The 124614-nt window shown below is 40.4% G+C and overlaps 4 protein-coding genes across 9 annotated transcripts; all 4 read left to right on the top strand.

The window, feature by feature from the left end:
* The first annotated feature begins 6961 nt into the window (after positions 1-6961).
* Positions 6962-24784, top strand: LOC146372354 (solute carrier family 22 member 6). Of its 2 annotated transcripts, XM_084954073.1 has the most exons (10): positions 6962-7547; positions 9030-9133; positions 9268-9422; positions 10093-10261; positions 10657-10780; positions 14346-14455; positions 17874-18085; positions 18201-18309; positions 20876-21088; positions 22417-24784. In XM_084954073.1, exons 1-10 carry the CDS (start codon positions 7197-7199, stop codon positions 22496-22498), a joined length of 1629 nt encoding a protein of 542 aa, XP_084810199.1. In that variant the 5' UTR covers positions 6962-7196; the 3' UTR covers positions 22499-24784. The 2 variants fall into 2 exon arrangements, with proteins under 2 accessions (XP_084810199.1, XP_084810200.1); XM_084954074.1 differs by lacking the exon at positions 22417-24784 and having other exon boundaries at positions 19378-20989.
* Positions 24785-29782: 4998 nt separating this feature from the next.
* Positions 29783-109675, top strand: fynb (FYN proto-oncogene, Src family tyrosine kinase b). 5 transcript variants are annotated; one of them, XM_084953837.1, is made up of 14 exons: positions 29783-29945; positions 46215-46283; positions 76325-76581; positions 84763-84859; positions 89385-89483; positions 91887-91990; positions 92299-92448; positions 96879-97043; positions 97378-97533; positions 98699-98878; positions 100308-100384; positions 101238-101391; positions 105899-106030; positions 108110-109675. In XM_084953837.1, exons 3-14 carry the CDS (start codon positions 76335-76337, stop codon positions 108316-108318), a joined length of 1770 nt encoding a protein of 589 aa, XP_084809963.1. In that variant the 5' UTR covers positions 29783-29945; positions 46215-46283; positions 76325-76334; the 3' UTR covers positions 108319-109675. The 5 variants fall into 5 exon arrangements, with proteins under 5 accessions (XP_084809963.1, XP_084809962.1, XP_084809960.1 ...); XM_084953836.1 differs by lacking the exon at positions 96879-97043; XM_084953834.1 differs by lacking the exon at positions 97378-97533 and having other exon boundaries at positions 29784-29945; positions 46215-46313.
* Positions 109676-113555: 3880 nt separating this feature from the next.
* Positions 113556-116947, top strand: LOC146372352 (putative G-protein coupled receptor 139). The gene is made up of 3 exons (XM_084953649.1): positions 113556-113771; positions 114262-114361; positions 115938-116947. Exons 2-3 carry the CDS (start codon positions 114283-114285, stop codon positions 116945-116947), a joined length of 1089 nt encoding a protein of 362 aa, XP_084809775.1. The 5' UTR covers positions 113556-113771; positions 114262-114282.
* A 2425-nt stretch (positions 116948-119372) lies between these two features.
* traf3ip2a (TRAF3 interacting protein 2a) lies at positions 119373-123486 on the top strand. The gene is made up of 10 exons (XM_084953648.1): positions 119373-119478; positions 119641-119696; positions 119793-120224; positions 121010-121151; positions 121264-121448; positions 121568-121656; positions 121742-121810; positions 121900-122004; positions 122346-122420; positions 122731-123486. The coding sequence occupies exons 2-10, from the start codon at positions 119681-119683 to the stop codon at positions 122875-122877; spliced, it is 1260 nt and encodes a 419-aa protein (XP_084809774.1). The 5' UTR covers positions 119373-119478; positions 119641-119680; the 3' UTR covers positions 122878-123486.
* Positions 123487-124614: the final 1128 nt, after the last annotated feature.

Here is a 124614-nt window from a genome sequence, read left to right as displayed (position 1 = left end):
GATATAAAATCATAAAAGAAATATTAACTAGAGGGAAAGGCAAGATTGAATAAGTGGGTTTTTAATCGTGATTTGAACAGTGCAATGGAATCAGATGCGCGGAGGTCGAGAGGAAGGGTATTCCACAGTACCGGGGCAGCCAGAGCAAACGCACGGTCACCCCGGGACTTCAGTCGAGATCTGGGTTGGGTCAGAAGTAGTTGAGTGGCAGATCTGAGTGTTCTAGCAGGAGTATGTGGTTTGAGAAGTTCACTAAGATAACTTGGCGCTAATTTATTAATAGTTTTGAAAGTAAGGAGTAATATTTTAAATTGAATATGGTACTTTATGGGCAGCCAATGCAAGCTAGCTAGGACAGGAGTAATAGGGCAAAATTTCCTGGTACCAGTCAAAAGGCGGGCTGCTGCATTTTGGACTGTTTGCAGTCTAAGAAGAAGAGAAGAGGGAAGACCGTAGTACAAAGAGTTATAATAATCCAACCTGGGGGTCACAAAAGCATGAATAAGCCTCTCCAGGTCCTCATGCGGAACATAATGCCTAGCCTTAGAGATAAGGCGCAGTTGGTGGAAGCTAGATCTCACTACAGCAGACACTTGCTTATCGAGTTTGAGCGAGCTATCCAGCAGTACACCCAAGTTACTGACATAGTCACAAGAAAAGCTAGCAAAGGAACCCAGGGCAGCACAGAGTTGGGCACGAGGGATTTTACTGTTGAACACCACAATCTCAGTCTTCTTATCATTTAAAACGAGGGAATTACTCAGGAACCATTCTTTGACCTCCCGCATGCATTCTTGAAAGTAGTGCAGGGACACAGCTAGGTCGTCAGTAAGTTCAAAATAGATCTGTATGTCATCGGCATAACAGTGGAAGGCGATATTGTATTTTTCAAAGATTGCGCCTAAAGGGAGCAAATACAATGAGAAGAGAATAGGGCCTAAAACTGATCCTTGAGGCACACCACAACAGACTGGAGCGGAGGAAGAGGAGAAGGTGCCTAAGTGAACTGATAAGGATCTATCAGCGAGGTATGATTTAAACCAGTCGAGGGCAGTGCCTCTAATACCCACAGTGTGCTCAAGTCTTAGTAATAAAATGTTATGGTCCACCATATCAAAGGCCGAAGAGAGGTCCAGTAAAACTAGGACCATAGAGCGTCCAGTAGCAGTGATTACAAGAATATCATTAAGAACTCTAACCAACGCTGTTTCAGTGCTATGCAATGGCTTAAAGGCAGATTGAAATTTCTCAGCAATATTGTTCGTGTCCAAGTACGCTTGGAGCTGGGAGAGAACTAGTCTCTCCAGGATCTTGGACAAGAACGAAAGCTTAGAGATTGGTCTGTAGTTTGAAAGGTCATAACAGTCAGAGTTTCTTTTTTTAAGAATCGGGTGGACTACAGCATGCTTAAAGGCCAAAGGAACACAGCCTGAGAGCAAGGAAAAGTTCATAAGAAATAGGATACTAGGTCCGATTACATCAAAACAGTCCTTAGCTAAACGAGATGGAAGAATGTCAAGCACAGTATTGGTGTTATTCATTTGAGCAACTAGCCGCTTAAGAGTCAAAAGTGACACAGGCTCAAACTGGTGGAAAGTTGAAATGCACTCAGGAATGGGGAGAGGATATAAAGCAGGGGGAAGGGAGGACTTAAGAGATGAGACCTTTTCTAAAAAGTGAATTTGAAATCGCTCACAAAGAGCCTGAGAATAAATTAAAGGCATGTCCGGGGAAAGGTTAACCACAGAGTTAAAAAATTTTAAATAAGGTACGGGGGTTATGGTCATTGGCCAGGATGATTTTGGACAAGAAGGACGCTTTGGCCATTTTAGTAGCACTTTGGAATTTTAAGCGGCTAGTCCGTAGCATGTCATGGGAAACCTGAAGTTTATCTTTTTTCCACCTTCTCTCAGCGCGCCGACACACGCGACGTAAGGCGCTCGTAGTGTCATTAAGCCAACACTGAGAGTAGGTTCTAGGGCGCTTCATCTTAATGGGGGCAACAGTATCAAGGATTGAAGAAAATATCGATAGCAAGGAATTAGCACAGTCATCAACTGAGTGAAAAGAACAACAGTCGAGAGTGACAGATGCAGAATCCAAGAAAGACATAGAGAAGTTTGACATCGCTTCAGCATTAATTACACGTAGCGGGCGAAGGGGAGCCGCAGGATGTAGTTCATTAGTGCATAAGCCAGTATCAAATATAACTGGGAAATGATCCGAGATCCCGGCGTCACTTATATCCTTGATACAAATGTCCAGACCATATGAGAAAACCAAGTCCAAAGTATGTCCTTTAACATGCGTTGGGTCATTAACCCACTGAGCCAGGTTAAAAGAGTCCGTTAAAGCAAGGAAATCTTTAGCAAATGAGTCATCCTTACAGCAAGTGTGTATGTTAAAATCACCGACAATGAGAACACAACCATACTTAAAAAGAACGGAGCCTAGCAGATCAGCAAAGTCCATGATAAAATATTTGCTATATTTAGTAATCAACGTGTTGCTATAAAATCTTGTAGAGATATTAATGGTCTCTTTTACTGATACCGCGGGGGAAATCATTCCTGAATCCTCTGTTGTATTTTTAGTCTGAAAACAATTTATAACTTTTATGTCATTTTTTCTGGATTATTGGTAGATATTCTGTCTCTCTTAATTTAAATGAAACTGCCATAACAATTGGAGACTGCTCATTTCTTTGTAGGTAAATAAACTTCAGTTTGGAGGAGGTCTGGACCCAGCAGTGAGATTTTAATTCCCCCCCAATAGCACCTTTATACTCAGTTGTGCACTGTGTACTCAAAGTAAAGTTCCGGTCAAAAGTTTTTGAACAGCCCAATTTTCCAGTTTTTTATTGAAAATGATGTAGTTTAATGTCTAATTGCAGTCTGAAATTAAATTAAATAAGCAATTGGAGTAAAGAAAAAGAATCATGAAATTATAGACCAAAATGTATTCTAAACTTGTGACTCATCAAAGTAGCCACCTTTGGTGGGTATGACAGCTGATCACACATGGCATTCTTTCTAGCATTTTTTCAACATGCTAGTTGATGCCACACACTGTGGAACCATCCTTTCACCTACTTGAAAGCGTACAAAGATCCTGCCTGCAAAGATCATTAAAAATCGAAGATTTCCAATTTTGATTCACCAGTCCATAATACCTTCTTCCAGTATTCAGTAGTCCAATGATGGTGTTTCATGCAGTACAATACTGTTCAACCGATTCTCACGAGATTATGGTACCACAATGTGTTCCAACAATGCTTTTATGCAGACAGAGGGGGTTGTAACCAATCCAGGAAAGTTGAAACACCTGTAGGAATTAGTGGAACCAGCTTTCAAGGCTTCATCAACCTCCATTGCTGCAGAACAACTTTAAATTGGATTTTGTAGTAGTCTGAAGTGAATGAATCTTAATAGTGATGGTGATTCACTAGTGTTTATGTGTAGCACCATAGTGGGACTGGCATTACTAGGGTTACTGACCAAAACCATGGCTAGAGCCTTTATTCAACTGCATACTTCCATATGCTAATGTTTAGTACATAAGCCTCTTTACAATATCATGCACTCTGTGAGTATCTGGCTATTGTACTTGCAACCATGGGAGGATTATCACGACTACACACTTTGGATACAAACGTTCTACACACCTACGCATTCAAAGTTTTGTAGCACATTACTTTGAGATTATACTTCTTCTGCTATTCTTTTACATTCTGTGCATGCTTTAAAATCACCTACCTAAAGCAGAGTTCATTCTGGTATTCTTTAAAGCAAAGTCATTAACAGGAGGCCTTAAATTGTCTTAATATTCCTCAACCCTGGACCACAAGTGACATCAGAGGGTTCAGCAAGTGTCTCTCTCTGCCGGCTAAGCCACCATCCTGCCTTGAACTTGGACCCACTAATACAATTCAATTTGCCAACCGGCCAAATGTAATCTATGCTGTCTGTGCTTTCACCGTGTTGTTAGCCAGATACATGTGATTATATAACCCGGGTCAGTATTAAGTGTAATTTAACTTTGAAAATAAATAAATAAATGAAAATATGAAGGGTAACAGCCCCTACTGGTTCCAAGGGATGTGCCCCCATGGCCTAGTAATTCACCCATGTTCATAACACTCAAAAGGAGAGGAATATGTACAAAACAAGGAAGGCACACACTGGAGAACAAAGTGCTAGGAAGCAGTGAAAAAGGATTTGGTATAGGACTTGGTCTGGGTATAGAGAGTATAGAGTGCCACTCATGCCACTGTGTGAGTGGCATGAGTGGCAATGGCTTCCAGGGTTGGCAAAGGTCAGCCAATGAGTTTTTGAGCTAATTACCCTCTGAGCACCCTTCCTGTTCACAGTTGTGAACACCCAGGCAGTGGTAAAAGGCCAGCAGCAGCTTCTGGTTGAGGTTTATTCTTCCTCAGGACTTCAGGTTTCTGGGTGCCCAGAAACCTGAAGGTGGAGACAGATTCCACCAGACTGATTGAGGTTGGTTGGTTGGTAAGGAAATCTTTGATCCAGGAGCAGGTGGCAGGGGGGATCTGAAGGTGGTCCAGTATGGTGGCCAGGATATCTGGTATTATGATGTTGAAAACTGAGTGTAATCCTCTGATATCTTAAAATAAAATTTTAGAGGATCTTAAATTTAGTTGGTGTATTTGGGTCTGGTGGATTTATTTTTGTTGTTGTTGTGGTGTTAATGTGTTGGATCAGCATTGCCGTTCATTCACATTTCTTTAGTTTAGACATGTTCAAGTTGTCATTATCTACCACAGTAATGTAGTTACATTCTTATCAACACCAAAGGAACACCTTCTCACAGTGGAAAAGTGTGAAAAGCTTTTTGATCCGGCAATGTTTTTTATACACCATAAGAGCACTAAAACATGTTAGTTTCCATCATGATTCAATGATGAATAGTTAACCCTACAGTAATTAGAACATACATACTGTACATATGCATAGATTAAAAAAAATATTTAGTCATAACATTTGCTGTTTTTGTTTTTCTTTTAGGGCTTTTTTGGTTGTGTTTTTCCCTCCTGGTCACAAATGATCTGTCTTTGATTAGTGTTGAGTTTTATTTAAGCCACATGGTAAACAGGCTGATTTTCAAAACCTAAGCATTTCAATTCTGTCACAGTTTGGCATTACAGTTTTTCCTTTCAGGAGCTTTCCAACTTGGCTTCAAATAAACAGATATTCTATGAAAAAGCTGTAAATTAATTTTAAGTGGGTTGCTACTTGCGTGTTGACCTTTAAAATGTGAAATTATATTTTCATTGGCAATCAACATACTTCAACAACACATCATCCACACACACAAAAACCTGCTTTATACAAAATATCCAAATATCCCTTGGCTTCTTTGTGGGGTGCATGGTAGGAGTTACAGATGGGTTTAAGCTGGGGGTGGGATTACACTGGGGATCAGCTCTGAACTGCTTCTTGTTAAAGATGTTGTTATAGATGTTAAATAATTAGCATCAATGCTTTCTCATTTTTCATACATTTTACATAGAAAACAATGAGAAAATGAGAGAAAGGGGAATGCGGATGGAGGAAAGATAGAGAATCAAGACGTCCAGAGGATTAGTAAGAAGGACATGGGGGCAGCTATGAAAAGCGTGATGAATGAAAAGGCAGTTAGTCCAGATATACCTGTTGAGATATGGAGACTGGCTAACACAACATTGGAAAGTGAGAGGATATCTCAGGAATGGAGAAGACATGTACTGATACATGGAGGTATGCTCTGGCGAGAAGAGGAATGAAACTGTTGAGGGTATGATAGATGTTTAAGAATGAGAGCGAGACAGATGAAAAGGTGAATACTGAAATTGGTAGAGTTTAAATATTTGGGGTCGACCATTCAAAGCAGACACAATTAATTAGACACACTGTCCACACTGACTACAGAAGTATTGAAAATATATTGATTCTTTGCAGCTTTGTACAGTTCCATTTGTTTCCATGTAACCACAAGATGGTGCTGCAATGTGGAATGAGTGGCAGTGCAGGTGGCACAGAAATGAACACTGTTAGAAGCTCTTGAAAAATTAAAGTTGTTTACGCTACTTTTTCCTTCTGTGAAAGTGACGAGTAGCATTTATGTAATAGTGCCGGAGTTGTATTACCTGCTTAGAATTCAGTAGCAGGTCTTGTACTGAGTTGCCTCTGGTCTTTTTTGATCATTTTATGAAACTACTCCTCTATTCTTCTATCCTCTATTCTTCCTGAAGTAATTTCTTGTACTTCCCACTGACAGTGTCGGGAGCCCCACGCCTAATCAAAGAATGCCAGTCTTCTCAGATTACCCCTGGGAGCTCTGTTCCAGTTTGCATATAAGTTACTATGCATGAGGATTTCCCGGAGAAATAATCGAGGTTCTTTAAACTATACTATCAGCAGCACAAGCCAAGAGATGACTGGATATGTTTGGGAAGTGGTGAGCTAGTGATGGAATAGCATAAAAAAGCAGCTCTAATTCCTCCTCAATAGTGCTCTGAAATGGGTAATGCTTCTTTGCCCCCCCCCCCCTGTTTCAGTCACAGTAACAACAAGTTGAACTAGTCTGACAACTGAAATACAGGAAACTGAGGAGCCATGTGACGCCTTTGGGTTTTCTCATAAACAAACAGAACTTTTTTTGATCCGCATTTATTGCTGCAAGAAATGCTGGGCAAATGATTCAGCTGAATCAAGTTGTTTGTCAACTGGGAGAGACAGCCACAAATTCTTGGTAAAAAGTCAAAACGGGTTGCCTAATTTATTCTTATGAAACTTTTTGAGGAGGGGCGGAGAGTCAAAAGGCAAGCAGCCCACTACACAGCAGCTCCTCCCACAGTGAGGAACCTCCTCCCTCCTGTTTTGGTTCACTCCCATCACTCGGAGGTTAGATCACCCTCAGAGAGCTGCACACTTTCCTACAGATAGCCACAGGTTGCTGTTTAGAGTGCGGCGCAGCACAGGTGTGACTGCATATGAATGAGAGTGACTCTGCCAATCATTAGCCTGGCACAGGCATAAATTACAGCCTTTTTTTCTTAGACATTTGACTGAAGCTTTGTCTGCTTGTGCATGTATTCCAGCTTCATTTTAGGAGCTCTTTTGGACTTTCTGAATTAGATCCGATTAGTTATAATAAGGCAGATTTTAACTGTGCATTCACCAACAGTCAGCACAATGAATTTTGATGAAATCCTCTCTGTTATCGGAGGCTTTGGGAAGTTCCAGAAGATCTTATATGTGTGGATCTGTCTACCTCAGATCTTTCTGGCATTCCACATGCTGGTTTCAGTCTTCACCGGGGCAGTCCCTCCTCATTTATGCCGCTTTCCCGGGCTCTCAGCGTGGACTCCAGCCTCTTCAAACTTCAGCCTTCTAACCACCCGTGATGGACAACTTGGCCTGTCCTGCACCGTCCCTTTAAACCACAGCAGTGCTGAATCTCTTGGCAATGGACATCCTACCGTGAGCTGCCCGGAGGGCTGGGAGTACAGCACGGAGACATTTCAAAACACTATAGTAACTGAGGTGAGTGGAAATCCAGCAGCCTCTTGGATAAACCCAGATGTGTTCAGCATGCAGATACGGAATGTGGAGAGACTTAACACTTTTATTACAATGGCCTCTGGTGACATTTGAGACAGGGGTGAATGGGGTTACAGTTGAGAGCTGGACTCATGCAGGGCAGGGCCCTCTAGGCATCCCTACATACTTGGATAATGATTTTGAAACATACACGTGAGGGGCGGGGAGCAGCAGCAGTTACATGACCAAAATGATGTAACTGGACAGGGCACTGTCACATGTAAGACACAATTCATCTCCAGTAAATACAGTAACTAAGCAGAAAATTAAGAGTTAAGTGCAGTTGATTTAGGACAATCGACTCATCATTTGATTAGAAGATGTATGTCGGCCTGGAGCATTTTAGCTTTTTATGCTATAAAGGACCTCACTGGTCTGTAATGTTAGTTCTAAAACCAAAGAGCACTTTGGTAGAGCGTCCTACAAACGCTCTAGAACCTTTTGTTGAGACAAAGTTAATGAAGTTTATGAAAGGCTGCAGAGTTCTCTCTACCACAAATATCCAGTCGGAGACACTGAACAAGAGAGACACAGAACTTAAAGAATCCACCCATCCATTTTTTTTTTACCCAACTCAGAATCACGGTCGGCCTGGAGCCCATCCTACCTGCCATAGAGGGAGCGGAGGGGTACACCCTTGACATGTTAACTGCTCGTCGCAGGGCTCACACAGAGAAACAAACAACCACTCACACTTACGTTCACACCTACAGCCAATTTACAATCACGAATTAAGCTAACCCCACTAGCTGCATGTCTTTGGACTCTGTGTGGACAAAACATGCAAACGCGAGGACAACATGCATACTTCACACTGAAACACTTCAACCAGATGTCAGATTTGAACCTAGGGCTTCTTGCTGTGACCTTTCTGCATCACTGTGCTGCCCAACTTAAAGATTCCTGAATTCAAATTTACGGGAGAGTGCCACAACACCAAAGATAGTGATTCTCTACATGAACCTTTTCTCTCTGGGTGACCACTGAAATTATAGTCAGGTGACACAAGGCTTTAACAAAGTGCAGTTTTCCTTACATATCCCTATGTGATCAAGCTCTCTCAAGGTCCAAGAGTAAAACATAATGTTTTAAATGATTCCCGAGTTCTTAAAAAAATGTGAAAAATTCATGTTAGTGCCAACACTATTATTAGACCTTATTCTGTGAGGGACATGAACGTCTCCTGCTATCTCGTCAAATTTCATGATGATCACATCCAATCTTTCTGAGATATCATGTCCTTGAGTAAAGGGTTTGTCTAGGGTGACTGTGGGGATCAATTTGTATTCTAGCTGTTTAAAATCACAGAATTGTCTCCAATCCCTTTCAAAGTAAAGCATTTGTACCAATGTGCCACTCACTTCGCCTTCCTGTTTTCCACTGTTTAAGAGTTTTCATGAAACATCTTGCTTTTCTTCCTCCTAGTGGGACCTGGTGTGCGATAATGCCAGCCTGAACAATGTGGGCTCATCTATCTACATGTTTGGCCTTCTTGTTGGAGCGGTTGTGTTTGGACACTTGGCTGATAAGTAAGTTAAACATAGCCATTTCAGAGCACTATTGATCTGAATACAAGGTACTTTACTCTTTTAGATTTTGTAGTGGTAGAATTTTTTGAGTGTCATTTACTGGAATGACTAACTTCTGAAATCTTTTGTTGCAGATACGGTCGCAGGATAATTATCCTTGTCAACCTAGCTAGCCAGGCTATCTTTGGAGTCGCTGCTGCTTTCGCACCTAATTTCTACATCTACACTGCCCTTCGCTTTATGGTTGGAACATCCATCTCTGGTGTTATCATGAATGCCTTTGTCCTTGGTCAGTGTCCTGCAGTGGTTACATGAAAACAGAAGTTAAACAAGATGCTAAATGTCTTCACTGTTGAAGTGTCAATAGTGCAGATAAAAATTCTGATCAGCACGATATGTGTATTATCCTTTGACCAAGATTATTAACTTATGTGAATTGTTGTTGTTCAAAGGAATTAAAAGGAAGTAATTCAAAGAAAAGTTTTCTCACATTACAAAAACATGTTACGTTACCAATACTGGCTAGACTGGTGTGGTTTTACGTACAGTTTTTGCTTCTCCTTCTTTACTTTGAAGATAAATGAATGTGGTGCACAGTGCTTACAAGATTACAAAGCATGGCGTTATAAACCTAAACTAAAATCTGCATTTATAATTACCATTAGATGTTATGAAGGGAGAAAATAGTTTCTTCTCTCATAATTTAACAAGAATGAACAATTGGGCTCAACCACAGTTTTAATGGTGGCACTCCACCATTTTGGCACATGCAGGTTAAATTTGTAAAAAAGTACTAGAGTATGTGTACAGTGACATTTCTACAATAGAAAGTAGTTTTAATCAAAGACTTGACTGATGTTTTGAGGGCAGTGCTTATTTATTTATTTTTGGTATATCTTTCATACAGTATTTTGTACTGTGTGTCAAGCTTTGTGTATTAATATGTTCTTACTGCACAGGCACAGAATGGACCGGATCAAAACAGAGGATGTTGGCGGGTATAATCACAGACTACTTCTTTGGCTTTGGCTACATTTTTCTGGCCGGTGTGGCATATCTCATAAGAGACTGGCGTAAACTGCAGTTGGCTATATCCGCACCTGGCTTCCTCTTTATTTTCTACATCTGGTGAGTGTGGAGCAGCCCAGCCAAGAATTTTGACTAGTTTCCAAAAATGATTTGGTAAAAGTATCAGAAAGCAAAGAAAGAAGGGAAATAATCAACAACAGACTGAGTTTTTGAACACTGTGGTTCAGAAAATAAAACCTACAGCCAATGCTCACTGTTGTGATTTATATGAAATTCCTCGCAAGCCAGTGTGGTCTTACAGAAAAACACGCTGACCTACTTTTGAATTCTTCCTGTTTGTCCCTTACTTTAATACTTTAATACTACAGTCAATAATAGCTGAATTCTACTAAGATGTTTGAGAGTTAGGTGATGTGACAAGTCATAGCTTCCAATTAAGGCACCGAGAGTCAAGTATGTGTGTAAAGAACAACTATCTGTAATATATTTTTTAGGGTTTTGCCAAAGTCTGCTCGCTGGTTAATGGCCAATGACAGGACAGAAGAAGCATGGAAACTGATCCAGAAGGCAGCGCAGATAAACGGGAAGCCCCTCATTAAAGACCTGGAGATGTGTCAGGTACAGGTTAATTCTGTCTCTTACACATGAGCTTTTTTTTCTACAGCTGTCATTGTAGAAAAACAAACAGCAAACACTCGAAACTGACATTGAGTGTTGTGCTGACAGATGTCTGATGGTGGGCCACTAAGCCTACTAATACTAGTCTACTACTACTACTCATGGTCTTACTGCACACTAAGGTCTCTATGTCAACTCATTGAAAAATTTAAGAGACCATAAAAATTTAGTTTGTTCATCAAAGATCTAAAAAAAAATTTTTTTTTCCTATCACCAAATTTTAGGATTAGCCTATATGACATAGATCTCAGAAGATTTCAAGATTTAAAAAAAAAAAATAGTTTGTCACATTCTAAATATTTAGATACGTCTAAAGCTGAGATTATTCTGTTACTGGACTCTTCGTTCTTCATATTGGTTAGACACTGCATTTGTCTTTTTGGTCTCCCTAACATGCACAGTACTGCAAATAAACTGATGATGTCTGGAATCTTATCAAATGTAACAATACCATCAGGGAGGCATCACTAAAACCTTGAAAGTTTGAAAATGTTGAAAAAACGAATACATAGCAAATTTAGAAACCACCGAAAGGAAGTGAGAAAGCATGTTTTTGTCATTTTGGTGATAGACTCTTAAAAAAATAAGTTTCTCTTCCTGTCGTGAGCTGAAATTATGGAACTTGCCATTTCATGTTGCTGACTAAGCAGTTCTTAGTATCCTTAGTAACACATGTAGCACTGGCCTTATTAACAGTCCCATCAAATTAAGTAGCTTCATTAAGTAGCTGTCCTACATGAGTGCTTAGATGATCGTTATAGATTTCCAGATATTCATTTCAGCTTTAAGTAAACACCTAAAACAAAAATTGCCAAATTCAGTGAGAAACAGCTGCATAACTGTTTTGCCAAAGCGAACAGTCTTGGGCCTTACAGATGAAAGACAGGGGAAAAATTTCCAAATGCAATTAAATCTGTCTCTCTCTCACTATTCTGGAGTGAGCTTTGAAAAACTACAGCAAATGTTATTTTTTTTTATATGAGCCTTATGACAACAAAGAAAAATGGTATTATTACCTGTCACAGTGTGCGGATGCAGACTGTGTGGAGTGAAGAGGAGGGCCCAAATGCAGACACGCAAAAACAAAACTTGATTCTAACAGAAAACCTGCCGTTTATTATGGCATTATTGAGCAGTACAAAAAATAAAAGCGCAAAAATAATTTGAAGCATCCTAAACATGAAAAAACCTGGCGAGGACAAAATAAACATGCAAAAAACCTTAAACGTGACAACTTGGCATGAATCCACAAAGACCTGGAAATATGGCATAACGTGGCAGGACAGCAGACAATCGGACAACGAATGAATGAAGACTCAAAGATCAAATAAATGAATGAAATGACCCGGGATCATGGCATTAACTTAGCTTTAAAAAACACTTCTCAAATTTGATCCAACAGAAATGAAGTACAACAATGCTACATTGTAGTCATGGTAATACCTGGTGGAAGAGATAAAGTCTTTGTGGTTGGTTGCTAGCCGATGTTCAGTTGCTGTTTGCCCCTGTAATGTATTTACTACTCTGTCATTTGTAAGTCACCAGTATCCTGCAAGGAGCCACTGCTGAAAAAGGTTATCTTGCCTACCTGCCCAATTCGCGTCAATAAGTGGTTATTTTCCCATCTTCACTGGAAGTTGCTGAAAGTCATTGACTCTGTGTGATCTCGTTACTCCCTGTGTGAACAAGACTTAAATGGTGCTCCTCTGATGCTGATAAAAAAGGACGAAGGTGCCAAGTTGTCCCCACTTTGCAAGGTTGCCAACAACTTGTCACTGAACGTGGATGTAGCCACTTTAACATCACCCACTGCTTTTTGCACTTTGTTTTTTGAAGCCTGAATAGTACTGTTTTGGAGGATTAAATTGACAAGGGGGTAAAGTGCTCAGCTATCAGTTTGGTTAAACTCTACAGCATTATTTAGTGCTAAGAAGCTTAATAATACTTCCAAGTCTAGAAAAAACATGAGTTTTTTTGGTTCTGCATAGTACACTGCACAGACATGATGCCCTTAAGGTTCTTTATTAAAGTTGCAGTAGGCTCTTGAAAGTGTACATTTTCCTGGAGTCAGATTAGAAAAAAAATAAAACTACAGATTTTGAAGGTGTTTTGTTTTCATCTTTTTTCCTTAATGGTAGTCTAAAAATGCAGTTTGGCTAGTAAATGTGCTCTTTGGCCCTGGGATTAATGGGGTGTCTATAATGCAGGGCATTTCAAGAGCTTTTAAATTCCCCATTTTGCATGTGTATGATCAAACGAATATGGAAGCCCGTTTCCGCCACCAAAAATACACCGAAAAACAGGTATCCATAACTCGAAATTTTGAGTTATGTTTCTCAAAATTTTGAGTTAATAAGTCAAAATTTCGAGAAACATAACTCGAAATTTTGAGTTATGGATCCTTTGTTTGTTTTTTTTGTGGCACAAACGGGCTTCCATAAACGTATATACACTAATATGAACTTTACAAATATCTGGCTTGCAGAGAGAAGTCTGCCTCTGAAGTAACCCAGTTTAACATCTAAGCATCTTGTGGAGCTTTTCTTCATCTTTTGTTAGAACTGAATTTGTCCTGTAGAATATGCAAAATATAGTCATTACTTACACCTCACAGGTTTTAAAAGAAAACTTGAAAACAGAATCTCTTTTTTGTTTGATCACTGTCATCTGCAGTTTCAGCAAAAAACATATGGAAAACTACAAAAACCACAGGCGTCTGCTCCATGAAATATCTCTGACTTTATTGAATGTGCAGTAAATCCTTGTGTCCCGAAGGTTTATGTGAACCAGCTGCTGGGATGGTCATATAACCGCACATTTCCCATTTTTTTTCATGTTACAATGCAAGAAATCACTGACTAAAATTTGAAGCCCTGCTCATGGTCTCAGACACTCACAGGTTTTGTCAAAAGTCTGTGTGAATCAATTTCAGACAAGCACACATACAGCGTCATCTGTCAGCAGGAGCCAGCCGTCTTTCACCATTACTGGAAAAGTGCACAGGCTCAGTAAAAATAAAACACAAATCAACTACTGGATTTGCACAGAAGCTCATCTCAATGTATTTTTACACTTTGTGCATTTCTTTTTTTATTCAGTGCTACTAAATATAACTGTTTCCACACACACAGCTCTGCTAACGTGCTGCTCATGCTACGCTCTTTATACAGACGTGGCTTTCCACTCAGCTGTAGTGTTGTAGGTAGAAAGGTAATTAAACACAGCTTAGAGCAGATATCATTAAAGCACTAGAAGCAAAGATAAATAATGTTTCATTACAAATGAATGTCAAGCATAGTTTTTATTAGCAGTGAGAATATTCCCTCTATGACACTGCTATTCTATTTTTATCTTCCTCTGTTATTCAGGAGCCACTACTTATTTTCATGTGTTTTTTGATAAGTGGGTATCATTTAAACATGCAAACTATTCAAACAGAACTACTGAACATATTTTGCACCTTCAACCACAGACACTGATACCTATTGTCTTGTTTGTTTCACAGCAGGTCTGTAAAACCAAAGAGAAAACTGTGGCGAAGAACAAACACTCGTTCCTTGACCTTGTTCGAACACCAAGAATGAGGAAGCACTCTCTGATTGTCTTTTATCTGTGGTGAGTATAAGCACATGTTTTTTTCAGTCAGAGTCAGACTGAGCACAAGACTGCTCCTGAGGGTTCACGCTTATCATCCACATCCCCACCTCTGCATGTCGGCCTTCAGTCCTGTCTAAGGGGACCTTTTAAACTCTCAACAGGGGCTGAAGAGTCTGTCTGAAACATGGATTTGGGAAAGCAATAAGGACAAATTAGTGCTATAAGCTCAATCAAATTTCAAACAACAACAGAAAAAATGACCATGGGAAAAACAAATGAGTAAGCTTGTCTTGCTTCTAAATACTCGAGCCTTATTTATCCAGGAAAAATGTAACATCTGAACAAAATCTCCATGTAAGACCTATTTGAATTTGAACTCAAAACAAACAAATAAATCAAACTTATTTGATATACTTCATAACATGGCTGAATATTAGCACTTAGCTCATGCTAATGCCAGCTAGCTAATTTTGGTAAATCTGTATTTCTGGGACATAAAATGAAATTTTATGGGCTTAAAATAGACTTACAGTAGAAAGAGAACAGCTGAAATAGCAGTCAGGCACCTAAATATTTAAGGTCGAACTGTGAGCTTATCAGCTAACAGTAGTGTTGGCTTGCTAACCTATATGTAATGCACTTTGATAGCATCTCTGGCACATCTTTGCTAACTGATGTCACACAGGTTGCGAAAAACAGCAAGCCACGACTAGCTGGGATGTGCAGGCCATGAACCAAGTCACAGAGGGCTTGTGGGCTCAGTGAAACACTCATTAGCTCACTGGGTTAAAACAACATTAAAGCTGGAAAACCCCCTCGAGTAATAAAGCCACACCACACTGTGTGCACAGTTTTACTTTTGGCCCTAAAAAGATAGAGGAAGCAGTTTGGAGTTTTGTGGCTCTTCAACATTCCCTGCAGTCTAGAATTTTGCTTTTTGACAGTTTGTTTTTCTGCCTCTAATCTGATTATGAAAAGCTACAGTGGAAATATCATTATTAACAAAACAACAAACTATAATATCAACCAGCCTGAAGGATTAGTACTCAGAACTTAAACTTGATATATCAAAGTAAATACTCCACATATAAAAAGGAATTTGCAGTTACCCTTCTCACTCAAGAAAAAAAGGAAAAACTGGACCAGGGTCCGAGCCTGCGGAACTAGTTTGATTCTACTTACAGTTGAGGTGAAGCATTAAGACTTATATTGTTCCTAAGGGCTAAATGTCCTGTTAAAAATATAAAGGATGTCCTGTCATATCACATTTTTCATGGCTAAGGATGAGTGCCTTTGGTTTTCGCACCACGGAATTCTCAAATGTGAATCCATCAGTGCAATAAGGGGTTTATTCACTGCAGCCCTGCTAAAATATCCATGTTTACAGATAGTTCTTACTGACAGTCAGATGAGGAACAGTTAACCGTGTGCTTTTTTTATACATATTGCCCTATCGCACAAGCATCGCAGTCATCAAATAGCTTTTATTGATGCATTTCCTATTAATTGAAATGCGGATGTTGCTTTAGTCCCTGTTCCTGTCGAAACACGAGATAGTCATCTGTGCCCGAGCAATAAAGTCTTTGTTTTTGTCACTTCAAGCTTTTCCATTTGCTGTTTTGATGCTATAATCAGAATCAGCTGACCTTACTCTGCATTTCTTTCATACTGACCACATATCTGGCGTGGATGGTGATTGCTTAATTGTACCAAACAGTGAATTGTACCAAAGTGGATTTGCAGTGTTACTCCAACTATCCTTAAATCTACTGTGAATCAGTGTGTTGTAAAAATAGTCCAGCAGGCTGATTTTTACAGCCAGTAAATGTAAAAATGATGCAGAAACTACAATGTGCAGAAGATGGACTACAAAATGCACAACTTAATTCACCACAACCTGTTCTACCCCCATTGTTTTATGTGGGGCATTTAAATGAGAACCACGCATGAAAGATAAGGTAGCACAAACCCTCCTTTTGACTTTAAAAAGCAGTTGGATTTACAAAAGAAACACAGTCTCCGTTTGTGACTAAATGAGTCACGTAAATGTGGCACACCATTCCCTGCAAATTCCAAAAAATCTAATAAAAAAAAAACTTATGTCTTATGCTTGTTGTGTTTGTTACAGCTGCAACTAGGAGAGTTGAGTTTTTTAGGAGGGGGAGGTTATCAGAACAAGTATGTAATCTGCACTTTGGCTCGAAGTTATGTCAAAACTCTCTGTCTAAAAACTCTTCACTCAGTCCTCCTGCTCAGTGTTTAGAGGCGAACCCCACTTAGTGCTCCTCAGTAACACAGCAAAAATGAACTGAACCGTCACTTATCCCTTGTGATTATCCTAAAGGCTGCAATACAGCAAAGTGCATTACAAATTTAAACCAAATTATACGGAACCTTAAACAGACTTTGATCAGTTAACAGAGTTCGTCATCTTTAAAGAGCAATTCTACATTCTTCATGCAGCAACAACCTAACGAGAAGTGGTTTTCCTTCCAGCGTTGTGATGTTCCGAGATCAGCCTTGTTGTTAAAACTCTAAATATATCAGCAGGTTATGAAAAGGAAAATGCTGTTACAGTTTACATTTCCATGAGTTGCTCCACTTTGTTTATGCTTTAGATTCTTTTTCTCGAGTTTTCGAATGGTCAGTAAAGATAAAGCGGTTTAGTTGGCTGTGCTGGGAATTTTGCTGAAGAACTTACTCACATGCTTGCAAGAGAAAAAAACAGGGGTTGAATCAGAATAATACAAAGCGACCAGTGACCTGTCGCCGTTGTCACAAATGACATTTCAGTTTGCTGCCTCTTTCTATTGTCAGATTGTGAAAAAAGAGAATTCTGGGACTGCATGGCACTTCTTTCCTTAGTATTTAGTGAGTTGGATCAGTCACTTCTTGGTCACTTATCTCACTTAGGAATCTTCCTAAGCAAAACAGACTACTGGAACACACCCAAAGACTGTATGCACTCCAGGGAGATGAATCATATGGCATACGTGAACTTGATCAGAGAACAAGAGTGAGAAACAAAGGCGCAAATTGAAAAGTCAAAAATCTCCATAAAGATGTAACTGCAAAATAAAAACTAAAATAAGAAGTAACTGAAGGGGCAAACAACAGCTTAGACAAAAAGGAAAAACAGGAACACACACTAAGGGGAAAAACACTAATGAACAGAACAAGCTCAACTCTCTGTGAGGCTTTGCTGCTCATTACTTAGAAAACCAAGTGAACCAGCTTTGATTTGGGTTTGTTTTACACTATGTAACTTATTTTGGCATCATCCTGTAGTAACTTCAAAGACTAACAGCAGTGGGAATTATCTCATTTTTCCATGAACAACAAGTAATACATTCAAAGGTATAAAGGAATGACATTTGCCATGACATTTCCCTTCAAGCAGAAGCATTTCTTTCTTTCTTTGCTCCTACATTCTCAGGTTTGTCAATGTCCTTGTGTACTATGGCCTGTCCCTCAACATTTCTGACTTTGGAATGAATATATACCTGACTCAGATGATTTTTGGTCTGGTTGAGATGCCTGCGCGCACAATCACCCTGTTCACCCTGAACCGCTCCCGTAAGATCTCCCAGCTAGCTTTCTTAGCAGTTGGAGGCACTGCCTGTCTGCTCACCATCTTCATCCCCGATGGTATGAACACACGCTCAGGACAGCTTAGCTGGACTGTGCATGATTAACTCTTTGCCCTACTTGTTCTAAAAATGTAGTTTACAGCTTTTCTCGCCATCCTTTTATCTTCTTTTAGATTTGTCTGTCGTCAGAACGGTCTTGGCCATGATTGGAAAGTTTGGAATCACAGCCTCTCTGTCTATTATTTATGTGTATTCTGCTGAGGTGTTCCCCACTGTTATAAGGTGAGTGTTACCCTCCAAACACCCTGGAGTCTTACAACACAAAGAGTTCCTTCACTGTCTAAAGCTAAACATGTTCTGGCTAGCAATTTCACTTAAACGGGCTGTGTTATTATCAGAACTGTGGAGTCTTCTAAAGGCAGCTGCTAATGGTGCCACAAAAGCAGTTTGACTAGAGGCAGTCAGTGATTGTTACCTAATGGTATTTTTTTGGAAACACAAAACATTTTCGCAAGTTGTTTCTGGAATAATTTTCCAAGATTTTGATTGTATTACCTGTATTACCATGGTACGGTAAGAAAAAAACATCAACATGTGTATATGAAGATATATATAATATAATCCATATTATAATAAATAAATTAAATCAAATATATATTATAAAATATAACACACACACATACATACATACATATACACACACACATATATATATATATATATATATATATATATATATATATATATATATATATATATATATATATATATAGATAGATAGATAGATAGATAGATAGATAGATAGATATATATAGATATATACATACACACACACATATATATATATATATACATATATATATATATATATATATACACACACATATATATTCAAAAAAGTCGGAACATGACTTTTGGTGTTTCTTTGTTAGCTCATCCAAAAATCCACTTATTCGGCCGATGAAGAGTTCTTTCATTAACTACATCACTATATCAAAGCCTGGGTAAAAGGCTTATCAGGCTTATAGAAAAGCTTCATTAGCCCAAATACTTACCAACAGGAAACCAGGTTTTAGATGTATGGCACACCGGATTACTGGTCAAACTGTCTGCAGAGCAGTTTTGAGACTTGTCCCATTATGATTAATGTTGAAATTGTTTACATTTATTTTTTTCGGAAGTGCTAGATTAAATTGAATACAGCAAGGTTTAGGAAAACTTAAAAAAATATCCCATGATACTTAAAGTATCTCACTCATCTGACTAACTAGTGTTAGTGTTAGAGTTGGTTTTGCTAACGAAGTTTAGAATGTGGTTAAAACGCTGCAACTTTCCTTTCCTTTACATCAGGCGTATCAAACATAAGCCCCGGACAGACTTCTATTTGGCTGACAGGATGCTGGAAGAGGAGGATGACAGGAAAAATGTGAAGGAGGACATAGATTTTGGACTGCATTTGGGTTATGTTTGATAGCTTTTTTATTTGTGCTAACATGTTTCTTTCAGCTATTATATCAGCATTTCTTTATAATGTAGAAAAACTGAGACATACTATTATTAAATAGGATTTAATGTATAGTTGAACATATTTACACTGGCAGGAAGAGACTTTAAAGCCTATAAAGAGTTTAACATCCCTACTTTAGATATATGAAAATCCCACAGGACTGAACCTTATTATAACCCAAAACCGACCTCCCTAACCCTATATAGGTGTCTGGTGATCTGGTGAATTTAAGCACTTATACATTTACCTTGTTGCCATAAATACCAACTGGAATTATTGAGATATCATTAAAATAATGTCTTTATGATTATTGCTGGCTGTATCTTAATCCTGAGAATGCTGTTGTCGTGTATTACAAACATGTGTTCATTCTAATGCATAAGGAAATCACTATATCTATTAAATTGCAAGAATCCAGCTTTGTTCCATTTACTAAGATGGATTCATGCATGACTTACATTACATGCTTGTTATTAAGAGTGTTCACAGATAAGAAAGGTGGAATAGTGTAAGTGAAAATATAAGGTATACATTACTATCTATAAATACAGAGCGAGAAAGCAATAGCTGTAATGGAAATTAAGTGCAGAAACGACCCCCCCACAGAAAAGACAAATGCCATAAAGACATTGTCTGATAAGAAATCATTAACCAACAATGGCACTCAGAGAGTGCAAACCTCTGTCAAGGCAGCTCTCTCTTGGTACAGTACTTACTTTTAAGGGAAATGATTTCTGGATGCAAACTATAATGTGATATTTAGAATCCTCACACACTAGTATTTGTTTCCTAAATTTTACCAATACAAAAAAGGCCGGAGAATTTACATTTTTAAAGATAAAATATATTTTATCAAAGTTTGACCTAATTTGACCTTGAAGAAGAGGTCAGAGGTCCAAAGTAATGCAATATTTAGTATATATCATCCCTTTATGCTTAACTGTTGTCAGTGCAAACAATGGTGGTAAGAAGCATAGTTTTAAATAGCACTATTATCACTTTGAATTTCAGGTCACTCTATTGACCTTGAAGGACTGGTAAGAGGTCAAATGTGACATGATATTTTAAATCTTTATACAGTACTTTCTATATGCTGACAATACATACATACATACATAGTTTCTAAGGTATGAGTCCTTTGTTGTTGACCTTGAAGACATCAGTGGATGTAAACCACATCTTGATGGATTATTCACATGACCCAACTCCACACACCCAATAGATTTCATCAGAATTTATTCAAAACTTTATGGCAGGGGTTGCAAAGTGTAGACAGAGATCACATTGATATCCATAATAAGCACCTGTAACCGGGCCCTTTGTATTCATTGTATTTTTCAGACAAAATGGGATTGGTATAGGCTCTATGTGTGCTCGCACTGGTGGCGTCCTGGCTCCCATGATGTACCTTCTGAGGGGGATCAGTCCTCACGCTCCCATGGTTCTGTGTGGCCTCTGCCCCCTGCTGGGTTCAGCCCTCACAATGCTACTTCCTGAGACGGCCAACAGGCTGCTGCCTGATAGCATTGAAGACGTTGAGGGATCCAATCACAGGTTTGACTTAACTGTTGACTTAACCTGAGCAAGATCATCATAGGTGCTGATCCTAACCCTATATTTTGAAGAAAGGCAAAATGTTCATTTTTAAATAATGAAAATTATTGCTGATCTGTGTCACTTTGATTGCCAAAACTTAGGAGAACAGTTTGATGAGAAAATGTATATTCACATAGCCTAGGGGTAAGGTTAGGATCATCTCTGAAGCCAGTAACACAAGCAAAATGAAAGAGAACTGAGAATTGGTTGGTCTCAGACAATTTCATCTTGCTTTTGGTTAGAGATGCAAAATAAGAGTGCAATGTAAGTAAATGTAATCAAATACTTGCTGCACCAAGGAGGCTACAGTGTTGCCTGGAGCCACATCAAGAAGCAGCACTTGCATCTTTTTTGTGAGCAATTCCATGTTTTATCAGAATTATTATCTGCAGTGTCAAGGAACAGGTATGAAATCATGGGGAAGAAAAAGAGAACTAAATATGACGGTATAGATCTTTCTTTGATCAATAAATGTGCGTAAATGTACGTACCAGTACGTACATTTGCTCGGCCACCAGAACTTTTACTTCCAGGAAGTTAGAAAAGAAAAGTGGCTTATATATATATATATATATATATATATATATATATATATATATATATATATATATATATATATATATATATATATATATATATTCCCTCTCGCCCCCGTGGACGGTCTCTTTATCCTATCCAAGCTCAGGTCTTCTACCAGAGCCCTGGGAGCTTGTGCCTGTAGATGTTGAAGGAAACTGTACTCAATGACACATTGACTTTCTTTGCGATTTCTCTGTAGGAAAGACCTACATTTTTAGGTATTATGATGGTCTGTTTCCCTTCCATTGTTAATTGCATTTTTCCCACCATTTTTGTAGCAACACACTACTTCTATAGTACAATACTGTTCATCTGATGCTCACGAAGTTATGGTACCACAGTGTGTTCCAACACTGCTTTTATACAGACAGAGGGGGGTGTAAGTAATCCAGGAAAGTTGGAACGCCTGTAGGAATTAGTAGAATCAACCTCCATTGCTTCAGAACACTTTTAAATTATTAACCCATGTTGTTTTACCTGAAAACGCCCTTTTTGTTTAATTCTGAAATGTCAGGTAATTCTATTAAAATTGTTTTGTTTTTTTTTAAAGCATCAATACTACCAGCACTATCAAGGAGTCCATTACTTTCTTCCTCTTGCAGGGTCTATATGTGCCTGTAGATCTGAGGGCATCTTCTCCACAATTCCATGAAAACCAGCGATTTTTTTATGACCTTCTAAAAAGTGCCCTCTTTTTCCTTTATTAGTGAGGAGGACAGCTGTCTTAAGCCAGCCATCTTCAATACTTCTATGAAGAACATCAACATCTGCAACACCAGTATGGACTGAAACACAACCACAGACCACAGACATTCTGTGTGTTTTCTATGACTGGTCTAGTCTATGCTTCCAGTGGAAGTCATGATGAGACTTAGGTCCTGTAAGTCACCCTAACTCTGAAGTTTTATATCACAATTTTTATTTCATTTGTTTTCAAATACATTTCTAGGTCAGTGTGTTATATTAGATTTTTTTTGTTGTTTTGATTTGGTCTCACCAAGTGTTATACATTGTAAAGGTTTATTCTGAAATCTATTTGGAGTCCTTAACAAGACACTGGTGCCATGGCAGATGCACTCAATGAAAGATTTGAACAGTCACAGCACCTCTTTGCTACATTAAAGCATACCTGAATATTTCTGCTAAAGCTTTTTGAACATACTTTCATATTACATGAGTGTGACTGTGAGCACATACTGCTTGGAACATGCTATTGAGAGATATATGGCTTTGGACTTACAGTCTAGAAACTATTTACACTGCTTCACTTGTTCCACATTTTGTCATGTCACATCCTTCCACATTTATTCCAAAATGGATTAAATTAATTTTTCACCTCAGAATTCTTCACACAAAAGCAAAGGGACAAATTGAAGTTTGCTTCAAATTCTTGCAAATTTATTAAAAGTAAAAAATAAATAAATAAAACATGTCAATAGGTATCCAGCTCGGTACTTTATTGAAGCACCTTTGGCAGCAGTTACATCCTCAAGTCTTTTTGAGTATGATGCTACAAGCCTGGCACAGCTTTTTTGAGCAGTTTCTCCAATTCTTCTATGCAGAACCTCCATCTAGTCAACTGGGGAGTTTCTCTGCACAATGGTTTCCTCCGGACATAATGTTTGGCTTTTAGTTCAATCCTTGTTTCAGCAGACCAGAGAATTTTGTTTCTGGTGGTCTGATTTAGCAAACTCAAAGTAGGCTGTCATTTGGAGTGGCACAGGTCTTTCAGGTCTCCATAGGTTTAACTTTGTCATTACAGGGTATTGTGTGTAGAATTCTGAGGTGAAAAACGAGTTTGATCCATTTTGGAATTAAACTTTAAAATTACAAATGTGGAACAAGAGGAGCACAGGAGAACAGGATGCACAGGCTGCACAGTAAAACTGCATTAATGTATTGTGTTTTTTTGTTTGGTTACGTTGTGGCAGCTCAGCAAGGTGTGAATGCAACGCTAACATGGCATTACCTCCAAAACTGTTAGTAAACAGTTGCTAGTTTATGCTGATATAATGTAATATTGGCATTGTTAGCACATTAACATAAGCAATTAATTACATCTGCTTGATGAATGCCCAATATCCAAAAAGAGACTTAAAGACACTGTAGAGCATGGATGGGCTATGAAATACAATGAATTCATGGGTTTATCTCTATAAGTGGTCTGTTTCTGGTCTGGTGTTTGGTCTGCAGTTTTAATTATTGCTGCATACATACACAGGCACGTACGTAAGCTTACTTTAACATTGTTTTGTCTTGGTGAAGTGAATGCTACAGTATGCAGTGAATTTTTTGAACAGCGTTCTAACAGTCTTTTATAAGCAGTTTGCACAAAGCCAGTTTCATTTAAAAACAAAAATCCAAGTTTGCTAAGGAAGAAGTAGTGCTAGTCTATGGTCAGTGTCTTCATAGAATAATGGTGTGGGAAATGTGGGAATGGGTGATGTTAAACTGCACTCATGTTTACAGTAAGAAGCAACAGCAGCAGCAGCTGTGTTTGAGGAAACGCTGACACTTACTGGTGAACAGTGAGTGTCACATCGGTTCTGACAGCTTAGTGACAAATACTTGAAACACAATATTCAAACATTGAAATCTTTTGTAAGGCTCTTACATGCATTTATATACAGCTGCATTGTTTTTGTGTATTTTTGTATTGTTTCGACTTTGCAGAAGAGAAGTCTGAATGAAGCTGTTATGTTTTTTACTGTCTTTCTTTGTACAATAAACGTTTGTTTGGGGAATTTATTCTGTGAAAACTCATCAGTCATTAGTAAGAAGTGGAACAAATCATGTAGGAGAACTAGCAGAAAAGGTTGGAAATGAACCCTTGGCTAATGATTTGACACATAAGACTTTCAGAGTGTTGCTGGAAGCTGCCATCAAAGAATGATTAAGATCGAAAACAACAGCAACAACAATTTTTGCCAAAAAATCTGCTCACGTAGAAACCTGTCAAACAGGTTCAGTGACTACTCTTGAATGAGAAACAATAAACCAGTAATCAATATTTACATAATATACATTTTCATTCATTGCCAAAGTCTACTTATCCTTCTTAGGGTTAAGTTTTGAGTGAGCATGGTGGTTTATAAAGGCAGGAACATAAGAAGAGCCACAGACACTTAATATCCTAGTTAATTACTAGCACTAATGTACTAATGACTCTAGTTAATTGCATTACACTGCATTTATATTGAAGGTAAGGGATAATAAGGGAGACTAAGACTTTAAAATCTATCAATATTTTCTTCTGCTTCTTTCATGCTATTACTTGGAGGAACATGGGGTTCATTCATGCAACATGTGTATTTTATACAATTTCAAATATCTGCTGTGAAAACCATCTACGAAGTAGACATAAATAGAGATCTATAAAGAACATCCAGAAAATAAGAGTGTTTTTAGGCCTTTTTTTTTTATCACTGGGAGAAAGATTTGACTTCTTGTTTAAAGAAGCCTGCTTTTCCATTGGAAATTAGAAAAAATGGAAAAATGACTAAAATAAAAATAAAAACTAGATCAAACTAAAATAAAGGTGTGGCTGGTAGGGTAGGCTAGAGTCATTAAGAGGCCAGATAACATAAGTAACAAGAGCTAAGGACTAAACACACCTTTAATAACTTAACTATGAGCACACGAAAAAGTCTTTTTAACACAACCAGTATTGAGACTGTGAAACATGTTCCTTCTGAAATTGTTGTATTTGTATTGTAGCACACACTCTACCACTGGCAACTAATTAAAAAATATATTATTGCATTAATATTATATTAATTTTTAAAAAGAAATAAGTGAAAATCTAGAAATAAGAAAAATAATCAACTAAATCCAAATCAAAACCTAATAGCTGGGGTTTAGACCATGGCCATAACGAGCTGTGAAGTCAAATAAGTAATTAAGAAGTAAAATAAAACTAGTTGACAGTAGAAGCCTTGTAGCTTACCTACCACCAGAGGGCGCAGTGATGCAGTCAATTAAGCTGGTGTTTCTTTTACATTACATACATCAATATTAAAGGACAATATTGATTGAAACCAATAAATATTTTTTTTAAATAATTAATTAAGGCTTTTTGTGTGTGTGAGAAGCCCAGACCTCCCTCTCCCCAGCCACCTCCTCCAGCTTGTCTGGGGGAACTCCAAGGCATTCCCATTCTAGCCAAGAGATATAATCTCTCCAGCGTGTCCTGGACCAATCCTCTGATTAGCAGCTTACCTGCTCTACCTTCTAAGATACAGCTACAGGTTCAATTAACCTGTTAACATGAAAGAAAACACATATTGTTATGTGTTGCAGTGTACAGCATCATTGTATGAGGTGTGAAGGATTAACTGTATCTATCCTTGTAGGAGCAGAATTAAATGAGTCTGTTACATAAAGTGTTCCACTAACGGCCCAGTAAGTGATGTTATAGTTACATTATCCCTGGCCTAAACACATGTGTACAATAATTAGAATACCATAGTCACTACTGCAGATTCGTACATAGTATACAGAAAAATAAATCTATTTTTGTTTTTAGTACAGAAAACACTTTCATAATTAAAAAATATTCTGACCACTCTGATAAAGCAGCCTCATGTGTAACAAATTATTTAAGAGTAAAGCTCAAACTGTGTTATACATCAGCTGTCTTTAGTCTGTGCAGAACTAACTGATAGTTATGAACAAGTTTAGCGTGTGCACAACCCTTAGTATGTTAGCTGTTTATTGTCCGCTCACCTTTTTTTTTACTATGTGTTCATACATCACTCTGCATTTAAACATTAGTTATTATTAATCTCCCTCTCTCACTCGTCCACAACATGTCTTTGTCCTGTCTTTCGCCCCTCACCCTCAGCCAGTTAGGCAGATGGCTGCCTCTCACTGAGCCCAGTTCAGCAGGTTTCTTTCTGTTAAAAGGGTGATTTTCCTTCAAATCGAAAAAAAACTTGCTCATCTGATTGCTAGAGTTTTCTCTGTATTATTGTGGGGTCTTTACCTTTCAATATAAAGCATCTTTAGGCAACTGTTGTATTGATTTGGCAGTATATGAATAAAATTGAATTGAAATTGAATTGATCTGAAATTATTAAATGTTCTTTCCATGGGAGAGTTCCAGTCACTACATGTTTGGTGAGCTTCATTTCCACAATGAGTGATGTTGCAGAAGTTGTGAAAAAAGTTGTTTCCTACTGTATTTAAAGGCTAGAAGACATCTATTCAGTAAGAGAGAAAGCACAAAAGCATCCTCCATGCTATAGCTCGTGAAGCACTCCATTGTCTATACCAGGATCCCGTGCCAGTGCTGAGCTAGTGAGGCCTGCAGCTGTGCCCGTGTAGCAGAACTCCTCTTTTCCCCAGTAGTATTCCATAACTACTGAGTTTCTATTAGACACATAAATGCTCTATTCCATAAGTAAAGCATTTATGTTTCTGGGCCTTTGTGAAAGATAAGGACAGAGCAGATGAGGGTTCCAGCAGTGTTTGGGTCAGGACAACACCCAATTAATAATATCAACAAACAAGCAGGCCAAGCCTAACCAGCTAGCTGTAACTTATTTATGATGCCTGAATCTAGCCATGGTTAATCTGCAATGATGCTGGGAAGGGGTGAACTAAGGGTGATTAGTATGTACTAATGTCTACAATACTACACTTGTGTATATTAGCATGAACTGATGCAGCTGGAGCATTATAATGCTAGGGTATTGACAGATAAAGTTGTAATATGACCCGACCATACTGGATTTTGGTGACTGTACATCATGTATAGTCAATGTAGTGTCGCAAACATGTTAGGTGTGGTTTATTATCTGAACTAGTGACATTGTAATGCAGTCATAAACAATTGTGACATGACATACTTTTATGATGTTATCAAGACCCCAAAAATGAGACACTGAACTCAACATGCCATTTACTCTAGTCCCCTTGCTAAGATAGGTGACGAGCAGACAGACAAAGGTTCCTTGGTGTACGGGATGTCAGGGCTGCTTACATAGAAGCATGTAAGTAATGCTCAGTGTGTTACTCCATCCTGCCAAACATGAACAGCTGTAGGATATAAGTTGAAAGGAGCTGGCAGAGGGTAGAGTGGCTGTCATCACTGACACATCAGCCTTAAGACATCAGACATCAACCGGAAAGCAGAAACCTAAATTAGCAAAGGGTATAGAGCAAGACTAGATCACTGTCCTGATTCCACAGTTAGCCTGTGTCACTGCATTCCCATTTTTATCCACCCTGTTTGTAGAAAGGTCTACAGAATGTATTTTTTTAGTGCAGTTTTCATCCTCTTGAGGACATCTAAAGGTGTGTGATTAGTCTAGATATGCTATGTATCCCTTGGTGCTCTGAGATTGTGCATTATCAAGGTTGTTGTTATAGGCAATTTGGTCCCTATATATTCATATCAAGAGCATAATCTAAATTTCTGGCAATAAACCACACACGTTCCTAACCGGCACTAGACTATGCCAGATCTTGCTCTTTGTCACAGTTCTATTAATAACAGATTACCTATGCAAAGCAAGTGGAAGGTTTCTGGTTTGGTTGCCTATTGGTCTCATCTTTGCTTTTTGCAGATGATGGGTCCCTGCTGGTTTTGTTTAGCGCTGACCTCCATCTGAAACTGCGACTGGGGCTGTTTGTACCTAGGTGCAAAGCAGCAGGGACAAGCATTAGCACCTCCATGTGTGAGGCCACGGTGCTCAGCAGGGAAAAAAATGAAATGGCCTCTTTGAGGAGACTCCTTTCTCTGCTGATAAGCACTAGAGGAGGTTTGGCATAGAATAAGTAGTAAAAATTGGAAGGATTCTACCACCTGACAAAAAAATTAGGCGTTTTTAAGAACTGGCTATGTATAACATCACTGACTCATGGCAATCTATGAGTATCTGAGCTACTCTTTCAACATTTTCAAAGAAGCATGGATGGCAGTGGGTCCGTTTCATTTGTTGTTCCAGTAGGTCAGCCCAGTGAGCTACAATATCAGCAGATATTATAGCATAGGTTAAATAAAGATAAGGATATTACACAGAATAAAGAACTAATCTCATTAGCTTTTCATACTAATTTAGTCAAAATATAAGTAAATACAACTGAATAACTGTTTTTAATGTCGCTATACCCATGGAAGATATTTCTACTGTTACATTTTAGCAAATATTTATATTATTTTGTTTTTAAAAGAAGAAGCAACTAAAGGAAAAATTATTTTAAAAAACTGTGTTAAATTAGCCATGTGGCTGCTGCTGTTGCATCAAAGTGCTGCTCCATGTGCAGACAAAAGATGGCGCCTCAACAATATAACAAAACAAACAAACCTCCACAGCATCCCAAACAGCTGTGTGTCTCTTCTTTTGTAAAGTCAAACACTTCATGGCAGGTCATTCACCTTGCACTTTATGATATAAAAATCGATTTTTATTTTAAATTTTAACAACAAAAGCCCCACATTATTTCACTCTAACTATTCCCAAATGTATTTTATTTTTGCCTTATTGAGCTTTAACAGGCTAATAAAAGACTGTAATTCAATAACTTTGGTGTAAACAAAATTTTGTCAAAAGTGTGTCACGATGAAATGTTCGTCGAAGAAATCGGACAGTTCCCTGTTCCGCCTCCAAAACCTTTCCACTCGTCGGATTGGAAGGACGTCCTGTCAGTCAAACCGCCGGGTTCGGAATGTGCCCTTCGAAGCTTCTGAAAAAATACGGATTTTTAACTATCGATTATTCAAACGCCACAATAAGAACGCCAAGGTATTAAACAAGTACGAAACAAACGTGACAAGGTTCACAAATTAGACCAGCGTTTAGTCGATGTTTTTTTCTTTGAAAAATAACCAACGGTCATCTACCACTCCAGAAACAACATTAAATGAATTTGCAAACACATTCATCACCGTAACTTTTTATGTCTTACGTCCTGTGAGTGTAGCACTAAACAGAAGATATTTAGAATGTCACGGAGTTTCTTTCTTTCTTTTCCCCCCGTTCTACCATACAAATGATCCATGTAGTCTTCTTTCCCCTAGTTGGTCTGTGCCGACAATATCCGACGGCTCATGAAGGCATCAGCCGTTTCATTGTGGCCCTGCAGAGCCAGCGCCATCACACTGAGCAGCTACGGCGAGCAGGACGGCGACAGCAGGGCCACCATAGAAGTGTAGTCTTTTATTACTGTCACATTATTTTATTATAACGACCATGGAATATAGCGCTGCGGACTATTAGACGTCTCTGAACTGGTTAGTGACACCGTTTTTTCGTTTCGCTCATCATTCTCGCTCTTGTTTCCAAACCGATTGAATTACTTTGATTTTTTTTTTCTGCTTTTCCCCAGGTGATATTATTATTGACGTTTTTGAACGTAAACGTGCTTAGCCTGTTCGCTAGCTCCACCGCTCAGTTTGTATGGAAAGGCTGAGGCTGTTTGAATGTGATAACCGGTTTATATATGGTAGAATAAATATACACACATCCAGTATGTACAAGTGGGATGAAGAAACAGCACCCGAAGCTAATTAAACAAGTAGGTTATCCACAGTCACCGATGGAAACCGAGCCTCTGACATGCAGAGGGCTTCAAAGCATCTTGACGCATTCGTTTTTGATCCACTCCAGCTCGCTTGTTTACCATTCCCCCCTCCCCTTTTTCTCCCATCCTCAGCAGCAGCAGCCTCTCCTCTCCATTGATGCTCGGTGAAGTCAGATGAAGGACATAACCTGACATGATTCAGTGGCTCTGTTTTCTGCCATGCTTTTTCTGTGTGTGCTTCAGGGAGAAGCCTGGCTGCTCTGTTTACTTTGAGGAGCGGGCTGCATTCGTGCACGCAGTGCCATGCAGCTGTTCGAGTGTATTCGCTTCTTGTTAATGCCGATCCAAGCAATCTCTGTCTCTTTCAGCGGTTGGTTGGAAAGTCTTTTTTTCCTACTTTCCATCGGTGACTACTTTCACTGTACCTGTGGATTTTTATGCTCTGTGCCGATGATGTTGTTTGCATTTCAGGCTGATTTCTCCCTCCTTTACTTCAGTAATTGGGGTTAAACACTCATCACCTCTATTTCCGTTTAAAACAATGATGGGCATCCCTCCATCTATTGACTTCAGACCATAAAACTGCATACCTCTGAACGGCAGCCATACGTTCCCTGTGTTTTGATAGCAAAATGGGTGCAGTATATATATGTGTCATTAGCAATCCTTAATGAATGACCCTCTATTTGCAGAGTTGTAATCAATGTGTTTTTGGTGGCACTTAAAGGGAAAGTGCAGAAACTAGAGGGCCTTGTAATGTGTGATTTTATTTCGTTTTTTTAGAAGTACTATTATGGCCTGTTTGCAGAAAGGCAGCTTCCTCTGGTTTTGAGCATGCCAGCAGCTGGTGTGCAGCTCCTCCGCCTGCACTGAGTGCAAGATTTCTGCAGTAGGAGGAAGAAGCTGGGATGTGGTCTGCTGAGTTTAGGTTCTGCAGGTGCACTGTGTAAAGGCACAGTATATGCATCTGAGGACGGATGTATCTCTAGGATGATATCAGATATCTGCTCACAGCTAATAGTCTTGGAAACAGAGCGTTGGAACCAGAATGCTTTCAGGTTTTTTTCTGCTGATCTAAAGCATTACTGTAAATCAGCATAAATATTAGTTTTACCAATTTTAAATTAAAAATTTGTTTAACATGCCAGTCTTTGTAATAAAGTTCTAGATTGCACATGTCGCCGTCCGACTCGTTGCTGAGTTCAGGGCTGCTTTTTTTAATACTCTGTCTTAACCGAATCAGATGAGACATGCACGGCGTCCCTGATGGAAGTCACTCATGTTTAGTGAGGCAGCTTTAAACAGCTTGTTTTGCCAGGAGATCTGATCAGGCAGGTTATCACACAGAGGTGATCAGGTCAGGAAAACAGGAGAAGATGAGTGTTTGCAGTGAATTTTGCCAATAATAAACTGTGGGTAACTGCAGTCATAGACTAGTGCTTTCTCCTCAAGCTTCCAAAGATTGAAGATTAAATCCAAACTAGTGCAGAATTTCACACAGAAGTTGATTCTGTCTGCGGCGGACAGGGATGTGCGCAAAAGGAGACACACCCACATTTTGTTAAATGAAAAAAAGGGTAAAGCCCTGTTGTTGTCTTTGCACTGTATTTGGCTGCTTCTTTGGCAATTCAAGCAATTCATATTGTTTGTCCCATCAGCCTACATTAAATAATCTATAATATCAGTATGTTTTAATATCAGCTGTGTGCAGTGGTACAGTACACAGTGAAACAAGACAGCATTTCTCCAAGACCATGATGCTACATGTAACATACAGTCAGCACGGGACTACATAAAGCGCAAAGCGTGCAAAAATTGCCAAAAAACATGCAACAATGACAGTGGGTTGTGCAAAAAGACTGAGCAACTCTCCAAACTATGTCTGAAAAATGCAGTTTATTAAACAGTTGCTTATGCATGCACCAAATTCCTGTCCAGCAAACTTCTCAGAGGCTGTTTGGGTAAAAACCTGGCTCAGTGAAGGCACACACACTTAGGGGTGCAACATGGCCCAATAGTGTTGATGTTTCTGTATTTATGCTGTGGTGATAATGCTGCATGATTGTGATCAGATGACAGTGTCTTGAAAAGCTGGTGGAGTTTTTATCAGAAGTTTAATGTTTGATGAACGTGCTGCAAGTGACTATTTGTCTCTTTAATGGTTGTCACTAACCTACAGTAATGCACAGAATGGTCACAGTCTGACATCTTCCAGTCAACAATTCATAGAAAATTTCATGATAATCTAGAAGTTTTTCAATTTTAGGAAATATTTTGGACACTGATTTTGTGTGCTTACAGAAACTGAGTGAAAATACAGGCTTTGATTTTTGCAGCTCTTCATTGTAAAGTTTGCACTGAACAGCCTGAGAGACGCAAGAAGCATTCACTGCTGTAGCAGTCTCTAGCCTAACCCTAATGTGCACATTATACTCTCTCCATCTGCAAGTGTGCTGGGATCCGCGTGACGTAAATTTCATCAACAGACAGTAAATGTGACCGCTCGGAAGTGGAATTCCGTGGGGAACTTCGATTACAATGCAGCCCAGGGTGGGGCTGAGTAAAGAAGTATAACAAGAATGACTACCCGGCCATGGGGTCTCCAGCTGTCCGTATCCACAGCAGAGTATAATGTAGGCTTGGCCTTTTTGGCATAAATATGATTGAAATTCATAATTAACTACATTATAGCATTTAATAATATCTGTTCTGAAGGAAACAACGTACTGTAGGACCCGCGTACTGTAGGTACTCCTATATACACAGCTGATCCCAGTTGGTAATTTTAAGCTCTTGATTTAACTTAATTGCTGGAGGGTTAATTAACTGTGAGACAGCTCGAGAGCTTAATTGGACTGCTCCTGTGGTGATCTGAATCAAACACACCTATGAATTTAAGATCTCATTTCACACTTGAAGCATATCCACAGACACACCAGGAGACAAAACACAAATATTTATTGATCAGTTTTGTTCATTTTCTTCAGGGTCTAAAAAGTGAAGCCAAAGTAAAAGTTCTTAAACCCATATTTTTTACAACATGTGGGGGGAGACTCCTTTCTGTTCCATTTGTGTGGAGTTCAATAGACTTAAGTAAACACTTTCTCAAAGATTTAATGGGCTCAGTCACTGTTTTCATATCATACTGTATAAAAGATGACGTTTATTTTATGCGTTATGATAGTTATCAGAGTTATAAGGGGGATTATCCTAGCATTGGTCTTGGAATAAGGACTAGATTGGTATGAGGCTGGTCAGTCAGAACTGGCCTCTGCTCATTATATCTAAGGACAGCAGAATCACTGAATCATGATACGACAGTAAATCTGGTGAATGTATCATGAGAGTATTGTATGGTAAGTTGCTCTATCATTGCAGATGAAGCTGATAGTATGAAATTAGCCTGGGATTTGACCCACATAGGACCAGATGCGCTCTCATTGTGCTTAGTGTTCCTGTTTGAGGAGGGTGTTCGGGTGTTATCATTCCCTCTTATCCTTTTGGTTCCTGTCTGTGCACAGTGTATTTGGCTAGATCCATTTTGAGTAGATTTGGGGAGCTGACAGCATCAAGGCTAATGCTAATCCTCATCTTTGTGCAATCTTATGTAATCTTTAATCTCTTACCGCACAATTATACACTTTTCTGACAGAAAATAGACATTCTGGAAGACTTTTACCCTTAGTAGCTAAATTCTGCAGGATGGATCTGCAAATAATATTTATTTAGTAAAAAAGAAAAAAGTTGCTTCTTCAATGAGTGTCTTTCATCCCACAGATGGGCTTAAAGTTCAGCTGGCAGTGCTAATACTTGTTCTGGTGAGTTCAGTCAAGTGACACATGAACCAGTTTTCCACCTGCTGGAGATTCTGGTTATAGTGATCCTCCAGGCCCATTTCCACTGCTGCTGTTCAAGACGGTACAGTTTTGAATTTGGGATGCAACAATCCAATTTATTTATGGATGAAACAAGATTAGGATAAATATTTTTTTTAACATGTTGACAGAGGAGAAACTCTCGTGGTAGGACAGCTAAATGCTTCCATACTTAAGGGAATATTTTGCCCTCCATTAACAGATGTAGCAGCACAACTGAGTGGCGTCTGTGTGTAGAAAAACCAATGCAGGACTTCGTGTCATCACATGGAGGTCAGATTGTTCAGGCTCACACAATCTTAGACAGCCGTTCATCTGTGCTCAACCTCACACCAATGAAATGTGCCTCTTTTCTCTTAGTTTCTTATTTATTTCTTTGCTCTGGTGGTTGGGTTGTGACGTGCTTGCAGGCTGAAATTATTGTCACGCATGAGTAAATGTTGATCCGTGTATGAATGCAGGCTCTGACTGAGCCAGTGGGGACATACGGTGACACGTGGGAGCCAAGCTGTAGATCACACGATGGCCTCTGAATGCCTTCGCTCCCTCTAGGATGTCCCCCATGATCCATCACAACAGCTACATTTCTTTCTCAGCTAATTAAAAACAGAGGCTATTCTGCTTTTGTTGTCTCCCCAATCCATCAGCTTCATTAATGAATTAGGCATGTTTATGAGCCAAACATATTGCCACTGGGTCATCGTCGTAGCCATGTCAAGGGAGGAAACGATGTGTGAAAGTGATACACTGGCATGAAAAATCTTGTCAAAACAGGGCCCGTGGAGATGTCCATCTTTGGGGTGTTTCTTCAAAGGAATTCAATTAGTGGGAGTTATTTGTCTTGCTTCAAGGACCCGGGGAATACAGGGATCCTATCATGCCGATCGCATCATGACAGTCCACTTCAACCTGCCACACTCTTTGTGTTTGCTCACAGCGTACTTAAAATGCACAAAGTCGGTCGGTGGTGCTTGAATGTGGCTTCATTTCCTCTGAAAAAAAACCTCATACTCGCTCGTTTACATCTGGAGTGCAGGCAAAGCAAGAGAATTTGAGCAAGCATGGCTGCCTCTCATATCCTGCTCAACATTTTCCATTTTTAATCCCCCCCCTTTTTTTTTTCTTTTAATCTCTCCAATTCCATTTAGCTCTCAAGTCCATTTAGCCTTTATTCATGAGTTCAGCAGTGCACTGGAGCTCCTCGGTCTATATTTAAAAACCTCACCGCTGAATAAATCGAGCAGAAATCTTTTAATTCTGCCAGCCATCTCCCCACTCCAGAGTTTTTACAGTGGAGCTGGAGCAGAGGAAAGACAGAGATAGGTTCCTTTACCAGGCTTCAGCCATACACTAGCCTCTCGGCAGTTACACAGAGATACAATTGACTGAATGAGTTATCCTCAGACTTTGTAACTGTGTAACTATTTTAAAATATTTTGTTGGAAAAAGCCAGTCGATGCTGACTATGTATAAAATTATTATAGATGTCAGCAGTCAAGATTTATCTGTTTGTCATGCCAATTTTATGGTGGCTAATCTCATATCTGACATATAAGTTATGTTTATAAAGAGTTCTTGGTTTCAAGAAATAAAAAAAAAAACAAGGAAGGATATTAGCATCAGCATCAGCGTGTGCAGATCAGTCGTTACATAAAAGTCAGTTTTAGGCCAGTAAAAAGAAGTGCCGAAGCAGGTTTGTGCACAAAAAGAACTTAGAGAGAACTCAAGTAACCAAGTGAAGCAATAATATTGGGTTTAACGTATTATTAGATATGTTTATATTTTGGGATCTTAACATTTTTATTGGAATTTGTTTGCTTGCTTGCTCATTTTCTCGGAAATTATTTGTCAGAGAGCCAAAGTTGTATTCAAGACATGTCATCATTTCCTCTGACATCAGTGGAGAAACTTAATTATAAGCAGTGCGGGCTGTTTCTGTCATTAAACAGAATTTGTCTAATATTAGCTAATTAGCCAGCACCAACCCACATATCAACCTGCTTTCCAAGCCACAAAAATACAAAAACATACAATCTATTAATTGTACGTTTTATAAAATATCACACCTATTAGTTTTTCTGTGTGTGTAGTTTTGCAGTAACCAAGGGACAGTTACATACACGGGAAAACTGCATATATTCAGCATATTTCTTATGTAATAAAATTCCAGATTTGCTCAAACTCTTAACAGGTTGTGCAGTGTTCATCATTTTACTACCACTAGTCTGCAGAGTTTTACAGGCCCCACACATATTTTAACAGGCGTGTCGAGAAACAAGCAAAGAATCAGACAAAATAAAGCTCATTACTGCAGACCATATACTACAGAGAAACTCAATCTGTAATAATGTATCATCAGTAGTTATTAGATTTAGTGGAGTAAATGCTTTGCTACCCGTCAGCTGGGATGGTTGCTGTCATCCTGCACAAAAGTTTGAACATTTTTTTATTGAATTTATTTGTGCAGCACCAAATTACAACAAAAGCCATCTCGAGGTGCTTGATATTGTAAGGTAAAGACCCTACAATAATACAGAGAAAACCCCAACAATCCAACGACCCCCTATGAGAAAGCACTTGGTGAAAGTGGGAAGGAAAAACTCCCTTTTCAACAGCAAGAAACCTCCAGCAGCAGCAGGCTCAGGGAGGGACAGCTATCTGCTGCACCACTTGGTGGTGATGGAAGAGAGCCAGATTAATAACAACTCATGATTAAATGCTGAGTTTTTTGTAAACACACATCACACAAAGCTAGGAGTTGTCTGCATGCAGACAACTTGTTCTTAAGTCAGCTGTGCTGATTGTGAGAGGATCGCTTTACTTCATGCTTAAGCTTGTTGAATACGATGTTTCATATGACTCTTGTTGGCTTTTCACCTACTAAGGATTGGATTTGATTACAGCAACTAGTGCTGCTGCTGTCAGCTCTACAATAAGACAGACAGAGAAGAAAGGGCTGCAGAGCTAGCATAAACTACACACTGTTGTTGGGTGTGTGAGGTTACTTGATTTGAATCTTCTGTTTTTATTTGTATATGTGCTTCTCAATATGTTTTATAGTCTGCACGTATCTATTTTTAGTCATAAACATACATGTTACACAACCGAGCGCTGCAACACCGCTGTCACTTTTGTACAGTATTTTCCACGTCACAGAATCTTTTTTTCTCTTGTTCCTCTTATACTGTTTTCTACTGCTATAATACTGACTGAAAGAAAAAAAAGCTAGATGTTAGATCTCTGTTCAGCCAGTGCGCCTGACAGGTGAGCTGTGATTGGTGGAAAAACCGTCAGCTGCCCATCAACTTTCCCAGCATATGTTTTTACTGGTTCAGGGGAACAGGGGCATCTTTCTTGCATGAAATGTGTTAGACATTAAGCAAAGCAAAGAGTCTTGATGTAGTCAGCATAATGTATGCAGATATTTCGTCACAGGGGCTGCCTAAATGATCCAATGTGTCAGGCCGATTATGTGTAGTGAATGCATTCATTGGATTGGGTCAAGGAATGGCTTGCTGTAAATTCACAAGGACGGTGCTTCTCCAGAGAGCGTTAGCATGAGCATCTCCGAGCTCTTTCTCCACCAGTCACAAGTAGCAATCATGTGGGCGTTGATCTTCCCCGCCGAAGCGACGATTGAGGCGCGTGATACATCTCACTGTGCTTTATTATTTATTAATGATATGTTTATGGTGGTGGCGTGAGACTGATAACGAGTGTTTGTGTTTTGACTAAAACAAAAGTGCTTTCTGTACACACACTAACGGCACTGAGAGTTTTCATGCATTATTAAGTTGCTGTGAATTTTGCCTGCTACGTCTAATGTCACTTGTGGGACAAAGGCTGGATTCTGTCTGAACAAAGCCTTACTGTGCCACATGTTGAAATCTGCATAGCAGAGAAGCAATTATGTTTTATGGTCTCTATGACTTTTAAATGCAGACTTTATGGTTTTGCTTTGTGCCCACAGACTTTCTGTCAGATTGCGGTGGACAAATGAGTGTTTCTGTATGGAAGCTTTTGTTTCTGAGCCTTTACCTTTGTCTTAGCAACTGTGACAAACTCCTCCATGGATGGAGGTTTTTATTATAGCCAGTTTCCACCACTATATAGAGCCCCCTGATCCGTGTGCTGTCCGTATTACGCTGTGGTCTACGTTTCACTGTGCAGCGTCATTTCCCTGCATTGCTGATGCAGCTGCAAGATGCTGACAAAGGAGATGATTGCTCACCCTGGCAGCAGCAGTGCACTGGCACACCAGGCCAAGGCCTACACCAGGCCCCCATTAAAGGGCTGTGATGTTGCCAAGGGATAGAGCTACTGGCAGAGCAACAGAGCTTTATCTTCAGGACACCCTGGCACATGTTAAATGAGTTCCGCAGCTTTGAATCAGCATATGCCATACAGTTGTCCAGAATCTGATAGGATTTTTATCATTTCTCAGATTCCCGTAGGAATAATGCACTATATTGCAATGCAATCGAAAGGATCTGAATCGTTTGCAATGAGATTTGCATGGTAATGAGTCACATAGCTTAAGAAATGAGTGATTTGTCTATAGAGGCTGCGGCCAGGGTTGAAAAGTTCAATCTAAAGCTGAATCTTCCCTAAGCTGCCATACACTGATGCTCCTCTAAGACCCCGACTGAAAGAGATGTGAAACTGAGCAGCACTCGAGCTGAAACATGAAATGTTCAATTCACATTCAGTTTTGTCACCCAAACATAGGGTCCCATTTGTGTCCTCCAATCACACATCAGACATCCATGGATGTTTTGTATATCCACTCTCTCTCCTCTGCACATGTCCAAACCATCGCAGCTTTACCTTTCTAATCAACCTGACTTGTTCCTCTCAGTCCATTCTGCTCACTCGCACTGAAAAACGTAACAACTTTGACTCTGTCACCTCCAGCTTATCCTCCTGTTTTTTTATCTGTGCCTCTTTCTCCAAACCATACATCATAGCAGGTCTCACTACCTTCTTGTAAACCTTCTCTTTCACTGCTGCTGTGTGTATGCGCAGCTTCATTCACATATTTAATAAAACCATTAAAAATCTCTTCTCTAACTATTTAAAATAAATAAATAATAATATGTTGATGCCTTTTTGCACTGCAGTTAGCAAGCAGCAGTCTGTTGGTCCTTGTTGAGCTCAGCATGGCAAGAGAATAAGTTCCGGTTAGAGCGATCCTCCAGGTCACAGGAGATCATTTTGGCTTGTTTTAGATACCATATCAACTTTATCTATACTGTACTAGAGTAGCTTTTCAGTTGAATATAATCTTACACTGGCTCTTGTTTTGCCTTTTCAGGCCATTCTCTTACTTAGTGGAATTAGAACTGCAGCCTTCCAAACCTCCCCTGGCATTAACATCAACATGAAGCGTCATGGCACACAGCTGGCCGAGCAGCGCTTCTAGGTATACTGTTTAGGCACCTTAGGACTTTTAGCCATATAGCGTATGTCCTGATAACACAAAATACAACATCCTCCATATCACCCACTCTCTGTCTACCAGTCATTCTGGAGTTTCCCTCACTCTGTTGTCAGTGCGGTCTGTGGGAGTAAGATCAGTTGTTAATTCTCTCTTCTTATGAACACCCTCAGTTTTTTTCTCACCTGGCAAATCCTTCTCTGATGTAAGGATGCGGAAACCCAGAGGAGGAGGCCTAATGTGCTGTTAGGATAATGGTTCATTTTAATCCACTCTTCAACAGCGTATGCCAGTCAGACTCTCACTGGTGGTGCTGGTCAGTCAATCAAATTAAATCTCTGAGGGAAACATTTGGGATGTTGTAACGTGGTACGTCTTTACCATGAGTTGTATCAGAATGTTGGAGGACAAAACACACACAGCTGAATATGAAATCACTGTTGAACTACCACACTGTCTGCAAGATTGCTCCACATCCATGTAAAGGCTACAGCCTGCAGCTGTGAGCTTTGCCAATGCAGCTATTATTGAAATGGCAAAGTGCCCTACTTACCCTTTGGAGACTAGCCCTAGAATGAACCACAAGTGGGTGGCTGACAGCGAGCTTTATGTTCAACTATACAAGTCAGAAAGACAAAGTCGCCCACCACCACAGAAACTTCTTGGGTTCACTTACCAGCAGGGGTCCCTCCAGCTTGGCGAGGGTCCCCAAAGAATTGTGGCTTCCTCTATGTTTCCTCTCCTTCTGCACTTGCACTTGTCTCCTGCTATAATTTGCTGGAGGAATCAAGGAAATATGGAAGGAAATGAGTCTCCAAAAGGTTACAAACATGTATGGTATGATCCTCAAGCCTATCACTTGTGTACAAATACAGATGTAAAGAGCATCTGCTCTATTTTACAAATGCATATGTCTAAATCTGAAAACCTCACTTCAGCACAAATGTCTTTTCACTCACTGATTGCATGAGTCGTGTGCATAGATCATATCACATGTAAATGAGGTTGTGAGACAAATCCACAAATGTGTGCTATATTCAAGTGCTAGATAGAAAACTTGGACATCTGGGCTGTAACTCTTCACTTCTCGACTGTAACGTATACATTTACCAATTCCAGACTCTGTATAGTAGCATATAAAGGTTACTATATAATTGAAAGAAATTCCTGCTATATGGTGGATGTTCTTCTGCTGAGAAGACATTCGGACAGTGTGAAACAATACAGAACAATAACCCTGTGGCTCATATCTTAGTTATAAATTCAGAGGAAATGTTGTTAGTTAAGGAATAGTTGGCATGCTCTTAATAAGACTGAAACATTTATTGCTTGGTAATATTTGACAAATAGTAGAACCAACTATATTAGTTATGAAGCTATTATTAATGTTATTGTGCTGTTATCAGAGAATAAGAAGATGAAGATCAAAGGGTCAAGTTTAGCTACACCTCTTTACAATTCTTACTATCTGTTTAAAAATCTGTCTAAAATAGAAGTATACTAAATTAAGTATAGTACAGTTACTACACTGTTTATTCCCTAGGTGCACTGCACAGTGCATAAACATGAGTTCATGGTTGTAATTAGGTTATTATCTTATTTGTATCATTGCTAAACCTAGATGCTAAGGGCTAACAACAGAAAGCAACGACCATGGCGCGTGTTGGGTTGGGTTAGGAGTTTGGTAAGGAAGTGAAACCAGCGTGTGTCAGAGGTGAAGGGGTGCACTGAGGTCCAGCTGAACTGTGAATCACGTAACGCCACTCCAGAATATACCATGGAGCAGGAAATGAGCAGAATAAGAACACTTTCAGTATTCGGATGCTTTCTAAACAGGCAGCTGTTGTGTTTGGGTGTGTAGCTGTGTGTGGTTGCTGAGTTCGGGTGACGAGGACTGGAAGAATGTGAAAAGTTTTTAAAGGACAATAGAAGACTTGTGACCATTAATAGATGTGCATATGGAGCCGCTGTTGACTGTGCTCACTTGGATGAAGTACAAAAACAAAAGCAGCACAAACCCTGATTTTTGTTCTCATGCTCAGTACATGCAGCGCATGTATTTCAGCCCTCTGTCCCTGAGTGGCAGCTCAGCACACTGAATCCGGATCCTGCTGCGTGTCCGGCCACTTTAGCGGCCCACTCATTTGTCCCGCTAGCCAAGTGGCAGCGAAGGAGCAGAATGACTGCTGTTGTGCCCCGGCCAGTCATGTGACAGCTTTCGTGTAGCTGAATGACTAACACCCCCCACCCCCTCCCTCAGCCGGGTGGGCTGCAGCTGAAGGGAGAGAATCAGTTCGCTTTCTCTGGGGCCTGACACGCTCATGGTGAAGCATGTCGCTCGTGGGAACACTGCAATTTTGTGCTGGTAAAGAAGACTTAAATCACAGGTTTCAATTACACGCTAAGGTCATCGTGAGTATTTTGAGACTCCCTCACAGTTTTATGTACAGATCACCCAAATTGGAAACACATTAGTGCAGACAGTTGTGTTTCTAAGACAAGTTGAATTTACTGTTAGGTTTGTGACCTGCTGGTTTGTAGTCCGTAGGTGTACCGTGCTGCTGTTGACTGTGAAAACCTGAAACTTCACAGGAAAGAAAGTGTCAAACCATCATCCTGTTGTCCTCATATCTTTGTTTTCTCTCATTTCCTGTCTCTTCAGCTACTTCTTTTTCTGTTTTTTTATCGGCTAAGAAACAGAGTAGCCAAAGCACCCACCTCCACCCACACCTACACCATTTAGATGTTACACCAGGCTGTCCTCGATAAATATCTACCCTTATACATTTTTGCACTTTATCTAGACAAAGTCAAAAGCTGCGCATTAAGGAATGCATCTTTTTCAGGTCATTTCCCATCATACCTTGCTTCGTGCTTATTGATCTTGAGCAGCTGACTATCACCAGAGAAACCACTCAGACATTCCGTGAAGGCCTAATTCAACCGACGACAGGAAGTGTTCATGTAAGAGACCCCCCAAAAAACCAACAACAGCAGCAGCACCGTTCAGCGTGGGCGTCTGCTGTTGCAGAACAAACAGTTGCATCACATCAGCAAAGCCCGCCTGCACTTGTAGTGTCACCGTTGATCCGCTCCAGCAATCAGCAAAGCCACAGAGGCAGATTAAATTAGATTAGCAGGACTGAGCTTTAAAGTCAGATCAGCAGCTAATGGCTTCTAACATATTTTGGCAGCAGCGACAGTGCGTCTTTTGTAAATAAAGGGCAGTTAGGAGGAGCGCCATGCAGTTAACCCCGGCCCTGCTGCCACACAATCACTCCACTGTGTAATTCCGCTGTCAGTCAGAGATCTGGCAACCACTGCGAAGTTTATTCACGCCCGCGTGGAGATTAACTTGTGGGGAAAAAAAGAAAAGTAGCGTGTCAGAAATGGTCTGTGTGTGCTTTATTTCTCGCACTTTTGCTCCCTGCACTTTTGAGTTAACAAATGAATGCAAGAAGAGCTTGGTGCTAGCATTGTAGATACAAAAGAGAGCCTCTGTTTTCTTTTATAACCAATGTGTGTGAGCAAAATACATGGGTTTTTCTTTAACTACAGGTGGTAGGAAAGTACGCTGTGTGGAACTAAAATAAACTTCAGCAACCTCAAAAGTATCTAATGTATTAAGACAAGTCAAAGGTAGATCTGAGTATTGGATGCGGACCAGTCTGTGTGAGTGGGCATACATGGTCACGCTCCTCTCCTTATCCTACCTGGGGACAATATGTAGCTAAGACCAAAGAAAAAAGAAAATGAGCTGCAAACAGACAGAAGAACAGAATAAAGTGAATTTGAATGATTGGAGGTGACAAGAAAGTCTAAAGCTGTTGTATTACATTTTTCACGTGTCAAACCTTTCCACTTATGGCTTCCATGGATGGTGTTTCATTTAAATTTGACTTAAAAGATAAAAACTCGTTTTAAATATTTTTAGGCTGAGTTTTCACAAAACTTACCAAAACCCAAATTATAATACTTATTACCGAGTGGCACTGCCGAGAAGGTCTGGGTTTTGAATCCACCATCTGGCCAGGCCCTTTCTGTGTGGAGTTTGTGTGTTCTCCCTGTCTGCATGTGCTCTCTCTGGCTGCTCTGGCTTCTTCCCACAGTCCAAAGACATGTCTGAGCTTAGGTTAACTGAAGATGCAAAGTTGGCTGTAGCTATGAATGTGAACGGTTTTCTGTCTCTGTGTTTTGGCCTGTCCAAGGTGTACCCTGGCTCTTGCTTTGTGCTGGCTGGGATTGACTTAGCCCCTCTGTGACGCTGGATTGGATAAATGGAAGAAAAGGGTTGGATGGATAATCATCACTGAGTAAACTGTAGTCACTCACTTAGGGATAGTTCAGTGTCTTTGGAGTGCAGTTGAATGAGGTTCAGATCCACATGCAGCACAGAAACTAAAAACACGAACTGCTGTAGAATGGATTTTGGACTGAACCTCCTGGTCCTCTTTGAACAATGACATTGTACTAGAGTTGAAATGCGGTGCCCAACCCCAATGAATGAATCCGTTGTATTATTCTGTGTTAATTCTGTGGTAGATAAAACCTTTATACCCATCCATCTTCTTCCACTTATCTGGGGCTGGGTCGCGGGGGCAGCAGCCTAAGCAGAGAAGCCCAGACCTCCCTCTCCCCAGCCACCTCCTCCAGCTTGTCCAGAGGAGCACCAAGGCATACCTAGGCCAGCCGAAAGATTTAATCTTTCCAGCGTGTCCCAGGTCTGCCCCGGGGCCTCCTGCCGATGGGACATGCCTGGAACACCTCACCCAGGAGGCGCCCAGGAGGCATCCTTGTCAAATGCCCGAACCACCTCAACTGGCTCCTTTTGTTGTGGAGGAGCAGCGGCTCTACTCTGAACCCCTCGCGCATGGCTGAAATCCTCACCCTATCTCTAAGGGAGAGGCTAGCCACCTATTTCCACCGCTTGTATCCGCGATCTCATTCTTTTTGTCACTACCCACAGCTCGTGACCATAGCTAAGGGTAGGGACGTAGATCGACCGGTAAATCAAGAGCCAAGAGCTTCCATTTTACACTTAGCTCTCTCTTCAGTACAATACACACACACACACACACATATATATATCCTCCAGAGGCACAGTATATGTCCATACAGTGGTCAAACCATACTTTTGCGAGCATGTCTGCGGTCACAGCAGCCACTGCTGTTGTTATTCTACCTACCAGCAACCACCCTTATATTTTGCTTCCATGCGCCAGATTTTCCTATAATTTTTAGAAGTGGTCATGAATAATAGTTATCCAGGCTTCAGAACCTAACTCAATAAATGAACCAGCGTCTGGTCAACACATAACAGAAAATCTAGCAAGTTGAATCTATGAAAAATGCAAACAGTAATGCAATTTGACACTGAAATTGTATTTTTTGCACCAACAGAGTGATTCCCTGATAGCTATTAAGAGGGGAAAATTGTACATATGTTCAGTCTAAAGCCATCTGTAAATGACAAGGAGCAGAATTTCCTACTAGGGAAGCCAGGAGAAGTATTCCGTTATAATACAGACTTTAAATATATCAAATACGGACTTTCAAGCTCTTTAGATCTGTACAACTTTTTTTTTCTTTTCTGTACAACCTTTATTTTGCCCTATATTATACATGCTAAATTTAATAAACATGCAAAAACATGGAATGCACCCATACAAAATAACTGCATAAAATTTACCGAATTGAGAGGTGGCTGCACAGTACTGTATGTGTGTTTTACTTTAGGCACTTTAAGTTGGTTTTGTTGCAAAAGCTTCTGTTCAATAGAAAATAATTTCAGTAGCTTAAGCAGTGGCACTCTTTACATAACAACAGGGCACAGGAGCCTGAAAAATCGTAGCCAATCCCAGGACGGCGATGCCCAAAAAGTCAGATCCTCCTCCTGTCTTGCTGGATTCACATGAAGAGTGAAGGTTTATTAGTCTGTGGACATAAATAGGCATGTAGAAAACTATAAATGTTATGTTTTCTACATAGCATTTATTTCCTCATTTCCTGTGCTCCCCACCCTGTGCTACCCCATTAAAAAAATCCGTCCTCCTCTGAGGCAGTTTGAAGCACAGAACAAAAGTGGAAATCAAGTTGTAACTTGAAAAATGCAGTGAGAGCTACAAACACTAGGAAAGTTGCATTAGACTATATTATTATAAGCAACATTTTCTTATTCCAGCATCATTCATGCTTAGAATGCAGTCAAGCCTCGTTCAGTGGCAGATGGCAGTGAGGGATGATGTCCTACATTTAGCAGCATCGTCTCATTTGCACCTGGACGAGTGAATGAATAGATTTCCAGAATGCACCTGCTGGAGAGCCAGTCAGAAATGGGGCCACCACACAGGCCTGTGATTAAAGCCAGCAGTTCCTGCTCCCTTCGCACTAACCTGTTGTTGACTAGTTGAATGTCACAAATACAGTGCCGCCATGCTGCTGTGTAAGGGGGATTGCGGTTTCTGTTCTGCTAATTGGATCGAGGTCATTCATTCCAGCTGGACACATCTGCTGCTTTGTTTTGTTTTGTGTCTTTTGTGTGTGTATGTGTATAAGACCCATTTTTCGCAGACTATCGTGAATGACGAGGTCTGGCACATACGCAGTTGATATTCATGTTTTATTGAATCGCAACAATGTATAATTGAGCCTCTGTGTGTCTCCGCAGGGCCTCTGTTTTGGCGAAGCACAACGCAATGTGGAGGAAATAAAGATCCTGATACGCTGAAAACCAGAGGTATGAGTCTTCACACTCCACTGGACATTTGTAAGCTGACACAAACACACTTGTGGATGAACTCGGCCGTGTTTACTCTCTTGCTCACACACACACACACACACACGTACACACACATACATACACACTGCCATGTGAAAATAACCTCATAGCAGATGGCCCACAAAACCTGCTCATTCTGGAGGATTTTCCTTCAATGGATGTGGGTCATAAGGATACTAGAGCAAGCGCACACACATGCATTAAAGCACATGCGTACACATGAAGCGGAGATAGCTGCCGCAAGCTAACCTGCTGTTCCAAGTAGGCGCTCATACCTGTGGTGCGTTAGCTTGGGGCGTGCAGCATAATAGTGGTGCGCCACTGATGTTGTTACAAGTCTGACCTGCAGGTCAACAGATCCCACCAGCTAAAAGCTAAAGTGTTGGATTCCTTCTTGACCTCCATTTCTGCTGCTGCCATCTTTAATCTGCAGTACAGCACTAAGGTCAACCTGAAAAATTCCTGCGAGAGTAAAGGTAAGGTCAGCCGGTGCCCACTGCAACCTCTCCTCAGCTCTGACACATCAGTCCTGTGTGTGTGTGTGTGTCTGTTCTCTTAGTCCCATGCTGCATATATCCGGGGGTAAAACTGCAGCGGAAAAAAACATGTTCCCATTATTTCCTAATCCGAGTGTGGCTGCTAGGTTAGACTGGAACATGACGGCACTTATATTAGATTGGTTTTCGACAGCCAGCAGCAGCACTGTGTTCTTTGTCTCCTTCTTGGAGTCCACAGTGCACAAGCACGTGATACGTTTTGTTTTTTTGTTTTTTAAGTGAGCACAATGTTGCATAAAAAATGCACTTTGTTCCTTTGTGTGGGTTTCGTGAAGGAGGGATCTGATAAATAACAATGTGGGAATGGTAGAAAGTGCTGATAAGAGAGCCCCCCATCATGTATGACAGAGAGTTAGAAAAGAGCATAACTGACATTAAACTCTGCCTTTGATCATTGTTTGATGTTGTACTGTGGTTGCCTGAGGCTAGCAACTACTGTAACTAAGCTAAGATGCATGGCACAATAAAAGTTGTACTCTAGTATCGTTACCGTTGTCGTTATTTGTTCATACACTTGGACCGAACTGGCCGCACTGGACTGATACAGAATTCAACTTGTTTAATTTATTTAATGCTTTTCATTTAACATAAACAGTAAAACTTTGTAAACAGTAAACCTCATATTGGTTCTTGAAATCCAGAAGAAACATTGCAAAGACCATTGTACTGCGTAGAAACATACGTCTATGTCTACCTTGATGTTCAGGAGTCCAGGATCTGCAGAGACAAAGGACAGGAGTTGACTTTTAAAGCATGTACTTCATCCGGTTCCTACTGTGATCACAAAAGTTTAAGTCAAGGGTTGAATGTCACATGTTTATGTCTTGAAGTTGAATAGCTCTCTGTAGTTCTGGAGGTCCAGAGGTTAAAAAACCCTTTTTATTAGTATTTATAAGAACTTTGTAGTGGATAGCACCACCAGAGAGGAGCATGAAAATAGGATAAAAACATAAAGACGGAAGGACTGGCGTATAACAAAGGATTTCTGTAGCATTCAGATGGATGTGCCTTACATGATTATTCAGGTTGCTGCATTTCCCATTAATGGTTCTTATGAATGCTTTATCCTTTAACTTTTCACTGTCCACTTAAGATAGACTTGGAAATTTTTCATATATGAATATATGAAGCGCCTTGAGGCGACTTTTGTTGTGAATTGGCGCTATATAAATAAAATTGAATTGAATTGAAATATATGTTTATATATTTAGCTGTTTCAATTTAATTGAGGATCTCCATACCGGAATTTTTTCACTGTTGACCTTAACATGTCCTATTCATATACTCATGCAAATTTGTTTGTGACTGGCTTTGTAGAAATTTAGTATGTAAAAACAGTGGATGACCCTGTAGATCATTTTGAAGACAAAGGAAAGTCATTTTATTTTAATGGAAACTTACCTGCAGCCTCGCAAAGCTAAATGAACCACAATGCAAGTCGAAAATGAAGGCTAAATTAATGCAAACTTTAACTTTACATGACGAAATCACAGACTGAAATACTAGAATTACTCTTGAACTTCAGCATTTCCCCAGTTAGCCAGTTGCACTGCTTGATCTTCACTTTGCCAGTCACCGTGTCTTAGTTTAATTTAAATGACATCGTTGGTGGATGTTTGACCATGCAGAAGTTTTATTCATATATGCACAGAGAACTTTTTTTACGTATTCTTCTTTTTCTTGTAGCTTTACTTGCTAATAAAAAATGTCTCAATATTTCACTGTGTCACCTACTTACAAGCCAAGTGTTTCACACCCAGTTTTTCATGGGTGGAAAAAGAAGTCGAGGAGGGGAGATGTCATTGTCTTTTTGCAAACTCACAGTTACATTAAGCTCTGGTGTCAAATCAGAACTACAGAAATACTTTATTATATAACTTTATTATATTAAAAGCTGTTTTAAATGTGTAAAGATGAGTAATGAGAACAGTAGGCTGATATGGTGAATGAATTTAGTTGATGTTTCTAGCTTTTGTGTAAAAGCTTGTACCAAATAGGTGATGCTAGTTATGGGATGAGTGGAAAATCAGATTGCACTGGTATTTTTTCATCCTCTGTGGAGGTTGAGATAATGTGTCAAAGGCCTATCTGTGCTAAATGCTAAAAATTATATTCCAGGGCAGTTTCTGTGAAGTCACAGGATGTTCTTGACCTACTATTAGTACCGAAGATGTCAATGCCTGGACTCGTCCAGAACATTTGACTTTGTGATTTCTTCCTCGTTGGAGTTTCCAATCCAGAGCCAGCCTTTCACAAAGGAGACACATTGTAATAAAAAGGCAAAAACAAAACAGAAGAGCAGCAGAAGAGTAGCTATAAATGGAGAGCAGGGTTTTAGGGGTAAATTTCATCAATGGTTGAGTGGAAAAACGCTTAACAAGGGCATTCTTCCAGGAAACTGGAGTCAGCTGAGCAAGTGTATTCATTATGCAAGGTTCAGTCATATTTACTCTGATAGCTCCTTTATTATGTGTGCCCCAGTTTCCTGTGACGCTTCGGCATGTTTCGATGGAGCGTACAGCCTGGGCTTGTCGGAGAGCGGAGTCACAGTTTGGCATGTTTCTCAGTCTCTTTTTTTTTCATTTTCTGCTTAGAACCTCTACTGTAGATGTGAGGCGGTGGTTGAAATGTGAGAAAGAGCGATGCAGCGAGCGTCAGAAGAAGCTGTGTAGAGCTGCAACTGTAGCACATCAAGAGCATCCTCGTGGTGGGAGCATGGAGCTCGCGACTGTCTGTGCTTCAGCGTTCTTGCTGAGTGGGTGTGATTGTAGGCTGGTGAGAAACAGCAAATGAGTCACCAATTCCAATCGTGTTTTCAAGCTTCTGCTCTGTCTCTCAGAGAGTTTCTGCACTGTACAGAGAAGCGAGCTACAACAGCATGTTATCGTGACGTCGTCCCCGTCCCAGACATTGATATGCATTTCAGCAATCACTTGCAGCCATGGAACAAATGTACACTTGTGCCTTGAGCCTTTAAATCTCAAGAGCTAACTGTTAAACCGCTCCTCCTCCCAGCTTGTTACCTCCACGATAATGGCCATGCCAGTGTGGGCTGGGCAGCTATTCACTGAAATGTCAGTGTTGCCCTCAGTCTGCGGTTCCATTGTGGTTTCCAGTTTTTCTGATGGTAAGGAGATGCAGTTGGGGTGGAAGTGGTGCCGCTAATGAACAGCATTAAGCTCCACTCTATTATATTGACACATCTGGTGGCATTTTTCATCCGCTTGCTTTCCGTCCTCAGCCTAATTAAGTGATCTGGGCTGCAAACTAAAGCATACCCACTGTAGAACACACAGGAAGCACTCTACAGTAGCTCTCTGAGCTTGTTAACCAGCCTTGAAGTGACTTTGTGAAACCTCAGTATAATACGTCAGTAGCAGATTCAGCCTCAGACTTCTTTTGCCCACTCGATGGCTGTTAATTATCCAACTTTACAGAAAGAACTTTCCTCAGGTGCTGTGTCTGAGGAGATGTCAGTGAATTAGCTGCAGCAGCAGTAGTGTTCGACCACACTGAGGCGTCAGCTCAGTGCGCCGGACACTTGGATCATCAGTCAGTACCAGTCAGGTAGTGAGATCTGTCTTAGCTTCTGCTTTGTAGAAACCGTGCTAGCAGAATTCTGCTCATGTGTTTATCAGTTAATGTAATTATCATCAGTGGAATGTGGCTGCCTTTTTAAACTTGTTATGGACTCTCCAGATATGTAGAACACTTTTTTGGTTTTAGAATAGGACTGTTTGCTGGTTTTCGAGTTTTGATCAAACTAAATGAGCAATCTGAGCAAGACCTTAGGGCTTTAATGGAAATGTACCTCTTATTTCTCACATTACATCAGCAGCTTGTATCAGTATCATTCTTGACTGACCAGATTTAGCCACATACTTAGATTCTGTTGGTGGAATATGTATGTAGGACCGTGTGGCACAAGTTTAAACAGCTGCAAGCCAATTGAGCAAAGTTCACCAAAAAACCACAATTTACTGCTTGTTACAGGCAAAATACGGCATAGTCAAATCATGGATTCCGTCACTAGACCACGTTTGAAAACCTGGCTTCTATGTTATCCAAATTTCTAGCATTGGGGAAATGTACTTTTATGATTAAGGTTAAATACTCTTTCTTTAAAAAGATGTGGGGAATTTTTTTGTTGTTTTTAAAATGTAAACATACGACTGATGAAGAACAAATATAATTGTACTCATTTGATTTAGATGGGAGATGTAATTTTGTTACTTTTTAAAGAAAGCCTAAGGAACCTACATATACAAGACTGTTCAATAAAAGGGTAAGAAGTGAAGATGTGGATGTCAAACTCAGCTAAAAACAGCTCATTACTGCAGCCACATTATCTGATGCCTTTGGACTAAACTCCAGCCTGCAGCCCTGATGTCACAAACTTTAAACCTGTTGTCTCACTGCGTTGTACTTGTTTTTAATACGTGTGTGTGTGTGTGTATATATACACACATATATATATATATATATACACATCTTTGGAAAAGAGAGTTTATTACAGAGAAATGGCTCTTTCCAAAATAAAAGCTATACTATACGCTTCTTCTGGGGTATATTCTCAGCAGCATATTAAACATATCAGGTGCCCATAAGGAGAATCATGTGCTAACGGCTGTCTAAATGACTCGGGTAAAGTTTGTAGCATGCGTGCTTGTTGTTTTTGTCTGCTTCCACTTGTCTTTGCACTAGGGTGATGTCGGCGTAAATGTGCAGTCATATTCATTTTGTTCCCACTAGTGTTGTCAGCGTTAATCTGAAATGACGTTAACGTCACAACACGGCAAATCTCCGTTAACAAGCTACCGCGGATCGCCCCGTGCGTGGGGCTGGACGGCGTCAACACGTTAACGAGCAAACTGCGCTAACGCAGTAGTTCCCACCCATGTAATTGAGCATTGCGTGGCACATCCGACATACTGTTTTACTTTTGTCCATGACGCGCTTACCTTCAGGGTCATACTTCACATGAAGACCAAAATAGTTCCAAAGGCCAGATCTGAATGAGGGTGGGGGAGGTTCAATTTGCCATGTTGCAACGAGCTTAGCTTCTGTCTTGCTAGCTTGGGCCTCTATGGATAGTTTCCAGATGTATTTTTTTCTTATTTTACAACTCATCCACCTGGAGTTAGGTGTGTGTTCCCTGTGGATTGGCAGTCATCTCGAAACTGTCAACCTTAGGCTTTCAGGTGTCGGCTAATTTCAGGCACTGAATTGAACTTCTCCAGCCCAGTAAATCAATTCCAGATGTATTAAAAAGATAATGTGACTCTCCCTATATGTGTTGTTGTTTATTAATATACCTGGTTGGACTGGCCAAGTAAAGTCTGTGTGTTTCTTACTTACTGCATTTCTTACTTATGAAAATAATTTGTTCTGTTGTTCAAGACTCTTTCCTACGTTTCCCAGAGATCACAGGGTGCTTTTACTACGTGTCGGGGAAGGATGATGTGTTTTATTCTGGTCTGTGGAAAAACTGGTGCATTTTATTGCTACTGCAGCATTGCCCCGTACGGTTACAGAACTATGTAACAGGAATATCAAGAGTTATAAATATATATATATATAGAGAGAGAGATGTACACCCAAACAGTGAAACAGACCAAAAATACAGGTTTGCTTTCCAGTAACTGCCTGCACAGAATTTTATGCATTCTGGTCCATTCTTCATCTGCCTACCCTGAAATGTTTCTTCTTTTTTGTTCTTTTTTCAAACAAAGCAGGAGGAGGTGGAAAATCAAACAACCATAGAAGAGGTGGAATGATTGACCACCTGCTCTGAGTGGTTTTTATCTCGACCTCCTCAGAAAGTTCTTTTGATGCTTCACCCCCTCATTCACTTGAGTGGAACTCAGTGTCGGTTGGAAACACATTTCAGTGATATCACTTAACCCCTCATCTATCCATAGCCAAGCTTGTGATCGAGGTTAGGCATGTGGGCGGGGGCCACAAGCAGAAGGCTGAAATTCGTCTCGGATTAAGATGTTTATGAAGTGCGTCTCCTTAAACTGATCAGTCGTGTTTGTTTGACTGGGGAAGTTTAAAGCTTGTGTATGTATGTTGGCAGCAGTGTGTTGCTGCGCCTACTGTGCAGATGGTATAGCAACATAACCTCATCCTGCTTTACTGACTGGCCAATTTGCTAAAGAGCCCACCAAAAGCACATCTGCTGCAGCATGCTAATGACTTGCCCTGGATCTGTTAAATAATTTATGTCTCGCACCTATTTCCCGCATCTCCTTGTGAAATTAGACGGGTATTTTTCGTGATGACGTAGTCAGCACACCCTCTTTTCTTTCTTGTTAATCTCAACTGCATGTAGTGGCGGATAAGCACAGAAATAAGAGAACTGGGAGAGCTCCTTGTCTGTAGGCATGCAGATTAAGTGACTAGGCCACCATATGGCCAGAAGATGAACACTGATTTTTTTTTTTTTTTTATGGGCTAGTTTAAAAATAAGCAGGGTGGGGCAATCACACATCCTAAATAACAGCAGCTGTAGCTCTTTGCTGACAAGCTTTAGACGTATTGCCCAGCCCACTGAGAGCTGTGACTAGGGCTGCCACGATTAGTCGACTAGTCACGATTACGTCGACTATTAAAATCGTCGAAGACTAATTTAATAGTCGACGTGTCGTTTGAAGCTTTGTAAGATCCCAAAAGACGCAGGAATAAGTAGTAGGATTTAAGAGTGTAATAACGGACTGAAACAGAAGATGGCAGCACTGCATGTACAAGGATGCCAGCTGCCGTTAAACCCCGAAGAAGAAGAAGTAGCTCTGTCCCAGAATTCATAGCGCAGCCAAGCTCAGTTGTCAACAATGGCGGCAGCTAGTTAGTTTTAATATTACTCTTATTATTCTTTCTGGGTCACAAAATACACGTTTAACATATTTTCAGGCGAGAATGTAGCTGTGTAAACCTCAAATATCTGCTCAGTTTATCAAGACACCACATATTTTCAAAAGCGCTCCGACGTTTTCGGAGACGTCTGTTACCCACTAGCTCGATAGCTAGCCGGGGAAATCGTTTTCAAACCCACCGCCATCTTTCGCTACTCAGGTTAAACATATATAAGTCACTTAGATAACTTAAAAATGTTATTGTTTGGCCTTTTTTTAGTATTTTATTTGTTCCTGAGTAAATCGGTTTGGCTGAGAAGTAAAGTTATGGTTTTTACACAGCTGAATAAACGTCAAGCAGACAGCTGATTATCAGAAGTGTGAGATGCTCGAGAACTCCGGTGTCCTGTTATATTTTAGATAGCAAGGAGCAGACGGCTGAGTTTATTAAAAACAATCTGCAGATTTCATTAAACTTTAATAAACTATCATCTTGTCTTTATTTTTAGTTAGCACATACCTGAAACACTTAAAGCTGTAAGCTAATTATAGTTATATAAGAGCAGATGCTGCTGGTGCAATAAGCTGTAGCTTTACGTCCAATGGATGATGATCTGATTAGTCGACTAATCGCAAAAATAATCGGTGACTAGTCGACTATCAAAATAATCGTTTGTGGCAGCCCTAGCTGTGACAGGTATATTGTCGCTGAAACTGTGGGACGCTCTGGATTTAACAGGGCTTCCTTCCCTCACATTTCGAAGGGCTTATTATGGACCCGTCTTCACGGAGGCCAACAATAGAGTCTTTCAGTCGGCCATGGCAGGGCTGGAAACCTTATACTGGCGGGGCTGGAAACATTTCTGGTTTGCAAATTAGCCTAATCTTAACCCACCCAGGCAAGACGAGCATTGATCCAACAAAGGAAACTTCTGTGGCAGAAACCTCTCAGTCTCCAGGGGTGTGGAGATCACTTTGCAGAGGTTCAGTTATCGACATGTAGCACATGAAATGGGACATCATTTCTTACAGCTTCCCGAGGTCCTCCTTAGCTTTCTCATTATGGGTTATTTAACAGTTTACTGACTTTGGGTCGTCGAGTGGTTAGTGGTTGTCAAACACTAAGAAAAGACCAATTTGATATGATGCTATCCAGTGTGGCCTGTCAGTAATCAGCCACAGTTTCCATCAGTGCGGTGATGTAGATTTAATTATAATGGGGGCGGGGATAAAGATGGCTGTTGGTCTCCAGCCATATGCTGGCCTCGGGCCCCCTGGGACTCAGCCCACAGCTTAATAATAAGCAGCCCTGCAGGAATTAGTGCTACTTTAACCACAGTGTTTTGACTGATGGGAGAGGTCAGCTGCTCAATGATTAAGTGCAGAAAGGTGTAATAACATAAAGATAGTGAGAAGTGAAAAAAAATGCTCAGTGCATTGTGGAAAACCCTGAATATGCTATGTCTTTTGCACTAAGGGGGAGAGAAAACAACTGAAGTTTTCTACTGCATGTGTTTCCAGAATGAATGCATACTGTATATTTAGTGCACTAAGCTGACTCGCCACTCCAAAAGACTCCCATCTATCAGTTGCTGCTACATCAGCATCTCTTTAGACATTATCAGTGGATTGATCTTAATAGAACTCACCCACTGTGCTGTGTGGTAGCCTCAGTGCAAACATGGAACAAGCAACAGGGGGCAAATTAGTTGTGGCCTGCCTCTGGCCTCTTTACTTACTGTGGTGACCTAAAGTCTGCCTCAAAAAATGGAAGCTGTGGTTTGGCAGAACTAATGCTTCTACCACACAGGGTACATTGATTCTGAGGTGAAATGCAGATGGCAGAGAGATGAAACCCATTTTTAAACTGGCACAGTGATCCATAATGTTATAAAGTATCTGTGCTTCATTTACATACCCATTTATAGATGTATTGATTGAGGCTGGCTATGCCCAATGTTGTTCCAACTGAGCTAAGGTTAGGCATCTCCAGAGAGCCAGGTCCACTACACTTGCTGTGTTTGTTTCCATACGGCTTATCAAAGATTGAACAATGATTGAAGATTGAGTGATGTCAGTCGGTCACTCAGCATCACTGCCCTATTGCTTGATGTAGCCTCAAACCGCAAAGAACAGGTCGTCGTTGCGACACTCCAGTGCACTCTAATTCTGCTAGGTGTTAAATATTAGTATGTACATTGTCGGTGCTTTGATCTCCGGCTTCTCTAGGCTACATGTCCAAGAATCCTTGAGTAAGACATTGAACCCTGTATTCATCAACGTATGCATTTGTGTGAGTGTTGGGTTTTCAGTGCTCTTACAGCATTGCCCTCAAACAATTCAAACATGATACGGCATTGTTGCCTAAAGAAATAAATGCTGACATGCAGTTTTGTGATTAATGCATATGCCATCAGTTTCCACTTGTGCAACCAAGAAATGCTGACAACCTGATCAAGAAGCATTTCAAGGAGCCTGGTTTCCATCCCCAACTAGTCAGATGTATTGTAAGGGCATTAAGTGGCACAATATTAGGCTGGTGGTTTTAATCAGCCTTCTTAGCTCAGGAGGTAATGCAGGTGTTTGCTGGTTTTCTTCCAGCTTCCAAGCTGATAGATTGGTGGTGCGATCCCTAGCTGCTCTGGTCTGTATACCAAATATCCCTGGGTGCACACTAACCTCAAGGTGCTGCCCCCTGTGCCTGGTTTTGCCAGAGGTTTCTTCCTGTTCTTCCCACTGTTCCCAAAGTGCTTGATCACAGGGAAGTCATCTGATTGTTGGGGTTTTCTCTCTGTTACTATAGAGTCTTTACCTTTTACTAAGAAGCACCTTGTGCTGACTGCTGTTGTGTTTTGACACTATATAAACTGAACTGACTGGCCTGTTATCATAGGCAAAATGTCTTCTGTTTGCAAAGAGGAATAAATTCAATTGAGCATTTAACATATAGGAGAATAAAGTTTTAATAAAAATGTACTTTTAAAGTTACCCTTTAAGAAATTGTAATTGTAATATTGTAAGATAAAGACCCTACAATAATACGATGAAAACAGAGAAAACCCCACCAATCATATGAACCCCTATGAGCAAGCACTTTGACAACAGTGAGAAGGAAAAACCCTTTTTAACAGGAAGAAACCTCTAGCAAAACCAGGCTCAGGGAGGGCCACGACCAGTTGGGGGTGAGTGGATGGAGACAGGACAAAGACATTCTGTGGAAGAGAGCCAGAAATGAATAATAACAAATAATTAAATGCAGAGAGGTGTATAAAGACCTAGTGACCCTAATGACCCCAATTTGTCATTAGGGTCTATACACATAGGTGTGTTGTTTTTGTTGAGTGAGCAAAGTGGCTTAAAGGCAAATTGTTTAATCAGAAACTGTCAGCATGTGCTGTAGGCACCCTTGCAGTTTGGTGTGTAACCCTGTTTGTGTGTGCATGTTTGAGCGTGTAGCCACGTACATCAAGCGAGCAAAGACAAAGAATGATGAGCCTCAAAGATTATCCCCAGCCGGAACACAATCCTCTTTGGAGGCGCTGTGCATTGGGGGACGTATCTGAGTCTGGGTGCTGTCTAGACGCTGCTGCTGCTCAGCTGTGTGTGGAGGAACGTGCTGTACTAAGCCAGACAGCTGCACACACTGGCGCAAAAAGTCACAGCTGGATCACAGCATCTCATGTCAGAAGTCGCCCAGCCACAGTGACAAACAAACTCACTCTGATAGAAACGCTTGTGTGCAGTTTTCTATGCACTCTCTCCCAAAAAATATCCCCTTGTGGGTCGGCTTCATTCACAGGCTCCTAAAGCATCGCGGTTGCTGTGTCATTTGCAGTCCCAGACTCTTCCGACCCAACTCTGGCGGCAGAGCAAGGACACACAGTACTGAGTGTGCTCTGGAATGTGGTAACCTAGCAACGGGGCCGGAGAGACAGATCAGGTTGGCGATGGGCGACCGTGGCTCGTCTGCTTAAAGGAAAACCCTGCCTCTAAATAGGAAGTCACCCTCAGCTGTCATTCATACATCTGGAATTTTTTATTGGTTTCTCTTTGCTGTCAAGTCTGTTACCACAGATTGAAAAACAATCCATGCATGTCTGTTCTGTATTTAGTTCATAAAGGCTTATGATGCCACCCAAATGGACATAATCGTTTGGGTCTAATGTTTTCGGCTTCTGGCACTTGAGGCTCTCACAAGTGTCGTCTGCGCCAAATGTAGTCCAGGCATCAAGTTCTTTGTGGGCTAGACGTGGCACAAATACCACCACATATCTGCTCGTCCGTGTAAGGTGGACTTGTGGCTGCACTGAGACAGCCACACTCACCCTGAAAGCAGCATCAGTCTAGGCAAAATGCCACAACGAAGACTGCAAATATACAACCAAATATATCTTGCTGTAGCTGAAAAAAAATCAAAGAGAGAGCAAAATCAGGCCTGAACGCCAGCTTGTTTGCTGTTTATGATGTAAGCCTCAGCCATTAAGTGAGCTAAAGTATCTGATACGTATAAATAATACGAAGAAGTTATATACAGCAATTAAATTAGGCTAAATCATTTGCATTTCAATGAGAATGCGTTTTACTCAGTGCACTCTTACGGTTGTATGTACGTATTTTTTATATGATCTGTTACTTTTTCTTTGTGCTGTAAGTGGAAAAATACCCAGGTGTCTCTCCCAATGCGCCGAAACACTGTGGTGTTATAGTGGATGGTTAATGCTACATGAACAGAAAGCAACATAACCCTCAATAATAATAACTGGGGGACAAAACAACTTAGATAAATGTAGTTTTCTGTGGTGAAGAATTTGCAGTTTAAAGATGAGAATCGGAGCTTCATTTTAACCGATTGATGTCAGAGAGAAGTATTGCGTCAAACTCATGTGTCCTCTGTGTACAATATGATGCATGCATGTTGCTGTTTTGTACTAAAACATGGACATGATATGGAGAAGGAATACCATACAAGCTTTGGACGGAAACGTCAGTCAGCTGCCTGAAACACCTTACGAGCCACAAGAGCCACAGTCAAACCCCTGTTCAACTAAGGTAAAATGCAGAGATTCAGAGCAGGGCACGTAGGCCTCTGTGGCCTATTTTTAGAATGACGGGTAAGACATTTCCTCAGCAAAACTGCCTTCCTCCAAATGGAAGAACTGAATAGTTATTTTCAGTATATTTTTTCATGCCTAAGCCATTATTACGTAGCTCCCCTACAACCTTATTGTCAGTGACATGAATGGAAACTTGCTTACATGCTTTAAGGTATATTTGGGGCTTTAACCACATCCTGCTAGCAGTCATAATGTGATGATGCTCAGCTAGCTGTCAGTGTGTTATAGCGCTCTGCCAGGAGGATTCAGCAGACTGTTGCACCTTCTTCACATTTTTACATTTACAGGAAGGTGCATCACCCACTAGTTACAGTAAACATGGTTGTTTTTGTGAGTTTTGACCTTTTGTTACATTTTCTTCTATCAAAATATTTCCTCTTGGTATTAACGTGAATAACAGCTGTTAAAATACAATGGTTTCTGTTTCTCAAAGTATTACGTAGACACAAAACTATTGACATCTCGCATAGATTTTAAAAAACATGTATTAGCTGGTGACAACAGAGCATGCTATGGTGTGATATAGTGAACCGCTATAAATGGGCCTTAGTGATTATAACAAGAATCAAACCATTATGGCCTGTTATCAGTTTCACCATCAGCCAAATTTGAATAGTTGTTGTGTTGTTATGGTCAAAGTATTCATGAGCTAATTTGAGCAGACTGTTTCTTTTAAGGAACTTGTTTTGGATTCTCCAGAGGACTAGAACTGCTTCTGCTGTCTGATTTGTGATATTGTGGTAGCGTAGCAGGATATGGGTTTTGAATGTAAAGGAAGGTTTGAATCTGGCTTATCTCCTAAATGTACACCTCTGATGGTATGCATTACTTGAATAGTCATCTTCTAGGCCAGCGGTCCCCAACCTTTTTTGCGCCACGGACCAGTTTATGCCCGACAATATTTTCACGGACCGGCCTTTAAGGTGTCGCGGATAAATACAACAAAATAAAACTAGTACCGGTACCGAAAAAAAGAAGATTTATTCGTAACACACGTGAAAAGACCAAGGAAAACAGAGTTAACGATAAAAACGATAACAAAATAACGCTGAAAACTGATAAAAAACCTGAAAACCATACATTTTACACCTGAGCCTCAACTCTCGCGGCCCGGTACCAAACGACTCACGTACCGGTCCGAGGCCCGGGGGTTGGGGACCGCTGTTCTAGGCAGCAGAAAGTCTGAGTGCAAGCCTCCCAACGGAGAAATGCATTGTTGATCTCCAGCAGAGGGCGCTGTATGGAGCAGCTCTTTAGTTTTAGAGCAGGTTTTAGAACAGACTTTTTACCTATTGCCCCAAATGTGTTACAACACAGCATCTAGCTTATTAGACGAGATCAAATAAAGAGCAAGGAAACTGTTAAACTTACCTTCAGACGTCTGTGTTTTTATACCGCCCAATGGTCAGATGTTGAAGAATTTGTTTTTAATTGTAGCTCAAGAAAAGTTCTTTGTTTCAGTTTATCTAATTTGTGTTTTTACTGGTGACATCTTTGTGCCATAAACCAGGAAACCTTCAGAAGTCTGTAGATCCTTTTGACCTGAATCATTCTTTACTCACGCTGTAATATGCCCAGGATGCTTGAGGATTTCCATGATGCACTGAGCATATCTGTTTATACACCACTCTGCATTTAATCATTAGTGATTATTAATATCTGGATCGCTCTCACATCTTTTGTCATGTCTTCCTCTCCTCACTGCCCTCACCAGACGGCTCTGCTCTCTGAGCCTGGTTCTGTCGGAGGTTTCTTTTTGTCAAAAGGGAGTTCTTCCTTCCCACTGTCACCAAGTGCTTGCTCAAAGGAGGTTGTCTCATTGTGGGGGTTTTCTTTGTATTATTGTAGGGTCTTTACCTTACAATATGAAGCACCTCGAGGCAACTGTTGTTGTGATTTGCACTAAATAAATACATTTGAATTGAACTAAACTGCATTGAATTAAATTGAATACAGCATTCCTCAGTGTGCTCAGATGTGTTGGTTGCCCATGAAGGACGAGCAGCCAGGTTTTATCACAGTGAATGTGTTCCATATCAGGCAAAAGCCCTTATATTGCTTCCCTGTAGTCTAAGTAAAAGCCCCCACCTCATCATCGTCTGTACAGCTGGTTTTCTATTAATAGCATTTGAATAGAGAGCATGACCCTGACACTGCTGGCATTTGTCATGCTGTCTTGGATGCTGAGGACTTGGGGAAGTTGCAGCATTACGCTCTAACAATGTTTTATTTCCTCCTGTTTCCTGTTGAGAATGCAGTCAGCGCAGCAGCAGCAGCTTCAGGCTGTGCTCGCTAATGCGAGGATGTCTTGACAGCAGGGCTTTCCTGTGCAGGGCACTAGAAGTGTTGATCTGCAGAATTTCTTTCTCTGGTGCAGAGCATAGAGAACACTTTGATCACACAGAACACATTCATCTGTACATGACAGACAGTCACGGCCTGTAGAAAGTCTTTTTCAAATTCTCTCTTTGGGATGTCATTGTAATAGGGTCAGGTTAGGTGGAGTGTTTCTTTCTACTTCCTATGTGTCCAATTTATCATCATTACTGCAAAAATAACCTCTTAACCTCCAGCAGGTCACCAGAAAGCCACTTACAAGGGAGATTTAGGGATGTTAGAAGTTTAGCAGTCATGTAGATATGGTGACAGAACATTTATTTAAAATATGAACATTGTATTTTATTTACAGGACACAGACTCAAATGTTAGGATGGTTGCAGAATATCCTACTAATGTTTTAATTACATTATGTTAGCATAATTATGTTATGTTAGCCATTGCAAACATTGCAGCCTGGTGTACAAAACGTGACCTGACAATGGCAGTGCTAGATGTATCAAACAAAAAGGTAGCATGCAGTTTAGGATGATTGAAGAAGGATGATATTTTGGATGTTTTTACTGTCAACTGAAGTCTTTGGACAGATCTGGAGATTAGGTGATTTGCTAAATTGGAAGCATTTCCTTCCTTATTCCAAAAAAACCCATAATGCCTTGTGAGAATCAGTTGTCATCCCTGAGTCCCCCTTAAACACAAAGTACTTCCATACGCTGCCATTCCTATCAATGAGTCAGAGCAGCACTATCATAGCAGCTGCATGAGTAGCCATCTTCCACGTGTAGTTGTTACTATGCCATCTGTAGTTTTTTGTGCTTGTGGGCTTCCCTCTTCTTCTTCTCCTTCTTCTTCTTCTTCAGTATGTAAAGCAAGAGTAGAACACTTGTACATGCTGTACACTAGCAATGGTATCTACAGTACCAAAGAAAAAGTGCCTTTGCTTTTTACATTTTTTAAAGTATCAGTTTTCGTGATGTAGGAGTAAAGTTAGGCTGCATTGTGACTTTGATTAGTAGTAAGCTATCAACTTTTTTCTTTTCTTAATTTGTATTTTACAGGACGGGTTACGATTGGACTCACATACTTTGAATCTATTTTCTCCTTTCCTTCTCTATATTTTTATTGTTAGACTCTACTTTGCATAATTCACAGTTAAAATGTGTAGTTATTTCATACTGGGGATTGATGTAGCCTCTCTCTTCATCACTGGCCTCAAACTACTTAGACCACTTATGATACACAACCACTGCCAAAAATAAAAAGTTTGCACTCATGGGAAGATTTGCTCATGGGTCTATTTTAATAATGAACCTCAAGTGTGTGTTCTAAGGACATCGCTGACATGCTGACCAACTACCCCGACCTGCAATTACTGTTACTGAAAAACGATCCTTTAAACGACATTTTAATGCCCATGAGAGAGTTGGTGTTAGTACTCAGTGTTGTGTTCCACGTTCCACCTCATGTAAACATGTGATGCGAATGACAATAAAGCTCCTTGAATCCTTGAATATACATGTATATATTAGGGGTGCAACGATACTCGTATCGATATTGAACCGTTCGATACAGTGCTTTCGGTTCGGTATGCATATGTATCGAACAATACAAAATTTTTAATTTATTTTATCAACTTTTCTTCTGACGATGCTGTCTGTGTTGAGAGCTCAGTGGATCTGCGTTCGACTACTCCGCCTAGGCTGCACTGTCTAGCGCAGATCCACTGAGCGCAGCACAAGCTAGCAAGACAGAAGCTAAGCTAGTTGCAACATGGCAAATTGAACCTCCCCCACCCTCATTCAGATCTGGCCTTTGGAACTATTTTGGTCTTCATGTGAAGTATGACCCTGAAGGTAAGCGCGTCATGGACAAAAGTAAAACAGTATGTCGGATGTGCCACGCAATGCTCAATTACATGGGTGGAAACTACTGCGTTAGCGCAGTTAGCTCGTTAACGTGTTGACGCCGTCCAGCCCCACGCACTGGGCGATCCACGGTAGCTCGTTAATGGAGATTTGCCGTGTTGTGGCGTTAATGTCATTTCAGATTAACGCTGACAACACTAGTGGGAACACAATGAATATGACTGCACATTTACGCCGACATCACCCTAGTGCAAAGACAAGTGGAAGCAGACAAAAACAACAAGCACGCATGCTACAAACTTTACCCGAGTCATTTAGACAGCCGTTAGCACATGATTCTCCTTATGGGCACCTGATATGTTTAATATGCTGCTGAGAATATACCCCAGAAGAAGCGTATAGTATAGCTTTTATTTTGGAAAGAGCCATTTCTCTGTAATAAACTCTCTTTTCCAAAGATGAGTGATTTCTCCATCAGATAGATGTATTTTTTTATTACTTTGTTTTTCAGCAACATTAAATTTAAAAACTGTACTTTTGAGTTAAAATATTTATTTGTAATTTTAATAAATGACAAAGCATGAACATTTTTTTTGTATCGAAAAAATATCGAACCGTGACACCAAAGTATCGAACCGAACCGAACCGTGAATTTTGTGTATCGTTGCACCCCTAATAAATATATATATATATATATATATACATATATATATATATATATTCACATGGCTCAGTCCTATCACATGATCACAAAAATATGTCTGAGGTGACAAAATCACAGTGACATTTGTGAAGTGAATGAGGAACTATGGCTTATTAAGGAGTCAGGATTTTTGGATGTTTTTCATTTTCACAATTGTTTTCTTTACCAGATGAACTCCTATGGGAGGGAAGTAAAGCTGAAACACATATTTACATGTTAGGTTTTCTGCCTTGCTCAGTTGAAGCAAAGCACTTGAATAAAACCGAAAGCTAATTGACAGTTTTCTCCAAGCAGCCGAGGAATATTTCAATGAGGAGAGCAGACGTAGCATCTCGTGTTGGTGTTGATTCATTCAGGGCTCAGGGGAAGAGTGGGGGGGCTGCCAGGTCAAGTCCTGGATACAGCTGCATTATTAACAGAAGGTCAGCTGTCAGCACGTCTGCAGGGTTCACATCAAGCAGCTCCCTGTGTTTCTGAGCCTGCGGCTGGGATGTTTGTAACCTTGTAGGCCATTTAATGAAGGTTCATGAACTTTATCTCATAGCCTCCACATTTTTTTTCTTGTTCAATAAAGCAGAGACAGACCACAAGGAGCACATAACACAGAGCATCTGGAACAGGTTTTATTACTGAACCATAAAAACACATATAAGATGCAGTGTCGTGAGTGAGCACCTAGGACTATTGAGATGAATAAATTATAGGGTTGTAATAAAATAAGGGATTTTACACATTCATATTCTCTAAAATACATAAATTACACACCTATATACCTGGTTAATAGGAACAAAAACCCAAGATTTTTCTTGCGATCCACAGATCAGTGGATGAATCACTTGCTGTTAAAGTTGCTGTTCAGGGTTTGTAGGTTCAGCTCCTACCTGAAGACACAGCATGTCTGGAGCAAAATAATCGTTTTCTAAGAAAGTCTAAGAGTTCTGTCTCCACCCTGAAGGATCACAAGGTGTCGACTGTCATCTTCTCCCAGCTCTTCATCACTGTCGGTGCTTCTGACGCTGAGCCGCCCTGACACAATGGTGTCACGGCGTGCCCCACCCAGCCTGGGTTATGCTGACAGGAGTAGGGAGGACAGAGACATGTACCTTTTTCCACAATGTGGAGAGTGCTGGGAGAGATGCAGTTGAGACCTGTGTTGTTGTGATCTACGCTCACCCACCAGGAAGGGATGCAGACAAACATGCTGCGTCTCAGCTCTCTCTCAGCAGAGGCAGGAGGAAGGCTTATTCTTGCTTTGACAGCTCACAGCTCATAATCCCAACCAGAGCGGAGATACTGCACCCTGAAATGAATCACGAAGCAGTGCATTTTATCCTCTATGGCGGTATCCTGTTCAGGCTGAGGAGCTCACAAGATAGAGTCAGATTTTTAATGAAGGGGGGTTGGGGCATCCTCTGGAAGACCTCCTGCAGAGACAAAGTGCCGCTGAGCACACGATTATGAAGCCCTTTGCTTTCCAGACTCTGCTCCACCCAACCTCTTTAAAATAAACTGAAGCCAAACCGCTGCATGACTACTTACTTAAGGGCAAAATGGAGAGTTTACCTCTTTAAATGGGGAAGCTAGTAGCAGCTGCACATGCCAAGTGAAAATATATTTTCACATTTCCTGCCTTGCTTTGTTCCTGGGTCGTTAATCAGGGCCTGTAGTCATAACTGAGTCATTGCCAGCTAAAAGTAGCTTTCTCCACGTGTTCCTTTTGAAACCCAACCAGCTGAAGTGTCTTTGGTCACTTGTGTGTATTTTTCCTTTGCTACCCTGGTTCCTTAGAAAACGGAGCCTGCTCTGTGTGAAATGGTTTGGTCAGCCTGGCAGAGGCCACCCTCTAAGCAGCAGGATTAGCTGGGGGAGGAAAGGACCGCAGATGCTGCAGCAGTGCTGTTGTGTCAGCATTGATTCCTCTGTGATGTGGCAGGTGACCTCAGTGAACCCAGAGCTGAATAAGGACTACCAAGCTCCAAGCCACACAGACATGGTGATTTTTAAGTCCATCATCTTGATTGTCAAATTAGAGTGGGATTAATTCCATTTTTTTTACTCCTATTAAACAAATGTTCTTTAGCAAGGTTAGATTATTATTTTACTGACGATCCAGATCAAATAAAAGCAAATATAAAGACTAGAATGCAAAGTTGACATAATTAAAAAAAAAAAAACCCATAAGTAAATTATTGAATAAATACACTTTTTTTTTTTTTTTTAAATCTCAATTATTCACAATTTAATGTATATACATACAGGATAATTAATATATAGGTAAGTTAATACAGAAGCAAATTAAATTGAAATAATTAGCGTGAGGTTTTCAGGAATGAAATCATTACCAGATGAAAGAATATCAACTAAAAAATGATTTTTGGTGCAATACATTTAAAAAAACAAATACTGATTGAGTTTTCATTCACTGATTTATTTTGATTCTGGCAATTTTGGGGTCGCTGCATTTACAGGTCAAAATTCTTGCTATGCAATGGCTAATTTATTTTTCTTAACCGGACCTTTTCAGTAACCCCACACAGTATTGCGGCTGTTAAATAACTGATAAACTCTCTAAGGTTGCCGAGCATTCAGCCAGGCTATTCTAAGATCCTCGTCAGTGAACAGTGTTTCACAGCTTCACACAATGTTGTGCAGAGTGAAAGCAGAGTGACTGGACACTGAGGCTGCGTAAATATTATCGTTGAACTGTTGATTCAAGTGTAGTGACCTGGCTTCTTAAATCGGGAGGCTGCTCACATGTTTATGCCCGATAGGTTGCATTTGGTAATCTGCAGCTGTAGTGAGAAGCAGGTTGTGGGGTGTACTCTTATAGTTGGTGTACATATCAATAAATCAGACAGGAAGCGATGGAGTGAGGCCTGGGAGTACATCCTTCCATCTGTCTGTGTGTGAGCGACTGACCTTGACCAGCACAGACATCCTCCCTCCACAGGGCGCTGCATGACAGCGGTGGGACGGCACGCTGCGAGGGCAGAGACAAGGCTTTCCCCCAGCAGAGACGGGCGCAGCATGTGACACCCCGAGCCCATCATTAGCCTGCTCCTTTGTCAAGCCCCTGCACCCACGTATATTTTCCTCTCTTTCTGTCTATCCATTTCAGCACTCACCACCTTCTTTTCCACCCCCCTGTCGACTCACTCCTTCACTTCAGCTCCGTCTCACACTTGCCTCCCCCATCTTCCTCCAGTGGTTGAGCCACCGTTCTTCCTCCTTTGCTTCATGCCCTCCCTCCGGGCCCCGTAATCATTTTCTTCTGCATTATTACTCCATGCCCACCTCTGATTCTCTGTCTCTCTGATTCAGGGCACAGATGATGTGAAGTGGACAGTTATTTTGTGATGTGTCGTCTGTCCTACAACAGTGAGAAACGAAACATTTGGTTGAATGATCAGTGACCAACCTGTGCAAGCTGCAGAAAAAGGTGGTGCGAGCAGCTTCGTGTTGGGACTTCATATTACTTGTGGGCAGTGTCAGATAGCTGTCACGGACACCTCCTACATTTTGGACTTTCTGGGTCTCTCTGTTCCCTCAAAGGTCAGCATTGTCAAGGGAGCTTAAAAATGAATTTGCATGAAATTGCACGCTGTATTAATGCGCATGAACTGATGTTTTTAACAGGGGGCAGAAAAATAGCTCATGCAAACACACTTTAATTTGACTTTTATTGTTGCTCGCTGTGCAATTTCTATATAAACTGTAGGTCAGATTAGAGAGTTTACACTAACTCTCCTGAGCATCTTTTTGCCTTTATTTAACCACAGCAGGCAGGAAATATTAGGGTGCGATTGCAGTCAGAGTCAGCTTTAAGTATGAGCTTTATATTAGCTTAATATTATGTTAAATATGTACACCGTATATGAATGACAATTATTTTATAGCCTGGTGTTTCTAATTAGGCCGTTGCCATCTTCATGTTTTGATGCTAGAAGTAACGAGTGAGAGACCAATGGGAAAGTGCTGTGCACTCCTCTACAGTTTGACAATAGCAAAGTTGCCACACACTAAATCATACCCTGCTTTATCATGATTATCCATCTGACTCTAAATCATATGATAAAATCCATAATGACCTTCAGTAGTATTAAAGAAGAGTATAAAAGTAGCAATTGAGATCCTAATTCATTAGTAAAATGGGAATAGTGAGGTTATAAATTAAATGAGACTGACTTTTATACAAGAATGACTTCTTTTTTGTAACTAGTTGCCCCTTGTTGGCTAATAGAAAGAACACAAGGTTTGGCTCTACTTATTGAATGCTTACATCCCCGTCCTATATAAATTATGTTTGGAATATGAAATAAGAGAAATAAAAGTAATAGTTCAGTCATTCTTGGAGGTAACTCCAGTTCCTTGAGTGTTGTGTCGTGGGCACTTTTACCTTTATCAACTCCTTCATAAGTCATCATTAAAAGAGAGTGACTTCTCCTTGTTGTTCTCCCTTAAACTGAGTAAGTACAGGAGCTCGCGTTCTTGCTCTGGAGAAGTCACCACTTTCCTTTCTTCTCAATCATTAGTCTAGACAGTCTCACCAGGATCTGACCTAAGCCCTTCAGTATTCAAGGGGAAGGAAAAAGCCTTCCCTCAGGGGTTAATGTAACATTGTGTCCTCCAGCTCCATCTACTTCAACCACTCAGAGCCTTCTCCCTCCTCTCCTGATTTTAATGAACCTCAATCCATCACCTCCCCATCAAATATGAATGCAGTCAGGGAGCGCTGCCTTCAATGGATGCCTCCAAATACAGTGACATACCTTCAGGCCTGCACAGCCATCCAATGAATTATTTACCCAAGCGCACGGTTGGTCGTGCCTCTGGTCAAAGCCCCCAGTGCCCTCCTTTATCCCCCCATCTTTTCTTTAACAGGAATCATATTTCACACCGAGTTAATCTATATTCATTCCTTTAACTCCTTTAATGATGCTCTTCACATCTTTAGGTGCTTTAGGTCTTTGGCTCCAATTAAAGAGCCTAATGAATTTTGACCATCCAATGAATAGCCTTTTGCGTTAACTAATTATAGATCCAACTCCACTACTGGTCATGTTCTGCTCTGTAATTGGATTTTCACCAAGAGTTTATTGATTTCATGTTGAATAAGGATGAAATATAGAAGGGGTGCTTAGTCTGATGTGTAGCATGCGAGGACGTGGAGAACTGTATTGCTTTCTTGTAAAGATTAATTTTAAAGGCAAATAATTCGCGTTGAATAAACAAATTTTAGAGACATTTTGCAGAAATGCCTAGTGTTGGTGGTGGGCAGTGATTAGGCACCTCTATGGCAGCTCCTGCTTCACTCTGGGTGAGGAGAAGAGAGACTGCAGGGAATAAACAGCAAAACAGCCCCTACGGCAAGCAGGTGGCTTTTTTTTTCTGTGGAGGAGGAATAATTAATCAGTGGAGAGGGCAGTGTGAAAAGGAGGGAAGGAAGTGGAAAAGAAAGAGATGAAAGGGACTTCAGTTCAAAGACAGCAGTCAGTGATGAGCCTGGCCCACTGCAGCAGGCTATGGAGGCCCCAGACAAACAGGGCTGTCTTTGGAGGAACGCAGAGTACATTCAGCATGGAACCAGCAATCCGATTGCATCAGTGATTGGTCTAATTGATTTGAGTTTTAAGAAAAGCAGAATAATTGCATTGTGGCCTAAAAATATTTTTAACATAAACAAAGTTTCATGGCTGCTCGATAACAATAAAATACCTAATGAGGGAATATTGTTCAAAGAAGTGAAGGTACCCTCGGAATAGGATAAAAAAAAAGTAATCTATAACAAGGAGAACTGAAGATCTTGTTGAAGCTCATTTTTCATGACACGTTACAAAGACTTTTTTTTTTTCTTTCATTTGTCACCACGAGCCTTGTTATGTCTGTCCGGAGCATCAAAAACTGTCAGCTACCAAACGTCTGGCATCAAACGTCTGGCCAGAGGCAGCGTGCCTGCATGAAAATAATTGGCAGTTTTTTTGAACAGCTGGTAAATGAGACATTGATCGTTAAACCTGAATGAAATGGCTGATCCCAATTAACAGCTGTTCAACCACCAACCTTTCACCCATCCACTTTCTATGGCTTATCTCAGGTTTGGTCACAGGTGCAGCAGTCCAAACCACCCTGTCGCTGGCCAGAGCTTATAGCTCTTGTGGGAGGGATACCTAGGCATTCCCAAGTCATCACAGGGACAGTGTGTCCTCTGTCTGCCTGGGGGTTCCTAAATGGTTGATAATCCCAAACACCTCAGTGAGGAGGTTTCTAGGAGGCCTTCTATCCAAATACCCAACCAACCTAGACTTTCCTTTCAACACAGAGGAACAGCAACTCGTCTCTGAGCATTCAGATAAAACTGAGGTTACTGTACTCGGCCCCGAAAATCTTAGAAATATGGTATCTAACCAGATTCTTACTCTGTATGGCATTACCTTGGCCTCCAGTAACATTGTGAGGAACCTTGGAGTGATTTTTGACCAGGATATGTCCTTCAATGCACATGTTACACAAATATGTAGGACTGCTTTCTTCCATTTGCGCAACATCTCTAAAATTAGAAATAAAAATCTCTCTCAGAGTGATGCTGAAAAGCTAGTTCATGCATGTAATTCATTATATTCAGGAAGTCCTAAAAAACCCCTGAAAAGCCTTCAGTTAATCCAAAATGCTGCAGCAAGAGTACAGGGACTAGAAAGAGAGAGCATAGTTCTCCTATATTGGCTTCCCTTCATTGGCTCCCTGTTAAATCCAGAATTGAATTCAAAATCCTGCTCCTCACATACAAGGTCTTAAATAATCAGGCTCCATCTTATCTCAATGACCTTGTAGTACCATATCATAATACATTTCTCTGTATGTATTATTGTAGGGTCTACCTTACAATATAAAGCGCCTTGAGGCGACTGTTGTTGTGATTTGGCGTTATATAAATAAAATTTAAATTGAATCTCTTGAGTGACCGAGCTCCTCACCCTGTTTCCGAGTTCCTTCGAGGCATTTGCACCTGATATACTATCGGATATATTACCAGCTGACTGCAAACATCCAATAGATTAAAAAGTTACTGCATAAAAAAGTACCCAGTGGAAATAGACAACCATTTTCTTCTGCTCAGTAGGAATCCCATAGTTTGCTATTTCAGCTACACGGGGAAAGCAACATATAGCTAAAAAGGCCCAATATGAGTGCCTTTTTCTTCATGTTGGCGTTGGGCAATATACCATTTTTCCACGAGATGTCTGCAGACAGACATGCATAGTACTTGGCTTTGTTCTTAACAATAAGTCTCAAGCCAGCTATTCAGTTTTGTAAATTTTTTCATTGCTGTTGCTAGCTGGCTAACACATAAGCTAAGGTTATCCATTATTTATAAAAGTTATTTTTCCCATTTTTTAATGACTACAACAATAAACATGTTTTTATCTTAAAACAGAGATATGATTTCTATGATTAAAATTGCTTTAATTTAATAAATTAACGTCATTTCACCCACTCGGCCTGCAAAGTTCAAATGTAAAGGATCTTTTAACATATTTAACATAAAGGTAACCTAAACAATTAAGAGGTGCCAGGGCTGCTTCTATCCCAACAGAGTAAAGTAGAATAGAATAACAATCCTCTGACTTTACACTGTCTGTATCTTCTGCTACCACTCTGGGTGACAGCAGGGCCTTCATAGTGCTTTCATATTGCATATTAGTGTTGAGAGATGCTCTGTGTGTGCATCATTGGGTGCATTTACAAGTCTATTTTTCTCCGTGTCATCGCTCTTTATCTGCCTTTAATCAGAAGCAAAAATGTGTCAAAAGCATCGAGCTCTGTGTGACCAGCTGTAATGCTAAGCCATCCATCCTGGAATATAGACCTGATCTGTCATCATCCTTCCTCCATAGATTAGCGTTTAACAGCAGGAACAGCTTTCCATCCAGCTCAGAGGGATCAATACATCAGTTTCCCTTCTATAAAATCTGATTCTGCCTCTGCCAAGTGTGGGTTATGTAGAGGGTCGGAATACACAGCAGTTGATGTTGGCTTCTGCTGGGAGCGTACGATTAGAGATGCTCTACAGGCTCGCACTGAGCGTAGTGTTGCTGCTGTTGTCGCCTAGCCTTCCCTGCCTTCCCTGCGTCCTGTCACTGATCATTACAGCGTCCCCTGACAGAGTGTGCTGGTGCGCTGCTTCATCATGCATAGGCCTTCTATTCACTCTGTCTGCTGCTTTCATAGCTTTAGCATAGGTCAGCTCAAGTTCAGCCAGAGGATGAAAAGGGTATTGTCCACTCCTGATTTTCATCCTTACATAACGAAGATGTCCACGCTTCATGTTTTGTATAATATCTGGCATTATACAGTATAAAATTTCCTTTGGAATTAATAATGTATTTCTGATTCTGATTAATATGAATAATACACAATACAATACAGAAAGAACAAAGAGAAAACAGAACACTTTGTTTGAAAGGCATATCTTTGCCGAAGATGTTAAACGCAAACCAATATTACAGTAAGACTGGTCTCTGTTCTACACCTCCACTTGCTGTGACAACCTCTGATTGTCTTGACAGGCATTTTGGCCTCTGTCTGCACTTTGGTGCCATCTGAGGGACTGGTCTATAATTATGTTGAAAGAGAATAGTCACAGTGTGTCAGTCAGCATGAGGCACCTGTTCTAAATGGTTAGTCACTGTTCTGGCATCAACAAAGAGTCAAGCCCAGGAGAGGGTAGCACTTGGAAGCTCTCTCCTTATAACGGTGGACCGATGTAGCATCCACATGACTGCGAAAGCATAGATTGAATATTCCATTTTATTTATAAAACAACTGTTTACAACAGTCTTCTTAAGGCACTTTCTATTGTAAGGTAAAGGCCCAACAATATTAGGGAGAAATTAATGATATGATCCCCTGTGAGGAAGCCCGTGCAACAGTAGAGAGGAAGAAATCCCCTTTAACAGTCAAAAAAAAAAGCTTAGGAAGGTGCAACCATCTTTATCACAGGAATTTCTTCCCAAATTGATTTGATGTCATTAGCGAGGTACAGTTTTTGGATTTTAAAACAGTCAAGACTTAATTTAGATGCAGACTTTCAGCTGTAGTTAAAAAGATATAATAAAAGTCTTTAACTGTTTGGGGGATTACAGGTATTTTATACATAAGGTCTAAAGAGATGTTGATACAAATGAAGGAGGTCATACTCTGAAAAACCAACAACCAATCAACCCACATAGCAAAATTGGTATGGCCCGGATCTGGCCCACACAATGTGCTTACACATGGCCCACATACCACAAAGAATGACGGCCCTGTGCTCGCACAGAACAATTTCAGCTCTGGCCCCAGATGTCAGCCTAATGTGTGTCAAGCAATGTAATAACAACATGTGCCGGAACATAATAGTACAAAAGTAACATGACAAAACTCTGTTTAGACACTGAATTAACTGATTCTTAGATAGGGCTTTCCTACTCTCCCGGATTACTCAAAGTGCTCTATACAACATGCCAAATTCACACACTTTCTCTAAACTGGGTGCTTCCTAACTACATTCATACTCTTGACATGCAGACTGGAGGAGCCAGGGATCGAACCACTAATCTTCCAATCAGTAGATGACCTGCTCTACCTCCTGAGTTACAGCCACCCGGTGGTACACATGAGTAAACCCTCACTACGTTTTGGATAAAGTGTACACTCACAAACCTGTCAAACCTGCGTTTGAAACGTTGGCCCATAGCAGTATAGTATTGCAACGTGGTATTTGGGTCTTTTAACTAAAATAGGAACATAAATAGTGCCATCATTGCCAGACCTGGCCCACATCTGGTTGACATACATCCTGCCATGACACCAGTCAGTCAGAAGTGCCAGCTTGATGCCGGATCTGGGCCAGACCTGTTTTCTATGAGCCTGGGCCACATAAACCAAACTACAATCGGGCCAGATGTGGCATGCCATCACATAAACAGTGCCATCTATGCCAGGCCTGGCCCCTATTTGGATGACATAACACACGTACCATGCCAGAAGTCAGCCAGCAGTGCTGGCTTGACACTAGATCCGGGCCAGACCTGTCTGCTATGTGGGAACACAACACCAACACCAACCGTCAGACCAATAGCAGAAATTTTTGGACTGGGAATATCAACCATCTAATACATTCTCAAAAGTACTGGCAAGAGCGCCAAAAGGCCTGAAAGACCACAGTAGAAAGTTTTCTTCTTTGGTTTTGAAGGAGATGTTAAGGAGGAGATGTTAAAGGAGGTGTGTCATTGTGACAAAGAAATGGGATATACTTCAATGACCAACTCATAGACCTGATCTCATCCCAAAAGAGCATGATTTTTGCTTACTGAAGGCAGAACTGAAGGAAGAGAGACCAGCAAACAAGCTGCAACTGAACACAGACACAGTACATGCCTGGTAGAGCATCTTAAGCAGAGGTTGTCCAACTGCAGGCCTCAAGGGCCCGTCTCCTGCAAGTTTTAGATGTGTCCTTGATCCAACACAGCTGATTTAAATAACATGTCTCGAAGTTCTCCAGAGGCCTGGTAATGAACTAATCATTTGATTCAGGTGTGTTGACCCAGGGTGGTATCTAAAACCTGCAGGACACCAGTCCTTAAGGCCTCGAGTTGGGCATCCCTGATCTTAAGGAAAGAAAGTGAATTTTGTAATGTCCATGGTTCTAGAGCTCAGACAGTCACTTCACTGTCACTTTCAAGTCTCACGGATCAGTTTGGTCAGTTTTAACTTTTCATATCCATGAACAGTGATAGGTATAAACCTAACGGTAATCTGTCTAAGCTGTCAGAATCCAACCCTCAGTGAGATACAAGACAGGCAGTATCAAAGCACCCTGCTATCTGAACAGCAGAAACAACAAAAGCATGAAAATAAGACTGACAGTGTAAACTTGTCCTGGGGTAGAATACCAGTGGAAAGGTCATTATCAGTTCAAAGTGAAAATGGTTCATCCTCTAGGCAACATGAATGTGCTCAACACGTTTTTTGACACTCTGTCTAAGCAGATGAGAAAATTCACATCAAATCGGGTGTGATGGTGATGCTGGCAGACACGTTGTTGAAACTGCAAGAGATTATTCTCCTAGAAAAGTTAAATATCCTCAGCAGTTTTTCTTAGTCGTTGGGTATAATGGTTCATGATGTGGTTCTGTCTATCTGTGTCACAGTATCCTGTTTATCAGGGACATTATCGATTGATAGAAGACTCAGATTCCTTCCTATGATCTGTGATCCACTTGCTGCTGTAGATCAGGGGTGGGGAACTCTAGAGCTCAAGGGTCCGGTGTCCTGCAGGTTTTAGATATCACCCTGGGTCAAATGATTAGTTCATTACCAGGCCTCTGAAGAACTTCAAGCCATGTTGAGGAGGCAATTTAGTCATTTGAATCAGCTGTGTTGGATCAAGGACCCATCGAAAACCTGCAGGACACCGGCTCTCGAGGCCTGGAGTTTCCCACCCCTGCTGTAGATCGTGGATCATGGGAAGAAGAAGGGGAACCCTACACTCCTTATTTAATATTCTCTTTTCACAAGTGAATAAATTAAATTCTTTTCTGCAGTCACTGGAGGCAAAAGACAGAAAAAAACTAGGGTTGAAAAAGAAACAGGAAGTGAATATATATTTTCATGTAACAGGCCAGAGCTTAAGGCCTGATCAGGATTTTGTTTTCCAAGGAGAGACAAGATTTATTGCTCATTCTTTCTTATGTTCCATTCCAATAGTATTATATTTATAGATTTTTTTCCTTTAAGGAAACAATTAGATGTTTTTCATTTATTTAGGAATATACTAAATTGGGTAAGAAGAGTGAGCTGCTTTCAATACTGACCAATCTTACTTGATCTGTCTCTTGTAAGCTAGAGGCAGGGATGCATGAACTGAGATTTATAGGTACAGAAATCTTCGAGCACATGAAAGACAGGTGAAGATTGTTACTGACTTTGATTAGTAGGCTCTGTGATAAAACTAGCATCCAATCGCCGACTCTCCGTCCTCCTACAGCTATCCATTAAGATTGACGAGGTGACGTTGACAGCATGGCTCTGTGCCTCCGCACCGTCAATGTGATAGGAGCTGTTTTTCTTCCTGGCCATAAAAGAGAAACACTGTTTGTGTGACTCATCCAGAGACCAAGCTGTATGTCAAGCTATGAAAAAAAGGTCCCTGTGTCTCAGACCAGAGTGCTAATCAGTGGAAGGATCTCAGCTGTAGAGAAAATGGTGTGAACTAAAACCTTTGAACAGAGCGATGGCTTCAGTTCTGTTTGTTGTGGAGTGTCGCTAAGCTCTGTTCTCCAGCTCATCCTATCGATCCATCCATCAGGTTGAAAGTATATAATTTTTATTTATTGCCTGAATTAAGGCTCTTGTAGCGTGTTTATTCCCCTTGCTCATTATTACATTTCATTCCTTATTACTTATATAATCAATTGGATGGGGGTTTTTTTTGCTTAGCTGCAGTCATTTTGTTTTTAATGACCTGTCACTCCAGTCAACAGTTATTATCCAAACTCAAAAAATACCTCTTGTTTCTGTGTCATGAACAGATTATAGATAATGGGCTGTGTGCAATGCAAGGATAAGGAGGCAACCAAACTCACAGATGACCGAGACAACAGCATCTCCCAGGGAGCGGGCTACCGCTATGGGGCCGACCCCACACCACAGCACTACCCCAACTTCGGGGTCACCGCCATCCCCAACTACAACAACTTCCATGCTCCTGTAGGACAGGGGATGACCGTCTTCGGGGGAGTCAGCACTTCCTCACACACGGGAACGCTGAGGACCCGTGGTGGAACAGGTAAAGGAATCACAATTTTTATTTCTGAACGTGAAAGTAATGAAAAGTGATTCAATATATTAATTGCACAGTAATATACAGTATACTTAGCATTTGCTGTAAGACCTGTCCTGATTAGGGTTTTTTTCCCTGAGCTATAAACCCTAAGCACGTGCATGTTAGCTTCAGAAAAGTAGATCCATTTGTTGAAGATCCCAGTGTAGGGAGACTAAGCAGTGCTGTCAAAATTCCCTTCTTTATACCTAATTTATATTGCCATCCTCATCTTGATGGGTTTTCCACTTTGTCACAGTACTAATGAATGTACCTGCACAGGCAGGCCAGCAGGGTACCTCGCATGTCTAAACAACTTTGACATGAAAGAGCATTGGTACTTAAGGTTGATTTATCAATAACCAGAGCTTTACCAATTCAATTTAATTCAGTTCAATGTGATTATATTTACAAAGGGCTAAATCATAGCAACAGTCATTTCAAGGAGCTTTATATTGTAAGGTAAAGACTTTACAGTAATACAGAGAAAATCCCAACAATTAGACGGCCCTCTTTGTCCAAGCACTGGCAACGGTGGGAAGAAAAAACTCCCTTTTAACAGGAAGAAACCTCCTGTAGAACCAGGCTCAGGAAGGGACATCAATCAGCTGTAACCTGTTGGTGGTTGGGGTAGGGAGGCTGGGAAAAAAATAACAATAAGTGATGATTAAATGCAAAGTGGTGTACAAGCGAGTGGCAAGTGCTGTGTCACTTGTTGTTCTTTTGCACCTAACAAAAGCAGCTGTGTTTGAATGGACAATGTTGAGTTGGGGGTAATGTTTTTACGAACTGTGATTTTTAATGTAATGACTTCAACACAGAAAACAGAGAACATACGAGAACCAACATATACAACATATGATAGCATGATTATTGCTTCCAAGCAACATAGTTGTTAGGCTACAGCTTATGATGGCTGACTACACTGTACCTATGCCTACCTACCGACTGTACCTACTTATATCTATGCATTCCTTACAGCATAACTACACTGTACTTATGCCTTACATGTGTATATACCTAACGCCTTACTTATAAGGCGTATTTAGATTGTGTTGAATCTATGTAGAGCCTTCAAGTGGTTGATGCCGTTGCCAGCATTCATGTTTGTGCATGACCTTGTGGTCATGTCTACATGTTTTATGTGGTGCCAACCACGACAGAAATAAATACATTCTGAGGCAAACATATTTTTTGCCTTCCTACATTCCTTCATGTCTATCCTGATATATAAACTCAACAAAGGAGTGTAGCTGGAATTGTACAAGAGGAATCAGCAGCACTGGACTGGCCACTCATAGCTACAGTGTAACTTTGTCACAGATGTATACATCTCCTGTTGCACCTTGACTGTTTTCATCTGTGCTGTACCTACACCTTACCTTACCTACATTGTACCAGTGCCGTCCTTACACTACACCTGTGCTTTACCTATGCACAAAAGGTTTAGGTTCAGTGTTATATTATAAATGAAGCGTTAGTTATTTCCTTTCATCTCCGTACAATCATAAACCCTCCATTAATTACCAAATCTTTTATTAAAACATTTTTTCATGTGCTCTAAAACTTTGCCCTAAATTTGTGATTAAACACAGTGCTGGTATGCCAATTTACCCTGCAAAGGAAACTGACTGAAGTTTCTAGTATGTCTGTCGACAGGTATTAGTGTTGTTGTTGGATGCTGTAGTGTTCCAGCTAAGATCGTGGCAGAACATGACGGTGTTGTCGTAGGCTTCTGAGGACTCAAACACAAAGACAATAACCTTTTCGTCTATCACAAGTTTATCACGGGTTACATCATGGACAGCTGTGATCTTATTAGTTGCAAATTGGAAGGTCAACGCCAAACAAAGTCAGAGTTGAAGCTAATTGAACTTTTACAACAATGAGGTATAAAATCCAACGGTGCTTCAGACTTTAGGATCCCAACAAATATGACTGCAACGATTCTCTTCAGTGTTAAAAAGCATTTAGTTATATTTTATAAGTTATATTTTCTAAATTCTAAAAGCACAGTAACAGGGAAGACAAAAAGTCGTCCCTGTTACTGTGGGTTGAAAACGCCTCCCTTGGCCACCAAAATCTCCATGAATTGTGTCTTTTGAACTTCTTTGTATCATTAACATTAACAAGTGGGACAAAGAATACCACTTTCCCACTGCAATTCTGCCATGAGGATGCCAGACAATTCAAGTTCATTTGAAGTGTATCAAGACTTTGATGACTGCTCACAACAGCCAGTTTTGATCCCTGGACTTGGATGATAACAGAATGGGAAAACAAAGAGCAGAGCTTGCCTGTCACCACTGCTGTGACATAGGGCAAAAAAACCTTTATATTCAGCTTCTTTTGCAGATCTGCTCAGTGGCAAACAGATTAGACTGTGTTTGTAGTTGTTAGTTACCATTTGGGAATAGTGTGACATATAAAAAGAGCAACTCTCTTAGGAAAATTACCCCTTAGAAAATCACTGCAGAAGAGAAGCAGAAAACTGATCATATCCTTGTTCCATCTTTGCTTTCGCATCTGAGCAGTCCTGTCATGTGAAGTGTGAGGACAATGCTGCTGAGAGACAAATGGTATTTTGCAAACAAGCAACATAGAGGGAGTAAATAACAAATTTCTTGGAGAAAATACTTTTTATTGCTTGACAGAAGACGGAAAGGATTTCCATCACAGCCTGAAGTGTGAGTGTTAGTTCTTTTTGTTTCAGTCCCACACAATTAAGGTGCTGACTGGGCCTAGTGATAGTGTTGTGATCACAGCCACCCACAGGCATACGCCTCCATATGCAAAAGCAAACTACGAGTGGTTTCTCTTGCTGTTAAAGACTTCCCATAACATCCCAAAAACCTCGACAGTCCGACCCCAGCCCGGCCATGTCAGGAATGTCCGACTGGCATTAGCACCGGCCTTTGTGTGCCGGTTTCATTGTTTAGGTAGGGAATATTCCTACTCAGGATATCCTTTGTGTTTGACTCAGTCCAGGCTGCTATGCAGAGGAACTCTGCATTTCCACTCAATTTAGCAGAACACTCCCTGAAAGTGTGGATTATTTTTCTGCTCTGTATAATCCAAATCCACACGGTGGTAGAGAAGCAGAAAGGGGTTTAGCTCTTTAATTTTCTCCTGGTGGGAGAAATTTGGGTGTAAGCCGGCCTTCCCTTTAAAGCCTTGTTATAACGCAGCTGCCTAGCTCATTCTCCTCAGCCCCAGTCACCCCCTTCAGTGGAGCTGGTATCTGAAATGTTATTGATCAGTTGATCTTTTGCTGATGTCATTCTCCCCAAATGGAAACTTTCGGGTAGTACCATGGTCTTATGTAACTAATTGAGTGGCATCGCAACAGACAACTCTGATCGATAAACTAGTTTATAGTCACCTCTGCTGACCTAATCGAACATTCAAACACCGTAAACAGCTGTTCTGGCTTGAAGGTTTTGTTGATGTTGTTCGGTTGGAGAACTCGAGTGTTTCAATCAAACGCTCTTTTTAACGGTCTCCTCTCACATCTGTGTTGGTTATCACATAAGTAACAGCAGGTCCTCTTTATCTGCAGTTCCATCACCCAGAGCGCCACAACAAGCCTCTTCATATCACTGCTGCCTCCTGACAAAGAATCCGTTTGATGAGACTCTGATGAGAAATTACTTGAATTATCAAGCCGGTGTAAGTGGACTCTAAAGAATTGCCCGTTCAGCTTTCATATGTCAAACACTCCACAGCATCAAACAGCTGCTGTCGTCTCAGACCTGAGAACCTGTTACGAGGCGAGACAAATGGAGCGAAACTAAAATTGGATTTCCGAGCTGTTAAAAGATAATATTTGATTTTGGGTCTTATTTTCATAACTGGAGCCATCATTTGTTATTGATAATATCATTACAGTTACAGTTGATGAAATGGTGGAAGAAAGATGAGCATCCAGATAATCAGAGAAGTTTTTGTCTGTTGTTAAGATAAATTCCAGTTCAAACTTTCTTGTTCAACTTTCAGGAGCTTTGTGTGCATGTGTATGGTAACATATGGCTGTTTACATGTTCTTCTCTGCACTTTAACCTCCCATAAGAGGTAGTTCCGTCATCTCAGTAGTTTTTTAATTGGCGAAAGACAATCATTCAAATAGAAAAAATGGTCTGTTTGATATTATCTGTTTGTCAGTCTATCAGTATCAGTAATAGCCATTAAATAAAAAAGGAAGAAATAAGAAACACCCTTCAACTATGTTATGTGTGTTGACGTTGTATAGCTTGTCCACCAGAGGGCTTCCTTGTTGGTGGCATATGTGTTTGGAACAATAAAGAACTACACGTACCTTTATGTTTAATGTGTTTCAAGAAAAAAGAACATCCGCCAATATGTTGAAATTAATCAAATATCACGCTCTGTAAATGACATTATATATATATCCACTAAAAAGTCAGCAGAAAACAATTTTCTTTCTATAACTTACCAGAATTGGATTTTTGCTTTTTCTCTGCATATCTACGTGAAGTATGTTCACCTAATATTGAAAGAGAAAAACTTTCCATCAATGTATTTCACAAAGTAGTTACCAACTTGCCATATTATGCCACTCGCATGTGTGTTCAACTGTGCTCCAGATGGTGCAATCGAGCTACAGCTACTTTTCTGTACAAATTATGGGGTTGTTTGTAAATTACCTCAAGTATCATTTTCTGCTTTATGTAATGTTAACCAAAAAATGGGTAAACTCAGCAAATATCAAAGCATTATATACCCACATTAATAGATGTAGAATGGGCTAATAGCAGCTAATGATATCAGCAGGTTAGGTAACTGTTTAATCTGTTTTATTTGTGGTAAAATGTTATAGAAAATACAAACATAGCTAGATTACAGATTCTGTCATGTAAAGCCTGTTATAAAAATGATGTTTCAACCTTTCAGATGTTACCTTTAGATTTCGAAGTTGTATCTGTTATAAGTAACATTACAAATACAGTGTAAAGACAACTGAATCAGTGTAGAAGAGTAAGGGTTTCACACTGTATTAATAAGTACTCATATTGTACAACCAGGTTGTTTTGCTCTCACTTATCCAAGTCGTTGCATTCGTTTGACTCAGTCCCAGTCAGTAGAATCGTTATTTGGACATTGAAAGTATTACATAACTGCTTTAGTTTCACACATTGCGAGGTTTTCCAGTTGAACTTTCCACAACACCTGCCTTGTTGTCAGGATTATTGCAGTTTGGTGTGACAAACAGAGAAGCAGAAAGGCATCAACTTCTGCTCTATTTCAGCCAGCTTGATGTTTTCAGTCTTGTCTGTGTGGAGTCGTTGAGATAATGCTGGCATGGCTGAAAAGGTTTTGCAGGCCACTGGTCTTTATCTCGAGTTTTAGCCAGTCTGATGGGAGTCAGGCTGGATTGATTGACAGGGACTAGAAAGAGAGAGCATATTTCTCCTGTTTTGGCTTCCCTTCATTGGCTTCCTGTTAAGTCCAGAATTGAATTCAAAATCCTGCTCCTCACATACAAGGTCTTAAATAATCAGGCCCCATCTTATCTTAATGACCTTGTAGTACCATATCACCCTATTAGAGCACTTCGCTGTCGCTCTGCAGGCCTACTTGTTGTTCCTAGAGTATTTAAAAGTAGAATGGGAGGCAGAGCCTTCAGTTTTCAGGCCCCTCTTCTGTGGAACCAGCTTCCAGTTTGGATTCGGGAGACAGAAACTATCTCTACTTTTAAGATTAGGCTTAAAACTTTACTTTTTGCTAAAGCATATAGTTAGGGCTGGACCAGGTGACCCTGAATCCTCCCTTAGTTATGCTGCAATAGACGTAGGCTGCCGGGGGATTCCCATGATGCATTGAGTTTTTCCTTTCCAGTCACCTTTCTCACTCACTATGTATTAATAGACCTCTCTGCATTGAATCATATCTGTTATTAACCTCTGTCTCTCTTCCACAGCATGTCTTTTATCCTGTCTTCCTTCTCTCACCCCAACCGGTCGCAGCAGATGGCCGCCCCTCCCTGAGCCTGGTTCTGCCGGAGGTTTCTTCCTGTTAAAAGGGAGTTTTTCCTTCCCACTGTCGCCAAAGTGCTTGCTCATAGGGGGTCATATGATTGTTGGGTTTTTCTCTGTATCTATGAAGCGCCTTGAGGCGACTTTTGTTGTGATTTGGCGCTATATAAATAAAATTGAATTGAATTGAAGTAAGTCCATATTCCAGCTTCTGTCACTGGACAATTCAATGTCGAACCTTTGGCTGCCCTGCTGCTACATTCACATTACTGTCAGCTTTATCTAATTGAAGTGGTGGATTTGCTTTAGGCAAGCAGAAGCTCTGGCTTGTAAGGTCAATTTTGAACTTTTGCCAACACTTTGAAACTATCTTGTAGCAGTTTTAGCAGTTCTGTGTGGGGTTTAGCTTCAATTAAAGGTAAGAAAAGATCACTCCATGTCACAATGTTGCCAGAATTTGACTGAGCCAGTGTTTAGACTAAAATGCCTTTTTGATTGTTTCTTCTATTGCTTTTTTATTACTGTACCAGTTTGAATTTCTTTCTTCCTTACACTCTCTTTTTTATTGTTGACCTCCTGTTATCCAATAACATATTCTATAAAAGGTGTGTAAGGGTCAGTGCTGAGAGAGATATTTAAAGGATACTGTTCTTTCTTACATCTGTGATAAGAGGTAAATTAACAAAACTGGTGGAGGAGAATATTGATTCTGCAAAGGTTAGTCTACAAATATAAAGCATATAGTGTCACAGAGTAAACGTGATCTGTATGATTAAGACTAGCTGGTTCTTTTAGGGAAAAAGGACTAAAAGCCTTCCCGAATCCTTAAAAAGATGAAGACAATAATCTAAAAATAAGGACTTAACTGGTAAATCAGGTCTTCAAATATTCAGAATGCTAAGACCTGAGAAGCAGGAATCAACATATAGCTTTTTTTCTAACATTACAATTTAAAATTAATCTCAAAATATTGCTCAAGAGTTTCGATCCTGGCACAGAAGGAATCAAATCAGGGAAAAGCAGCAATTCCAGGTCAAGCAGCTCTAACATATTAGCCTAAATTGATAGCCTACATACAAGATTTCCGCGGTGACAAGGACATGAGCGAGCCTGCAATGAACTACATGAACCAAATATTATTGCTTTGTCAAATTGCTTAACCATAGTGGCATTAACAAAGGTATTAGAAGGTCATAAATATAACTTGTGGTAAACTGCAGGAAGCTGGTGGATTTAGTTTGTGTCTGACGTGTCGGTTTGATGGTTTGAAACCATTATAAAACAGATCAGATGATCCGGTATTCACATCCACCACACACCATGATTGTACAGAAACTGAACTTGTATCTTTTTAGCTCGTTTTGTCTGTTTCTGATTTAGTCATTGGACTTCAACCCAGTGCAATCGATCAATGTCTCTCTGGAAAGATGGACTGTGCTGTTGTCCATCGCTCTTTCCAATTTAGCCATGGTTGGCAGCATCGTATCTCCTCCTCGATCTTCTTTCAAGAATCTTCAGCATTTTGTGGTTATCGGTGAAATTAATGCTGCAAAGGGAGTTAAGGGCTAAACATTCTAACAGTCTATCCTCAAAGAGCACTTGATTATATACACAGAAAGTGACGGCAGTACTTGTGTGTAGAAGGAGTCTCATCAACACTGAACATGTTAAAGAGGGTTTGGATCATGACTATGTTAGAAAAAGCTTTGAACGGACATTGCGGAGCTACAACAGAACCTATCCTAGTGTATGTACAGTCAATCTCTACTCCCTAAGGCTAAACAGTTCGAGTTCCAACTGCCAACCAAAAAATATTTTTAATATATTTTAAGAACCTCCTTAGTGCCATACAATAGTATACAATCAATCAAATAGTTCAATTTTTTCTGCTTTTGTCTTCAACCATTCGGCTGAAGTTCTTGTACAAGATCTTTCATTTTTACCTTCTAGGAGTTGCATCTAAAAAGTCATGTTGTTCTGATTTTAAAAGTTTAAAAAGATCTGCTACCATACAATGTACTTCACACATTTGTTCCTTTATCCTCATTGTGAAGGAGCTGCTGTTGCAGCTCATTTCAGTTCAGAGTGTAATTTTAAACTTGATTTTCTTGCTAATCCTCCTAGCGCTGACACTATTGTTTGGTCCCTCCTGCAGGAGTCACCCTCTTTGTGGCACTTTATGACTACGAGGCACGGACAGAAGATGACCTCAGCTTCAAGAAGGGAGAGAGGTTCCAGATTATCAACAGCACGTAAGTTGCAGCTGCTTATCAGTCTGTCCACACTCAGGAGAAATGCAAGTCTACGAGAAGATGGCGCTAGCTACTTGGAGAGGCGCAGACAAGTTTTCAGATGAGTCAAAAGTGGCAGCTTGTACACGAAAAAGAAATGTTTTGGTTTCATAATGTAGAGCAGGAAAGAGCCCAAAATAAGCCTGCTTTACTGCTTCAGTTTGTGAATCTATAAAAAACCTGGCAACCTCAGTGTTGAAAACTCAATTATTCAAACCATGAAATAAGACCTAAGACCACAGTAGCTGGTTGAGAAAGCCAGAATTGGCAGCAGCTTTTCATAGGGTATGGCATTAAAGGGTGCAGAGCCTTTCACATGAGGTAAAAGTGGTGGCTTGAACAAGCAATATGACAATCATGATTTTACAGAGGGTGGAGCAGGATCTCCAACCAGCAGTGATGAGTGTAGTGTAACTTCAAGACTTCCTTCTGAACAGGAAGTGCCTAGGTTACACCCACAGTCATGTTGGCTTGCCTTTCTGCTAGTCAGCAGAACTGCAGCAAAGTGTGTGTGTGTGTGTGTGTGTGTGTGTGTGTGTGTGTGTGTGTGTGTGTGTGTGTGTGTGACTGAACGAGAAGAGAGCCACAATCATCTGCCAGCTCTTTAACTATCCTTGATGGTTTTCATTGTCTTTGTGTCTGCATCCGGCTGCATCTCAGCCTGCCTCTGTTTGTTTGGGTTCCTGCAGCAGTGCGCTGACATTTGAGGAGAGCATGAACACTGCTGGGACTGCGCTCTGACCCTGTTCTCCTTCACATTTCATTGTAATAAGGTTGCTCAGTACATGTGCAGAATAGCACTGCAGAGGGGACCCATATAGTTTCAGAATTAAACAGTAGGCTGTAAGTGTCGCTGTTAGTTTTGTGATTTCTAAGCACATGAACACAGTGGAGTGACAGTATTATGTCGCTGGTATATTACTACTGGATTTCAAAATTGAATATTTATTTTTCAGAGAAAAGTTGGGTTTATTACTTGTAAGAAGAATGCAACCATGAAAACATAGTTTCTATCAATCTATATAACACTGTATAGTATAGTGTATAACACTGATATTGACTTCAGTTTTCCTTATAAGGCTAATAAGATCAAGCTTATATGCAAAGATGAGAAATCACAGAAGCTTGTTTACTTGCTAACAGTAGGTGCAGATGGTAACTGATCTCAGAGCAGTGAAAGCAGAGCCAGCAGCAGCTTGTCTACCTCGTTAGTCTCTTGTTTCTTATCAGTTTCTTGTCAAATACGAGAGGTTTATACACAATGCTCACACATAGACACCAGAAAAAGCTGCTGAATTTGCATTGTGACAAGCTTAAATCAGGACAGATACACCAGCAGAAATGAGACACACTTCAGATTTCACTGGACTCATAGTCATTCAGAGTTAAGGCTGCTTCCAGCGACAACAATATGGCAGTAATTTTTAAGAGACGGCGAGAGATGAGAGAGGCTATGATGAAGAGCGCTGTTTGAGATGCAAAGGGAAAGAAATCTTTTGCTTTGAAATTGATGTTTATTTTTTGATTTCACTGGGCAAGTAGTGCTACCTTGCTTTCCCTGACTGAAATCAATGTATATAAATGGTAATTGTCACCCACTGGTTTTGGAGTGACCATATTGAGATAAGAGGGTGGACCGCTAAGTTTTCAGCTTTTAGCTTTTACAATCTTGATTTCCATTGTCCTTGATAAATATAAATAAATCAACATGCTAATATGGGTTGTCAAATTAATCGGGCAGCAGCTTGAAGTAGTTTGTTAGAAATAATGTGGAAATTGCACAAATTTATCTTTTTGGTTTCAGAGAAAATTCTAAGTAAATTCTAACGGTGGAGCAATCTATATAAACCTTAGAGACTAAATTTAGGTCAAAAATGGGAAAAAAGTTCACAAATTCCCCATGATTCCTTGTAGAAGTGAATCAGTACTGCTAATTTTAGTAACATGGATGTTTGTATTGGTGGTCTTACTGATACTATATTATAAACAAGCACAAGCCTCTATTGTTAACAGGTAATGCAGTTCCCATGTGAGTTTTCTTCTAATTCATTTTCATTTTCAGCCTCTTGTCCATACATGAGTGCCTTATGGCACAACAAGGTTAGCCTTCTCGCCACACCCACTTAGCCGCTGTCTTGCACATTCCACAACACACCTCGGCCTTTCCAGGGCTCCAGCCAGAGCAGGAAAATAGTGTCATTAAAGCCCCAACCTCCCTCCTCTTCCTCCTTTCTGTATGTCTTCCTCCCCAGCATGAAACATAGAGAGCTATATCTTTACTCCCTTACTTCTCTCCTTTCCACCTCTCTCCATCCACCCACGCCTCAAGTATGGTCAGGGCTCCTTTCAGCTGCCCACACTGACCCCTGGTGGAGAAAGGCAGTAACATTGCCTAAAGCCTTCGTCTGCTCCAGCCTGTCAGAGCTGGCAGTGACTAACAGATGCCCCCGCCTGCCTGGGCAACAAACTAGTTCTGGGAGAGTCTCAGCTGACAGAAGGCAATGTGTCTCCTTTGTGTTACATGATGGCATCCTAAAGGAAACATCCCTGAATGTTTAGAAGCCACTCCCTTCAGCTCAGGTTTTTTATAAGCCACCATTGAGCGTGTTATTGTGTAGCTTCATCAGACATAATAAAGAAAAAGAATCCTACACTACACGACTACACTATTAGTAAATTCAACTCGAATTGTTCTGATCCGACCACAGGCTATGAATAAACGGGTTGTGGTGTGAATGGCCGTCTGTACCACTCGTCTCAGTCGACACAGTGCTGTATTTAATTATACTCTCATCAGCAGTCACCACAGGGAAAGAGGATTTGAATCCATTTGGAGACAGGAGGGAGGTTCCTTGTTTACTCTCGTTGTTGTTTTCAGTCTTTTTGTGGTGGTGCAGAGTTGGTTTAAAGGGTTTGTTTCAGGAGACAAAAGAGGCAGCGGGACAGACTGGGGCCCACCCCACCCCGTCTGTTTATGCCTCCCCGGTTCCATGCAAACACACATATCGACATTACACAGAAAAACACATCCTCTTACTGCTGCATACTTTTTACCCTCAGAAGGTTTATTGTTGAGACTTCATGTGTGCCTCTCTCCCTCCCTTCCCAAGGGATCCCCTCTGAACAAAGGGAAGCGTGTCTGTTTCTGCCTGGGATGTCGTCCCCAGGCAATCCTCATCATGGCTTTATTCAGAATAAATGAAGGCTCTGCAATGCCTCTGCGCTCCTCCCCTTTCCTCCACTCCCCTCTCTCTGTCTCTTTCTCTGTCTTATAACCATCTCTCTCATGCACAGATAAACTCACACACATCTAAAGCCATTCCTTCCCAGTGTGTAAGGGACATGATAGTAATAAGTGCAGAGTGGTACAGCATGTCAGTGAGGCACTGTTTTAGCACAGAGATGGAGAGACGAAGGTTACATTGTTAGATACTTCAGTACATTTTTACTTTTGTTGGCAAATCCAATCTGAAACTCTAAACTACTGGTGTGATTCCACCTCTCAGTGTTTTGTGATCTCCATACTTTGTCTTTATATTTTTAATATGGGTCAAAAATATTGATTTAGCTACTTATGAAACTATAGTGCAGGACGTTATTAATGTCAAATTCCCTTTTGACATTATAGTCTTCATATCAAGACGTCTGTTTTAGAACTTTAATTATTATTTGATTACAATTGATTGCTTATTATTAATTAAGAAATTGGAGGCCAGCAGTAGTTTTTCAACAAACATTTCAGAGGACTGGGGGAAATAGTGCTTGTCCTTGGAGATTATTTCTAGTAGAACATTATAGAACACTCTAGTGAGCATTTTTCAGACCTTCACGCTGACTTGGTAATTTCAATGGATTCATTTTTCGAGCCAAGCTCAAGTTTTTAGATTTTTTAGGTCTAAATAAACAGAACTGACCAATCAGATGACTGCATTTGGCAACGAGTGTACTTGTAGCTCAAAATGCAGCCTGGTTGAATTATTATAATATATTATAATTACTAGTATAGTACTATTTGACCTCAGCCTCTGTGAATTTTATTCTTCTGCCAAATGTGGTGCTTTAACTCGAACTCCTGGTTTAAACCATGAAAGTCTCCTTGCTGCTGCCTTCTCATGAGGATTGGATGAACCCAGAATCTCAGTTTCTTCCTCGTCTCGTTAGGAAACATCAGGACCAGCTTCAGCTTTTTATAACGTCTTTTCTGATGATGAGGAAATAATAATATACACTTTCAAAAAAATACATCTTTATTATATCATCATTATGTTCTTACTTCAGCGGCTAAAATATGCTCTCCTGAACTCATTGAACTGTTCTTTGATAACGTGCATTTCTTTTAGCTGTTTCTTAATTTTAAACTTATATAGGGATTATAGAGTTCTATATATGTTGCACAAGTGAGTGGACCAGAGCATGTCAGCTCATATAAAATGAAGTTGTATGAATGTTCTCCTTTCCTCACCCTATTCCTCTTTTTGTCTTTCAGTGAAGGGGACTGGTGGGATGCTCGCTCCCTCACTACCGGTGGCAGCGGCTACATTCCCAGTAATTATGTGGCTCCAGTGGACTCTATCCAGGCTGAAGAGTAAGTAGCATATGTGTGTGAGCGTGCACTTGTTCATACCCGCTGAGTTTCATCGAGAATGTGCTCTGAAGTACTTTGAGATTAGTGAATGTGAAGCTTCAGACTGACAGCCACACGTTAACCTTCTGAGAAAGGAAGTTCAGGAGAGAGGAACAGTTTATACTTTATACTCAAGGCAAGCTTTTCTACTGGCCTTATAAAATGGCATTTATGTGACACTATAAAGAGTATTATGTTTGATTCAGACATCAAATGAATGGATTATTGTAATCAATAATCAATTTCTGAATCAAGATTCAGTCAATTCACTGTGAAGAATTATATTATTCTTGTGCATTTAGCTTTGTAGAGAAGCATTTTCCTACAGTGGTAAGCTAACAAGAGCTCACATAGGACAAGAGAATGAAGCACCAGTGGCAGACCTGCCAGTTCTGGTGTTCTCTGGCGAATGCCATTCAAACTATATGGTGTTGGTCTGTCAGCACAGGGCCTGATAAAGGACACTAATGTCAACCTTATAGCATCTGATTCTGACATGTTGTTGGGAAACATGCACAAGTAGATCACTGGAGGTTATTTTGGAGGGCTCTGGTAGTGATGCCCCTGCTCAAACAAAGAAGTACATACTGGTCCAGCTTCAGGGTTAATGCATGTATATATCCCTGCCCAGCTCTTCTCATGTCTCTTGCTACTCCTGAACACTTGTGAGACTGTATTAGGAGATGCAGCAAACCCTATGTGCCTTTCTAAAAGAGCCAGACTACTTCCTCAACTTGAATGGACTACAGGTACTGTCTCATGCTACCAGTAGTGACAAGGATCCTATTGAAAACAAAAAAATTGAAAATTGAGTCAGGGGGACAAGGAGAGAACGACGATCTCTTGTTGGAGGTTGTCTTTGTCACGTCTGCCGGGGCAGTTGGCATGGAAGGAATGAGGCTGAGGACCCAAGTGGAGGCAAACTGAGACGAAGGTGGATGATAACAAAAGCCTTTATTGATGGTTGAACAAAAGTACAAACAGGTGGAACAGAGAAAACTAACCAAAACTAAGCATAAGATAACACGAACCTGAAACTAGAAAACTTGGAAACACAAGGACAGAGGTAATCCAAAGGAACCACAGAGGATGATAACATGCAGGAGGAAACGCAGACGATCAAACTGAACAAAGGGAAGCACACACTATATACACACCAGGTAACGAGGCAGGAATGCATAACAGGAGGGACACACGGCTGGGATTAATCTGACATAACGAGACACAGGAAGTAAAGCAGACTACACTGACAAAGGACCAGGACCATCAAAGTAAAACAGGAAACACACAGGCTGAACTCAAGACATGTAAGCTTAACACAATGAACCTGAAACGTGGGACAGGAAGGCACAGACTAGACACAACACGGAACACAGGGAAGGCACATAACAAAACCTGAAATCAGCAAATACTAAAAAACTAGGGAGCTAGAAATACTGAGACAGAAACTAGGAGACTAGCAGGGACAAATCATGAACTCAGAAACTATATAATAATTCAAAAATACAAAACCACTGAGTCACCGACCCAGGACCGTGACAGTCTTGTTGTTGATTTTATACTGTACCTGTTGTTATTTTCATTTACACCAAAGCATTTAGAATCCACTCACAATAGTTTATGCATCCTTGCTGGACAGATTGATATCCCTAAAGTTTAACTGACTAACTTATACTGTGATGATCAGGTGTTCCCTTAAGATTTTTGAGCAGTGTATTTTTTTCTATAAAAAATGTCTTTAAATGTAGCTAACAAAGCAGTAATTGACGCTGTTGTTGATGGAGCTTAGGGTTGTAGTACATCCATCAGTTGAAAGGGCACTTATAATTAACTCAGAAATCTGTGAGGGGAGCAGAGACAGCTGCTGGGTAGTGTTGAGCATGAATCGTTTTCCAAATTATTGCTCTCACGTTACCATGTTGTGATACTCAAAACAAATATGTAATGTAGGAATGTAGATTGTCAGTGTTACTCTCCATCCATAATATCAGTGTTGACCGTCTCATCATCACTTGATTTCATCATGTGTTACATAATGTTAAAAGGTCAGCTGGCAGCAGGGCTCTCAGTGATGACATCACAAACCCCGTGTTCCAGTGCTATCATACACATTTTGGCCTCATTCATTTGTCCAACAGTGTTGGACAAATGAATGGCCTCTTGAGAATTACGCTTATCTTAACAGTCTTTTAGCATCATCAGACTAAAAAGCTCCACGATACTGTCCGGGATTTTCTGATTCCTTGTCAGAACCATTTTTGGCAATACCCCTGGAAATAGTAGTACTATGATGTGACCTTATGCATGACTTGAACACAGTGACTGCAGTGTGTCTGTGTTTGACTTCTTTTCCTATATTTGCAGCTGGTACTTTGGTAAACTGGGCCGTAAGGATGCAGAGAGGCAGCTACTGTCTACTGGCAACCCTCGAGGCACCTATCTCATCCGAGAAAGTGAAACCACAAAGGGTAAAAAAAAACAAAAAACAGACACACTGACACACATCGACCTGTAAGTGTGTGTGTTTATGCCATGACAGATTTACTACTTAGGAGTAAGAAGTGTTCACAGCTGTCTGATGGTGTAATCACAAGTAGAACGCATGGAGTATTTTCTAAGCTCTCATATTTCCCATAAGACTTTTGTAGTAAAAGTGTAGTGTGATAGCCTCTGCTTTTTGAATAGCAGCAGAACTGGATGGGTAGAAGTGAGTACTGAAGTGTTGAATGGGAACTTGGTGTTCAGTGATTTGAAACTCCTGGTCTGCCTTCCTCAGGTGCCTTTTCCTTATCCATACGGGACTGGGATGATCTCAAGGGCGACCACGTCAAGCATTATAAGATCCGCAAGCTAGACAGCGGCGGCTACTACATCACTACCAGGGCTCAGTTTGAAACACTGCAGCAGCTGGTTCAGCACTATTCAGGTAAAATACAAAGATTCTATAATTTGTCATGTTCTGTAAACTTGTAACTATTTTTGTTTGTTGTGTATTTAAGGTCCACTTAAAAAAAGGTAGCTTTGCAGTTTGTTCTTGTAAATGTGTGACTGTTCAGTTTGAATGATTTTAGATTGTAATTGCTTCTTCCACATGAGCCACGACAGTGTTCAGTGCCGTTTTGGTTGAATGTCATTAAAGCTGATGGAGAGGTGGAGAATGGCTAAAGGAAGAGTCTGTGCAGGTGTAGAGCTCTTTGTTTCAGAAAACGTTGAATATGAGCCATTGTCATTATTTATTCAAGTAAATTTGAAGAATTTCAAAATATTCTCATTCTGGTCTGTTTGGATTTTCTCCTCTTTGTTAGGACAAAATATACCATGAGATAATAAAATATGGTTTTATATGTTTGTAGAGGGATAGGGCTAAGTTTGTGTGTTAATCCTTATACATTTATATATTTAAAGTATATATACTTATATATTTAGTATTTAAAAGTAGAATGGGAGGCAGAGCGTTTAGTTTTCCGGCCCCTCTTCTGTGGAACCAGCTTAATTCAGGAGATAGACACTATCTGTCTCCCGCTTCAAAGTTTCCTTTTTGCTAAAGCATATAGTTAGGGCTGGATCAGGTGACCCTGAATCCTCCCTTAATTATGCTGCAGTAGGTGTAGGCTGCTGGATGATTCCCATGATCTTCAGTCACCTTTCTGACTCACTATGTGTTAAATAATGTTCATAATATTCTAATATTATCTAATATATCTAATATTCTAAACTCTACGCTTACAATACAATGCTTCCACTAAAGCTATTAGTTTTCCCTTTTTTCATATAGATATATATATGTTGTTAAAAGCTTATGTTTAAGATGGACAACCAGTCAGTCAGTCAGTCTAAATGGAGAGGGAACAGAGCTAAAACAGCCTCACTAATGCCGAGTGTAAGATAATAAGAATCAATTTGAACCTAGAAAAAAACAAATAAAATAGGTTGATCTTAACAAAAATTGTCCAGTTTTAAATATGTTTATCCTTTTTACATGCTCCACTTCTCCACCAGGTTTTAGGAAATTCAGCTTGGTACTTTCTGCTTCAGTCCAGGTAGACAGGAATGATCACATAAATTTAAGTTCAGATAATAATCTGGTAATATTTAATGCTGTACTGGGAAATGCTGAATGTATGATGCAGATGTCAAGAAAGTGCATCGCTGGCCTGAAAACAAGCAGATCAAACGGGAGAAATGCCTTTTCTTTTTTTAAAAGCTTTCCAGACAGACGTTGCCGTAGAGAGATTTGTCGGTGGATGACACTGTGACCCCATTTTCACAAGCCCAAATAGGAAAGTGTTTTGTGTGGTGTCCGTTTCCGTGAATTGATCGAACATGCATTAAGCAAACACTGTTACGCTGTTATTGCATTTTCACATACAGGAATAGAAGATGACTCGTACTGTGAGACACAAAGACATGGCCTGTGTTGGAATACCTGCTAGTTTGTGTCTCACGTGCAACTGGATTCACATTAATTTTTAATGCAGCAAACAAGAGGCCACAGAGAGAGCACTCTGACACCCTGAAGAGCCACTGTGAGCTCATCCTGGTGTTCATATTGAGCTTATTGGAGACGGACACCCCACTGGTGCACTGACACATATATGTTTTACTTATTACTTGTTAACACGGATTCTGTTTTTCAGCATTTTCTCACTGTCTCACTTCTACTTGTACTTCTTTGAAAGCGTGCTCATTTGTTGTGTTTGATCTCTCTCATTCTGCGTCCCTTTGACTAAGAACGGTGCTTTTCCAGTCACGCTCCAGTTGTCATTGACATATTGATCTCTTGAAGTCCTAAAATCAGTGCCATGGATTTTCTGTATGCGTTAGCGTCATGGCACATTAACTGTCCGTCCTGCACTTTATCGCCACTCTAAATGGCATATGGAGCACACCTTTGCAAATAACCTTGACTCTTTGCAGGGCTTATGCTTTTATTGCTTTCTGCTTTGCGCTATTTTACGTGTTACTGAAGAGCCGAGGAGCATATCGGGCATCGTAGAGCGTTGTTCTGTTCTTCGCATCACCTGCAGGGGTCAGAAAGCAATAACTCTTGGCTGCTAATCTGGCCAAATTCACTAACAGGCTGAGAATCAAACCTAGCTTTACTCTGTTCAAACGACATTTCTGCTAGTCACGAGAGAGAAAATTAAAAGCTGCACGTGATGAAATAAAATAGTCAGTTTCAAGGAGTACTGAGTTTTGTTTGTTGTTTTGTTTTTAATTTTTATCGTTTTGCATTTTTAGTTGTAGAAATCCGATTCCTTAAGTGTGTTTTTACAAATAAATGGCTGCAGTTCATGATGATGCTTTTGCTTTTTGCATCCCACTGATGTCAAGATCACTCTCTGGTCTTTACCTTATAAGGTCAAATGCCTTCTTGTGAATTGGTACCATTTAAATAACATTTTATTAAAATGCATTGATAGAATCAGTGGCTTCAGTGGAACAAATTACAGTAGGAGTGTTGTTACCTGCTCTCACTCATTCACATTCTGGTTGCGTAATAATGTCTTTAAAGGCAACTGACCCAAGAGAAGTCCAGGAAACAATCCTCTGAAATGATTTATTGCGATTATAAAACGGTTAACAAGCTAGCCCTGTCTACTTTTATATTCTGTTTATTTATTTTTTTCGTGATAAATTGATGGGATAAGGCACTGAATGGATTTGTGTATGATCCTACCATCATTCTACCAAAACCAGGTGTTGGGAATTGCTCAGGTTTGTAATTGATTAGAGAGCAGAACATAAACTTTAATAACTGTCAGCAATAACACATTTATGAGCAGGCAAAATCGAGTTCAGCAGCATCACAAAGACTAACTTGGTCTTCAAAATAAAATGAGCTTTCCACACTTTAAGCCGCCACCTCTTTCGGTGAAACACCCTCTGCTTCTGTGTTTTCTCCGTGGAGGCGGTGCACATATTGACAGCTTTTATGACAGCCAGTGGAGAATACACAGAGCCGTATTGATGTTTGAGCGGAGCAGCTGTGGCAGCAGGCAGGTGGCCCAGATGGGCTTTGATGGCCGTGTTCCAGGTTTAACACTCCCGTGGGTGAGACGCGGGCCTTTATCTCATCTTTACTGCCCTGTGCAAACACCCTGGGGTCTTACCAGTGACCGTGAGGATAAAACCAAGGGTCACTTTATCATTGCTGTCAAGGCAATATCTAAATATCAGCGTGAGGATGCCTGCGGAAACTCTGACCTAATCCACTGGCTTAATCAGTTGGGGGCAAACATGAGACTTCCTTCAGAGTATAAGAAAGAATGATTTGAACGAGCACATAGATGTCGTGGTGTTATCAGCTAAAGTGACAGCAAACAGGCCTAATCTAAATGGAAAGGGCACTCATCGTCCTAAACAAGTATGATCGATAATGCTTTTCATAGTACACAAAGTACCTATGATTTAACGTTACATAACTATAAATATATACATTTTACCGTGCAGCTATCTCTTTACGTAAATGGCCATTGTTATCGTAAACCGTGTGCACGTCGCCATGCCCTTAGCCACAGGAAGCCTTTAGAGTCTTTAGTTCTGCTTGTTGCTATTGAGTGTTGAAGACTTTTACTGTTATACTGTGTTATACTGTGATACTGTACCAACCCAGGCCAGAAATAACCATTAAAGTCATTTGAATTTCAGCTGTAACTGCAGAGCTAGGTACTGTTTTATTTTAGCTTTCCAGCAACAGATGATGCTTGTGAATTTATAGCACACTCAGAGGTAGACTGCCAACAATTTGAAATGACAACCGACCCCCAGTTTGGCTTTTTGGCTACATGTCAGAGCTGGCGTTTGTATCTCTGTCTGCTGTTTTAACCCCTTCACCACCCCACCCAACAGTCTATAAATCATTACTCGCTTGTTTTACAGATTGTTGGGAGTTCAGAGGGTAGACTTCCAACTCTAACTATGCTCTGAAATCATATTATAGAAAATGAGAACATTTTAATAGATTTCTATTCGGTTTTGCTATTAGGAAGAATATACTTAACAAGTTATTACATAAAAAGCCAGTTGTGAAAAGTTCGTCCACCAGTGCTACATCACAACGCTCTAATTTTATAAGTATGAGACGCGTGTGACTTGTAAGCAAACTGATTGATCTGATGATCAAGATGGATGAAAGAGGCCACATCCTGAATCTTTTCACCTGTAATCAGCTCATGTGCCCTCCAGAAAGTGAAAACAGAGGCTGGTTCTCAGCTTTGATGTTTACTATGCTTCCAGTTGTTGTGCTACTCTGAAGCTTGTCTTTGTCTCCTGCAGGGTGCTGCGCTAACCCTCTGTACATCTCCCTCTCTCTGTCTCTGCTCTTTTTTGCGCGTTGCCGTGTGCTGTGTGCAGATCGAGCCGCGGGGCTCTGCTGTCGCTTGGTGGTTCCCTGCCACAAAGGCATGCCCCGCCTTGCTGACCTGTCCGTCAAAACCAAAGACGTGTGGGAGATCCCACGGGAGTCGCTGCAGCTGATCAAGCGTCTCGGGAATGGGCAGTTTGGGGAGGTTTGGATGGGTACGGATCGAGTCGCCTCCGAGTAAGGGGGCCACTCGGAAGGAGCCACACAGAGCTGACGGAGACACCAGACACAGTCCAAAACACAGGCCAATAATCTGATGGGTTCGATCAAATGAGAACATGGGGCAAAAATGTTGGTAATTCTTAGATTGAGGGTGTTGCCAGTCAAATTGTCCTTGTTTTCCAAACTTTTCTGCCAAAATAATCTGGAAAAATCATCCAGTGTGTCAGGAAACTCTCACAGCCTAAAGGTGGCCTCCTTCCATGTGTACCTCACTGCATGTTCCTTTCCCCTAACCCTGTTTGCCTTACCTCCCCCCCTCCCCTGTAGAGAGTGCAGATGGTTTGTGCTTTAATTTAACGGGCGTGTGTGTGAACTACATCCCTGACACTGTGGGCTTGAGTCATGATGCCTGGGAGATCAGCAGAGACGCACTTGAGTTGGAAGTAAAGCTGGGAACAGGATGTTTTGCCGATGTGTTTTATGGTAAGAAAATTCAAGACAAAACTTTGAAATTTTCACTCTGGCCCACCCCACAAGTACACGTGGAGAGTCTCCTTTATGCTCATCTATGTATTCATAATTGTGCCAAGAAGCTATTTTGCCATTTCAGATGCAAGCTGGAGCTTTCTTATCCCTCTCCAGCACTCCCAAAGGATTTTTGTTTTAGTTTCTTAAGACATAAACTATAAAGTCTCTTTGAAAATCAGCTGATACCTATAAGAATAGTTTTCCACCCCACAGTGTATGTTTGCATTCTTATAATATTCCAGTTGAACACTGAGGTGGCCCTGAAAGGTGAAATGCATTGCAGCTTAAGAAAACACCAGCAAACAGAAAATACTCAGCAAAAGTACACACAAACACACACAACAATACTTTTTGTGTGCTTTTGCAGTATTTCTCTATTTGCTGATGGTTTCTCAGTTGCTGTATGTTTGACCTCTCTGGGCCACTGTAGCAGCAGGTTACCAGTCCTGACTTCCAAAATTGAAAGCACAGCCACGATGCTACAGAAGCCCACTCTGATATATGAGCTTAATCTTAAATTAAGCCCCTTAAAATAAAAAAGTAGGTCAAATTTGTCTTTCCTAAGATTCTTGTATGTTTACTGTAAAAATAATATAAAAAGGGTACTGCTTCAATAAAATAATTGTAGTCATCCATACCTTTACCTACATTCACACAGTATTTTGATAGAGTGCATATTGGAGGCATAGCCGTGCTGTGTTACAGTCACTGACATGTAACCAGTGAGGAGCTTACAGGCTTGCCTTTGTTGATCATCCTACAAAGGATTATCCGCTCCCATGTTGGCGTATTGTGACTCTTAAAGCCCTGCTGAATCTCTCTCCAAGCCTTTAAAAGCCATTTCAAATCAATGTCCGCTCCAAATCCCGTACACATTTAATTATCCTTCAGCCCAACCACTGTGCATGAAAGATTATTCCCTCAGTCTCTCGATCGCTTCCTGTCTTGCATGTTTATCTCGTTGTCATTTCAAAGCAAGACTTTCCCCATGTTTTTAAACTACAGTTGCCTCACACCTGCCAATCATGTCTTCGGGTTAGAGCACACGGTTGTCAAGCTTGACTTTGAAATGACACGAATGCATTTTCCCACTGTACTGATGCCAGCTTCTGTGTACCAGGAACGTGGAATGGCACCACTAAGGTGGCAGTGAAGACTCTGAAGCCTGGCACGATGTCCCCAGAGTCCTTCCTGGAGGAGGCTCAGATCATGAAGAAACTCCGTCATGATAAGCTGGTGCAGCTTTACGCTGTCGTGTCTGAGGAGCCCATTTACATCGTCACAGAGTACATGGGCAAAGGTAGATGGAACACACCCACAATCCACAGCTGCTTACTTGCATTTTTCATTGCACCCCAAAAATGCTAGTTATTCACTTGTTAAAAAATAATTATTTTTATAAAATAAGAGTTGATGCAACAGTTTCCTGTTTCAAAATATGCAGTTTCTCTCGCTTTTACAAGCATCTTATACTATGTAGAGTGATTTTATTGGCAAGAGGTGGCGGTGATGCGTATAGAAGAATTTTGTCATCACCATTCAATTACAAAAAAGATGAATTTTTACAGCATTTCTGTTGAAAGATAAAACTAATAATGGAGACACACGCTTAAAGCTCTGTGTGACAAAAATGGGTTGTAAAGCAGTTGATCTTGCGTTGCTTGTGGTTGCATGTCAGCGAGTTTGCCTCGCTCACCCTTGTGCAGAAACAAAGGGTGAGAGAGGAAAGGACTAACACCAAACAAGAGAAATAGCTCTTGGTATGGTTTTGTGCGTAAGCTGCAGACTCAGAAAACATAACACAGCCAAGTTTTGCAAAGCAAAGCAAAGTTAATTTCCATTAGTAGAAGAGTTTAAAGTTCTATGTTATGTTGTCTGTTGGTTGTGTCACCAGCTCAGTCCAAGCCCCTGTATGTGTCTTCACTGACCACTATCTCAGTAAAAAGAAAATTATCTGCAGGAGATTCTGAACAGTCCATTCTTATGTGATATCATCTCCTTGCTTTTTGTTGTTGGTATGTACACCAAACAGTAGAACTGTAGAGGAAAGATTAAAGAATAAATTTAGCAAAGTAATCACAATCTGCTGGTTATATATATATATATAATATAAAGCCATAAAAAGCATATATTGTGGCCTAAAAGTGAAACTTGTGGCCAGTTAAAAAAATGTCTGTCAAAGCACTTTGTTCCATTCCATTCTGAAGAGTGAGCGCTCTGGAATGGCAAACCCTGCCTTTCAAAGAGAGTGGAGATGATTAAGGCCTGCAAAACAGTCCTTCAAAACACTGGAGTTCAGAGATGCCACAAGAAAGCGTTGTGGACGCGCATTAATCACCAGAGAATGCAAGAATGGAAACTTGTACATTGCTGTGTCTGTTGCATGCAGAGCCTGCCATATCTAGGTCAGCCAATTAAGCTGGAGAGGAGTGCCTTTAAAAGAGCCAATCCACTGTGGAATTGTATGAATGTAGAAGTTTATGTGGGGATCTTTTTAGGTCCACCAATCCGATATTTATTTTTGTAGCTAGCGAGCTTTTTGTGGCTTATTTCTAAGAGATATTCACCTGATTTTTCTTCAAGGTTATTTTACTTCAGATTTACAAACACTTCCTGTGTTCCTGTATTGCACAGGGCACGGAAACCAAAACTGATTTAATAAAGTTGTGTTTTATTTATTTTATTGTGCACATGTGTGCTAACATAACATGTTTTTATGCCTACTCCAGGAAGCTTACTGGACTTTTTAAAGGATGGAGAAGGACAAGGGTTAAAACTGCCTAACCTGGTGGACATGGCTGCACAGGTATGCCACAGACTTCAGGTTATGGTCCTGAAAATGGTCCTGCTATGGCAGCAAAATCTGTTTCTGCAGCCATAAATTCCAAAACAGTTAGGACACTGAATAAAATGTAAATATTCAATTCAATTCAGTTTGATTTATATAAAGGTACACCCTACAATATGTGCTACTATGAAGTCTTTTAAGCTAAGATAGGGGCTGATTATTCAATATAATCACATATATTCTAATATGTGATTAGAATATGGTCTGACATTGGTTAGATTAGAATATATGTGATATATTCGAATAAATTTAAAATAGATTCTGGATTTAAAAGGGATCCAATGAAGAGAAACCAGTACAGGAGAAATACACTCTCTCTAGTATTCTCTGTTAGGATTCTTGCTCCAGCATTTTAGAACAACTAAAGGCTAAAGTCCGCCTCTAGTGGTCACTCCAGAAACTGCACTTCTGCATTGGCTCACTTTTTCAACCCCAGAACTTGTGCCAGTAATTCTACCCTTATTGTTGTCCTCTTTTCAAAACAGCAACTTTATGATTGCTCTAATCATGTGATTAGAGGACTTCATTAAGAGATAACATGAGGGCTTCTATTGTCAATTTCTTTTTATTTGACCCAAATCTTTAGCAAATAGAGAGTCATCGAGAGAGAAGTTGAATCAAACCAATCCAAACTGCAACGACATATCTTACTGAGGGCTGCCCTATCAAAACACAAGCTTTACCTACCATCAGATATAGATATAGATAAATAGATATAGATGCTATTAGATGTATTCTCATGAAGTGAGAGCAACTCACAGTTGAGACAGAAATTTCTTTAGCTATTGTTGCCTTCTGTGCTGTTCTCAAGGTGGCAGCAGGTATGGCCTACATTGAGAGGATGAACTACATCCACAGAGACCTGCGCTCTGCTAACATCCTGGTCGGCGACAACCTGGTGTGCAAGATCGCCGACTTTGGCCTGGCAAGGCTCATCGAAGACAACGAATACACGGCTCGACAAGGTAGGGCTTCTAACTGCTTCCCAACTCACTCAGAAACAATGTTAAATGCACATACTTAATGCTCCCACTCACACAAACTCACATGCTGCCTGACTGCATTAGATCATGGAGGAAATTCGCTCTGGGAGTTGCAAGCTTTGCATTACACCCACAAGAAAATGACTAGCCAGCACAGCCAGTCAGCTCCAAATATTTTTCTCAATAACACAGACATTGAGGGAAGACACTCCCTGCCCCAGAGACACAGAGAGATTTTAAACTGGACATCATGTTACTTCACTATTGACCCTTGAAGCCTTTGAGATATTCAGATATCAGGCTGTGCTAGCTGTTCCCTAATTTGGAGAAAACATATTTGTACATTCTGCATTCTGGAAGTATAAATAAATATCCACAGACCTTTTGCTGATCTAATTGCCATTTCATCCATCGATCCATTTTCATCCGCTTACCCAATTCAGGGTCATGGACAAAGTGGAGCCTATTCCAGCTACCGTAGGCGAGAGATGGGGTACAGCCTGGACACATCGCCAGTCTGTCTCAGAGTCAGCGCCCCACCACCAATAATAGATTTTTCTGAAACCAAAATAGAGTTAAAACTATATAAAGGGTTAAGAATATACAGTTTTATTCTGTCTCAGAAAAAGAACAGTTCAAATTGTGCTCAATAGTGAACACAAGGAAAACACCACAGCCGAGTATTCACAAGAAAACTGACAGCCAACAAGAAGCAAACAGTGGTGATTACAGGGAAGAAACTAAATTTAAAGCAGGCTATGAACGCCTTCGTACAAAGAAACGAGGCTTTAAATACACTCAGACACACTAAGTGCTAATGGGGAATGAGACACAGCTGGGGGAAGTAAAACTAAACACAATACACAAGAGACAGATGCTACCAAAATAAAACAAGGAGCAAGGCGCACACAGACACAGAGCTAAACTAAACATAGGCAATCTGACACAGACGGAAAAGCCAGGAAACACTGAGGGAATACACAATGGTGAAAATCTGAACAGTAAGCAAACTAAGACTGAAGATCATTCATAAGAAACTAAATCTGAGACACCAAAAACTGAAACACTGCATTAGTTATTTCAGTCTGTGATTTGCCTAGTAAATAATAATATAATAAGATAATCGCTTAAGAAAGAAGCAACATAAGATTTTCAAATTGATACCATAAGTATAACATAAGGCCATACATGCCATAACACTGCCTCAGCTGTGTTTGTCTATAACACGATCACATGTTCAGAAGCTCTCTCCCTCCCTCTCTCTCTCTTTCTCTCTCCCTCCATATTTTCTGTTCTTGAGTGCATTAGTGGTTTGCACAGTGTTGTAAACCACCCGTATTTACATTCATGGAGACATTTCTTGATTGCAGACTTTAGCAGTGACACACCTGCCTTCTCAAAAGTGTCCACGAGAGGAAAGAGGGTGTTTCTTCTGTTTAAAACCAATCAGATTGTTGATTTGGCAGCTTCTAAAGTTCAACACTTTGAATCAACTTCAGATATAATCTAAGTTTCATTTGTCATGAAATAAAAAGGAAACAACCCTCGTCTGGTTATGGAAGTATTTGTCAGTTAAACCACTTGAATTAAAGCTGAAAATCTGCACTCAACAATGAACTGATTAGAATATATTTGTCAGACGTTGCCGTGACCTCATAAAATAATTCTTGGGTTTAATCCTTTTAATTCAACAAAGGAACATTTTCTTCCACATTTGAACTTTAAATGTGCAGAAAGACAGTTTCATGCAGAATTATGGGTCATGTTAGATTAACGTTTATAACAAATGTACGTGTCAGCACTCAGCATACTGTAAATATCGTCATTTCCCAGCTGGTTAGTTGAAGCTCATAGCAGCTGTTCATGCCATTTCTATGTGCTCAGCAGATACTGTCATTATGTTGTAATTTCTTTCCTCCCTTTGACAAATGAAGTCATTTTGTTGCACACATGTTCTTTGCTCTCTGCTAGATGCTTCACTTCACTTTTAAAAGTCAGACCTCTGATGTTTAATCTCTGGTCTCTAATTTCCTTCCTGACTTTTCCCAGGAAGTACTTTTAAAGTTTAATCAGTTACAATCAATGACAGCGTGTGAAGGGGAACCTAAGAGAAAACGTGAATGTTCCTTTTTATCCAGTAAATTTTTTTACAGGCTGTATTGCTGGTATCAAATTTGTACACATTAGCATTGTTCACTTAAAAGAGAAAGACCACCACATATACAATAATATGCATTTACACACATACACTCACACACACACACACACACACACACATATATATATATATATATATATATACATATATGTATGTGTATATATATATATGTATGTATGTATGTATGTATGTATATATATATGTATGTATGTATGTATGTATATATATATGTATGTATGTATGTATGTATATATATATATATGTATGTATGTATGTATGTATATATATATATGTATGTATGTATGTATGTATATATATATATGTATGTATGTATGTATATATATATATATATGTATGTATGTATGTATATATATATATATATATATGTGTGTGTATGTATATATATATATATATATATATATATATATATATATATATATATATATATATATATATACAGGGAGTGCAGAATTATTAGGCAAATGAGTATTTTGTCCACTTCATCCTCTTCATGCATGTTGTCTTACTCCAAGCTGTATAGGCTCGAAAGCCTACTACCAATTAAGCATATTAGGTGATGTGCATCTCTGTAATGAGAAGGGGTGTGGTCTAATGACATCAACACCCTATATCAGGTGTGCATAATTATAAGGCAACGTCCTTTCCTTTGGCAAAATGGGTCAAAAGAAGGACTTGACAGGCTCAGAAAAGTCAAAAATAGTGAGATATCTTGCAGAGGGATGCAGCAGTCTCAAAATTGCAAAGCTTCTGAAGCGTGATCATCGAACAATCAAGCGTTTCATTCAAAATAGTCAACAGGGTCGCAAGAAGCGTGTAGAAAAACCAAGGCGCAAAATAACTGCCCATGAACTGACAAAAGTCAAGCGTGCAGCTGCCAAGATGCCACTTGCCACCAGTTTGGCCATATTTCAGAGCTGCAACATCACTGGAGTGCCCAAAAGCACAAGGTGTGCAATACTCAGAGACATGGCCAAGGTAAGAAAGGCTGAAAGACGACCACCACTGAACAAGACACACAAGCTGAAACGTCAAGACTGGGCCAAGAAATATCTCAAGACTGATTTTTCTAAGGTTTTATGGACTGATGAAATGAGAGTGAGTCTTGATGGGCCAGATGGATGGGCCCGTGGCTGGATTGGTAAAGGGCAGAGAGCTCCAGTCCGACTCAGACGCCAGCAAGGTGGAGGTGGAGTACTGGTTTGGGCTGGTATCATCAAAGATGAGCTTGTGGGGCCTTTTCGGGTTGAGGATGGAGTCAAGCTCAACTCCCAGTCCTACTGCCAGTTTCTGGAAGACACCTTCTTCAAGCAGTGGTACAGGAAGAAGTCTGCATCCTTCAAGAAAAACACGATTTTCATGCAGGACAATGCTCCATCACACGCGTCCAAGTACTCCACAGCGTGGCTGGCAAGAAAGGGTATAAAAGAAGAAAAACTAATGACATGGCCTCCTTGTTCACCTGATCTGAACCCCATTGAGAACCTGTGGTCCATCATCAAATGTGAGATTTACAAGGAGGGAAAACAGTACACCTCTCTGAACAGTGTCTGGGAGGATGTGGTTACTGCTGCACGCAATGTTGATGGTGAACAGATCAAAACACTGACAGAATCCATGGATGGCAGGCTTTTGAGTGTCCTTGCAAAGAAAGGTGGCTATATTGGTCGCTGATTTGTTTTTGTTTTGTTTTTGAATGTCAGAAATGTATATTTGTGAATGTGGAGATGTTATATTGGTTTCACTGGTAAAAATAAATAATTGAAATGGGTATATATTTGTTTTTTGTTAAGTTGCCTAATAATTATGCACAGTAATAGTCACCTGCACACACAGATATCCCCCTAAAATAGCTAAAACTAAAAACAAACTAAAAACTACTTCCAAAAACATTCAGCTTTGATATTAATGAGTTTTTTGGGTTCATTGAGAACATGGTTGTTGTTCAATAATAAAATTATTCTTCAAAAATACAACTTGCCTAATAATTCTGCACTCCCTGTATGTATATATATATATATATATATATATATATATATATATATATATATATATATATATATATATATATATATATATATATATATATATATATATACATATATATATATATGTATATATATATGTGTGTGTGTGTATATATGTATATATATATATGTACTTTAAAGATAAATTCATCAAGCTAGTTTAAAATGACAAGGGACTGTGAAGGCCCAGTATAACAGAAAAAAGGATCATGTTAAACTGAATAAACCTGAAGTGTAGACATGCTCTCCTCGTTAATGCTAATGTGGTCTCACTGCTCTCCTTCAGGTGCAAAGTTTCCCATCAAGTGGACCGCCCCAGAGGCCGCGTTGTACGGGAAGTTTACCATCAAGTCAGACGTGTGGTCGTTCGGCATCCTGCTGACGGAGCTGGTCACCAAGGGTCGGGTGCCTTACCCAGGTAAGGAAGGGGAAGGGTCAAACGGTGCAGTAGAAGCTAAGCTCTGCTCGCTCAGCTGCTTTCACCTTGAGCCGGTCAGTCTACACTGATTAAGGGGCTCAATAAAGGGGAACTGCGAAACACTGAGCAGTTACCAAAGTACACACAGCTATCACAACAGGCAGCTCCTGCTGCTGTTTATGGGATTAAAATGTTCCTTTATGCTTGGGTAACCTTCGTTTCCCTGCCAGAATATGAGCTAACCCTTAATTACTTCTGCTGCCCTGTGGGACAAGATACATTTTACACAGAAACAAAAAGAAAGAGAGTGGGAGAGGCTGGGGCGTACTCCGTATACAGCTCCATGCAGGGAGGGGGAACACATGTTTGACCAGATGGTGCTGGTGGGCTGGTTCTGCTGTAGAGAGAAGGTGAGGATGGTTAGCTTGCAAGTGAGCTGAGGGAAAAGCAGCACCTTAACAGCTTTATAAGGTAGTGGACAAAATAGCAGAAAAATGGACTCAAGAAAGAGAACTATCCTACCCAGGAGACACTTGAGATGAAGATTATTGCCAGATTCAGTTAAAAACTGGAAGGTTTCTCAGATCATCTGGAAAGAGACCCCTTAGAATTCAGCTGTTTTTAAAAAGGGAAAAGACATCATTTGAATTTATATTGAATTTTATCTGATCTCAGGGTCAAAATTATACAACATCAGTAAAATTTGGTTAAATGTCTCGTGGCAAGTTTCACTTCAACGCTTTTGGGAGCCATCAACAAGCTTCTAGCATAATTCAGACTGGATATTTGACTGTCCATTGAAGTAGGTTGGCATGAAGCATAGTCCACAAATTTTAAAAGGCATGAGGTTGGTGTGTTGGGAAGGCCTCTGTGTTAGAACACAGTTTCAACTTTCTGGCTGTTACTTTGCCGTGAAGTTGGAGAATTTGGAGGTAGTCCATTATTCCGTTCACTTTGTGCAATGTACCACGAGCCTCTAGCAGCACAACATCCCAAGAGCATGACGCTACCACCACCATGCTTGACACTGTTACAGAGTTCAGCTTTGCCTCATCTTCACTACTACAATAATATCTCTCGTCATTGTGGCCAACTAGTTCAATTCTTTGTCCCATTTGACCATAAAGCTTTTCTCCAGAAAGCATTTGGCTTCAAATTTTAGTCAAGCACTGAGGACAATGACTCTGTGTTTGAGCAGATTCCAGTTTTTGGCAGGTTTCGAGCCACAGTGGATCATGAGTTGTTCCTAAACAACCTAACCAATGTTAGACCATCAGAATAACTTTTACTTGAGTACAGTTGTTTCAACTGATGATCTGAATCAGCACTTGTCTAGAAATGGCTCCAGAAGACCTTCCCAACTTGTATAAATCTACAATTCTTTGTTGATGTTCACTGAGTTCCTTGTCCTTTCCCATTGTTCTGTATTGGTCAATATAAGGCTGCAACAATGCATTGAGTAACTCAAATAACTTGATTACAAAATGAGGGATTAGAAAGAGTGAAGAGATGGGATTAAAGAGATTAAAAAGATGGTGAGCTCAGGTGGAGTCAAAAAAGGGGTTTTCTAGCATCCAGAACAACCAGCTGTAATCAACATTCAAATCTTTACTGAGAAAAAGCCGACAGGAATCCTTCATCAAAGCACCTGATTAACAACCTCCAACGTGAAGAAAAGCAAACTTTGTAGCTGCTTCCATCCACTGCTGTGTGTCTGTTTGATCACCTACTGAAAAGAAAATAAGCAAAAAGAGAAGAACACAGTAGGGAGACCACAGCAGCAACCAACATAAGCATAAGTGCCAGTAAATAATGAATATTGAATGTTTCTGAGGAGCACTGAAGACCGATAACGCACGACATGTTCAGACTAGGCCATGTTTATTTCAAAACTTTAGTAACATTATTTTGTAGATTTTGCTTTCTTCAGTTAGAGGTTTTAATTAAACAGATCTTCATTAAACAGCCCTTTGCAGATTCAGCACGTTAAGAACAGATTTTTTGAATTTGATCACTGCGTGATCCCAGGCAGAGCTCCCGAGCGCTCTTTCTCACCTGCTTCCTGCATTTAATTTTCAGGTATGAACAACCGAGAGGTGCTGGAGCAGGTGGAGCGGGGCTACAGGATGCCGTGCCCACAGGACTGCCCCATTTCGCTGCACGAGCTGATGCTACAGTGCTGGAAGAAGGACGCAGAGGAGCGGCCCACCTTTGAGTACTTGCAAGCCTTCTTGGAAGACTACTTCACAGCCACCGAGCCTCAGTACCAGCCCGGGGACAACCTCTAACCCACCGCTACCACCCCCCACACCCTGTTCTTGCTTTCTCTCTCTGTCTCTCTCTCTCTCCCCCTCTCTCTCTTGGGGTCAGCTCGAGGCCTGGACACGATTAGCTACAGCAGTGCTATATAAAAAACAAAAACAAAAAAACTATGGATCCTTTTCAGCCTGGCCTTTTTATGTTAGGGATGTGTACAGCTTCCTCAGCTCAACTTGGGTTCCAATACAAACCCCCTGACGACACCGCCCTCAGTCTCCGACACGCCCCCCTAGTGTCTGAACTCTGTAAATGCCATAGTTAACAAAGCTGATGGAACTGGGGTTAACTGGGGGTTGTGCTAATGCAGTTCCTTGTATTCAATGTAAATAAGAAAAGCTTGTTTTAGTTTGTCTGCTTCCGTTTCAGATTTTATTTTCTTCTGCACAAAAGTAATAATAATGATAAAAGGAAGTCAAGTACCTGAGGAGGCACAGTTAATCTGTATGTGTATTATACTGTAGCTTCTCTATTATTTTCTAGAGATTGAATTGGAAGGCTCTATATTTTTTTCTCATTTCCTATAAAAGAGAATTCATCGCTTTATTCTCTACTTTTCAGTTACACGTGTTATTGCATAAAGTTTCTCCTGGTGAGCATGACACAGTCCACCTTTTTTTTTGCCTTCCCGTCACAAAAGCTTCTAGTTAGGCTGCTGCTGCTGCAGGTTCTTTTACAAACGATCTGCCACATTTTTGTAAATCACAGCAACGTACAAGGATTTTGACATATCCCTCATTGCTATTTGGGTGGAAATGTTTCTGTCTTTATACCACTGGTGTGTTATTTTGTAGCTGGGAGACAAGAAGGATTTTCATTTAAGAGTATAAATGTCTTTGATTGAGAATCTTCATTTTGAAACAGATCGTGGGGTTTTTCCTCCTGCACGTCCTCCACCCGAGCCTGCAGGATCAACAGGCTGCACCTGAACCAGGACCATCTTACCTCCTGAGCTGCTTCTTCTTTTATGTTTAAGTGACACGATTATATTGAGTCTTTGATTTTATTTAACCCTTTTAGGTGATCCTTCGAGAGACATTTGGACTATATGATCAGGGGAGCTCTGGACCAGTTCATGTGACAGGAGTCTGAATGTGAAACGCATTGAAAATAAATTGAAACCAGCTCTGGTCTGGTCTTAATGCAGATGGTATCACAGCCTTTGGTAAATCCTCATTTTTCAGTTGTACAGCTAAATGGGTTTTAAGTGTCGCTAACTTCTCTCCTTTGTATCTTTCATTTCCATTTTTTATTAACATGACTCGTTTTGTTAATTCAGTGATTTGGCATTTGGAACTCAGAAAAGACCAATAAACATTTTACACTCTTTCCAAGACACTTATTATGACCAATGCCAATGTTTTACATGTGTGTGTGCACCTGCCTGAGAAACCAAGAGAAACTGCATGCTCACAGAGCAAGAGAGCCAGTGGCAGCCAGGCCCTCACCTACTTTCCCTGTGCCCTCACACAACTTGAAGTGGTCAAAAGGTGGAGCTGAAAAGAGAGAAAAAGAAACTAAAAATAGATGCAGCAAAATGTGACAAATTAACTGACATGTTAGTACCAGCACAACTGGTAACAAGCCCTCACAGTCACAGGAGGCTGCTGTTGCTAGCAGCAGAGCAGGAGGAGGAATCTTATTCTGGATCTTGTTGTGACATATACTATAAAAACTAAAGATTTTACAGTATTCCCTGAAAACCTTCATTTGTCTGATAATTTATTAAAAACATGGATTACATAGCAGTAGCAAATACATTACATTACTGTAGATGTCTTTCTGAAATTGCTGTAGCTAAGTCAAGGATATAATCCGCCTGCTGTTATCCTCGTGAATGAAATGTGCCAACACCGTGGGAGTTTAGTTTAGGTAGCTGCTCTGCTCTATGCCTGATTATCATGTTAATAGTGTGACATTCTCACTGCGTACGATTCTGCCTGGTATGCAGTGAATAACTTCAGTAATCAAACCAGTCTGTCTGTCAGATTCCATTCCTACAAGACTGCTCAACGAAGTCCTACCATTAAATAATGTGTCAATCTTAAATATGATAAGTCTGTGGGCTATGTACCATTAATATGTACCCCTACAGGCCTTTAAGCTGGCAGTAATTAAACCATTACTCAAAAAGATTTGATCCAGCTGTCTTAGCCAATTGTAGGCCAGTCTCCAACCTTCCTTTTATCTCAATAGTTCTTTAAAGAATTGTTGTAAAGCAGCAACAGAGGAATGGTTTATTTAAAGAGTTTCAGTCAGGTTTAGGAACTCATCATTCAGAAGGGTAAAAATTATCTTCTTATGACCTGTGACCTGTCTCTTTCCTTGTCCTGCTAGACTTCGGTGTAGCGTTCGATACTGTTGACCGTATTTTATTACAGAGATTAGAGCAGGCCGCAGGTATTAAAGGTCCTGTGCCGCACTGATTTGAATCATATCTCTCTCCAATAGACTCCAGTTTGTTCATGTAAATGGGGAGTCTTATTCACACACTAAGGTTAATATTGGAGTTCCACAGGGTTCCATGTAGGACCAGTTCTGTTTGCATTATACATGCTTCCCCTAGGTCAGCGGTCCCCAACCCCCGGTACCGGTACGTGAGTCGTTTGGTACCGGGCCGCGAGAGTTGAGGCTCAGGTGTGAAATGTATAGTTTTCAGGGTTTTTATCGGTTTTCAGCGTTATTTTGTTATCGTTTTTATCGTTTACTCGGTTTTCCTTGGTCTTTTCACGTGTGTTATGAATAAATTTTATTTTTTTCGGTACCGGTACTAGTTTTATTTTGTTGTATTTATCCGCGACACCTTAAAGGCCGGTCCGTGAAAATATTGTCGGGCATAAACCGGTCCGTGGCGCAAAAAAGGTTGGAGACCGCTGCCCTAGGTCACAGGTGTCAAACTCCAGTCGTTGAGGGATGGGGTCCTTAAACTTTTGAATATGTCCCTGCTGCAACACACCTGAATAAACACCTGAGGTGGTAATTCAGCCATTTAATTTACGTTACAGCAGCTCATGAGTGAATAAACATGGTGCAATAAAAGTACTTTTAGAAGTAGATTTTTTTTCAAAAACTTACATATATAAGTAGGATTAAAGCAGGGGTCGGCAACCCTAGGCACGCATGCCCGAAGGGTTAACTGATGGCACGACCATAGTTGGACTGGCCATCGGGCATACCAGGCATTTGCTCGGTGGGCCGATGATTTTTTTTTTTTTTTTTTGGAACGGTATAAACAATGAAAGGTGGTGGATTGGCCAGATGCTGGCCGGTGTGTAAAAATAACTCAGTTGTTTGGTGGTGACTATGGCGGAGCTTCCACAGTTTCAGTAACATTAACAAGCGGTGGAGGCCAGCAGGTGGCTGGGGGAGAGGGGAGGCAGGAGGAGGAGAGACCCGAGGCAGCCGACGGTCCGAGTGTCAGGTGAACTGAACTTCAGGTAAGAAGTTATGACCTGCAGTCTATCTGGGTCAGATATAAACCAGGTGTATATCTGAGTGAATCATAATGCAATCATATGGCACACTGACTTCTGAGGAAATTTTAAATGGCACTCATCATCAGAAAGGTTGCCTACCCCTGGATTAAAGTCAGTGTTCCAGCACTGAAAGTGCAGGTTTCTGGTTCACCAACTGGTAACACTACCATTAATGGCCATTAATGATTATTGCGCCTATCTTTGACTAATCAATATGTCTTCTATGTGAAAGGTATCACTTCTTTTCCATGACAACAAATTTTCCAAACTCAGCTAAAGCATTCTGTTTGCACACTGCTGTTTGATTTATTGATCAGTAGGATTTGAAGGCAGAAAAGAGGACAGCTAGTATGAGTACAGTAAAGAGATTTGCTAACTTTTTGAAAAAAATCAATAAATAAATCAGCCATACAGCTTGTGAAACATCTGTTTAAATCTTGTTGAATTTAATTGGCTAAATTCACAAAAAAGCAGTTTTAGAGTAGCACCACATCTCACCTGATCACAGCCTTATAAAACAAGTTATGTTACTTATTTCTAATTACTTTAATCACACTGTACAGCTTGTCATGGCTAACAGATGGATTCAAGCGCAGACAGCGTTCTGGCAAGCAATAAAGGTGACAATTTATTGACACAAGAGTGAAACCACAGTGATTTGTATATACAGTGAGTGGGGCAGGGGTCCAGGGCTCCAGGGGATAGAGGGGAGGAAATCCATGCTCGCTCTACACTCAGTCCAAACGCCGCCACTCCTCTTCTCACGCACACTCACTTCTCCTCAGCCACTCTCGCTCCAATTTCCACTTATGCCGACACACTCAGGGATCACACGTAATGGTGGGTTGAATATATGATTGTTTGTGAGTGGAATTAAAGTTGAGCAGCACCACCATCCAAAATAATTTGCTAATTTTACTTTGGGAGAGTTTAGAGCTTAAAAAGTCAATGCTGCCAGTGAGGAATGGGAGCAGCTTTGATGTTCCATCAATGTGCAACCTACCATTTTAGACGGACACCAGCTGCAGAATCAGTACTACATTCAAAAGGAGGGAGGCACATCTTTTTAAAAAGAAAAATCTGCCTTGAAATTTTGCAATTTAGTTGAGCTCAACACTGCAATGGTAATATGCAAAGCACACAATAATGTCCTAAAGTGTATTCTCGAGTTTTTCAAAATTAGAGAGACAACATACTCAGAGGAACTCAAAGGAAAAGTTGTGTTCCAAAAAGCAAGGATTAGGACAAAAAAGGAGATGTAAATGTGCCGGTGTCATCGAGGTCATCGTAGTCTAAGGAGCTTGGAAAGAAAAGCGTGTGGACTTTTTTTAAAGTTGCTTGAAAATGTTTCACCTCTCATCTGAGAATCTTCTTCAGTTCTAAGATTATAATGGTGGAGAGTCCCAGATTTAAGATGTAAATGTGTTAGAGGATAAACTTGTAGAGTAATTGTGATGAGCAATTCACTATGTAAATTTACAAAAAATTATCAGAAATCTCAGAGTTTCATTTCAAATTCATATGACTTTCTATTTCAGTGGAGCTGTCCAATGAAAATGTTTCACAAACCTGCATAGTGAGGAAGAAATAAATTCTGTCTATTTTTCTTGCTTGAAGTTTTTTCATTCAAAACACACGAGTGGGAGGGGGGGTCATTTCAGTAACCTAATTTGGTCTGTAAAGGCGTGTTTTATAAGTGCTGCCAGAAATGAGCTTCCACTGTGTAGGAAAATTCCCTTCAACCGTATGTCAGGTGGTGTGACTCCCCCCTCCCAAAGCCTTATTGGAGCAGCAGGTGGAGCTCCCTGACCATCTCTCCTTCATATTATCAATACCATTGTCTTTGTGGACTCATAACCAGCTGGGATGCATCTCTGTGGAAAAACTCCCCTTTATGTGGCAACTTTATAGCTAAAAGGAGCACAGCAATCACATCCTGCAGAAACTAGGTAAGTCTAATTTAGTTCACTTTAATAGTAAAGACTGCTATATTCATACAGAGTTTTGAAGCTTCTAAAAGGTAAAAAGGATGAAAGAATAAAGCTATATGTATGGTTCTGTATGTCATCAAGATTACAGTGGATCCCTAACTTCTCTCAAGTAACACAGGGCCGCAGACAAGCAATTTCCAAGTGACAGAGATTTGAAGAAAACATAACTTTCTTCAGAAACCATTAATGCTTTGTTTTAGTTACACCCAGATGAAACCCACCTAACACAGTAGGCCAGCTTTCATGTAGAGTTATTTTGAGTTTACAACAAAGTAGCCTACAAAATGTAAATCTATTTTTAGCACCTTAAACTCAACAGTTGTCATCATGTACAATATGTTATCTTAACAGTTACACCTAAAACTTTCCAAGTAGGTCTTAAAAAGCTGCACAATGCGACGCCCTGAACATTATTTGTCTTACTGTACATCCAGTGGTTTTATTGCAGGTATTAGCATGTGAGCAAACAATGGAGGGAGCCACTTTATCCATCTTTGTTACTATCCAGAAGATCTACTACCCTTTACTTTGTGTCATCGGCATTCCAGGTTTGTATTGCGTTTGGCTTTCCATGATCTATCAGGAATAATGGACATCAAAATATAACAATGCACAAGATTAGACGTTAAGGACGTTTTAATATGTCAATAAATCCCTTTAGATTTTAGATTTAGATTTTTCATATATACCAAGTAGAAATAGAAATGTGACATTGCGTATTTAGCTACGGAAGAGGATTAGGGCCACTGGAAAAAAGAAAAAGTGGGCACGTCTTTTTTTTCTTCTTCTCCAGAATTCTGAGAAAAGTTAGAATTCTGACTTTAATCTCAGAATTCTGAGAAAAAAGTCAGAATTCTGAGGAAAAAAAAGTCATTATTCTGAGATTAAAGTCAGAATTCTGAGAAAAAAGTCAGAATTCTGACTTTTCATCTGAATTATTTTTTCTCAGTCTTCAAGCCTTTGTCGCGTCGTTGTGATGTAATCGGCCTACAAATGCGGCCTCAGGAGGATGTAGCCTCTGAATTTGGACACAGCTACTCTGTTACCAACAACATTACCTAGCTGATGTATGCTAGTGTGGAGATCAGGGAAATTATTTTACTGCTATTGTTAATAATCATCATTACCATTGCATTAATAATGTAATCTACAGTATTGATATTGCATTCAGATGTTTAAAGAGTGTGTGTCTTTCAGAAAGACTAAGTGGCAGGCTGACAGGAAATTGCAGGTTTGCAGAGTGTGCCTTTTGCAGAACTGAAACCGAAAGCAGAGTCTAAGTGCAGGTTATTCTGAGGATTACATGTAAGGATGAGCCTCTGTTCTGGTGAAAGGTCAGAAGTGCAACGGGTGAGATGAGAGAGAGCATTTAAGGACGACACATACACACACACACATACACAGTAGATAGACGCATTTATAGGTGAGAGGTTAGTTATGTTTGCTCGCAACTGCGAAAGAGGAACAGTTTCTTGTTGTCTCTGCAAAAAGAGGAACAGTTTCTTGCAGGATGAGTGTCTTGTGTTCCAGACGAGAAGTGAAAGTCAGAAGGGACAGGAAGTACCTGCCGTGAAGACGGAGACAATGTTCTTTTCAAACTGTGTTAAAAGTCATTGTGGTTTTGATCTGACCTATGTATGAAATGGATCTGACGTTGAGGGGGCGTCATTAAATTCAAACCCTGATGGTATAAAATATCTGTTTATGCTTTGATTAAGTCGGAGATCAGCGCTGTCTGCGAACAGGCACTGGTCTTCCCACGTGTGTATTTCATTGAAATCAATTGTTTGACCAAGTTCTGGACCAATGGTTGTTTGTACTCTCCTTCCTCAATATTTGAACCTTAACATTTGGGGGCTCGTCCGGGATTTGAACCCGGGACCTCTCGCAAGGCAGGCGAGAATTCTACCACTGAACCACCAAATCCTTGCTGAAATCCATGAGATGAAATTTCCTAAATAGTTCCTGAATAGTTAAAAATGTGTGAAAACTGGATATCAGATTAATTTTGCTACTTATCTTGTGGATGTGTACAATATCATATGCATCCTTAGTTTTAGCTTTTATCTTTGACCAAATGATCAATAAACGAGTGTGGGCCTGTGTTCCTACCCTTTGTTCTAGGAAACCTCTTCACATTCTACATGATCTGTTTCCGTAATTGTGGGATGTCCAGCACAGCCATCATCTACCTCAGTTGTCTAGCTATTGCTGACATTTTCTACTTGGTGTGGGTAATTCTTATTGACCTAACTCTCGCCTTCTGGACCCTGCAGCCCTTCTGGCACTCTTACCCCTGGTGTAGCATTCTGGGATTTTTGCAGTATGGGTCACTCTACAGCTCCTCTTGGATTGTGGTGGTGTTCACCATCGAGCGTTACTTGGTCCTCCGCAGCACGGCTGTCAAACAGCATTTGTCCCAAACTAGGGTCACTAAGCTTACCTGCATAGCTATTGTGCTGGTATCCCACCTGGTCTCTGTGCCTCTGGCTTGGATCAATATTGTCACACCTGTGAACCTCACAGTGGATGGAGAGAACATCACATTGCCCAGATGTCTATACCGCAATGAGACCTACACTACTGTTATAGTGTGGATAACTACATTCCTCTCAGGAGGAATTCCGATCGTGTTGGTTATCATTTTCAATTACCTCATTGGGTACCATTTGTGCAACGCCAGTAAGCTCTTCACTAAAGAGGAGTATCGTGTCATGCAGGGTAAAAGCACGAGGGGCATGTTGAGGAGGACCATTCTCCTGCTGGGAACCGTCTCTGTGGCTTTTGTTGTGCTTAGCCTTCCTCGTTTTGTCACGTATTGCATCTTGAGGACCAACTACAATAATGAGAATTTTAATAGAAATGACTACAGCATTCCAATCAACGTTGCCGGAGACATTGCCAACATGCTGCAGAACCTGAACTCCACCACAAACTTCCTACTCTACTGTATGGTCAGTCGCCGCTTCCGGCAAGAGCTGGTCCAGGTACTGACTTGTAATGAGAAGGCACTTGAACTGGGCTCTGTCCTCACAAATACTACCATGAAAGTTTTTTCAGTGGTGGATCATAAGGCTTCATCATCCAGCAACCCTGTGTCTGTGGTGCTAACCAGTTTAAAACCTACAGAATAGAACGAACTCCAAGAAGATAAAAAGGTTAAAGTTTCTTCTTTAAACTAGTTTTAACACAAAAGCCGTGAATCAAGGTACACTTACCTACTTTTATAGGCTGTATCCCCGGAAACTCATCAAATTCGATATTAACCTAAAGCCAGAATGATGTGTTTGGTTGGTTTACACAGGTAGAACAGTATCAGCATATACGCAGATGGTGTATATGAAAAACTTGTTTAACAGAATATATTGCAAAAACAGATACTTGGGACGAATTCTGAAAAGGTGTCAAAATGTCAAATGAAGCATGGACTTGAAAGAAAGATTAAAATACCTATGTTGGTGTCATGGCTCTCAATACATACAACAATATTAGATTGCAGCAAAAGCCCAAATTGGACAGATGGATGACCTGCTCTGAAACACCTCAACAATTTCTTGATTGCTATGAAGTTATACATATGTCCCAAAAAGCTGAATCCAACAGATAAACAGATATTTTGTGAATTAATGCCACAGATAAGCCTCTATTTCTTAAAAAAAAATTATGACTGAGATTTAAAAATTTATTTTGTATTCAATATGACCCAAAATGAGTGACTGAGCCCATAAACTTAACCTCTCAAAACATTTTCCTTCTAAGTCAGAAAGCCATTTTTCCATGGACTTCTATGGGACTGGGAGTCCTTTTGCATTCACAACTATCGTCATCAGGTGGACTTGAGACAGAAGGCAGGTTAAGGAACTGCATATTGGCTGAATTTTTCCAACCGGGGTCCTACGTCTATGTTTTTTACTGTATGTGATGCCAACATATAAAGTACATCTACTGACATCGTCACCAACAGTCACTGGTTACTAAAGTTACATTATTAACCCAGAAGGTTGATTTTGGGCACTCTTGTTGTTTTAAAATCAACCTTCTGTACTACTGAAGGGTGTACTACAAAGGAAATAAGTCAGGCTTTCTTTGTATAAGCTGACTTGACAAAACCTAAAACCCCAGTCAGAGATGAGAGATATCACGCTATAATTTCTGCAACTTTCTCTGTTGAGGCGGCCTTTCTTTGCTGTGTCATATGATCTTTTTCTATACAAAATTATCCCTATGAATTCTGCCTATCATTCACAGTAGAGCTCTGGAACTTTAAAACTGGCCTGTACCTTAATAAAGGCGATGTGGAAATTTAGTTTGTTGGCAGAAGTTAAATCAATTTTATTGATTGACAGGTGCTCTTTGTGTGTGTTCTGCATTCTACTAACTGCGCTGTAAAAGAGCAGCAGATCAGAATCAAGTATATGAACATTTACACATTTTCTGCATCACCAGATGAATATTCCAGCAACATTGTGACGTTTGTACAGCTGCGCTTCATTTGCAATATCAGTGAGGTACAGTACAGAGGTACAATTTAAATTCTAATATGCAAAGAAAAAAAATCATATGCAAGTCCAGCCGTTTGTAAAAAGAAATCCAGAACATAACCCGCTCCTGTTCAGGTTAAATTACCACAATTTTTTAGTCAGGTAAAAAGAGAGCCACTTTCATGACAAACAACTCAAAACAAGACTTTCTTGCTAACCTAGTAATCTAGCTTAATGACACACCCCTCTTGGTTTCTTCTTCCAAGCACAGGAATGACCAGTGTTGAACATCAGAAAGAATGCAAGTTTAAGATATTAAACTAGTTCTCTTTTCAGACCCAGAAGTTACTGCATTTTTTCCCATCCACACAAAAACATGGTATGCATTTTGCTCAAAGAACCATTATATACAACCTTTTGCCCAACTGTGGGCCTTTGTCAATACAGTTTATTTATAAAACAAAAAAGGAAAATCAGACTTGGGTGTGATATGGATCATGTCTAGTTATGAAACAAAAACATGTTCTTGTTTGATGGCCTTGAAAATGGGTCACTGTATAAAATCTACTGAGAACACAGTTCAGTACCGTTTTATACATGCTGCAGAATATATTTTTTACCTGTCAAGTCCTGTGTATCCTTTCCCCCCCTGCTGCTTCAATTTCATTGCTTCACAATGTGTGATGAAAACAAAACATGACACCTTTCCAACAAAACAGTTGAATGTGGCTGGCTGCAGCCTGCCTACCTGGTTGAAGAAGCAACCTGATTGGCAGCCCTGGAGTTCACGCTCCACACCTTTTGCATAAATGGGTCACGAGACTTCCAAGATTTGCATAAGACAGGAAGGAACAAGCAGCGGGAATGTTTCCTGTTTGCCACAAAACAGGTTTGTGCTGGGGCTGAGCAGCTTTAAGCAAAGGTAGGTGTGAAAACACATTGGCTTTGTTCTTTAACTTGTAATGTCAAACACCATGTTAACTTTTGACATTTTTTTTTAGTTATTGTTTAAAAAGAAATACCTGGCATTGCTTTTGATGAATGATTCTGACCTTTGTACTTGTTTGTCACGATCAGGTTACGCTTCAACCCACCTGTAGAGATCCTCCGTTTTCACTTGTTTCAGTGTGAAAAATAAAAGAACACATGAATACTTCTACCGAGAAGAGTTTGCCGTATTAAGGGTAATGCTTTTCCCTGTGGTTCTAGTCTCGGTTTGTAACCGCCATGTTGATTTTATGTAGGGCGTTTTGCTGTGTGTGTGTGCGTGTGTTTTTGTGTGTGTATGTCTTTAAGGTGCCATGTTGCAACAGATTATTTTAACACTGCTTTCATTTTCACCACAGAGGCCAAAGACACTTTTAATTGGTAAAATAAAATTAAAAAATGGACCCTTTTAAAGGTAGGAAGGCACAGACACAGAGCTATCAGCTTGCCAAAAATTCCATTTTCAGTGAAGTGAGTAAAAACCTGTTGATCTTTTCCTTCTTGCTTTCAGGGCCTTGTCCCCATCATAGCATTCCTGTTGAAATGGGTGAGACTCTGGACTTGGAACGGCTCCCCCCATGTGAACAGTGTAACGCACACGCAGAGACCGTCAAAAGGCTAGAGGTCCGTGAATTTGAGCCTCCACAGCGGGCAGCACAACAAGTGGGCTTGAGTAAATTCCCTGAGAACCAGTATAAGCACCAGTTTCGCATTAACTCCCCAGCAGCACCACTCTCAGGACATGTGAATGCCCCATTCACGGAAGATTTTTGGCATGTTAGCCTAAGACAGAAAGTGCAGTATAAGCAAGACCCCATAGGCCCTTCAAGCCAGCACTGGAGCCACTCTGTGGATGATGCAGAGTACTTGGAGACCCCCCAACCGCTCAAATCGGACTTCAACAGCATCAACTATGTTAAAATGCCAATTCCACATATGCCACGTGAGTATGTCAGTGAATTACCCCTGGATTGTTTCATTTAAGTAGATCTGAAAAATTATCCAATATTTACACAGAACACAGTAAAAGAGGTCACAAATTAAAGGAAAAATAATCTGTACCTTAATCCCTTACAATGTCTCAGTTTTTGCTGATATGTTTGGAGTCCACAGATTTACGTGGAAAACACAAAAATACGTAATCCATAGGTTTCTCTACTGTTTACTGAAACTTTCAGCATAAACAATCACACCCACAACTTTAGGCCTGTGAAGAAAAAAATAATAATCCAACCAGGTGAGCAGGAAAACAAATTCACACAGAAGTCAGCACTGTTGTACCACATTGTAACAGGCTGTAAAAATGTTAAGCATTTTAAAATGGGATTCTATATGGACTGACAAGCTGGTGAACCGTAGCTTTTAGCTTCCTTTTTCAGCCCTGTTTGTTGATACTGTGTCATAGGACACTAAAACACCAAACTCATGCCCACTTTAAGACATCTTTACTTTGTGGCTGGCACTCAATAACATGGAAACATCGAGCGTCCCATAACAAATGATAACTATAATTGGTCATATTGTGACTATGAATTTGACATATGATATTGGATGTCACTGAAAAAAATTATTGGTTGTAGGCAGCAATCATTTAAAACCATAATTTTAGCACTCAAGAACAAACAGTAAATGTGCTATTGCATTCCAGAAGCAGGACAATCTGCATCTCATTTCTGCTAAACCATCTGAAAGAGGAACTTATGTCTGCTCCTCTGTGTCTGTCTGCAGGCCACATGCCAATGCAGGGAAGCTGTCTGAAACAGCGCGCGTGCTGCCCTCCAGCAAACCCGCGCGGACGCGATAATTATTGTCATCAAGACCTGGGTTACCCAGCAGGCCGACACCAGGAGCCTCAACCCCACCAGAAAATGTTTGTCATTATGATCTACTAATTCCAGCATTGGTTCACTGGTGGAATACTTTCCCCAATACCGTATGTTGTGAGTCACTCTGTGGTCATTTCTCATCATTTCCCTCCACAGGAATCTCTCTCAAAATGGGCAGCAACTTAAAGGTGCTCTTAATGGTCACTGTGGTTCTGCGGCTCCCTATGCAACACCTCCTCTAGACGTGATGCATGAGGTCAGCGTGGGTTGCTCCGACCTTGCAGGCACAGGATCAGGCACGAAGGAGATCAGGAAGACCATCAGTCTTCCCGAGGAGTGCAGTAAGTCCCACCATGTGCCAAAGCATGCATCATTCCCTTCTGTTTCATGTTTCCCTTCTGTTCAGGATAATGACTGATGGGGTTTTTTGTTTTCTGTTTTTCCCCTCCCTCATTGACAGGAAGAGTTTTTATCACATATTCAGTGGACATAGCCAAGGAAATGTTCATTTTTGTTAAATTTCTTGTGGACCAAGGCTTTAGACCCTCAGTAAGTCCAGTCATTCATCAGCCTTTGATTTCCAGCAGATGCTCACTCCACTTCAAATGTTCTCACTCGCTCTGCCTTTCCTCAGCTCGACATGTTTGACAGTTCAATCCGAAACATGGGTATCAACCAATGGATGGACCGTTTTCTGAATGATGTAAGTGTGACGGCTGAGTTTGATTAGGCAATTCTTCAACTCTTATCACAGCTGTGCTGAAAAATTGACAATGAGGATTGTTTTGACAGAAATCTGTGCTGATCATTGTGGCCATCAGCCCCAAGTACAAAGCGGATGTGGAAGGAGATGGAGTCGATGAGCATGGCCTGCACACCAAGTACATCCACAACCAGGTAAATGGCCTCTTAGGAACTGAGAAGCAAATATTTTCTCACAATGTCTCCCTCTTGTGGCTTTTCTGTATCATTATAGTACCTCCTCTCACATTTCAATTGCATGGAAGAATGAGGAAATACCTCCCAGGAACTGAAAACAGAGCCGTTCCTCCCAGATTCCTCACTGTGTTAGTGTGCCAGAGCAGAGTGCAGTCAAATTCTTCTGCTTTCTGTCAGAGCATCAATCACAATGTGTAATTGTGTCAATGTTAGGTGACAAGGAAAATACATTTTGGTTGAACTCATGAGTGAAGCCTTTGTTTAGTTCTATCACTGACTATCCTTTCACAATGGCACAGATTCAAAATGAGTACATCCAGCAAGGCTGCTTGAACTTCAGACTGGTTCCTGTGATGTTTCCCAATGCAGCCAAGGTAAGACTGATCAACACATGATTGGGGGGGAGAACACGTCTTTGTGATTTGTGTGAACTGACCCTTTAATAAACCACTCACCATCACCCCTGCATCGGAAGCACAAGTAAAACCTATGTGAGGAAATAAAACCCTCCAAAAAAAACTGATTGAAAAGAAAAGGACAAATAAAGTTTACAGCTTTGCGTAGACTATAAACAGGAAAGAGATGAGGGCAGTTAGGTTCCAGGTAAAAGGCCCATGAATCCAGAGGATTAAGTACATTGACTGTGCATGCTAACCCACGGCTACCCCTCGTATCCTCTTACAGGCTCATGTACCCAGCTGGCTTCAGAGTACCAGAATCTACCGTTGGCCCCAGGACACCCAGGATTTGCTTCTGCGTCTCTTGAGGGAGGAGCGCTACATCATCCCACACCGGAGTGCTGACCTCACCCTCACGTTCCGTCCTGTCTGAGAGCAGTAAAAAGAGGACTGGGACAAAATATGTGGCATAGTTAAAATTGTTTACTTTACCCCAGATTTACTGATCTTTTACAGTGTTCAGTTATAAACAATCAATGAAGTGGCACATTTAACTTTTACAAGTAGATTAAACGTACTTGTTTATTTCCGACAAATCTGCTTTTACACTGGCATCGATACTTTTGCTGCTAGTTTGTGGGTTTCATTTTGGTTTCTTATTCTTTCCTTAATATACACTTCAAATGAATTTAACCAATATTTGTCTACAAGAAGGCAGAAAGGCTTTTTTCTGGCTTATTATATTAGAAACATTAGTACATATCTGAAGTTGTGATTTTGTGCATGTGAAAGATCTGGCTTAGTCTTCACCAACACTTACAAATATCTGGATATTCAGCCACATAATTATTTATCTAATCTATTTTTTTTCCTAACAGTGTACAGTTAAGTGCTGGGCAGGTACAGTGCTTTAAGAGTAATCTCAAAACTGAGAAGCATTAGTACATTTTGAGAAGTGTGTTTATTTTAAATATCTTTCAGCTCACAAGGCAACGCAGGCCACTACTACTACTAATGATAAAAAAAATTATATATATATATATATATATATATATATATATATATATATATATATATATATATATATATATATATAATTTTTTTTTTTTTTTTTTTTTTAACATTACAAAGTGCTTCACAGACAGAAAATCAACCAAAAAAGGAGTGCTAAGTAGGACTGTAAAATATATATATATATATATATATTCTGGATGTAAAATTGCAAAGCATTTAGAGAATTCATGATCTAGAGTAAATAAGTATCACTAACATATTTCTGTACATAATAGAAAAAGCTGAAAATTGATATTGAGCGGCTATGATTTTCAAGACGTGATTCAGCGGTAGACTGCATGGGCTAAGGATTTGTTCTGAAAGAGTCCGTGGATGTGATATCTGACTGCATTTACAAATGCACGTTCAAAAACCACGCAAACGCACAGACCACCACTATGATCCAGGAATACTTCTACCCTCTGGAGTAAAGATGAGAGTGAACATCCTGCTTGTTATCAGCATGCAGTTCAAATGCCAGCACGTATGATGGTATGAAGGGCATTGGTCCACATAGCACCAATGCCTGAACTGTTGAGCAGTTGAAATCCTTCATTAAGCAAAGATTGTAAAATATTTTGCTTTCACAGCAACATGTACTCCTGGGTCTCCCCCAGTAAACACAGTGTGTTGTTTTTAGAAATGTACAGTAAAAAAAATTCTGTTTCAATATTTGATGTTGTCTTGGTATGATTCATTACCAGCAAACCATGCAGTTTTTAATATATATTTTACATGGCACAGCTTTCAAGGAAATAATGTAGAAAATTAGAGAAAGAGGAATGTGTTTCGAGGAAAGAGAATCAAGGAAGTGCAGAGAATTAGTAAGGAGGAAATGAGGGCGATGAATGAAAATGCATTTGGTCCAAATACCTGTAGAAGTGCTGAGATGTCTACAAGAGATGGAAAGTGATTTAAACAAGACTGTTTAACACAATCTGTGTTCAGTGTGAGAGCATGTCTGAGGAATGGGGAAGAGCTGGTACTGATTTTCAAGCTATGCAGGGATAAAGTTGTTGAGCCCTGCCATGAAGCTATGTGAAAGCGTTGTTGAAACTAAGTTAAGAAGAGACTTAGTTTCAACTAAGCCTGAGTGTGGTTTCCTGCCAAGAAAGTG

The sequence above is a fragment of the Perissodus microlepis genome, chromosome 15 (genome assembly GCF_051167445.1).
Source record: "Perissodus microlepis isolate ML-2025 ecotype Zambia chromosome 15, ASM5116744v1, whole genome shotgun sequence".
Lineage (NCBI taxonomy): Eukaryota > Metazoa > Chordata > Actinopteri > Cichliformes > Cichlidae > Perissodus > Perissodus microlepis.
The sequence above is the reverse complement of the archived record's forward strand: the minus strand, read 5'-3'. Positions and strand labels throughout refer to the sequence as shown.

Coding starts and splice junctions, on each gene's coding strand:
- LOC146372354 (XM_084954073.1), top strand. CDS start 7,197: ATGAATTTTGATGAAATCCTCTCTGTTATCGGAGGCTTTGGGAAGTTC. Junction 9,423..10,092: donor CATGAATGCCTTTGTCCTTG/GTCAGTGTCCTG, acceptor CTTACTGCACAG/GCACAGAATGGACCGGATCA. Junction 10,262..10,656: donor CTCTTTATTTTCTACATCTG/GTGAGTGTGGAG, acceptor TATATTTTTTAG/GGTTTTGCCAAAGTCTGCTC.
- fynb (XM_084953837.1), top strand. CDS start 76,335: ATGGGCTGTGTGCAATGCAAGGATAAGGAGGCAACCAAACTCACAGAT. Junction 84,860..89,384: donor TTCCAGATTATCAACAGCAC/GTAAGTTGCAGC, acceptor TTTGTCTTTCAG/TGAAGGGGACTGGTGGGATG. Junction 100,385..101,237: donor TGGTGGACATGGCTGCACAG/GTATGCCACAGA, acceptor GCTGTTCTCAAG/GTGGCAGCAGGTATGGCCTA.
- LOC146372352 (XM_084953649.1), top strand. CDS start 114,283: ATGGAGGGAGCCACTTTATCCATCTTTGTTACTATCCAGAAGATCTAC. Junction 114,362..115,937: donor TTGTGTCATCGGCATTCCAG/GTTTGTATTGCG, acceptor CCTTTGTTCTAG/GAAACCTCTTCACATTCTAC.
- traf3ip2a (XM_084953648.1), top strand. Junction 120,225..121,009: donor GCCAATTCCACATATGCCAC/GTGAGTATGTCA, acceptor GTCTGTCTGCAG/GCCACATGCCAATGCAGGGA. Junction 122,005..122,345: donor CCAAGTACATCCACAACCAG/GTAAATGGCCTC, acceptor ACAATGGCACAG/ATTCAAAATGAGTACATCCA.